This window comes from Staurois parvus, unplaced genomic scaffold (genome assembly GCF_062004578.1).
Source record: "Staurois parvus isolate SC_StPar_1 unplaced genomic scaffold, SC_StPar_1.0 ptg000061l, whole genome shotgun sequence".
Taxonomy (NCBI): domain Eukaryota; kingdom Metazoa; phylum Chordata; class Amphibia; order Anura; family Ranidae; genus Staurois; species Staurois parvus.
Window position 1 is genome coordinate 6,915,919 of NW_028317857.1, and position 144,179 is coordinate 7,060,097.

At 40.8% G+C, this 144,179-nt stretch overlaps 1 long non-coding RNA gene across 1 annotated transcript; it reads left to right on the forward strand.

The window, feature by feature from the left end:
- Positions 1–25,970: 25,970 nt before the first annotated feature.
- On the forward strand, positions 25,971–90,691 carry LOC149469747 (uncharacterized). The gene is made up of 3 exons (XR_016311523.1): positions 25,971–26,206; positions 81,228–81,393; positions 90,270–90,691. It is a non-coding gene; the product is annotated as an uncharacterized LOC149469747 (long non-coding RNA).
- Positions 90,692–144,179: the final 53,488 nt, after the last annotated feature.

Below are 144,179 nucleotides of genomic sequence, written 5' to 3' on the forward strand. Positions count from 1 at the left end.
TGTTCAAAAGGTGCATATGGGGGTGGGGAGCCAGGTAGTCACAGTACGTAGATTCCAAACACATATATTGTGTATATAGCAGGCCATGAATACCTGAGTCTATATACCCACTGAAGGGGTTTCCAAAAATTACTCAATCTAAGAAAATTGAAGCGGTTTGAATAGGATATGGCTTTGTCACAGAATACAATGCCTAAACAGCAAAGGTATGCCATTCCTTCAGAGAGCATGTGCCGGCTTAAAAAAAGAGAGTATTTCTTCTAAATGGTGCACATTTAGGAGATATTCATTTTATTTACAGTTAAGCTTTATTATAGGCTTACCTGTACCTGAGTTTACTACCACTTTAGGCTGTCTTGGATACACAGGGTGGCAGGTGAATAAATATAAACTAGGTATATTTTTCTTACAAAGTGTACACCCCCTTTTGTAAAATAATCCTGTTATGCTGCCCTCAATGGGCAAAGGTTCCCTTAAAGTGAACAGGGTTTTGTGGCCATTGAAAGAGAAGTGTGGACTTTAAAAAAAACCCAAAAAACATTTATACTCACCTAATTGGATGCACCATCGATCTGATGCTGCATCTGTCCCCCACCGGCTCTGCAGTGAGAACTGAGTGATCAAACACCGCTGATCGCTAAGTTCTCCCCTCTGCTCTGAGCAGTGAGCTGTGACTATCAGTCACTGGCTCTCTGCTCTGCCCCTACAGCACTAAAGCACTGGGCTGAGCTGGAGGGGCTGGCTCGGACTCCTGGAGAGTCACTGAGAGGCTGAGCCAGGTGACAGTCTAGGCTTCTGTGTGAACCCCAACCAGGGATGGACTGACAACTCATGGGGCCCCCGGGCAATATGGGATCATGGGGCCCCTGTGTCCTTGCCAAAACTCAAAAAAGCCTATGAAAAAGGTACCAGGGGCATCTCATGGGGCCCCCTACTGACCCCGGGCCATTGGGCAGTGCCCGAGTTTCCAAATGGTCAGTCCGCCCCTGACCCCAACCATATGCTGAGTGCTGTCAGCCGACAGCAGACTTTAGCCTGCTGTTGTCTGAAAAACAGGTTACAGGAGTGCAGCACAAAGTGCACTCCTGTGACCAGCAGGAGAAGTATAGCCAAAATAGCTTTAGCTATACTTCTCCTTTAACTGTATGAATGGCTTTTTGTTATAAATATGCATTTTAGATACAAATTTTATTGTTTGTGTCACCACCACATAGACTCCCTCTCTCTATCTGTCTGGTTAGGGATAAGTTGCCAATTTTTGGACCAAATTTCAGCTGTTCAGAGGTTTGAAGACCAGCTGAACTAAATGGGTCTTCGGCTCCAACGGGCAAACCTCCAGCTGCAGCAGATAATGAAACTCTTAGCTGCCGCTTCATGTGACAGCTTCCTGCTTAGTGTAGATATTTGCTAGCATATCACTGATCTTCAAATTTAGTCCAAACAGTTTTTTTATTGAAGCATGATCACATCACAAGCAAGAGATGCAATGTTTCAGAGTGACACAGGACCCCTTTGTCAGGCATGTGAGCAGCGTCCTGCTTAGGGCTCCTGGTTGTTAGGAACCTTTAGGGTCTGGTATGGATTTAAAAAAAATAAAAAATAAAAAAAGCATGGTGGCCCCTACAAGAATTCATAGCAGACTCTTATATGATCATGCAGCCCGGCAAGCTAGGAAAGTGCGGAAAAAGTGTTTCTCACTGCCTCCTGAACCATACTGGGCCACATGCCCTCAACATGGGAAGGATACCATGCAAGAAGGGTCCATATTTGATATTTGATTGATTTGATTTTTACAAAACTGAGTTTTTTAGAATATTTTTTGCTCATTACATGAACGTCAGGTAGTAATATAATTTAGATTACAAAACCTTCAGTTTATCTGTTTAACCTGTCCAGCTCTCCTAGAGTAACTGCTTGTCTCCTGAAATCTCCTCCATGCTCTTGAGACTGTGCTGGAAGACACAGCAAACCTTCTGGCAATGGCACGTATTGATGTGCCATCCAGGAGGAGTTGGACTGCCTGTGCAACCTCTGTGGGGTCCAGGTATCGCCTCATGCTACACTGACACTGATCCTATCCAAATACAAAACTAGTGAAAAACAGTCAGAAAAGATGAGTAGAGAAAAAAATGTCAGTGGCCTCCAGCTGTAAAACCATTCCTGTTTTGGGGGTTGTCTCATTGTTGCCCATTTAGTGCACCTGTTGTTAATTTCATTAACGCCAAAGCAGCTGAAACTGATTAACAACCCCCTCTGCTACTTAACTGACCATATCAATATCCCAGGAGTTTAATTGACTCGATGCTATACTATGATTAAAAAGTGTTCCTTTAATTTTTTTGAGCAGTGTATATTTATAAACTGTATTTATTACAGTAGGCTAGAGTGAATACATATATGTATATTGTTGTTTAATCAAAGTGAATGCCATCATATGTGCAGCGCAGTCCAAAGTATACTTTTCCGTCATCACTGACCAGTTACACGAATGTGCTTGTGTTGTTTGTAAATATTTGTTTGTTTCGGGGTTGCGTGTGCCAGCACCCAACATAAACAAACTCTTCTATTTTAAGATTGGCTTCAGCAGAGTTGGAGTTTCAATTATAGCCAATGCTGGTGAAAATTACATGGCAGAAAAAGCAGTGGACTTATTTGTATCAGCCGTTTTCAAAGTAATTATAGTCTTCATTCTATAAGCATTATGTTTGTTACTACTGTGTTTCAGCAACACCCACTCAGTGGGAAATCTACCCAGCAGATCTGTTGACTTAAGCAGATAGACAGCATGGGACCACCCACTATACTCAGGCTTGGCGTGTGTTCGGAACTCCCCAGAAGATTGTTTGCACATATAATAGCAGCGGTACTTAGACTATGGCACTCAGGCTTTAGGCAGGCACATCTAATGTTCTCAGTCTGTTTAGTCATTAGATAAATATGTTCTTATCAGGATTGGAATATAATATAGAGTGAATATCTATACACTGTGCATACTTTTTTACATTTTCCAAAACTTCACAATGTGAGCACCTACCTAAAAAAAAAACGTTAAAAACTTTTCAGTCAGTTAGACTCTTTTACATAGTTGTTGGTAGATCCAAAGAAAATTGTACAATCAAATTGTAATTGTATGTATGGTCAGCTTTAGGATGTCTTTGGAATAGACCAGCCTTGCTCAACCCTTTTAGCCCTAAGAAACCTTTGACATTATTTTCAGTTCTTAAGGAACCCCTGCTAAAACAATTTAATAGGAGAAATGTTACTGACATTGATGGTCAGTGGGAAGAATGCCCCAGTAGATTGGTGAACAGAATGCCACCCTTAAAGCGGAGCTCCACCCAAAAGTGGAAAAGATGAAGTTCTGCTTTAAGTCTTTGTCCCCTGCTCCCCAGTAAGGATTGGCACCTTTGGGGAGCGGGTACTCGAATTTGACAGGTACCCGCTCCCACTTCTGCTGCGATCATCTAAGGTGATCGGAAGCCAAAGTTGTCCTCTTCCCCTCCCTCCCCGTAGTCTTCTGGGACATGTGATAGGTCCCTGAAGACTACGGGCCATTCACAAAGTGCAGCGCTTCTCACGCATGCGCAATGGGCACCCAGCTGTGAAGCCGCAAGCTGCCACAGCTGGGGGCACACACTGAAGATGCTGGAACCAGGGAGAGAAGACAGCCGGTAAAACCAGCTTTGATGAGGACACCGCTGGACCGAGGGACAGGTAAGTGGCTGTATTTTAAAAGTCAGCACCTACAATTTTTGTAGCTGCTGAATTTTATTTTTTTTCTTTTCAGCTGGAACTCCGCTTTAAAGACGGCTGCAAAGAAAATTGGAGTAATGTAGCTGGCTCTGCCAGGTGTGTTGGCCTTGGAACTACGTATGCAGGCACCATCAAATGGAAGGTCCATTAGCCACAGGTCAAGGAACCACTAGCAACTTCTCGAGGAACCTTGGTTGAGAATGGCTGGAATAGATCATGGCTTCTTGGACTATGACATGTGTTTTAATGTCAATAAAAAGAGGAGAAGAGGGGCGCTGCCTAAATGGAGCCACAACACGCAGCAAGGGATGCAGGCATTCAACACTCCTAAATGTGTCCGCCCTGCTTGAAGGCAATCGAGTTTGGACTTACCCTACACCAAAGAGGCAAGTATTCAATGAAGTAGATTTACTAAAGACAAATATACTGTGCACTTTGCAAGTGCAGCTGTGCTAATTTTCCCCAGAGCTTAGTGATTGAAGTGAAACTTCACTTTGTAAAGAATACCCAATGCCCAATCAAGTGCAAGGTAAATAAAACAAATACAGCATTCTTGCTTGCACACGGTTCAATGATGGAAATTAGCAGAGCTTTACCACATTCACTAAGCTCTGGGGAAAATGAGTGCAACTGCACTTGCAAAGTGCACAGTATTTTTGGCTTAAGTAAATCAACCCCAATGTCTTCTATTGCAGGTAGCAATGCTTTAAATTTTTTCAGTTAAGTGACATTGTTGGGTGACCAGAGGCCAGTGGAGGAATTGGCAGTTAGGGGTGATGGACAACGAGCAGTTGGTTAGGTGAATAACTCTGAGAGAAACCTTCACGATAGACTGAAGAAAGGATAGCCTGTGTAAAGGTAGGACAACGAGGAGGGAGTGCTACTAGATGAAGTGAGAGATAACTAGGGAGTGAATTACAGTAGTAGCTTTGTGGTGTAATTTGTTAGGGTGAATTTTGAAAAGGTTACGGAGGTTAAGGGGGCATATTTTGGACAGTGATTGGCTGTGGGGATAAAAGGGGTTCAGTTCCACTATAAGATGAATTCCTGCTTTTCAGTGTGGTAGGCAGGGGTGTATTTACCACAAGGCAAACAAGGCATTTGCCTAGGGCGGCATTTTTCAGGGGGGGCAGCACTGCATCTTGGAAGAAGGGACAGAAGAAGGGACACACGCAGCATGGGGACCTGGTGGGTTCCAAGAGATGCTGTGGGTTTCATAACGGTGTATGCAAAGTCCGACTCTCGTTCCTGGGGATGTCCGGAGCTGTGAAGATGAGTGTCTTTCTCTCTCTCTCGCCATGGGGGATGGTGGCTGGTGTATGGGGGGCAGTGGTAGTAGAAGGCTAGGGTGGAGGGCAGGAGTGTTCTTGGTCAATGTTAGGCTGTTTTTGCAGCAGGGTGCCAAATACAGCACTGGTGGTAGGAGCTTCTCTTTAACAAAGCAAGCATGCTCCTGCATTGCCAATAGGTTTCTTGCAACCTTTAAACACAGAAGACTTTCAGAATCTCAGTATAATTCCATCCTCAACCAACAAGAAATCCTGAACCCTCAGGGCAAATGTTTCAGAGCTGAGAATAATAACAGACATGTCTCCATTCAAAGCTGCAGTCACAGAGTCTTGTCCATAACCAACGGAAGTTTTCTTTATATGTTAAACTGCTAATTGTCAGGAAAAGCGAAGGATTTCCTCACAAAGTCCAAAATATGCAAGGGAAAATCTAATACCGCAATGTTCCTGTCTGCAGAAGTCTCGGCATGCTCCAGAGTAAACAAAATGACTTGCTGTCACTGTGTAAGAAAACTTTCATTTATTTCGGCAGCACAAGGCAATCTCCACACCAAGGAATGTTTAACTCTTGTCTGATTGACAGGCCTTCCTGGTTTCTGCAAATATTTGGATGAAGATGAAAAAATAAAGTGAAAATATAAGTCCAAGTTTTCATAATAATACTGGTTTGATTGAGCAGATTTGTAAGTCATGATTAAAGTGAACCTGTCAGCAGCAAAAGATGGCTCAGATATGTAGTAGTCTGCTGATTTATACAAAGCAACTTGTTTTTTGGTAAATTTGTTAAGAGTCTGGATAGTGTTACCATATAATACAAAATTCATTCTTGGTGCAGCCATCTTGAACAATTAAAGTGGTTGTAAACCTCAGATATGAAATTTTAACAAAGTATATCCCTCTACAGTGTGTACTGGTCGCAATCTAGAGCTTTTCTATCTGCTGCCCTGTTCCTATGTTATCAGTGTGAGTCACTTCTGATAAGTTGTTCTGACACCAAGAGAAAAATGGTGACAGGGGAGGGCACAGTCTTTGATTGACAGCCTTATTTCTGTTCCTGTTGGCTGTGTGAAGGGGGTGTGTCCTTTCCCTCCAATCAGCTCTCAGAGCTTTCCTCATTGATGTAACTTCAGCTCTTTGCCCCCTGCTTTTCAAAGCTGAGAATTTCTGTGTAAATTCTGCACTTTGAATAAATCTGTTTCACCTCTGTGTATCATCTGAGGCCAGTCACTTTTTTTTTTTCATTCAGTCCTCTGACTCAGTGAAAAAACCCCAAAACAAATGGATTTCTCCATCCACAGCAGAGAGGTGGGTGAAAGAATCTCCCCTGCAGGGTCGGACTGACAATTTGGGAACTCGGGCACTGACCGAGGGCCTGGGGTCAGTAGGGGGCCCCATGAGATGCCCCTGGTACCTTTTTCATACCTTTTTTGAGTTTGGGCAAGGACACAGGGGCCCCATGATCCCTTATTGCCCAGGGGCCCCATGAGTTGTCAGTCCGCCCCTACTCCCCTGCTGAGATATTGGATTCTGACAGCAGGCCTGTCATTGGATTCTGACAGCGGGACTCTTGACAAACGTTTTCCAGCATTCCTGTTTAACAAAAGTTGATCTAAGGATGGGCCTTAACGTTAGCCAAGAAGGACCCATATTGGAGTAGCTTGCTGTGCTGGTGACATTTCTCCCTTGTGATGCCTCTCGGTTCCAGCCAATGGTCACTACACAGCACCCACCTACATGTATAGCCATTCTTTGATGCAGGAACGTGTGCATTGGAGTTTTGGAATTGTCCTTAACGTTAGCTGTACGCGTATATATGCATCAACCAGCTTCGCTGTTCTGTGCTAGTAGCAAACTCACTGTATGATCTCAGGACGGGCTGAGCTGTTACAGGCAGCTCCTGGTCACCACTTACGATTAGAATCTGGTTGATGGGGCTCCCAATCATGTGACCCCTGTGACTGCTAATAACAACAATCACATGATCAGGATCTGCTGCCTCCCATTTTTCAGAACCCCTTAAAGGGGCATCAAGAGCCAACACCAAGGGGTTTATTATAACAGGCATGTGTATTCTTACTTCAATCTTGGTGTGCTTTGTGTATTTCTTCCAGATCCTTGCAGTAATCTAGTGTGAAACTTTGACTCGGTGTGGGAACTTCCTGAAATAAAGACCATTCACTGCTGCTTTCTTTCCTTGTGCACAGTGACTGGTCTTGTCTCCGCCCCTCTTCTAGTTAATTGCAGCCTGTAGTAGGTGGAGCTATTGAGTCTCTTACATAGTACTGCTCTCTGCACAGATTATGTACAGCTCAGTGGTGATGCTAATGTCTGGATTTGCAGTGTTTGGTGCACACAAAATGGATTTATATTATTTTTGGCTGTTGAGGAATACAGTATATATAAACCAATATTTTTGTGCCTACATTTCAGCTTTAATCATGCAGACCACCACTTACAGCTTTAATCATGCAGACCACCACTGAGAATGCATCGTGTATACCTTTAACAGCCCAGGAACACCATAGGACTCTGAACTTTAAAGAACTCCAGGTATAGATATCTCCAGCTTGGACCAATGTATCTGTGGGGTAGATTTACTAAAACTGGTGCACTCAGAATCTGGTGCAGTTGTGCATGGTAGCCAATCAGTTTTTACATTCAGCTTGTTCAGTTAAACTTTGGCAATAAGGCCTGGAAGCTGATTGGTTTCTATGCAGAGCTGCACCTGGCTGATGCCACTGGAAGTTTGAAATCACTGAAGTAGACACCTCTACTCTAGTGATCACCACCTGTCTCCTAGTTCCATGCTGGAGTGGCTGCTATGCTGCTTTCTGATGTTCGGCATAGGTACCATTTTCTGAATGGATGAAAAGCATTCTTTTATTAGAGGATGGGGAATGGCGGAACAGTGATGTCATTTTCTCCAACTTGGCTAATCAGAATACATTTAGTATTCATTCAGAAAATGTAACGGATTCTCTGAATGACACCTGTGCCAATTGGCTGACCTTCTGTTTTGTAGTCATAATGAGGGAGATTTACTAAAACTGGAGAGTACATAATCTGGTGCAGTTGTGCATGGTAGCCAATCAGTGTCTAACTTTAGCTAATTCCATTAAAGTGGTAGTAAACTGCCACAAAAAAATAAATAAAATCAGGCCCTTGCAGGTTGAAGTCATAATGTAGTACTATGCACCACCTACTAGCACATTATGACAGACTTACCTGGACACGGAGCCGTCCAGCGCAGTGCTGTCACGGCTTCTGGATGCATCCAGTTTCACCTGGTCTTTCCTCTGGGCTCCTGGTCTCCGATTGTATAAATGGTCAGGGCCACGATGACATCACTCCCGCACAGGTGCCCCGGCACGAAGCTTTGAAGGTATGGCATGGGTATGCTGTTCCTTCAGAGCGCTTGCACCGTTAACATTGCATGCTGTGTGGATGTCCCCTAAACAGTGCAAGTTTAGGAGCTATTCACTGTACCAACAAGTTACTTCAACTTTAAGCTTTGGCAATAAAACCCAGAAGCTGATTGGTTCCTATGCAGAACTGCACCAGTTTTTGCACTTCCAGCTTTAGTAAATAACCTCCAATGCATCAGGCCAGCCATTCAGTACGGGACCCAGAAGCAAGTATAGATGACTGGAGCAACGGTGTCTACTCAGTGATTTCCAGCTTCCAGTGGCATCTGGCAGGTATGGTATATACATATTTTCATTGGTTCAAGCTGAACCAATGTAACTAAGTACAAAATATCCATAACCCAGAATTCAGCTTTAAATATAAAACTGTTGGACTGGTTTCTGTATATTTCTTAAAGATCTTTCCATTTGGCTCTCAATGTGAAAAATGTTATCAGTTTAGAATATATTTTGTAATATAAGCAGAAGCAGATAGGAATTCTCAATATAGTTTTCAAAAATATTTGCAATATATGCAGTTTGCCTTTTTTTTTTTTTTTTAGAAACAGTGTTAATATATTAAAGGACTTTTGTACATTTAGCTAACAAAAATACTTTGAGACATATATATAAAACAGTGAATGTTATGTAAACATTCACTGCAGGTAACTCAATCATTGTAATTTATAACACATGCAGCAGATTCATCTGCAGTGAATGCTTGGTAAATGTCACCTTAGCTGCTTTATAATAATTGTGCCTCTTTATATACTGATTAACATGAGAAAGCAATATTCTGCTGTTAATTACATTGTAATAAGTTAGGGATAATTACGTGCTTGATTGAATGTTTTTTTTAAAGGTACATACTGTATCTTGTTTTGTTCTCTGGATGTAAATGCAACAGTGAAGAGTTTGGATAAACACATCCTGTAGAAGTAGAAGATAACGTGTTTTGCTTTGTTTCATCTTTTATGTTTAGACTGTGTCAAATGGGCTTAGACATACAGTATTCAACACCCACACAATGTAATCTTCTACACTACAATGTGCTAAGTCGTATTGTAGCTACCTGTGTGTTATTGTACTGTGCGGTAGTGAGGAGTCTAAAATAAATTGAATAGAACATATTATGATATGGAAAGCTTAAAGAGTAACTTCACTTTGGTTGAGAAAAAAATAACAATCCCCTCTGGGTGATTAATATATAATAATAATAATATATATTATTTATTAACCACTTGCCCTCCAGAGGATTTACCCCCCCCCCCTTCTTGATCAGGCCATACAGCGCTGCGTTACTTTAACTAAGAATTGTGTGGTCATGCAACGCTGCACCCAAATTAAATTTACGTCCTTTTTTCCCCACAAATAGAGCGTTCTTTTGGTGGTATTTGATCACCTATTTGACAAAAAAAAAGAGACAATTTTGAACCCCCCCCCCACACACTATTTCTGGGTTTTTGCTATAAAACATATTAATTTAAAAAATGTCAAAAATCAAATTTCGGCATAAATTTAGATCAAAATGTATTCTGCTACATGCCTTTGCTAAAAAAAGATCCCAATGTGTCTAATTTAATTGGTTTACATGAAAGTTATAGCGTTTACAAATGGCGGTATATATACTGGAATTTTTATTTTACATTTTTTTTTTTACTAGTATAGGCGGCGATCAGCCACTTATAGTGAAACTGCAGCACTGCGGTGGGCATTCTGACACTGGGGGGAAACTAACTTGGTGTCACTGAGATCCCCAGTGACACCAATACTGTGATCAGTGCTAATAAAAAGCACTGACACTGTCATAATGGCACTGGGCAGGAAGGGGTTAACATGTGGGGTGATCAAAGGGTTAACTGTGTGCTGTTTTACTATGAGGCTGTGTGCTGTGTTTCACTCTAAGCACACTGTTTTGTATGGCTCTGCTATACAAAGCAGTGTACAGGAGCTGACAGGGGAGAGATCTTTGTTATTTATACATTATATGTTCAGCAATCACTGGGTGCTGGTGAGAAATCACTGTCCGGGACCTGGTGATAAACAGCCGAGGTCGCGAACTGCCCCTACCCGGAACTGCAAAATCATGTATATATACCACCCGTGCCGCCCTGTAGCAGCATTTCTGCTATAGGGTGGCGCAGAAGAAGTTAATATTGGGAACCTAACAAACTTTGTAGCGGAGTCCTACCTGTTTCTGTTCTTAAGAAAAAGCTGTATGCTAAACCATGTCCTTGGGAGTGTCCATGAGTGTCTGTGAGTGTCTGTGTTCAATATATTCAGCTGGTGCACTTTCAGTGTTCTAATGAGGAAGGTTGCAGTGTCAGCATCCCTTTAGAATTAATTAACCCTTCGGGAGTATCTCACTATAAATATAATTCCTTTTGCAGAGGATGTCTACAATGTTACTTGTATCTTAGTGCAATCTTCTGGAAAAATCTGTGAGTTAATCGCACAAGCAGCAAATTACATTTCTGGGTAAGTTCTGTATACCAAATGTGTACAGAAAACCTAGGTTGCTGTATTGCATTGCATTTTACAGATGATTACAGCATCTGTAGACTGAAAAGGAAAGATAATTTTTAATAACATTAAATTGCAATATGACTTGTGTAGCAATTGTACATGCTATTCTTTTTATTTGCTATATTTTTTTCATGAAACATTACAACACTTGCTTCATTACAAACACATATTGCAACCATTTACAGAATATATAATCTATACAATTCAGTCCTTGTCCTTGGAGTGGTTTTCAGTTTTAAAGCAATTAATCATGGGGTGTTAATGATCGATGATCTCTATAGCAAAAATAATGTGTGGGTACCCAGACTAAGAGGGGAATCTTTCTTACTTTGTGGAGTCTTGGAGCAGTGACGTTGCAACCTCTACCTTGCCCAACCAGATTATGCCTTGCATTCACTGTGAAGAAAGCAAATCATTCTGTAAATGGCACCCATGCTGAGCAGGTGACCCCCTGTGTTCAATATGCAGCTGAGCACAGTGATGACTGTACTAGTAGAGACTCCTACAGTGATTTTCAGTTCCCATGGGGATCGCTCCGGTATTCCATAGGCATATTTACATTAGTTAAAGCTGAATCATTTCTATAAAATCTATACCTGCAATTTGGCTTTAACAAGTTAAAGCACTTTTTTATTTGCAATATTTTTAAATCTGCAGCTTTTGTTAAACTAATACCTGTCATGAAAACCCTTATGCAGACATTGCCTGCCTCTACTGTTGTAGGGTGTCATAGCTCAGTCCATGTCAAACAATTGTTCTCATGAGTCCCTGTTGTGCACTACAAGCTTTGGTGCAGATGCAGGCATATCGTCACAGTCAGGAACCCCAACAAAAAATGATTCACAGCAGTTTCTGGAGTGTAGAAAGAAATCAGCAAGTTTAACACAAGTATTCTATTAAAAAGGCAGTTTTTTATGATACACAGAGCCTTAGCAAAGTATTTACCATTCAATTAGGGTTTACATGTATTTAAAGTGTATAAATCTCTTGAGTTTTTAATCTAATTCTAATATTATCTAATCTTTAGTCTACAAATAAACATCTGACTGGATGCTTGGACTGGGCCATCTAAAAGGCATTAGTCACTATGATGACTTTACTTGCGTGTGTAAATTTCACCTTAAGCTGTTGAGGTCTGTGAGGATACATACAGTAGGGAAAATAATTACTTGATCCCCTGCAGATTTTGTACGTTTGCCCACTTACAAAGAAACGAAGGGTCTATAATTTTTATCATAGGTGTATTTTAAATGTTAGAGAGAGAATATCAATCAAACATCCAGAAAAAACACTTAATACAAATGTTAATCATTGAATTACAGTTCAGTGAGTAAAATAAATATTTAATCCCCTACCAATCAACAATAATTCTGGTTCCCACAGACTGGCTATGTGCTCATGTGGTACACAGATTAGTCCTGTAAATTTAAGAAGATGCTCCTAACAACAACTCCAGGGGCGGACTGACCATTTGGAAACTTGGGCGTTGCCCGAGGGCCCGGGGTTAGTAGGGGGCCCCATGAGATGCCCTTGGTACCTTTTTCATAGGCTTTTTTGAGTTTGGGCAAGGACACAGGGCCCCCATGATCCCCTATTGCCCGGGGGCTCCTGTGTCCTTCAGTCTGCCCCTGGACAACTCGTTATGTGTGTAAAAGACACCAGTTCACAGAATCTCTTTCCTGAGCATCACCATGGGCAAGACCAAAGAGCTGACAAAGGACATCAGGGACAAGATTGTAGACCTGCACAAGGCTGGAATTGGCTACAAGACCATCAGCAAGAAGCTTGGTGAGAAGGAGACAACTGTTGGAGCGAATATTCGCAAATGAAAGAAATACAAAATAACCATCAATCACCCTCGGTCTGGAGCTCCATGGAAGATTACACCTCATGGGGTAAGGACGATCATGAGAAAAGTGAGGGGTCAGCCCAAAACTACACAGGAGGAGCTTATAAATGATCTCGAGGCAGTTGGGACCACAGTCACCAAACAAACCATTGGTAACACAATGCACTGCCATGGATTGAAATCCTCTAGTGCCTGCCAGGTCCCCCTCCTCAAGAAGGTACATGTACTGGCCCGTCTGAAGTTTGCCAATGATCAACTAAATGATTCAGAGAAGGATATGGAGAAAGTGCTGTGGTCAGATTAGACCAAAATTGGGCTCTTTGGCATTAACTTGACTTGCTATGTTTGGAGGAAAAAAATGCTGACTATCCCTACAGCCAAGCATGGAGGTGGAAACATTATGCTTTGGGGCTGTTTCTCTGCTAAAGGTACAGGCTGACTTTGAGGGGTCAATGGACAGGGCCATGTATTGTAAAACCTTGGATGAGAACCTTCTTCCCTCAGCCAGAGGTTATGGATGGCTCTTCCAGCATGTGAATGACCCAAAACATACCACCAAGGCAACCAAGGAGTGGCTGAAGAAGAAGCACATTAAGGTCATGGAGTGGCCTAGCCAGTCTCCAGACCTTAATCCTATAGAAAATTTATGGAGGAGCTGAAAATTTGAGTTGCTAAGCAACAGCCAGGAAACCTTAAGGATTTAGAGAAGATCTGTAAAGAAGAGTGGACCAAAATCCCTCCTGAGATTTGTGCAAACCTGGTAACCAACTACAAGAAATGTCTTACCTCTGTGCTTGCCAGCAAGGATTTCTCCACCAAGTACTAGTCATGTTTTGCATGGAGATCAAATACTTATTTTACTCACTGAACTGCAACGCAATTTATAACATTTGTATCGTGTTTTTTTCTGTTTTTTTGGTTGATATTCTGTCTATCATTTAAAATACACCTATGATAAAAATTGTAGACTCTTCATTCCTTAACCTCCCTAGCGGTATTCCCGAGTGTAGCTCAGGGTAAAATGTCAGTGCCAAAAGCGGTAACCCCGAGCTACACTCGGGCTTACCATGCGGCGCTGCATAGGGAGTCCCTGCAGAGCTTACCTTGTCCTTCGCTCCCGCGATGTGTCCCCTGCAGTGTCCCCGGCCATCTCCTACAGCCAATGCCGGCATCCAGCTTCTGTGTTCTGGTCCCTGTGAGATCGGGATGTACGGGCGTTGGCGGCGGGAAATTTGAAAATTTAAAAAAATTTAATTTTTTTCCAAACAAGTTTTACATAGCAAAACATTGCTGTTTCAACCCATTTCACATACATTTTGTCCCTAGTGCTTTTTCCTGTGCCCTGCCTGCATTTTGTCTGTTCTTTCTGCCTGGAAACTGAGAAAAGTCCATGGCGTCCAAAAAGTGTCCCTTTAGGTCAAAAGCGGGTTTAGATCAGCTAGAGAACAGCGATAGTAAATCAGAACCACTTGCAGAATTGAGTGATAATGATTTCGTCATCAGACACTGAAAACGATTTTGCGACTTTGCTCAGCAATGTGTGAACTTGGCGCTCTATTTCAAATTTCAGTGTTTTTGGTTTGATTATATTATTGAATTAAATTTATTATTTTTATATTATTATTTTTTATGATTATTTATTAAATTATAATTTATGATTTCGTGTTTCAAATTTTATCATACCCGGGATGTTTAATAGACTCTTGTTCGGACACATTTCAGTGAGTTATTCCTAAAAATTACAGCCTACAATAAAAAAACTACATATTTCCATGCAAAATAATGGTACCGCTTTCAGCACCAAAAATCTGAAATAATCAGACCGCTAGGGAGGTTAAGTGGGCAAACTTACAAAATCTGCAGGGGATCAAATAATTATTTTCCCCACTGTATGAAAAAATATGTGAAAAGGAGTCTAAAAAAACCTACTAATTAGCAGTATATCAGTATATATTTCAACACTTTGAGCCCCAGTGATAATATTGTCACCAGTACAGAATAAGGGCACATTTCTTTGTCAAGGAAACAATAACAAAAAACATTTTGGTATAGAGGGGGAAAGCTTTGTATAGGTATCTGTGATTCTCTTATAGGTCAGGAGTACAATTATTGCCACATAATTATTTTAAATTTGTGACCCAGAAAATACTGAATGCAGAGGATCAGTATGACAGCCAGGCAACTAGCATTGCTGAAGAAAGGTGATCAATGATGACAGCTCCCTGTATTTATCTTATTACAGGTTCCCTTTATTGTAGGGTTAGCAGTATAAAAAAGGTATTATTAATGCCATCATCAATGACATTTGATGTATATTTTCCTCTTCCTTCTGCTGAGAATCTGATCGTTGCACGTGTTAATTATACAAATTGTTACGTGCCAGGTCCCGGTGTCTGCTTGTTGTAACAAATGACTTGCCCAGTGTGTACTGTGCTCCAGGGGGTAAGATTCTGGCACACATCCAACCTGTTAGCTGGTGTCAAAGCTCGTAACCTTACCTACCTCTGAGCCATCTCCTGCGGCATTTAAATACCGAAGATTCACAATTCTTTGTCAGAAACTCACAGCTACTAAAATCTGATTGGAGACACTTCAGCACTTTCTAAAAATATACAACAGGACTAGCACATAATTATGAAAAGGGCCCATTCTCCAGGATACGCAGCGCCTGTGGTTGATTTTGAACAGATTAAGCAATGTATAGCAGATATATTAATGATCATTTCTATGACAGGCTTTGGAGGTAAACCAATTTTGGAACAGAGATCTATTGAGCGCTTAGCTGTCCCATTATGTCAAACGGCAAATATGAAAAGCAGTACCCCATGTGAACTCTGAAGGAACCCTGGACTAAATCCCATGTATTTTGCTGAAATGATGCAGGAGGTAGCAATATGCAGAAGCCATTATAAAATGACCGTTCCCAGTGCTCTCTCCTGTTTTCTTTACTGCGGAATGTTACTAATGTTTTTAACAAGCCTAACGCCAGTTGTTTTTCCTAAAGAAAGCATATATTATTACTGGCTATAAATAATAATACATCTGTATATCCGAATTAAAAAAATGTAGAGAAGGATTTTTCAAGTTTATTATTTGTTAGAGAATTTGTTTAAATTAAACCTGAACTCTAGGCAGAATTTAAAAAAAAACTATTGGCGCAGGTCTGTATTCATTAATTCACCAGTATTATTTGAAATGCAAAACATGTAAGTACCCTTTGCAATCCTGCTGTTCTCTGTCTCCCCCTTCTGTCCATGTCCCCAATGCAGTTGGAGATTTTCCGGAGGAGTGTTGGCAGCTACTGCACATGCTCAGTTTTCAATGAAATTCTATGCTGAGCATTTCCTCCCTATCACATCTGAGCAGCCCATGCGACTATAGAGTCACACATGTGGGCGTATACACATTGGTAAATGGCAGCCCACTCCCTCTCTCCCCCCCAATGCCAACTAACCTGCTAAACACTATAGGGGTGGGATATTACAACTTAAATGATGGAGGCTTCACCTCTCTGTAATTCAAAGACACAGGCTGGAGGGGCGTGGCACACCTTGCAACTGCCAGAAATCTGCACAAACCATGTTATTGCCAAAAATCTAAAGATTTGATTTCAGATATATATTTTATAACAATTTAAAGCAGTTTATTGATATTAATTTTATTATTTTTACTCTGTATCCCAACGGCTGTTTTTTTCTATTTTGAACATGTGACCAGCAGCAGAGGGCTGGAAGCTCCTCTTGCCACTGTTTCCCTGAAGGCAGCTGTATATCAAATAGAAAAATGGTACTTAGATGTTTAGTTTTTTTTTTTTAAATTAAAATAATTACAGTGTCATCATCCACATACAGAAAGTGAAGGGATAATGTCAGGTAAACAGTATGTGTTTGGTATCACTTTAAAGAATATACCTGGGCAGAAAAAACAACCATATGCCATACATCTCTACAATACCTGCACATTTCCCCATGTGTTTTTCCTTCACAGGCTGAACAAGAGAAATCACTTGATTAATACTCGAGCAGTATGGATGGAGGAATCCCTCCTGCTGGCTATTGTATTCTGATAGCGGCTGCCCCTGTGGCTATCACATCTGATTGACTTCACTCGCTATTTGGCAAAATATTCTACAGTAGATGGCTTCTTCGATATTCCAAATAAAATTTATTGAGCCAGGTGATGCCGACAGGGCCATCAATGGCTCAAATTCTGGCCAAAATTTGGAATGTGTATGGCAAGCATAACTTGCTCATAATATAGTGTCTATGCTGCACTAAAATCCCAAGCAATCCCAAAAGTTGGATTACCTGTGCTAACTAAGAATGAGCTTGGGTTCAGTCCAAACCCATGTTTAGCCAAACCTGGAAAAATGCTATCAGTTATGGCCCAATCAGTTGTATCCGAGGTATTCTCTGCTCTGCAGCTGCACATTCACAGAGGAATGGAGATACATGTGATATAATTTACCTAATATGGCCATATGGTATTAGGTCCATGATATCTCAGGCATCCCCCCCTTTTGTGAACATGCAGCTGTGGGGTGGAGAAAGCCCCAGACACAACTGATTGGGACAGCACCGACAGCTTCTTTCCAGGTTTGGACCAAACTCAAACTCATCCCTACCTTTAACCTCCTGGTAAGTCTTTGTTTCGCTTTAGCCTTGTTCACACAGACTTTGGCTTTGTATAAGAGCAGTGCATGCTGCGAGCTTTTACAAAGTGTCTGTAAACCATTCAGCAAGTTTTGAGCAGCTTTGTGGAAAGGAAATGTTCAATTTGAGTACGGGAATTTTAATCATAGACCTTAATGGGAGTGCTGACTGGCACTTTAAACAAGCTTCTAGCAGGCTTCAGTGGGCTTTCAATGATCTTCACATGATGAAGCATGCTGAAGCCCACTAAAGCCTACTAGCAGATAACACTACCATTAGGATCTGATGCCATACACACCGCTCTTATGCAAACTGATGCCCTTGTGAACAAGGATTTTATGATATAAAAGTCTCCAAAAATGAATCTTCAGTTGTTGAGAATGTGTGTAACTTGTGTTCAAACTCTGGGAAAAGCTGTGAATCAGACAAGCAGGGTATACGATCCTCCAGTTGACAATGTTGCAAAAGACACTGCATTTTATGTTTTTGACAGTTTTAGAAATCCTAGTTGAAAATTAAATTGAAAAGGTAGATTTTATTAAACTAAACCAGTGCTTTTAATAAAAAAAGTGAACCTGTTATAAGCCCATGCAGGGCAAAGTAAAAAGTTACCTTAAAGACCTGCATCCTATGATACATTACTAAATCCTTCTTTGCCTCTCTGTTTGCCCATTGAAGTGGAGAGAATTGCCTGGTACTTCCAGGTTCAGGAGAACATGTGACTCATTATCATTCTCCCATGATGCAATACCAAAAGCCTGAGTGGCCAAACACCAGACCCCAACTCTATTACACAAGGATGGAAAGGGAGCCTTGAGCAAACTGTTACTAAATTGACTTGAAGCTTACACAGGTATTTCGATCCAAATAGCTGATCAGAGAGATGGTGGTGGAGGGGGCTAAAGCTTAGTACACACGATGAGAAAATTGAACCCAAAATATTGCTTTCGGAGCAATCATTTGATAATCTGATCGATAGTACACAACTTTCAAGAGCCAATCACGACAGTTCATGCAAAATTATCTGAAGGAACAAACACAAAATCTTTCTTGTACGATACCTGAAGGAGCGATTTTTGCTTAATCAGTACAGTATTAGTCCAAAAAAATAGAGTGACCGAGACCACACAGGCTCGGAAATGAAAGAATACATTACAATGAAATAAAATACATTACATCACTTCCAAAGTTGTATTCTGTCTGTAGCACCCTCCTGGGTAGCTAGGGGGAGCTAGAGGTATAATTTGTAGACAGGAGCTGAGTAGCAGCCCAGGTGTAACAGTCAGCGGGGTCAAATTGTGCTCAGAGCTGAGAGGCTCTGCAGACCAGCTCTCTGAGAACTCCCCCTGCAACTTTGGAGAAACTTCTAGAAGTAGTGGGCAGAGGTGAGGAGTGGCTGGTTTGCACTGTTAAGGGATCCTGACCAGTCCCCAGCAGGAGGCTTGGCTTGGGGTCCGGACAGCCCTTTAAAAGTGACAGAGCCTGCTCAACAGCAGAAGAGTTCAGGTGGAAGATGGAGAAGTGAGGCTGGGGAACAGGAGCCTGGGAGGGGGCCCGGATGGAGAGAGGCTCACTTTCAGCTAGAGGACCTTGGAAGGGAGAAAGCTTGGACTTCACTGGCCCCCAGAGTGAGGACCACCTATGCAGCAGGGAAGAAGCGGCCCAGCTAGAAGGCCTGGTAGCAGCCACCGACCCACCAGCAGCATGGGAGAAAGCCTGAGTGAGAAGACCTGCACCCCCAGGGCCAGTAAGGGGAAGGAGCACTTCAGTGGTAAACTGAATTACCTGCTTGTCTTACAGTTAAAGTGACAGGCACTGGATCCCCTGCCCAGAGATTCACCCAGAACAGCTGGATCAGGAGAATCTGGGGTCTGAGGTGGCACTATAGGAGATGCTGGCTAGCTCCCCAGAAGAGGATTTTTGCTGTACAGACTTGTATATAGTTACAGGGAGTTTGTCCTCTGTTGCCATTCCCCTGGGCATTCCGTACACCCCTTACCCCGTCCAAGTTCAATCCCCTAAAAAAGCTTCAAAGCAAGGACTGGTTACTGTTTTGTGGATGCATGTCTGTGTGGAAAAATGTATTTTGCCTGGCTATGTAGGGGGACGCAACCTTCAGCAACTCCTAAGGGGCTAGGGCTACATGTCCTATGAGAATTTTCATAGCTTTAGTAACCTCTTCATTTTCTATATGAGTCTAGCATGCAAAAAAAAAAAGGCAGATCATTCGTCTGATATATTGTATGTATGAGACTTAAGGAATGTTTAGGCGTGTGGGGAGGAGGCATCAAAGTGAAGCTGTTCCCAGAAACCCCTTTATCAGAGACTCCCACTGGCTTTGGTCCTGTAGCCTGGTGCACCAGATTATGCAGCATATAGATTTTTTAGCCTTGGTTACCATTCATGCGCAGAACTGTTAGGATAACTAGGGGTTGCTGTTTGAATACAGGTCCACTTTAAAGACCAACTCCAACAAAAACTCTTTTGTCTTGGATGGAATGGGGAAAGACTAGAACCTCTGTCAAGTCATATGTAAGTATTAGGACAGGAAGTGAGGGGAAATGGGGACATAGACTGCAATATAATGCTGACAGAAGTTGTAAGCCTTCCCCGCTGTATTCAAAATTAGTGAAAAATTTGGCTGCAGTGTTAATGATTGAGCTTTTCCAGCTGCATTTATAATGTATTTGTCTTTTTTATTGTATAGGTTTGCTTTAATTGGGGCATTTTAGAAGCAACGAGAGCTACAGCAAATATACTGTCCAGACAAAATCCAAAGGAGTTGGTCTCTTAGGAGTACAGGACTGAAGGTCCTCAGTAATGATGACCTTCCGCTATTAGAAGAAGAGTGCAGACATTCTGAGGTCTTAATAAATAAATTCTATTCTGAAATCTGTCTCGCTTTTCACATTAAAAAAAAGATTGTGACTGTCCTCTTACGGAAAAATAGACTTCAGATTTAGCAGAATGAAAAACTGTTTTGCTAATCATGTGTTTGCAAATTTTCCGAGCAGGGAACATCTGTTTCACCAATCCTGACCCTGGACTTCTGACTGATAGAAGAAATGTGCATCTGGTTTTCGTGTTTAAGTCTAATGGAAACAAGTGGCTTGGTAAAAAATGTCCCCAAAGTATGAACAATGTTGTCATCATATTTCAAATGAATATATCGTGGGACAGGACAATAAAGATATTTTATACAAGTGAAAAAAAAATGCTTCATCTTAAAATACTAAGGAAAGACACAGCAAATAACAGATTTCTTTTTCTAGAGCATGGTTAGGTTTACCATGTTATAAACTATTTTAATGTCTTGTACATTTAGCATCAGATGTCAATACAGGAGATATGTTTCTGCATCAAGTATCTTTCAGCATCTGACAGTAACCAGATAAAGGCAACTTATGTAGGCTGCCATTTCAGAACAATCTGTCTGAGGATGCTAGTTCCCTGGCTCTTGTAGTAATGTTTTGGCTTCCACAGTTTCCTAATAGAGAGAAAAATCCATTAAATTCACCCTTCTATGCTAAGAGGAATGTCAGCTGCTGGCTGCTCTATACCTGAACAGTGCTTGCATCTAATTGGCCAAAAATCCAAAAATGTTTTAACCACCTCCTTCAATAAAATCATTTGCTACACTGCAAACTTAAAGTGTTACTAAACCCAGGGCCCTGCATTCACTATATCTGGTCTCCCACAATACACAAAACATGGAAGTGCAATTATTTTAGTAACTATAAACTGCTAAATACCTTTTCTCATCAACAGTTAGAACAGTCTTGTGACTTCTATCAGTGTCCAGCAGAGTACATGTTAAAGCTTGTAGGAGGAGTTCTCATTCTGCACTAGGAGGATGCAGGACCCATGACCTCTGGCTGGACAGTGCCGATTGTTCCTGTACTGATCACATGCACTCTCCCAAGAAAAAAATAATAAAAAAAATACCTCTCTGGCAATACACACCAAACTGAGCATGTGCAGAGTGACAATATGTCTTATCAGGAGATAAGAGGGGGACACTGGAAGAAGGGGAGGATTAGAGAAGTCAGGATCAAACAGCGTTTTTACACAATGCAGAGGATTAACCCCTTAGGTTCCACAGCGAGTATAACAAGCATGCTTTACTGCATATACAGACCAATTTTACTGTTGTGGGTTTAGGAACAGTTTAACCACTTTCCTGCCGCCCCAGTTCTACTGCTACAGGGTGGCAGGGTGGCAGGGCTGCGAAAAATCACGCATATGTACGTGATTTGCATTTCCATGTAGGGAGCGCTTGCGCACACGCCGCCCTGCCATTGGCGGGTAGGCATGTCAATCACCAGGTCCTGGTTGGAGATTCCCCGCCAGCATCGGTGATCATTGTGCAAAGCTGACAGGGGAAAGACCTGTGTGTAAACAACACAGGTCTGTCTCCTGCCAGCAAGGACATGCTGCTCTGTATTTTCCTGCACAGCAGAGAAATACAAAACAGCATGTCTTCAAGGTAAAAGAGCACACAGCACACAAGGTAAAACACACACAGCACACACCTAACCCTTTGATCGTCCAAAAGTTAACCCCTTCCTGCCCAGTGTCATTAGTACAGTGTCAGTGCTTTTTATTAGTGCTGATCATTGTATTGGTGTCACTGGGGATGTCAGTGGCAGTTAGTCAGTTCCCATCCAGTGTCAGAATGCCCGCTGTAAGTCGCTGATCGCCTCCATTACTAGTATATTAAAAAAATTGCAGTATATATACCGCCAATTGTAGACGCTATAACTTTCACGTAAACCAATTAATTTACACGTATTTTCTTAGCAAAGACATGTAGCAGAATATAATTTGGCAGAAATTTATGACGAAATTTTTTTTATTGGCTATGTTTTATAGCAAAAAGTAAAAAATATATATATATTTTTTAAATTGTCAGTATTTTTTTCTTTATAGCACAAAAAATAAAAACCGCAGAGGTGATCAAATACCACCAAAAGAAAGCTCTATTTGTGGGAAAAAAGGACATAGATTTCATTTGGGTGCAGCGTTGCATGACCGCGCAATTGTCAGTTAAATTAACGCAGTGCCGTAACACAAAAAATGGCCTGGTCAGGAAGGGGGGTAAATCCTCTGGAGGGCAAGTGGTTAACACAGGCAGAGTATCTGTAAAAGAAGTACTTACAGAAACCCTGACTGCTGATATGATTTCAGTTAATTAAATTGGAAGATAACTCTAACTATAACCGTTCCTAAAAATATTACCCCCCCCCCCCATCCTGCTAACCTGTATGAAAAAGATGTGCACACTTAACAAATTTTAATCCACTCCAATCTGGTGCAGCAGCTCTGGCTTTCCTGTGTTAGTGAGCAGCTGCTGCAGGAAAGGAGGGCGCACTGATAATGGGAGTCTATGGGTGACCTCATAGCTCCTGGAATTCACAGCCATTGCTAAGCTCTCCCTTCCACAGTGCTGCAGGATCACATGACCAGACCCGAGCAGATAAAAAATAGGTAAGTACACAGATCTTTTTTATACAGTTTAGGCAGGATAGGTAGAAAGGGGGGGGGGGGCATTTTAAGAATATTATAGTTAGGGTTTTCTTCCACTTCAAACATAATTTGCAGGCAATCATACTGTAAAAAAAACACTTCAGGGAGTGTTGGATAGAGAGTCTGGGCCCCCTGCAGCAACACCCCCCTCCCTTGACCTCTAAGTTATTAAAGTGTTTAAGCAGCATATTCTCTTTGCACAAAAAAATACATTATTCAGCATACAGGCTATTGCTTTAAACAATGTAGATGAGATCCTAGCGCACAGTGTCAGAACCTACCACTCCATTTGAAACTGACCGTTGCCTAACCTCCCTGGTGGTCTAACTAATCAATATTTTTGAATGTCAAAGCGGTACATTGTTTTGCATGGAAATTTGTTCTTTTATATTGTAGGCCTGTAATTCTTAGGAATAACTCACTTAAATCTGTCCAAACAAGAGTCTAGTAAACATCCCGAGTATGATAAAGTTTGAAAACACAAAATCATAAATTATAATATAATAAATAATTATAAAAAATAATATAATATAAATGTAATTCATTAATGTAATCAAACCAAAACACTGAAATATGAAATATAGCGCCAAGTTTGCACATTACTGAGCTCAGTCGCAGAATCGTTTTCAGTGTCTGATGACGAATTTCCCCACAAATCATTATCACTCAATTCTGAAAGTGATTCTAATTCACTATCACCGTTTTCTAGCCGGTCTAAAACCACTTTTGACCTAAAGGGACATTTTTTGGATGCCATGAACATTCTCAAGTTTCCAGGCAGAAAGAACGGTAAGAGTATAGGCAGGGCACTATGGACAAAATGTAGGCAAAATGTTTTGATACAGTAATGTAATACTAAGAGATTACAATGTATTGTGTGTATGTCATATTTTAACTTTTTTGAATCTCCCGCCAGTTCCGCCCCCCTACGCCCTGACACTCGCAGGGAATAAAACCCGAGAGACGGATGCCAGCATTGGCCAGAGGACATGGCCGGGGACACAGCGGGAGGACATCGCGGGATCACAGGACAAGGTAAGGATTGGGGATCACAGGAGAAGCACTATAGAGTACCATATTTTTCGCTCCATAAGACACACTTTTTTCCCCCCAAAAAAGGGGGGAAATTGTCAGTGTGTCTTATGGAGCGAATATAGAGCGGCCGGTCCAGTATTTCCGCCGCCGACACCGTGTCAGAATACCGGGCCGGCCGCTCAGCTCTTCTCTGCAGCAGGACCTTACCATAGTCTTCCCACGCCAGCATCTTTAGTGTGTGACAGCCGGGTGCTCACTGCGCATGCGCAAGAAGACCTGTCATGTTTCCCAGAAGTTGCCGGGCCATTCACAAAGCGCAGCGCTTCTCACGCATGCGCTTTGGGCACCCGGCTGTCACATCCGGGTTCCCACACTAAAGGAAAGACACCTCCGCGGCAGTGGCAGTCAAATTCAGGTACCTGCTCCCCCTTCCTCCCCAAAGGTCCACAGTCTCCTTGTCATCCCTTGTACTGTCTGCAGTCTCTGGTCATCTCCTGTACTGTCAGCAGTCTCTTGGTCATCCCCTGTACTGTCTGCAGTCCCTGGTCATCTCCTGTACCGTCTGCAGTCTCTGGTCATCCCCTGTACTGTCGGCAGTCTCTTGGTCATCCCCTGTACTGTCTGCAGCCTCTGGCCATCCCCTGTACTGTCTGCAGTCTCTTGGTCATCCCCTGTACTGTCTGCAGCCTCTGGTCATCCCCTGTACTGTCTGCAGTCTCTGGTCCTCCCTTGTACTGTCTGCAGTCTCTGGTCATCTCTGTACTGTCGGCAGTCACTTGGTCATCCCCTGTACTGTCGGCAGTCACTTGGTCATCCCCTGTACTGTCTGCAGTCTCTGGTCATCCCCTGTACTGTCTGCAGTCTCTGGTCATCCCCTGTACTGTCTGCAGTCTCTGGTCATCCCCTGTACTGAGTCTGCAGTCTCTGGTTATCTCCTGTACTATGTCCGCAGTCTCTGGTCATCTCCTGTACTGTGTCTGCAGTCTCTGGTCATCTCCTCTACTGTGTCCACAGTCTCTGGTCATCTCCTGTACTATGTTTGCAGTCCATTGGTTCAGAATATTGTTTTTCTTGTTTTTCTCCTCTAAAACCTAGGTGCGTCTTATGGTCAGGTGCATCTTATGGAGCGAAAAATACGGAAATCCCGAGTGTGGCTCGAGGTTACCACTTTTGGTACTGTAAATTAACCCCGAGCCACACTCGGGATTACTGCTAGGAAGGTTAAAGTAGGGTACCACCATATACCATGATAGCTTGATCCCACATCCTTACATGAAAGATCCTCAGATGGTATAGTGTTTTATGTCCAGTGACCTGAACATGTGTAAATCATTGTTCAAAATATAGATGATACTCAAATCTCTCATATGCTACAATGCCAAGTGCTGGGATCAGTGCTGATTCTTTAGAGGATAGGCATCTTTGATCTTTCCTGATCAATTGATCTATTCTGCTTGTTCAACAAACTGGAGTGTTGCCCCACCTTCATACCAGGAGGAAGCCTGGAGATAGTATTCACTTCAGAGAGAGCTGCGAGGGACACAAATCACAGTAAATAAGTGTCATATACAGAGCTAAACGTTTAATGCTCACCCATTGTGAAGAAAATAGATTGCTGATTAGTGATAATGGGTTTCATTTACTGATTGAAACAGCTTCCCTTTTTAATTGGTCTTGATTTCTTAATATTTTATGTCATGCTGTTTTCTTCTGTAACACCCTGCTATAAATGTCTAATGCAAGATGTTAAAGCCAACACAGGATGACAGTGTTCTGCAGAATAGCAGCAGCCACACGTTGAAGAACAGCCATATGGGATTGTATGCTGTATTGCAGGACTTTACTAAAGAACAGTACATCTGGGAACTACATTTCCCAGAGGAGCTTGCATGTGAGTGGGAGCATGTAAATCCCAAAGCCCAGGAGAATGAGCAGGAAGTGAGAGGGGAGAGATCAAGAGAGGAGGAAGTGTGCTGTTGGCCGGAGTATTGGACCAGAGTCAGAGAGGGAGGAGTGGAAAGAGTCTGCTGATTGTCAATCTTGCCATGCTGCCCAGCAAGTCAATCTGTAAGCAGGAGACCAGACGGGATTCCGAATCGGGACTAGAGAGTCTGTGGGAGCACCCGTTTGCAGAGAAAGACAGACTGCTAAGACCTGCTGGACATCGATCGGGTGAGAGGGCCCCATACACTCACTAATTAAGTGAACACTGATAATTTCATCACATCTGCTATCTACGTGCACATAGTTACCCCAGTTTGCATCCTAGTTCTTTCAACAGCCATTGTTGAAACACATTTGCAGTACACTTTCATCCTCCAAGCTGACTGCAGGACACACAGCTAAAGGCCAGAATACAGCAGTGCCAACTGAAACAACAATTTAGCCTGCCCAGCTGAATGGGATTTCTACTACTGTTGCCTTTGGCCCTTGTCACCCAGAGAGAGAGTTGTTCTTGCTTACAGACACTTATGCCAACTGTTATACTTTATTCATTCAATTCTGTCCTTGTTTAGTGCCTTAAAGGGGACCTTACATCAATTCACCACCATTAAGAGGAGAAGTACTTATTAGCTATCATCTACACCCTACATCATCTTCACATCAAATGGGCCCCAACTAGTGCGCAGAAGACTCCATATTGTTCTTAAAGGGACATCGGTTGTTTATAGATGAGAGCTCTCTCGCTTTTCAAATCTAATCTTAATTTTCAAATCTAATCCTTGCCAACAGGTTCTGAGGACCTGCAGTGAGTTTACCTGTTTTATTGATAGTTGTTCTCGCTCGCTGGGGATCCGACCTTCACCTCAGATTGGAGGCAGTGGCTTACTTCTGAAAGCAGGCCTGCTAAAGCTTATTAGTACTTTACTGTGGATGCTGTTACTTTTACTTAAAGTCGACAAGAGTGATTATCTTTGTTCCATATGCCATGTTATTTTGTGCTTTTTGGTCAAACTATGTGTGTGAGTCCATTTTACAGTGGTGACTTATTTGGGTCACAAGAGTGTGGGGGTGTCACCAGAGGTTGGGTTTTCAGAAGGAGGTCCAGATTGACAGGGAACCTAAAAATTACTAAGCAACCCTTAAGGGGGTAGTGCTATACTTCCTTTCTTCCTTATAACATGTCTGAAACTCAATGATTTCCTCTGCTTGTGAGATCAGCTATTTAAGGATGTGATGTGTAATGGAAGCAAAGCATGGGGTGGGGAGCAGAGCACAGCATACAAAAGCCTCCAATGTCTCTAAGTTGTCCCTTCTTATTCCCGAGAAACATACTTAGGCTTCTAGATGGATTTCGACCATATGGTCGGGATATTTTCAGAGCCTGGACCAGTTCTGTGGTGTAAGCCAACAGCGGGTTTTAGTGAGGTGTTGGCTGAAAATAGGTCACAGGAGTTCAGAAAGAACTGCACTCATGTGATCCATAGATGTAAAGCCAAAAAGCATTGGCCATACTTCTCCTTTAAAGTATACATATAGCCAAAACTTTTTCTGATTTTTGGATAGAGTGGTGAAAGGTTAAACCCTCTGTCAAGGTTTTATTGCTGTCTGTGTTCCCACAAGGGAGATTCAACTCTCTATGCGTACTGTTGACAATACTAGAGGTAAAGTGAGGGGAAACCCAACCTTTTAGAGAAGTACCCATAACAGAAGGTTAGAGGAAATCATCCAATGAGGACACCTGTTCTGGAGACAATTGTCTAATGCAGGGGTGTGGAAATTTTTAAAAAAACTACTTGTCCAAGGGACTAAATCGGTGTCCAAATCTACTTGTCCCTCATGACAATCTACTTGTCCAGATAAAAAATTTTTTTTTTAACCAAAACCATATTTAAATTGGAGGTGATATTAAGAATGTTTTAAAAGCAAAAGGGGTTTTATGGTGACTTAAACGTTTAATATATTTAACGTTACGCTGTTTATCTCATCCTTCCCTCCCTGCCTGTCTCCAGCACTGCACTCGGGGGACTAGCAGGTAGCAGGGAGACGCCATGCAGTGTAATGAGCACTGATTGGGTGCTTGTCAGGAATGGGGAGTGTCGGGCTTATCCTTTATCCCTTTCGCTGCCAGAGCCGTTTTTGCGTTTTTTGCACAAGATTAAAGAAAATCATTTTAGGCCAGAAGATTACACAAAACCCCCAAACATTATATATATTCTGACATCAGAAACCCTGGAGAATAAAATAGTTCCAATTTTTTATGTCGCATGATATTACTGCAAAATTTCAGTAAAAAATACAAGTTAGTTAATTTTAGGGCACAAAAAAAGCAATAAATGACCCTATTTTTTTGTAAAATACAAAAGATGAGGTTGCAGCGAGTAAACAGATATCTAACTTGTCAAACCTTAATTTGCATGCGCTCGAGAAATGGCAACGAACTTCAGTACCCTATATTTTCTATAGGTGAAGTTTTTAAAGCCCCTTCTAGGTCATCAGTATAATGTTATGGAGGAGGTCTGGTGCTACAATTATTGCTCTCATTCTGGTGTGTGCGGCAATATGTGACATGTGTATCGCAATTGACGTTTTCATGTGTAGGCGCCCCAGTGTGTGCTTTTACATTTGTATTGTGTATATGTGTGGGGGGAGGCTCAATTTTTTTTTGGGGGGGGGGGATGTTATGTGCTTGGGTGTAACCTTCATTTTTTACAGTTAAAAAAAACTTTTTTTTTTTTCTAATTGAAAATTTTTTTTTCATCACATTGTTCCCTATGTGATGATTTTTTAGTGACAGGTTCCTTTATTGATGCATCCAGGGTCTAAAAGACCCTTCATGTCTCCCCTGTGCTCCACTGAATGTAATGCAGTGCACATACACTGCATTACATTCTGTCCCTGCCTCAATTGCTGGGAATCTCTCAACGGGGATATTAGAACGTCACTTCTGAGTTAGGACAAGAAGGGGAGGGGAGCGAACGTGTCCTCTCTCCTCCTACCCCTCCAGCCACTGGCAGTGAGCCGTCCCGGGCCCGCAGATGGACAAGCGGAGCTCAGGAGACAATGGGTGGGGGGAGCTTCACACGGGGGGGGGGGCGGAGAGGCTGGCACTGTTACCCGAATGCTTACACCTGACAGGTGAGCCCTGCTGCTTGCCCGCAGCAGGGCTGAAGGTAAAAAAAACTACCTACCCAACACCTGGAGCTACATGTCCCGGGCGATAGGAATTCAACATCCCTGGAAGGGGGGAATTTCCCTCACTTGGGAGATATCCTCTAACTTTCTGTTGCACCTCTAAGACAGGAAGCGAATGGAAGTGTTTCCAATAATAAATAAACTGGCAGGTATTCTAACCCCTACTTTCTCTAACCAAAACTAAAAATGAAATGTAACTACCGTATGGATACATGTTAATAAACAAAAGCAACTTTACAGTAATAATGATGGTAATGCCCAGTGATTGGAACAGATTTTTGTGGTAGAACACTAATTTCACACCTATGCATTTGCTGCGGCTCGTGTTTGCCCGGACACAGCAGCCTATTCATTTGAATGGGCTGCTGTACCGGCAGGAAATGCAGGAAAAAGGTTCCTGGATCTTTTTTTAAAAATGCTGACATAGGGAAATTGCATAGTGCTTTTGGCAATGTGATTTCCCACACCTATAAAAGCTCTGCATTTTCAGATGGGCAGGGTGCCATTAAGAATGAATGACAGCCCCACACATCTGCAAAAGAGCAGTGTGTTTTAGCTGCAGGTTGTTGCGGGTGCAAGAATAGGTGTAACCAGACTGACAACTCATGGGGCCCCCGGGCAATAGGGGATCATGGGGCCCCTGTGTCCCTGCCCAAACTCAAAAAAGCCTATGAAAAAGGTACCAGGGGCATCTCATGGGGCAGTGCCCGAGTTTCTAAATGGTCAGTCCGCCCCTGGGTGTAATCTACATGCTGTCCTGCACCAGCAACCACTTGCAACAGTGTGAACTTAGACAAGGAGATATTTTCTTAGTATGACAAAATTTCTGCTCGGTATGTTTACAACATTCACTCCTTTGGCTGGTTCACATCACAAATTCTGTGTTCCGGTGCGCTTTTATGTGCTCCGGTGCATTTGTACAGGAATTTGCCATGTTCCAGATGCATTCCACACAGAAAAAAATGTAGCATTTTCTACTTTTATTGACTGCATTGGAACACACTTTACTGATGTGAACTAGGGCCATTGAAATAAAGGGTACACTGATTGATTCATCACTGACAGCTGCGCTCTGTGGGTTTTCTGTGTGTCTATACCACGGCTTGTCAGTGTACCTCAATAGGCTACTACTAAGCGCTGTCAGAATGCGAAACGCGTCAATCTTGCCTTGTCCTGTTGTGCCCCACTATATGATGATTTCAATGTGAAGTGTACAATTAAGTCTGAGAAGAGTGCAGCTAATCCGTGTACTCCTGATCTTTGAAGTATGGCCAGAAAGCTGAGCTAACACCTGGGAAGATTTACACAACTAAGCAGCTTTGAAATGATCACCTGGAGCAGTGTACATTTATGGTACGTAAGGCCACTGGAATATGTGAAAAACACTGTGCATGCGTTTTTGATGCAGATCAAAAATGCAGTGGACTGCATCTGGTGTGAACCAGTCCGCTACGTTCGGATGGCCAAATAACAGTTTGCTGCGGTCAGAAGCTAAACACCTCCTCTGGACGTAGAAACACTCTGTGCTATGGCTGCATACAAACCAGCTGTCTAACTGTGGGCAGTTTCTGTGTGGCCAGAACTCTATAGAAACATTTTCTGTGGATGTGCACTGTCTATGTTTAAAGTCAGTTTGAGGTGCTATTTGCATGTAACTATTCTGATGAGCAGTGCCAGCCATTGATTTGTACAGAGTGCAAATCTGACAGCCACCGATGACAGCTGCTGGTAACACACAGTGAGTGCAAACAACTTTTACAACTGCTGCAGTGGTGGAACTACAAAGGTTGCAAAGGTCACACTTGCAACTGGGCCCTGTTGTTCCACCACTGTGGGGGCCCCAAGCAGTGTTACCAGTTAAAAAAGGGAACATTTCTGCTGTCCCTTAAAAACCACACTTGTCCCTGAGCTTCCTCCTGCACCCCCTAGTTGAGCAGCTGTCGAGCAGATTGCAACCCCTTCCCTCTTCATCCGAGGCAAGCTCAGTTGATTGCTAACCGACCGGCTCCAGAACTGTACATGTGCACAGTTAGGCTCAGGCTCAGTCTTGGCTTGAGTGGGACTACATTTCTACTCTACACAGCAAGGACTCTGCTGCTTTTTCAATAGAGTCCATAGAGTTCATTTTTACATCAGGGTCCGCAGAGTTCCCCTTTACATCAGGGTCTGCAGAGTTCCCCTTTACATCAGGGTCCACAGAGTTCCCCTTTACATCAGGGTCCACAGAGTTCCCCTTTACATCAGGGTCCACAGAGTTCCCCTTTACATCAGGGTCCACAGAGTTCCCCCTTGCACTGTAAGGCAAACCCTGACGACTTTAAAGGGGAATTTTACTGATGTAAAGGGGGCTCTGATGTAAGGAGGGATTTTAACGTAAGGGTAAGAAGGGGGCCCTGTGCAGAACATGTGAAAGGGTCCTACTGTGAGACCATAATAAAGGACCCCATTACAGGAGTAAAGTACCCTGCGCTTGGGTCAGGGGGGCTGTTCATGGTTTTTTGCAGTGGGGCCCTAGAGGTTCTAGTTAAGCCTCTGGCAACAACCTACTGATCCTTGCTGGCACTCACCCCTGGCTACTTCTTTGTGGTCATCTGAATAAGCCTTAGAGTCTGAGGATATGAAGTGAAGCTCTTCAACTATGGCCTATGATGCCCTCACTGTGTTCCTTACACAGTTCATTTAAAATGATGATAATTTTAATACACTCTCATACAAAACTGCATGGAGACTGAACAAAGGTCTATAATGAAAATCTCCCCCCTCCCCACATACACACACACGCACAGACCTTATCCTTGCAATCTATCTTTGCTTTTATTTTTTTCACAAAACAAAATGATCTTTTCTTAGGTAATCCAAATTATCCTTCTCCAGATCTATCTCCCACATCCTCCTAATTCAACTCGTCAAGCCTGATTTACCTTTACAGTTTCAGCCTCGCCCCCCCTCCACTCTTTTTCTATTCCCATAGCCCTAGTGATGATACAGTGGTCATGACTCATGCCTCCAGCTGCTGTACCACGTGGCCTATTTACTCTGATTGACAGGGCCCCTAGGAGTGGAAATTAATTACAGCAAGCATTAAATTACAGCCAAGTTAAATACAATATGGAGTCCTGGCCTTGGACGTGAATAAGGTTCAGTATATTCTCCTAGACGTGTGCCTGATTAGAACCTAGCAGCATTCCATCACCTCTTATAATGTGTCATCTAGCCTGGGGCTGAGTGACTGAATTATGGTCATTAAGGCATCTCAGAAGTAACAAGATTTTATTGACATTTGGCATGATCAGATTATTACGTGGTGAATAAGGCATAAAACATTTTTGTTGGATACAACTAACTAATTAAAGGAAATCTGTCACAAAGTGAAATACCGCACTCAATCACCTCTAATGTTAGCAGCAGTCACAGTTTTTTTTTTCTTTTTTTGGCAAACTGAAGTCCAGGCTCTCAGTGTCCAGAAAAAAAATGTAAAAAAAATCAGCTCCCCTAAAATTAAAAAAGAATGCCCTACTTTAAAGTACCATGCCAACACTAACTCCTCTGGACTAGTAATGAGGTCTTGCATCTTGTCAGCCCTTTATAAATCTTAACACTGGAAGTTGGTAGGGCGGGGGGGGGGGGGGGGGCTCCGATCATGTGATCACTGTGATTGGCTATCACTGTGATCACATTATTGGAACCTTGTCCTACTGGCTCCTATCATAAACAGTGACCGAGAGCTGTCGATGACAGGAGGCACTGAGTGAGGTGGATTCCAACAAAATGGCTCTGATAGCTGGGAACATGGCATTAGATAATGAGGAACACAAGAACCCTAACCCTAATGCTGACCCTAACAACAATAGTGCTGATATGGTGATAATATGCTGTTAACCAATGGGCTAGAATTAATACTAGAACTTACACTGCACTTTTTAAAATTAAACAATTTGTTCCAATCAGAAAAACACAAAACACCACTGTGAAATGTAACCCTCTTTGTAGAGTAAAAAAAAAATCAATCTACTTCACCAAATGTGAGATTGCCTGCACCTATTATTGAAAATACAGCTTTCCAGATATTAAAACTTCATATATATATATATATATATATATATATATATATATATATATATATATATATATATATATATATACTCACCGCCCACTTTGTTAGGTACACCTGTTCAATTGCTTGGTAACACAAACTGATAATCAGTCAATCATGTGGCAACAACTCAAAGCATTTAGGCATGTAGATGTGGTGAAGATGACATGCTGAAATTCAAACCGAGCAACAGAGTGACTGACCTGCTCTACACTGTCCTCATCTGTTCCAGCACATCCGCTGGGCATGGCACTGACACCATGAAGCTGTGTCCTGTGGATCCCAGCACCTGTTGTTCCTCTGTCTCAACTGCTCCCCAGTCACCAGCTGCCACTGTGTCCCTTCTTTTGGGAAGCAGCGCCCCCCCCCCCCTGAAAAATGTCACCCAAGGCCTAGGCAAACACCTTGTTTGCCTCACAGCAAATATGCCCCTGCTTTCAGGTTGTTCACATCAAAAGGGTGTGTGGAAGACAACAAAAGAACTCCAATAGTGCCAAAGAACACCCAAAAGTACAGATCAAACACAATATCGTAGTAGCATCTACATCGCCAATGCTTGCTCTTTTCTATGCATGTCAACCTATAGGCCTTTATCAGAGACGTGACATTCTAAACATTATTTAACCATAAACCATTAGCATATACTCCACTCACAAACAAACTTTACCTAAATCGTATTAATCATGTCAAAAACAAATTCAAACACATTAGCAGTAAAATATCATACACTAAAACACAATATAAAGCAATACAATTTGGAAATACTGCATTCAAATTAAATATGAGCAATAAAGCAGTTGATATTTCCATCCATTCTTTATTGCGCATAACAGCAAAACAATCAGCTCTCCATTGATGTAGTACAAGGGAAGTAGACTGTACAGGTTTAAACAAACAGAGCCATACATAGCTATTCTAAGACAGGTACATACAGTCGCCCTTCAGGCATAGCAGTCCACCCTGTCTAAGGGATATGCAAGTAAGCAATTCAGAGTACACAATGCAAATATGGCATGGTCAGTAAGAAAGAGATTAAATCACAGCCTAAACAATGGTCTGCTGTCATACTCATTTGATATACTGTATAACTTGAAGAAAAAAAGAAGAAAACAACAGAGACCAAGCCCAGCGATAAAACTGAATTGTAGCTTTCTGTGGGTCAGGAGCAGCAAGTATCCCCAAGACAGCTGGGTGTCTAGACTAATTCGTTGGGTGAGAAGAATCAGTAATAGAGGAGGAAGGCAAGTGCAAAGAGGGGCAAAAGATAAGAGGAATGGGGGGGTTGAAAAAAAAAAGGGAAAAGGGGAAGAAGGAACTGGGGAGGGTGTGGGGGGAGGAAGGGAAAAATACAGCTGAAATCCCCTGGATTTGAACATATAACCAGGTTGGGTGAATGTGGTTAGGCAGGTGTGTCAGACAAATAAGAGTTTTAGTCCCCAGAATAGCAGAAATCATAGAAATAGAACCAGGTTTTGTTAAACTGTTCTTCCTTACGCTTTAATGCTGCTGTTAGTTGCTCCATTTCATTAACGTCGTTGACCTAGTTTTCCACTGGCCCACCATCGGGGGTCCTGGCTTTAGCATTTCAGTGGAATACAAATTTTAGCTGCATTAAGCAGGTGGATCAGTAGGGACCTCTTATATCTGCTCCTGGAAAGCAGAGATGTCAGTTTGAAGATTAGGTTCCATATCGAGCTCCAAAAGGGGCAGATGCTAGGACACATCCAACATATATGTAGGAAGGTACCGTCGCCCTGCTGGCAATGCCAACAGAGTGGCAAGACTGTGAGATAAATCTTATGTAAAAGGTTGGGTACCCAATACTAATGAGTAATGACCTCATATCCCGACTCTTGAATTCTACTAGCTATAGATGCACGGTGTGTGAAACAAACAATGTGGTCCCTCTGTCTTGCAAATGTTGGATCTGCAGTGCCTGCCAGTAGTCTAAGGGGGATGATGACATGCCTCTGATGTCCTCAATGGAGTACCAACAATTCCTCTGGGTGAAGTGCCGGTAACCTAAATTGGTTGGTTTGGAGAAAGGCTGTGAATCTGTTGTCTATCAGATTGGGGTCAACTCCAAACCCCTATAACAGGCATCATGGAGGTGTATGAGGAAGTGGAAGAGTGCGAAAAGCAGTCTGCCTTGTGAATAACTGAAACCATGGTTCGTATCAAGGGGTGTGACTTGATCTCAGTGGGAAAAGTGGAGAGTTGCCATGGAAGGGTCTGCAATGGCCCCATCTTATTCTAACCTCACCAGTTCCATCCTGGTCCATCAGTGTCTACACACCTTAGATCAATAAGATCTTTTTTATGCAATTTGGAAAAATGTACCGTAATTAGAGGTTAAGAGTTTTTAAACCTTTCTTAATAGATAATGGATAATAATACAGTATATGTTTATTAATCCAAACCTGCAGCATCTGTGTGGTTCTACTAGTGTGGTGTATGCCACATGGACAGAACGTACAACCCATGTATGGCATGACACAACACAAATGAACTCTTTGTCCTTTATATGCATTCCATTTCAATATTTTTAATCTTTTACATGGATAATATCCTTTCCTGGGAAAAAAAAGTAACTTTTTGGGGTTTGTCCACAACATACAGTGTTAAAATATTGTGCAGAAAGGGGAACGTTTTGTACATATAATCATGGGGAAATCTGGTAATATTCCCCCCAAAGCTTAATTTTTCATAAAATTGGCCAGTATTTTTAAAAATCTTATAGATTAGCTATATTGAAATTAAAAAAAAAATTGGTCACAAAAGCAGTAGCTAACCATATTAATTTTTTTTTTTTTATTTAAATATTTATTAATTTTTCATAAAGATAACATTACACTTTCATCTTTTTCATAATAAATACACAATTCCTTCTTATCCTTTATTTTTCCCTTCTTAAAACATTACCCCCTTCCTCCTCCCCCCCAAACAACCCCCCCACTCTGCGTTCTTCCCTACTTTCTGTCTAAAACAAGCGTATCCTACCCCTCTTCTCTTCTCATTTCTACTGCTTCATATATATTCGTTTGAAGTACAAAATCTTCCCATTTCTCCCATCTCCTTTTATATATCTCCATCTTACCCTCTTGGATATAGTATAGTTTCTCCATCTTACTAATCTGATTTACTCTCTCAAACCAGTCCTTTTCTCTCGGAACCTCTAAACTATGCCAGAATCTAGGTATCAACCCCTTTGCTGCATTTACATAGTACCATATACCGGAATCCTTGTATTTATTCACTGGTATATCTGTCTTATGTAACAGACACACTTCTGGATCTAATCCTATCTTTATCCCTGAGATTTTCTCTATTAAGTTGACCATTTTCTCCCAAAAACTTTGAATCCTTGGGCATTCCCACCAAATATGAAACCACGTACCAATCCCTCCACACCCACGCCAACACTCTTGTGTTCTCTCTATACCCATTTTATGTTCTACCTTTGGTGTGATGTGCCATCTTACCAAACTTTTATAATTTACCTCCACTTCTCTCATACTGATATTTTCATGTGTGAGTCTATATATTTTCCTCTGTTTATCCTCATCTATCTCTGTCCCCAAGTCCTTTTCCCATTTTTCTATATACATTGGTTTTACCTCTGTGACTAATTCAGTGAGAATTTTATATATTTTTGCCGTGCCCCGTTTCCCCTCTCCCCGTGATTCCAACAGCTTCTCAAATAAATTCCAATCCTTTCTCCCTCTCATAGGTTTCGGAAGGCTCTCAACAAAGTGTTTTAATTGGTGGTATTTCCACTCATCGATCTTAATAAAAAGTTCCCCTCCACCTTTCTTTAAATCTTTTATTGTTTTTAATTTTTGTCCATCCATAATATCCCTTAATTGAATGTCTTCCTTTTTAATCCATTTTCCCATAATCCCCTCTATACCTGGTGGAAAATATTCCATATTTCTTAGTGACATTAATTGTGAATTAAAATCCCACTTCATACGTTTATGTAAATTATCCCAAACCTTTAGAACATTCAGTGTATATACACTCGTGGCTAACCATATTAATGTATTTCTTTCTTTCTAAATGGGACATAATTACATGGTGATCACAAGGTTTGTTTTATTTCAAAATAAAGCCATGCAATTTTTTTCAAGCAATTATACCTAATCATGGTGAAACTTTGGCAAAAGTGAAGTCTATCATTTTCAATCAAAGTCAATTTTGGTAAAATCACTACTCCCATCCCTAACCCTTCCACTACCTGACCATATAACACTTTAACCACCTGAACACTTTCCCTAAGTCTAACTTTTTACCTTAAAGAATATATAAATCCAACATTTCATATTCCTGATATGTGCCTGCTGTACCATGTACTTGTATGAAAACGTATCCTGTTCTCTTTGTATTGTTTCCTTTGTGTGAAATCCCTGGTGTTCCTGCCAGTCCCTCTGCTTTCCTATGAAAAACTAACCACACTAGGCATGAGAGCAGAGGATGGTCAATTCTCTAGCTGTGCTGAGAACTCTGCCAGTTCTCCTCCTATGATCAGACTTGTCCTGATATCCACACCTGCACAGCCATTCACTGTGAAGATCAGTGTTCTGCTGTTTCTCCTCTCCCACCTCTCTGAACTCCTGTTGCAGCTGAGCACAGAGGGAATGTGATCATTTATAAAAAGGGTATTTATAATTTTTTTTGTATCTATACACAAATGTTTTGCCTTTTTTATCTGTTTGGAACTGAATGGGTTGTTTTACAAGGTACGGGTTGACATATACGTTAACCTCTACAAGGAGCCCTTAATTAATGCTTAAGCCTATTTTAACTATCCTGTAAAGGAATGATGTGTATACTTACCTATTCTGAGGGCGCTCTGGTCCAGTCGCATAATTTCTCAAGTGGCATTAGTGAAGAGGAGGGATCGCCGACAATGGCTGCACAGCCTGGGCGCTAAGGTCACCCATAGGCTGACTATGGGGCATCTGTTGTCGGGTGTTCTTCCTCTACACTGAAGCTGGCTTTGTGAGAAAATCATGTGACTGGACAGGAGCGCCCTCATTATAGACGTTTTTCCTTTACAGGGTAGTTAAAATAGGTTTAGTATGGGGATGGGAGCAGGTTTAGGTATAGTTAGGATTTGACTTAAATTCTACCTTAACCCTAAATAACTGCATGCTCATCTTGTCCTGCATTGGCAGACCCTCTGCCAAGAACAAGAAGGTGACGTGTCAAAATAATATGGTACCAGGGACTCAGTGTTAGGAGAAACCAGAGCACTGGTTGCTTATCATTTCTGCAGCAGTAAAGCTGCATCTATTTGTATTTTATTAATTACAGGTACTTATATAGCGCCATCAATTTACACAGCGCTTTACATATATATTGTACATTCACATCAGTCCCTAACCCTCAAGGGGTGTACAGTCTAAAGTCGCTCAGTCTAAACTCACATTCATACATACACATATTAGGGCCAATTTAGACAGGATCCAATTAACCTACCAGCATGTCTTTGGAGTGTGGGAGGAAGCCGGAGTACCCAGAGGAAGCCCATGCAAGCACAGGGAGAACATGCCAGCTCCATGCAGATCATGTGGATTCGAACCAATGACCCTAGTGCTGTCAGACGGAAGTGCCACTGTGCTGCCCATTCCGCTTCACTGGTAGGGAAGTCACTACCTGTAAAGTCAGAGATTTTTCAGCTTCCATCTGATGTTTCTGAGACAGGTCTTCATGGACACAGTCCCTGAACCTTAGCAGACAATGCGCATTAAAGGCTAATGGTCTAATAAACCATTTAACCCTTACACTACTTCAGCTCTTTAATTCACTTACAGATTTTTTGGTTTCTATATTATGGCTTGCCTATTTCTGTGTTTTCATTTGATTTATATGAATATACTGGAGATAGGCTCTGGACCAATTTCAGTGTTTCAATGTAAAAAGCAAAATTTCTCTAATAATATATTACAATTCTAAACTTCTAAAATGCTGATGTGGAACAATTTATTATACATAATAAAGTTCTGTTTTTGTAGGTATGTGTTTAATTCATTATCAGATTCATATTCTCGATTAATTATATATGTGGATGGAGGAAATTAAAATGTAGTGAAAGGTCAATATTTTAGTTCCAAAGAGAGAAATATAATAAAATTCTATTTTAAAAAGAGTGTGAATTCACAGCAGGACCTGTAACAAACTGTATTTCATCATGAGAAAATAAAGAGATGGGAACAGATAATATGTACATAAAGTAAACATTAAAAGATTACAAAAGTAGTATTTTTTTTAATTTTAAAGAATTCCATATATGGGCATTTATACATAGTTACAGTTATCCAGCTCAGATCAATGCAACTATACATATACCATACCTGGCTGTTCCAGCTGGAAGCTGGAAATCACTGTAATAGGCACGGCTACCACATTGATCTCCACTAGCTACCAGGTTCTGTCCTGAGTGGCTGCCTGTTGCACTGTGAACACAGGAGTTTGCCTGCTTGGCACAGGCATAATTTAGAGGCTGCCTTATGTTTTCTCAATTAATGCAAAGTTTTCTCTGATTGGAGGAGATTGGGAGGGCAGCTGCTTGGCACAGGACCTGAAAGCTAGTGGGCGTCATTGTTTTGGAGACCTCTCTCACTTGTTGTGTCTCTGATTCAGAAAGTGAAAGAAAAACTACTCAATGCTACACAAGGGGCCTTAAACTGTTCCTACTTTAGTGCTCACCACCTTAAAAGCCCGCTTAGTGGTCCCATGTTTTTTTTCCCCCAAACTAGTGTATTTGCAGCCAGGCACACAGTCTCAGTCACACTTCTGGCTAAGTAAAATTTTTTTTATACTTTATAATAACTTGAACTTACTTGGGGTGCAGGGTAATTGTGATATTACTCCAGTTACTCCAGTAACTTAAAGTACTAACTTAAGGACATTTGTCTCTTTCGCAAATCAAAGCTTCCTAGCGTCCTTGCAGCAGCAAATAATGGACTGAACTACACAGGGACACCATAAGAAATGTCCACCTTTAAGCACAGGCTAACACTGATGCAAGAATGATAAGAGCATCTCACAGTCACTAGGATCTCACACACTGGTCGGTACTCACAAATGTTCTTGGATATTTGAATGCCTCCTTCCAATATCAGCCAGACATGTCTCCCATGAGGTCCCCAGACCAGATCCTCAAGTAACTCCCTGAGTCTATTCAGTAGAAGCAACTGAAGAAGAGCACAACTGTACTTTTCAGAAAGGTAGCAGCCCTTCAAGCTGGGAACTTTTCATCCTGGACAAGAACCTCTCTTTACTAGGTTTCAAATTATTTATGCACTCTCCCAGCACATATCGGGCACCTTCCCCCAAGGATTGGGGGAGGGTGCCCAGGCTGTAGATTTAACTTTCCCAGCCCATTACTTTCCAGAACCCTCCAGAAGGCAGGGGGAAGCAGTCAAATCCACAACCAGTGAAGCAAAAAGCAGTCCAAAGCAATCATAGCCTTCTCTACTGATTACAGAAGAGCTGAAGAACTAAATTTGCGTAACCTAGCTGTAACAGCATATACCCAGAGATGGACGCGGTTCAACCATTTTGGTTTCAACCTCCATCTTGGCAAAGGGGTTAACTGTCCTGAGAGGCCCAGTGACATATGGCAGTATATGTGTGTGTTAGAAGTGTCACAGGCCAGTCACAGGCCAGATCCCAGCAGGGAGCCACGAGGTGCCTCACTGTCCCAGGAAGATGCACCATTTCCCACCTCGGAAGATATAAGGCAAGCTTTCTCCAGAGTTGAGATTCCAACCTCATAAAACTTAACTCAGCGTAGGTGACAGAATCAGATAACCTCGGTTAAAACCATTTTTCCCCTATGTCTCATATCTTGGAATATGAGAGACTTACATAAAAACCGAACATATCGTCAGATGGATGATGAGCAGGCGAACAGTTTGATGGGTCACTCGTCTCGGACACACAGGGAAGCAGAAAAATAGATCTCGTGAACCGTTTAGTGTGCACTTCCATAATTCATATCTAATCAATCCTCAGACTTGTCTGCATAATAATCTACCCGTGGGTCGAATGTCACTTGCGCAGTTGAAAAGTTATAGGCCAAATATGAGTTATGGGAGATTTTTGCTCTAGTTGAGGCATCCACCCCTCTCTCCACGCCCTAAGCAGAGATTGGTCCTTTACTGCAGAGCCACCCCCTTCTGGGGACTACAAACCAGGCTGTCAGGCCTAAGATTAAAAAGTTGAAGAATTCTCCCATTGACCATCGTAACATAGGGAGATCAAAGCACTCTTCTGCTCTGAAACTTGGATCTGCTAACCCGGGACTTTGGCAAGTACCTTAACCCTTTCACCTTTCTCTGATATATCTTTGCTGTGCTATGGTTCTTTGTATATTTATATATATATATATATCTTCGCTACATCTTGTTTCTGTAAACATTTTTATTGCACCAGTTTGAACTTTTAGTAATAAATCTTTCTTTCTGAAAGTGTTGAACTGTTTCTATAGCTCTGTATTGCATTGTAGGAATCCCTGCCTCTAAAGAGAACGCTACTGTTTGTTTAACCCTCTGCATATTCGGCCTGTGTTATGACCGTTTTATACAGACGATTATCTCGATCATTATAGTGTTATAGCTGATAACGCCGAGTTTCCTCTTTCTCTGTACAAAAAGGAGGTGGTGGCAGTGTAAAGGGTTAATTGTGTAATTAACCTGACCCAATAACAATCACCCAGGCTGCCGGTGCATCGATTGTGGTCCGTTAGCTGGAAAATCGTTGTGCAGGGTGCAGCTGGGTGTGGCATTGTTATGCACGTCACATCATGGTTTTAGATTGGCTAGTCCTTCGGTCACGAGTTTGATGAGAAGGTCTGGGGTCTGACACCGCGATCGTGACACTAGCTAGCACCTATCAAGGAGGGTGCTATGCTACTCTATGCAAAACTACAAAAAAACTTTCAGATTCACATACATTTTATGTATTTTCACTAAGAGAGAGGAGCCTGTACAAGCAAGGGCAGCTTTAAAAGAGTTTAAGGTTTTAGGACGCTTTTTAGGACACCTCACTTTACCCTTGTGATACTGATTTGCATATAAATAATCATCACATAACACAGATTTGTCACCAGAGGTAAGACCTCTCAGGGATGTGCCTTGGTTGTAGAAAAAGTGATTTTAGTTTTTGTCATAGACTGAAGATAGCTAGTATTGCACATTAATGCTGTAAATGAACCAGATGTTGGTCTTTGAAGTCCCGGAGAAAAAAAGGGGGATTCAAAGGCAAAGAAAAAAAAAAGATCGAGTTTGCAGTATATTGTTTAGTCTAAGATCAAGATGTAACAGTAATTTTGGCTTTGTTCTTATGATAGCATAAGCTGTTTCTTTATCTTAAATAGGGGATCAGAGAATACAATACAGCAACCATTATCTTTGCAGCTAGATTACAATTTAAAGATACGGAAAAGGCTCACTAGAATAGTGAGAAGAGGAAAAGAGATCATAAGGATACATTATTTCTGAGAAACTGCAGGTACATCTTTGCAGAAGTAGAAGGCTATACAGGTAAATCCTCAGACAAGGAGATCCAATATATAGGGGGATTATGAAAGCCAGTTTGGTCTTTATAGACATTATTATCGTTATTATTATTATTATTATTATTATGATTATATTTATAATTTGATATAGAATATTAAATTACATTTCTAGACTTTTATATAACTGCCTAACATGGGGATAAACCAACTTCTGTTGGTTCTCTATTGAGTAGACTAAAGTGGTCATACACAGTAAGAGATTTTCATGCACTGCCATCAGTCATGAGACAACAGCATTGCATATAGTGCCACATATGATCACATTGGAAGACCAACCAGTCGTGTCACAGATGATCATGGTTAACAATATTTCCAGTGTAGTTGCACTGCAAGACACAAAGTTTTGAGCAAAAGTGGCATAGTAACACCATTTGAATAATTTTCTTTGAATCTTTTGCAACACTATACTTACTGACTGGTCCAATTCACTGACCATTCATAGTGCAACCAAAACATTCCTTTAAAATAAATCGAAACCCAAGAACAAAAAATCATATCTCCTGTCCTAAGGTGGCAACGCTTACTCTGTGTACTATATCCATTGGTGAGTAGGGTTTTTTCCCTCAAACATGCAGCAATTACCTGTGGATGATTGGCCCTGGATGCACACAGTCAGAAAGTTGTCACTGTAGGACAGGAAGTGTGTTAGGTCTGCAGAATACCTCCTGCTCTCATCAGGTCCAAAACATATAGGGACTAAGGTGTCCCTATGTCCTTGCGGACCAAAGAATCCTGAGGAGCTGACCAGGGGTCTCCAGGAAAGTGTCCACCGAAAAAGAAAAGAGGCTGGAGAGCCCTTATAGTATAGCAAATTCATTCATATAAAATGCTTCCACAATAAAAGGAATAAAAATAGAAAAAAAGATTAAAATGAACTTACAATTTACAACTGTTGTGGTTACGGTCACCCCACCCAGTGGGGGGGGGGGGGATACGTTGCCTTCCTAGTGAGCTGGTAGAGAAAATCTGTCTCCCCGCAGGGTCAGCATGGTCACTCTCTATGCCACAGGCATTCACATCCTGGGTGCTCTGTGGACTTCTCAGGTGGGTGAACAAATTGATAAGAGGAGTCAGCGCAAAAAAAAGCCTGTTGATAATTTGATTCACAGAGGTGTTTGGAGTGGTTATTGCAAAGAACAGAGGATATGGTTATGTGCATAGGATGATGTAGCTCTATCCCCAAATTCTCAACATACCAGAAGCAGACAATACACTTGAGTCTTTTGAAAGGTATGCCATACAAAAATCCAATGGTTAAAATCATTACAGATTTCATTCAAAAATAAAAAAGATCTTAAAAAACATTCAATGTAATACATAGAATATACTGTATGTTCATAAAACATTATAGGAGTAATTCCATCAGAAATGCATCAACAGTAACTGTGTTTACAGACAACAAAATGTAAAAAAGAAATGGATCATGCCATAGTTGTCTCAATGCGTTTCGTAAATCTTAGTTAATTTTATCAAGAGATAATAAAGCTGGTCAAATGTCTATAAAGAAAGCATGTTCTTAAGTAAAAATCAAAAATAGATCACATTGAAGCCAAATCGGTCCATTTTTCATGTCTTACATCTATCAGTCTGCATTTATTACATACTTCCGCACCATATAATGTAAAAGGAGCAAGAACTATCTGCCAGTCACTGGATGCATGGGGGCCCTGATAAGGGGTCTAGCCCAGGAACTGAGGGGTAAACGGGGGACCACACGACAGGGCCACAAAGGATCTAGTTTATTAAAAAAAATAGGCACAAGTCGTTGCACTGCTGCCAATCAAACTACCGACGGGCTTTTTTTGTGCTGACTCTTCATAACATATAGGAAGGTGTTTTGTAGCTCACAGATGGGAACTGGGTAGGGCTAATAACACTGCTTGAGATTTTAGAGCAGTAGAGACACTGGATTTCTTGCAGGAACAACAGGTGTTTTTTACACCTAAACTGTTATTGGTATATTTAACAAACCAAAAGGGAACAAATAAGAAAAGTTCACTGTTATGTTTTACATACACTTTAATGTGGCCCTTTGTTGTGTGCTGAAGTGGAAGAAAACTCTGCCTATAACTATTCTTAAAATTGATCCCTCCCTGCTACTCCTACTTATTCTGCCCAAACGTTATAAAAAAAGATGTGCGTACTTAACTTTTTTAATGCACACTGGTCATGTGATCCTGCAGCTCCAGCACCCCTGTCTCAGTGAGCAGTTGCTGCAGGGGAGAGGAGGGAGCTCAGACAACAGCTGGTTCATGGGAGCCTATGGGTGACGTCTCCGCTCCGAGAATTCACAGCCGATATTGAGCACTCCTTTATACAGACCTGTAGGATCATATGACCAGAGCAGATTCAAAATAGCTAAGAACAATTATTGTACACATTATGCAGGATATGTGGGGGGGAGAGAAAAACATTTTTGAGAATAGTTATAGTTAGGGCTTTTTTCTGCTTTAGGAATATACTTTTTATTTGCAGGCTGTCTGGAGCCCTTCTTCCACCTTCAAAATCCTTAAATCCAACATCAAATGAAATTTACAAAAAAGAAAACAAATGCTGCAAATGAAACAAAAGTCATCTTGGTAAATATTATCTTATCCATTAGTGCCAAAAGAATCTTTTCTGTGTGTGCAGCCTGGGAAATCAGATAAATTCCATTTACCGAGCGCTGCCAGTCAATAATCATGTTTTGTTTCACACCATTCAGACGTCCCAGACCATGAGCATAAAGAGATGTTTCACTTTACGTCACTCTTCAGATCTGAAAGAAAAAGCAAGCAAACTTTCATGATGAACTCGGAAGGTAGTAACTGAAACATGACAGACAGAAAAAAAAAAAGATTTCAGCATGAAACAGACAAAAGCCAAGTAATTTGCCTGGAATGAGTACACAATACCACACCCAAGATTTGTAACTTTTTTTTTCCTTTCAGGAATAAGCAGATCAATATGAAAAGAATTTTGTCCATGTGGCATACAATTTTTTTTCTATAAGGAATAAATGGAAGAAAGATCAAAGAATGATATATTAGATAGGAATAGGAAAAATAATGATAATAACAATATGTATTACAATGATGATCACAATGTATTATATAGATCAGCCTTTCTCAACCAGGGTGCCCAGGCACCCTTGGGTGCCTTGAGGTTTCTTCAGGGGTGCCTTGGCAAAATATCTAAAAATTGCCCCAAACTTGTATACAAGCCAAAAGGTGGAACAAGCCTGTCTTTTAGTTACACAAAGCCACAGGTTTTCATTGTGCACCATTACGACCTTCTAGCCGCCAGCATCCTGACAACCAATGACATCATCAGTTGATAAGGAGGATGTCAGCTGCCTGCACAGCATCCTAGTTTGGCCCTCCCCTGCCTCTCTCCATCAGTGCTAGGGTCATATAAGCTTTATGATGAAGAAAAACTGAGGGAGAAGAGAAACATTGGAATACTACTCAGTACCAGGGTGCAAAAGTATATTTGCTTTGGAAAAATAAATCACCTATAATGTTGGGAGTCCTCCATGTGTGGATGTTGCTGCTTTATGTAAAACTATTAGAATAGTTTCTTCATATTTTAGAATGAAGTGCCATTTTAAATTACGGATAGTCTTGAGGCACCCCATTTTAGAATGGGGTGCCTCAAGGCTGTCCATAATTTTAAAGGGTGCCTCGGGACTGTCCATAATTCTAAAGGGTGCCTTGACTGAAAAAAGGTCGAGAAACACTGATATAAGTTGATGGCATAGCCAGATTTTGCAGATACAGTTATATTAGGTAACAGCTTTACTTAGTGGTGTATTGCCCTAGGCAACACAAAAATCGTCTACCCCATGGACACCAACCAACATAACCCCCCCTTCCCCTTCCTGCAGAGAGAGCCTTCCATTAGCAAACAGTACCCCTAGGCCAGGCTCTGCATACACCATCAAGCAGCCCGCAGCCTCTCTCGGATCCCACCTGGTTCCCATGATGGTGCGCTTGTCTCTTCTTTCATCCCTTCTGATGGGGGGAGGTGCTGCCCCCCTGAAAAATGCCACCCTAGGCAAATGTCTGCTTTGCCTTGTGGTAAATACGTCCCTAGCTTTATTGCAAACCTACAAATAGGCCTCAATGGTGCAAAAGTGAGCATAACCTATTTATTGATAACCCAACACAACACTGAGCTACAGAAAAATTAAAGCGTTAAATGTGCACAACTACACCTAAATATGTGAATATATATAAAACATTCACTACGGCTACCTTACTATCAAATCAAAATATCACCAACACATGAACTAAAAACTAAAGATGATCCACTACAAATATATCTCTACCTCATTGGTAGCACTGTGAAAACACCAAATATTATAACTTAGCATAAATAAAATTAAATGTGCACAGAATCCTCTTCTTTTAACGTGCAAACCAATTGTGCAAAAAAATATGTAAACAAAGTTCATAAGTGTCCATATACAACTCTGGATAAGCGCTAATTTTCTTTCTGGAACAACCACCACACACCAATTATGCTCATGCAGTCCCTCACCGCTTTGTATTGCTGCATCTCACCAGATGAATAGGGTTTTGGTTGCTGTACCATGTAACCAACCCCTATGACGAATTTGGAAGTGATGAAACACGCCAGGGTGTGGCGACCGGATTGTGGCAAATGATTGCACCAACTGTTGTCACCTTCTCACCAAGCTGCTTGGTGATAGTTTGGTAGCCCAGTCCAGCCTTGTGTAGGTCTACAATCTTGTCCCTGACATCCTTGGACAGCTCTTTGGTCTTTGCCATGGAGGAGAGTTTGGAATCTGATTGTTTGATTGCTCCTTGGACAGGTGTCTTTTATACAGGTAACAAAATGAGATTAGCAGCACTCCCTTTAAGAGACTGCTTCTAATCTCAGCTTGTTACCTGTATGAAAGACACCTGGTAGCCAGAAATCCTGCTGAATGATAGGGGATCAAATACTTATTTCCCTCATGAACATGCAAATCAGTGCATAATTTGTTAGACATGCATTTCTTTAGAATTTTGTGTTGCTATTCTGTCTCTCAGTGTTACAATACACCTACTATTCGATTTGTAGACTGATCATTTCTTTGTGAGTGGGCAAACATTCAAAATCAGCAGGGGATCAAATACTTATTTCCTTCACTGTAAATACCTTTTCCCATCAGCAGTTAGAGAAGTCTTGTGACTTCTATAAGTGTTCAGGTGAGCACTGGTTAAAGCTTGTAGGAGGAGTTTTTCTTTTGCTCTAGGAGGATGCAGAACCCCTGACCTCTGTCTGGACAGTGCTGATTGGCCCTGTGCTGATCACATGCACTCTCCCGAGCAAAAAAAAAAAAAACTCTAGCAATACACACCAAACAGAGCATATGCAGAGTGACTCCACATGATATCTTTTTCAGGAGATAGGAGCGGGACACTGAAAGAAGGGGGGGATCAGAGAAGACAGGATCAAACAGCCTTTTTAAACAATGCAGAAGATTAACCCCTTAGGCTCCACAGTGAGTATAACAAGCATGATTTACTGCATATACAGACTGATTTTACTGTTGTGGGTTTAGTAACACTTTAGGCTAGGTACACACGTGCCGAAATCAGCCAAAGATCAGCTGAAAATGCTCTGTTCGGCAGGAACCGGACAACTTTTGGAATTGTGTACTGCTCCTTCTCCGACAGAAGCCTGTCTCACTAACCATCTTTTGTCAAACGGGCATGCTGGAAAACTAGCATCCAATTGGCATCCGATCAGCACACCGATCAGTGTGTCCTGGGGGGGGGGGGAATTGGCGGCCCACCTGTCGGGACACAATAGCTCAGCGTGGAGATCATCACACTAACATTGGATGTATTAGTATGTTGATCTGTAAGTTTTGTTTTGTTCAGCCTGCTGTACCCAGTATTTCCCTGCACAGGTGTTTTCCAGCTTGCAGGCAGGGGCGGACTGACCATTTGGAAACTCGGGCACCGCCCGAGGGCCCGGGGGCAGTAGGGGGCCGCATGAGATGCCCATGGTACCTTTTTCATAGGCTTTTTTGAGTTTGGGCAAGGACACGGGCCCCATGATCCCATATTCCCCGGGGGCCCCATGAGTTGTCAGTCCACCCCTGCAGACTGAAAGTAATCAGCACTGGGGCAGGTTAGGTGAGCAGTTATTCCTTTTATTCCTTTACACTCACATGTGGATGAAAGCCGCAACTATGTGTTTTAAAGGAGACATGCACTGTTCACAGCATCTGCTTTTGAAATTCTGATCTTTAAAATGTCTCTATCACTCAGTACCAAGCCCACACTATGGTAGTTTTTTCAAAGAGGCAGATTTCTTTCATTTCAGTTAGATCATTCAGAGATTCGTCTTAAAGTGTAAGTAAACTCCTTTTTTCATATTTTACTGAAAAGCTTACCTGTAGGTACTGTTAATATCTCCCAAATGTGCACCATCTAGAAGTGGCAGTGATGTCACCGGCGCATGTGCACTGTGCTGTTAAGGGATGGCGTGCCATCCATTGAGATAGCCGTGCCATGGCTGAAACTCCCTTCGCGAGAGAGACACTGTCATGGCCCGGCCAATCAGATGGCCACAACTTGCGGGCCCGGAAGGAAGACCAGGTGAAGATGAAAGCCTTGGGGTGCCGTGACACTCCGCTGGAGGGCTTCGTTTTCAGGTAAGTCATTCAGCACATTATGCAGGGAGAAGGTTTTTTTTTTATTTTTTTGCGTGGTTTACTACTGCTTTAATGATTTTAATATATAATTTTAACATTAAAAAAAGTATTTACAGAAATTACTGTATATTACAAAACAGACTTAAGAAACAGTAAAATAAAAATATTTTAAAAGTAAAAAAATACTTAAGTGAAGGCTGCCTAGTCTTTGGTTCAGTGCAGAGTTTAGATCACTTGCAGACTAAGAGCTAGTTCACACTAGATGCAGTTCAGTGCACTTTTTTCTGCAGCAAAAACGCATGCACAGTCTTTTCCATGTATTCCAATGGCCCTAGTTCACACTAGTTCAGTCAGTTCTAGTCAGTTTCTGGTGCAGAAAAAAAAGTAGAACATGCTGCATTTTTTCTGCACAGAACCATACTGGAACATAGAAAACTGCATCAGAACTGCACAGGAACTGCATGTGGTGTGAACTGTAAGCAAAAACGTATCTAGAAAGCATCCACAGTGCATTCAAAAACGTATCTAGAAAGCATCCAAGTCCAGCCTGATACAGCAGAGTCAAATGCCCTCAGAAATGTAACTGTCAGTGTTGGTAGTTCCAATAGTGAACAACAAATCCAGCTGCCAATTATAGCAGCTTTTTGTTGTGCCTGGATAGCATACTGCAGATCCATTTCCACCCAATCAAAGGATCTGGGGCTTGATGGAAAGTGTGCTGGAGAACATTTTATTATGCTCAGCTTATATACTCTTGCTGTCATCCTGGGTAAAGCAACATTTCCATACAACAAGGTTTTACAATTTGGCAAGCAACATATTATTTAGTAGAATTAAATTACAATTTGTTAGATACCAAATAAGTTATACACTATTTTGCCAAAAGTATTGGGACCCCCCCTTCCAAATTACTGGATTCAGGTGTTCCAATCACCTCCATGGCCACAGGTGTATAAAATCAAGCACCTAGGCATGCAGACTGCTTCTACAAACATTTGTGAAAGAATGGGTCGCTCTCAGGAGCTCAGTGAATGTAAGCGTGGTCCCGTGATAGGTTGCCACCTGTGCAATAAGTCCATCCATGAAATTTCCTTGCTACTAAATATTCTACGCTCAACTGTTAGTGGTATTGTAACAAAGTGGAAGCAACTGGGAACAACAGCTACTCAGCCACTAAGTGTTAGGCCACGTAAAATGAAAAAGCAGGGTCAGCACATGCTGAACAGCACATAGTGCGCAGAAGTCGCCAACTGTCTGCAGAGTCAATAGCTAAAGATCTCCAAACTTCATGTGGCCTTCAGATTAGCTCAACAACAATACGAAGAGAGCTTCATGGAATGGGTTTCTATGGCTGAGCAGCTGTATCCAAGCCTTACATCACCAAGTGCAATGCAAAGCTTCGGATGCAGTGATGTAAAGCACGCCGGCACTGGACTCTAGAGCAGTGGAGACATGTTCTTTAAAGTGACAAATCACACTTCCCTGTCTGGCAATCCGCTGGACATGTCTGGGTTTGGCGGTTGCCAGGAGAACGGTACTTGTCTGACTGCATTGTGCCAAGTGAAAAGTTTGGTGGAAGGGGGATTATGGTGTGGGGTTGTTTTTCAGGGGTTGGGTTTGACCCCTTAGTAACAGTGAATGGAACTTTTAAAAGATAAGTTTACCTTTTAGACAAAAATAATAAATGCACATTTTTTTGCAGGTAAAAAAAAATGCATTTATTATTTTTGTCTGCAAGGGCCTGGAAAGCATTGCACCAACTATCAGTAGATTCCTGATGCCATGCAAGTCCACTGCAGACCTGTCAGAATATCTGCTTTCCGAACGGGATGTACAAGCAAGTAGATATTCTGGCAGGAAGCTTCAATGAACTACCATGTCACTCCACAGTGCCGTGGTAGTTAATTGAAAACTACAAACCGACAACCACTAAGGCTGTCAGGACTTGCAGCTCATTCATTCATGGAGGTCCGTGAATGAATGATGTGGCCATGTGGGTGGAGCCCCACACGGACACGCTGTTTTCAAATTTGACAGATAGTATGAGGAGACTTCTCCTCGTACTATCTAACAGAGGGAGGGGGGGGGGGGCTGCGGCTATGGGAACATGTTACATGTTCCACCCTAAAAAAGGGTGGAACATGTTCCCAAAAGGTGAACTTATTCTTTAAGGCATCAGCATACCAAGACATTTTGGACAATTTCATACTCCCAACTTTGTGGGAACAGTTTGGGGATGGCCCCTTCCTGTTCCAACATGACTGCGCACCAGTGCACAAAGCAAGGTCCATAAAGACATGGATGAGCAAGTCTGGGGTGGAGGAACTTGACTGGCCTGCACATTGTCCTGATCTCAACCCAATAGAACATCTCTGGGATAATTTAGAGTTGAGACTGTGAGCCAGGCCTTCTTATCTGATATCAGTGCCTGACCTCACAAATGCACTTCTGGAAGAATGGTCAAACATTCCCATAGACACTCCTAAACCTTGTGGACAGCCTTCCCAGAAGAGGTGAAGCTGTTATAGCTGCAAAGGGTGGGTCAACTCAATATTGACCCCTATGGGATGCCATTAAAGTTCATGTGGGTGTAAAGGCAATATAGGCATGTTTGGTGTCTAATTGGATGGTATCGTCTTATACTTTTGTGTAACCAGAGTTTGTAGATCAATAACTCTATTATAGTAAGAAATATGTAGATTGTATGAAACTTAACTCAGAGCAATTCAGGTGTTGGCCAGTAAAGAAAAAACCCAGCATCACAGGCATGTATTCCTGTGCTGCACCTAGACTGCATCTAGACTATTTACAACTTGGCCATTTACAACAGGGCCTTATTAGGAGTCTTTTAAAAACCCTGGGCTACTGTTTATGATGTCTCTACATACCATCACACTTCTCTTTGCTTTCTTGTCAAATATGTCTTAAGCTGGCTTAAGCATGGCTGCTTAAACACAGGCATGAGATTTAAATCTGACCATTATTGTTACCAACGTGTGACTTTTGCTGTTCATTTCGACTCCTGTTCTCCACACAGTTTGGGGTTTATCAGACCTCACTATTGTCACACCCACCATGTAATGGAGATGAATAAAGGCAGACATGTTTGAAGTCTATTCCATGTGACAACCATGATTGTCTCCATAGATGCATAAAAGAAATTAGTATAGACACAAAGGGAGGTATGTTATTTACAGGATCATCATGCAAAAATAAAGGAAAGAAAGCCTTAAAAAAAAACTAATGTAGCCACCACATCTAAGGACTAGTCGAGTCCAATATATTAAATTTTTGGGAGGGCAGGGTTATACACCCATATCTCAGTGTAATTATTCCAACCTTCCTTTTATATTTTTATGCCGTCTATTAAAACCAATTGAAGGCTTGTAAACAAGTAAGTGAATAAAGCTTGACTTATTTCTTATTTTTCTACTTAATAAACCAATCTCAAAGTCTTTATGGCTGAGGAATGTACTAAATGTAGCCAGAACACTGATAAATAATTAAGCACTCCTGTAAAAGAATGACCCCTCCACCGTTTTGGCCACATCAGCATTTGGCTAGTAGTTCTGGTCAGCAGGAGAACAGCCATGGAAGTGAAAAACTTCACACAGATGGAACAATTTCCAGGCCAAATAAAACTGGTTTGCAATTAGCATAGGGTAATAACAAAAAAACTGAAAGATTCAGACATATTTAATGTAAAATATAGACAAGCTATAATCTATTTTCATGAATTTACTGCAAAACACATGGCCTTGTGCACAGAACCACATACTTGGATTTAAATTTAGCATAATAATATGGAAATGATATGTCTTTAAAATTGTTAGTGGTTTTTGATCTAGACTAAATATATATATTATGTATTATCAAGACTGTTTTTCAATATTCTTTTTTTTGGCAAATGTATTCAAATATATTCAAATACACATTGCTAACTGCAGCATACAATATAGGGCTTCATTAATTTTAAAGAATATATATGGTCAAAATTAACCCCTTCGCGCCTAAGGGTAAAACAAATGTTAATGCCTAAGCATAATTTTGCAACTTTGACATGTGTTAGTAAATCCATACATATTATCACAACTACTTTGCATATCCAGGTGAATTAATATATGATTAACCCCTTGGCACAGAGCGTATGCAAATATGCGGCCCCACTGGACTGGGCTTTTTTCTGTGGGGCCTCATATTTGCGTACTTATCTTTGTGCTAAGAGAATGCCGCATGACACGCTCCCAGCACAGAGACCAGGATCTCAGGACACATTGGGCTTTCATTTGGTGGTAAATGGTAATGGATATCTCATGAATTTTTTTAAATTTTTTAAATTATCAAAGGAAAACTGTCCCAAAATAATAAAAAAAAAAACATTTTTTTAAATCGAGTTTTATATTTCTTGCCACTGCCATAACCTACCACCAAAGAGGAACCCCCCAAAAATGCTCCTGACGATCGCACTAATACCACTTATGTTAGTTGTTGTTTGTACCCGTAGTACAGGCCAAAAACAATAGTGCACATTTTTATTTTTATTTTTTATCCTAGCTAAAACACACTGACACCACACTGCCACTGATTAAAAAAAAAATTAAAGTCGTGCTCAAAAAATAAAACTATAATTATGGTACCAACTAACAATGAGCTAACCCTAATACCCTTTCACATAAAAGATCAAACTTTCACCCTTGAAAGTGCAAATCAACACAAAAATCCAATATGTAAATAAATAGCCCTAAACATATATATAGATACACATATAATGAACCCAAATAATCTAAGGTGTATATAAAAAAAAATTCCAAAATATATACAATCCAAAATAAAAAAATGTAAGTCACTTGTATCCAACAAACGTGTAAATAAAGTCACTCCAAAAAATTTAGTGTACAAAATAATACAACTTATTGGATCCTTTGGTGCCGAGCTCCTCCAATGGCTCTCAAAAGGACAGAAAATACCTCAAAAAAAGAAAACTCAGATAGTGCATTACCTTAATAAATAAATATCATACCCTTTCCCATATAAGTTTGTGCAACTTCAAAATTTGTGCAAAATTCATATAGTTAAAAATCTGAACACTGCAAAATACGTGATAGTGCATCACTCAATACAATAATCCAAGTGACCACAACAGTGTAAGTTTTTTGGAGTGACTTTATTTACACAATTTTTGGATACAAGCAACTTACATTTTTTTATTTTGGATTGTATATATTTTGGAATTTTTTTTTATATACACCTTAGATTATGCGTGCTCAAAAAATGCTGACCCTGACTTTGACCAATGACCCTAACCTTGACCCAAACAGTAATCCTGGCACTGACCTAGATCAAAACTTGATCTAGGTATTTCATTTTGTATTTTTTTTTAAATATTATTATTTATTTTTGTACACACTGTTATCTTTTTTTTCTCTCTGCAAGGAGAGAGAAAGAGATACAAAGTATCTCTCTCCTCCACTCAGATAGAGAAAACACGGGGCGAAGGCTTCACAGTGACTGGTCTGTTGACCCAGTATTGGGTCCTGATTGTTAGCTCTCAGTGAGATCCCGGTCTCTGTGCTGGGAGCGTGCCATGCGGCATGCTCTAACGCAAATATGAGGCCCCACAGAAAAAAGTTCAGTCCAGTGGGGCTGCATATTTGCATACGCTCTGCACCAAGGGGTTAATAATTTATTAATTTCTAGATTGTATTTCAGTTATTTCTATCCTACTCCTATTAATCTTAATGATCTTAAAGTTTGTAAATGCTCTGAAGATCCCCTCACATGTACTACAATGAATTCTGTGACACGTAGTCACTATGCGCTGTGCGTAGGCACTGCTGTGTCACACATGTCACAGAGCCTGCCTCCTGTACTGCAGGTGCTGAGAGGGGGTTTCAGGAAGTGGGGTCAGTACAGGAATCACTGCTTGTAGATAACAAGGTACCATGGGATATGTAGTTCTTCAAAATTGAAGATAAACAGCAGAGGAGAAGCTATGGAGTATACAGGGAATCTAGGAGGCTATGGAAAGAGATGGTCGCAGACAGGCAAAACTCACATTACATTTTTCAGGTAAGAATGTATTGGGTTTTCCAATATAACTATTGTTTTCATTGCTATTACAATGCTGATGTTATAAAATAGAAGTGTATGCTATGACCACAGAACTCATTTAACACATTTCTATAAAGTAATGAAATGATTATTAAGAGCAGATAAAATTTTTTAGCCAAAACTTTCCTTTTGGTCTCCAAAAGTTGTCTGGAGTGACTTCCAGTGGCCCAGACTCACAACAACTTTTATCTAAGGATAGCAAAGGTACAGATTAGACCATTCAACACCTCTGGTGGTTGGTTGGATATTCTATGCATTTGGCTGGCCATGATGATAGTCAAATACACTTGCAAAGGCAATGGAGAACATGACAATAGAAAAAATGGACTGATAAACATACATAATATGGTTCACATACCACCTTCTACATGTAACATTTTACATCCAAGCAGAAATCTAAAAAGTTGAAGGGTCTACGTTATACAGTATATGCTGGCAAATTATTTGCAAAGAAAGCCTAGAAAATCTTCTCTGTCAATAACTTTTTTAGGGCTTTGGAAGGTATGCTGCAAAATGGCATTACTCTCAATTATGGTGTACTTGTCAATCGACTGTCATGATTAACTGTTAGCATTATAAAAACAATACCATTTTTTTAAATATTTTTTTTGCAATGTTAAAGCTTACCACCATCAAAAATGTATTTTGTTTTGTATAATCTACAGGTTTTTATTTGTCTTTAATTCCACTGGAGTATCTGTTACACACATACTGTACATGGGAGGTGTGGGGACCACCAATACAGGAAGACATAGACAGTAGATGAATGCCTCAGAGGAGGGACACAGACATCCCTCTATCTTAGAATAGATAGATATGCTAGTTGTACACAGGCTGCCAATAGTTCAGGGCATTCTTATCAGCAAAGCGTGTTCTACAATTTTATGCCGTTGATACCACACTATTAATTGTTCATTATACAAATAAATACTTAAAGTGGTTATAAAGGTTCATTTAAAAAAAAAAACTAAAACAAAAACACATTATACTTACCTGCTCTGTGCAATGGTCTTTCTCTTCTAGGAACACCCGCTGAGGCTTCTGGCCCCTCTCCTTCACCGAGTGCCCCAAGAGAACTCTTGCTTGCTCACTCCTGAGCCTCCTTTGTGTGTCTATGGGACACACAGAGCATGGCACAGCCCTGTCTCCTGCTCCCTCCTCTCTGGCTGTGATTGACAGCAGTGGGAGCCAATGGCCAGTGCTGCTGTGTCTCAGCCAATGAGGAGAGAGAGAGACCCAGGAGAGGCTCGGCTCTTGTGCACATCACTGGATTGGGCTCAGGTAAGTATTAGAGAGACACTGAAGGTTTTTTTTACCTTCATGCCTAGAATGCGTTGTACGGACCTGACAGCTCGGGGGGGGGGGGAGGGAGAGGATGTTTGCACACAATCTGGATTGTATGTAAATTTGACAAGCAGACTGCTGCCCAATTGCTTCCACACATCCCTTAGTCTTTTATTCTCTAGGGTGTCTGCTGTCAGAAAATATGTTTTGGGGGTTGTATGTAGTCTTCAGGCCTAAAATGATTTTTTAAAAACGTGTGCAAAAAAAATGCAAAAACTCTGGCAGTGAAAGGTTTAATGCATTTTTATAAAACTTGCATACAAAACCAGTTTTCAAACTTGTTAAATGTAACAAATTTACAATGTATGATAACATTTTATCATAAATAATTGCTACCATGCTACCAAAAAAGTATTAAATTCTAAATGGCCTTAGTAATCTGGATTTTAATATAGACACTACATAACAGCACAGCAAAATGTATCTGCATATTCAAACTTAAAGTTGCTGTAAAAGCAGAAGGATTTTAACTTTACTGTAATCTATGCAGTAAGGTAAAAAAACCTACATGCAGCTTCCCCTGCAGCCCCCCCCAAATACAGGCCTGAGCCTGATCCCGATGCAGCAATGTGCATGAGAGCCGAGGCTGTGTTGACGCTCTCACTCCTCAATGGTTCAGATGCAGCAGCAGGATCCATTGGCTTCGGCTGCTGTCAATCAGAGCCAGTGTGGAGGATCAGGAGGTGGAGCTGAGTCCCATTCTGTGTATCTTATGGATGCACAGAGCAGGGCTCGGGAGCAAGCATGCATGTCTGCCCCCATGCAGATCTCGGGGCACTTGGTGGGGGAGTGCAGCTTAGAGCTCTGGTAGGGGACCCCAGGAGAGGAGGATCGGGGCTGCTCTGTGCAAAACCTTTGCACAGAGCAGGTAAGTTTGACATGCATATCACAAAAAACATATCACTTTAGCTACTGTAAGTCATGGTGACACTGAATTATTAAAACTGGAGGAAACCTGGAGCAAAAATTAAGGATGTTTCTCATAGCAACCCTTCAGGTTTCATTCTTCAACTTCTAGGAAAGAGAAGCAATAATATTACTATTAAATCATAAATGTATGACACCGTCAGGAAACTGACAGACTGTCAGTGGTATCAAATGAATATTTATTCTCAACACTTGGAAGATAACACCCATTATAGTTGGGGTTCGTCTTTGAATCCAGTCTTCCAGCGGACAATGTCTTCTATTTAGCCCACCTTGTATTTTTCTATCTACGTCTCCAATTTCCAGTGGTCCTGTTCCTCTTTCTGGTTACCATCTGCTAACCTTCAACCTCAACATATGCTTCCCAACCTTCCCAGAACAAAAAGACACACATACATGAAAAAATTATCACTCAATACTCTCCTCTACAACCTCAACTCTCAACTTTCTTTTCTCCTGCAATGGTTCTGCCTAGGATTCAGGAACATTGTATTATTGTACTGAAAACACTAAAAGACAAAAAATAATATAAAGTGAACAACTGTGAACACCTAATTGCAAAACGTGAAACAGCTTAAGTGTGATACATAAATGTCCATCCAGTATTCAAGTGAAGCATACAGAGTGTCCGTGGCACTACAAGGCACAGCAATACCAGTGTTGAATGCTCAAAACAGTGCTCTTAATCCAGCGAAGGAATCCACCACCTCTAATGGATGTGCACTCACCAGAAAGCTACTGGCAAGTAGCATTAATGTTGATCACATTGATGGAGATCTCAATGACTCTTTAAGGTGTCCGTTTATAACACAGAGAATAGCTGCGATTCAACGGATCTCAGCTATTCTCTGGTCATTCACAGTTTATAACACTCAGGAGATCATGTCAGCCCTTCACTGGAGATCTGTGTTCTCCCTCCAGATTCTCCAGCCCAGAGCTGGAGAATCAGAGGGACCTCAAACTAAGCAGAGATAATTTACCTCTGTTTAGTAAACTGATCTTTTACTGTAATCTCGCGAGATTATAGTAAAATCAGCCGTTTTCCAGAGTTTGTAGACCGTTCTCCAGCGTTTGGAGACCGTTCTCCCTTCGTTCGGAGAACTGCTTCATAAACTGCATTCACAGGAGAACTGTGTTCTCCGAGAATGCCGGAGAACTGAGCAGCGATCTATTACCGCTGGTTCATAAACGGACACCATTGTGCAGACCAGACTTCTCCACCAAACACTAATAGAACTGCAAACCGAAAGAGGGATTCCTCCCTGAGGACGTGCATATGCACGAAATACGTTGGGTGGAGCTTTATGTGCTGACATCACACTGCCACGGCTGGAGCTTGGAGCGGCGCCATCTTGGTATATGTTTTATATATGTTTATACATTTATCCACATGGATTGTTTTTTATATTCGTTTTATTAAATACTATACTATATACCAAATTTTGGGCTCCTGTGGTTTGCAATTCTCCTTAGGAGGAATCCCTCTTTCGGTTTGCAGTTCTGTTAGTGTTTGGTGGAGAAGTCCAGTCTGCACAATATTCATTGTAGTCATTGAGCTCTCCATCGATATGATCTACATTAATGCTACTTACCAGTAGCTTTCTGGTAAGTGCACATCCATTAGAGGTGGTGGACTCCATTCGCTGGATTAAGAGCACTGTATTGAGCATTCAACACTGGTATTGCTGTGCCTTGTAGTGCCACGGACACTCTGTATGCTCCACTTGAATACTGGATGGACATTTATGTATCACACGTATGCTGTTTCACATGTTTTGCAACTAGGTGGTCGCAATTGTTGACTTTATACTTAATGATGACATTTAATGTTTAGCGCTGCACTTTATTGTATATGTTTTGTGGGTTTTGTTGCCTTTGCCTTTTGTGCTAGCGGCTTTTAACTATCAGTGCTCACCATATACTTTGTATTTGTTACAAAAAAAATATACTGTACATAATCACTTATGTATGCATGCATATAATGGCAGAGATAGACAGATGTGTGGCTGGGTGTGTGACAGCCAAACAAAAGTTACCCTAACAGTCACCCATTGCTTCTAAATCATTGTTAAGAGTCATCTTCCACCATTTATGTATAAAACAAAAAAAAAAACAGATCAGATTGATTATAATAGTTTTCTGACTGTAGGTACTGTTATGTTTTTAGAGCTTGGTCTATCCCAGAAAATGATTTTCAGAATAATACATGCCTTAATTTTTATTTTTTTTTTATAGGCCACTTTCTGCTTCTCAATATTTATTTAATTATTTTATTTATTTCAGGTACTTATATAGTGCCATCAATGTAAGCAGAGCATTACATATATATTGTATGTTCACATCAGTCCCTAGCCCTCAAGGGGTGTACAATAGGCCCTTAGTAGCCATGTATTCTTGCAGCTAGCTTTATTTTAGTATACTACTCAACTTTTTCTCATCTGGTAATCCAGTGTTATAATGGAGGCTTTAAGCAGCCTCTCCACCGGTTTCTATTGAATCTGTAAACACAAGTTGTAGCCTGTAATAGTAGCAATACACAATACAACATATGGCACCATATTTGTTGAATGGTAGCTAGGGCACTTGCACTGAGAATGAATTGATCTGTTTTTCCATTCCTCTGTCCTTTCTTTCCTTTGAGTGGAAATAAACAAACGTTGAACCATTTGAATGAATACATTATTTTGTCAGGTGTGTCATATTTCCTAATGGTCCATTCGCAGAATATATCTTTGTGAAGTGGTCCATGAAGCTTTGTAAATGTCCATAAATGTATAAATGTCCATAAATGTATAAATCTACATAAATGCATATATAGAGTGTACTCAAGCCAATGGGCTCAGACTCATCTCCTACCATCAACTACATGAAGTTGGTACCCCATTTCTTTAGGAACAACCCAAGGGCACACGGATGTGAGGAAATGGTCGCTTGCTTTAAAAATGTGTAAGCAAACAAAAACACAATGGAAAGTGCTGCCCAGGAGGATCTCTAATATTCATGGTGTACTTTTAAACCTTTAAAAGAGAACTTCAGCGGGCACCAAAGTTTTTGAAAAAGAGCAGCACTATTAGTGAGAAAACACTTAGGGATTATTTTTATTTTATTTAAGGCAAATAGAATGTTCATTTTGTAAAGGTATTACAATAAAATAAATTAGATATGTGTTGCGCTACTCAAAATAAACCAATTAAACCATCCTAATTCACCATAAAAAGTATACAAGTGAAAACAAAATCATAATCCATGTGAAAAATATATCTAAAAGTCTCTCCAAAATTGTGCTAATTGTGATCCATACAGTCTCTTCTTTTCCAAAGTACACCGTCACAGGCAATCCTATTGGTAAGTGGTCCCACTCTCCCAGTGCTGTAAATCTTTATACCAAATTGTGCTGCACCACTAACGTGAATCCAAGGTGGACCCTCACCTTCATGAATTGACCTAAACCTTATAATAGGTCAAATAAAACGTGTTCCCCTTCCGTTGAGGTCACCATAATCCTCTCACTGGTCCTGACTTTCCTCTTTTGTCCACCGATTTGGGGTGTCTGTATCTTTAATGCCTTCACTATGCTAACCATAGTGGATTCTATAGATTGAACGTACAACCACATAAAGTCCAGCATAGTGCAGTATTATTAAAATCACAAATAGGTTTATTAACACCCCAGTCACATTGGGTGCGACTTGGCATGCAGTGGTGTATTTAGGTTTTTTGCTGCCCCACAAATCAGAGCCTGACACTGACCGACACCAGACCCCCTACCACCCCCCCCGGAGAGAACCTGACAGTGACCAACAACACCCCTGCCCCCCCCCCACCCGAGAGAGCCTTCCACTAACCCTCCCCCCCACCAACAGAGAGAAAGACACTCACCTTCACAGCTCCAGAGACATCCCTGGGAAAGAGAGTCGGGATCTGCATACACCATCAAGCAGCCTGCAGCCTCTTTCGGATCCCACCTGGTCCCCATGCCGCATATGTTCCTTCTACCTGGGGGGGTGCTGCCCCCTGAAAAATGTCGCCCTAGGCAAATGCCTTGTTTGCCTTGTGGTAAATATGCCCCTGTTGGCATGTGATGTGCATGCCATGCGATTTGCAAATCGTATGTCAAGTCGCACCCTATTGTATACAATTACAGCAGTCAAATCGGTGGGGTTCTGACTTGGTTGGAGCCACACTGAGTTCTAAAGTAGTAAATGCACTACTTTTGGTGCGATTTGCTTAGACATCTGTGTCAGATGTCCTAAAAATCGTACCTGAATTCGGCATGTCCCCCGACTTTGAAATTGTGCGAATTCACTGTAGGTTGCACAATTTTAAAGTCGGGCTTGATGTGACCGGGGGGTAAAAGTATTGCACTCAGTCATAAAAATAAATTGCATGGTAAATGTTTAAAAACAGTTTGGACCGCAAGCACTAAGTGTCTCGCCGCACTTCTGGGTCTCCGGCTCTCACATCACCTGGCTCATTCCCATGTGTATCGTCATAGGTCACGTGAATTCCTCAAGGCACTTAACACAAGCTTACTATTGAGACTAGAGGCAGCGCACAATTAGTATTTATTATTTTACTATTTTGTAAGGGTAGTTGCACTTTGCAAAGAAATTTCCCCAGAGCTTAGTGAATGAAGTGAAGCTCTGCTGACTTCCTTCATTCAATCATGTGCAAGCAAAAATGCTTTTTTTGTGTTTTCCTTGCATGTGATCCGCTATTCTTTGCAAAGTGAAATTCCTTTTGCTAGGTACAATTGTACTTTGCAAGTGAACGGCCTAAATGCCTTTCTGTTTTTGGAGTCCACATGGCTCCAACAGAGTATATGTGTCTTCTTTTTGTTAGTGCAGTCATAAATGAAATCTAGCATCCCTTTGTTCCCTACAAATGTGACTCTTCTCTCCTTTGCAATTAGAGAATGCTGTGCATTTGCAATGCAGGTGATCTATCATTTTAAAAGAGAAAAACATATTTAAAAAATTCTGGGATCTGGGCAATCTCTTTCTTTTATTTCTCCTCATAATAGATAAGACTTATATGCTGACAACTAATTATTTCACATGTTGAGTTTTTTTGGGCAATCACTTTGCATACGGTTGATTTACTAAAGGCAAATAGGCTGTTAAATTTTTTCGAGTTGCACTTTGCAAGTGAATTTTTGAAATATAAAAACAGCATTTTGCTTGCATGTGATTGTATGATGACATTCAGCAGAGATTCAGAAAATTCCCTTGTAAAGTACAACTTCCCCTGCAAAGTTTACAGTCATTTTGCCTTTCAATCTCTCTAAAATAATATTCTCCCGCTCTCAACCATGACTTTTCCATCAAGATCAATAATACAGCTATCAGTCTCTACTCATGCCAGGGTACAAGGTTTTACAAGGGTTTAGCGCATGCTCCAAAACGCGTAGCTTTGCATGCTGGTCCACATACATCATCATGCTGATGCCGACGTCACGCTCCAAGGTGCGTTCCAGACGCCATCCTTAGAGGCTTCACGTGCCGGTCGGCAATCCTGTTACATCCACAGTCTTCTCAGTGCGGACGCGGCCAGTACAGCAAGGACACAGCTATCCACCTTACCCATTTGAGCCTTCTTTATTTTATACAATGTCAGTGGTTTTACATTGCTTGCCAAATAAATATTGTCAATACTGCACTTAGAGGCACTTCTCTCCTTCATACTTCCACACAGAGTCTGCAACAGCTATGTGAAGCTAGCCCTAGTGCTATATGGACTTTATCCTGACATTGGACTTTATGTTTTTATTGTGTGCCCCTTATGTATAGGAGTTGGGTATCTGCTTTTTGCGCTGATTTTTCTCCGTTCACAGTGGTTTATGTCTTTTTACAAGGTGAACCTAGACTAATTCTTTCAGGTGCAAATCCAATAACTATCCAAATCTTGTAGACTTCACCTCCATATCATCTCCAAACAATCAAGCAACACTTATACCTTTATGCCTTGACTAGTGCAACTCTCTCCTTACGGGTTTATTTCTACACTACACAACCCTGAGGACGTCACGTGGTCTAGTGACACAACGCGTAGGTACGCAGTGACGCAGCTTCTGGTACGCGGTGACGCACACCCTGCATGGACGCCATCTTAGGACACCCAATTATCCCTAACCCATGCAGTACACCCAGGCATGAGGTTTGAATGCGATTTTATCAATTTATAAAAGTGAGTGGGCATTTTTTATTAAATAAAGTTGTTACTTTTAAATACTACACTACGGAGGATCTCTTTTTCTCTCACCATGGTCTGTGGTGAGGAGTATATTGCTTAGCAGATGTACTTATCACGAGAGGCCTGGAGTATCATATTTACTACCTGAGAGCGGGACTACAGGTGGAGTACTACTGATACCAGCCACTGCCTGAGAAGGATCCAGGAGTGATCCTGAAAGTGAAGTGGCCCATTGGGTCATTGAAAGGAGGTGAGCCACTGAGGATATGTGTGCTGACATTATCACAGTTATCACAAAGTTTTTCACTTTGCATGGAAAATTTTTTTTTGAAGCACTATTGATTTGAAAACTTATGGACTATCAGAGACTTTATGTGTTATAATTGTATTTTATAATCAGTTTTTTATTGCATTTTTGTTTGGTCACTTTAGCACTAATCACTTAGTGTGTTATTTCCCCAAGCACAGGGGACCTATGATTTATTTTATGTGATTAGGGGATATTTATTAACAACAAAGGGGGTTATTTCACTTTATTTTATTCATTAGTGTGATTGATTGCACTCAGTAGAGGCTGGGCTTATGATCTCAGTATACACCCTTTGAGCACTTTATGCACAGTATATAGATGTTGGATTTTTTCACTCATTATCTGTGGTAAGTTATAACTGCATGGTTTTTGGATTATATTATTGATTTAATAACTTTTAGCGCTGAACTATTTTATTAGTTCATTTACAACTCTGCCTCCGCTACATCACCAAACTCGTCTTAGTATATCACCTAAACCATCCTCTTCACTCCTCCCACGGCTTCCTGCTCTCAGTGTCCCAAGTCTCCCCTTCCATGCTCATGTCTAGATCTTCTCTAGAGTCTCCCCCTTCCTCTGGAACTTTTTACCCCAATCTGTCCAACTATTTATTACTCTGTCCACTTTTAGGCAGACCCTGCAAACTAATTTCTTCAGGGAAGCCTATCCTGCCTCTAACTAACAACTGAACCTTTAACTCTCCCATCCTCATGCTTCAGAGTTATTACCTTTTGTACCACTTGCCCCAACCCCTTTAAATTGTAAGCTCTCATGAGCAGGGCCCTCCTGTCCCTCTTGCATTGGACTGCATTGTAACTGTGCTTTCTCCTTTTAAAATGTAAAAGGCTGTGCATACTGTTGGCACTCTAAAAATACTATATAATAATAGTAAATGAAACACATAAAGAGGGCATATGCACATTTCAGTAAGTTCAATAAACCTTGCTACAATATATTATCACATATTGATGGCATGATCAGGTCAGCATACATTTCTGAATCTTGAATTGCTCTTTAAGAGGAACAGACTTGGCCAGTGGTAGTAACAAATATTGATAACTAATGATAAAGAGGTTGATTTACCGACGGCAAATAGGCTGTTCACTCTGCAAGCAGATTTTCCCTTAGCATAGTGAATGTGGGAAAAATTAACTTTTCAAAGGTTACCCAATCCTGTGCCAGTGATCTTCCCAGTGAATGTCTATGTGTGTGTGTTTGGGGGGGGGGGCATGTTAGGACAAGTGTGGTCATTGGAGGAGAGCAGGCTGAGTCCCCAGCACAGCTAGAAAACTGACCATGCTGTGCTCTCATGCCTAGTGTGATCATTTTTATAGGAAAGCAGATGTACTGGCAGGATCATCAGATATTTCACAGAACTGAAATGATACAAAGAGAACAGGATAGTTTTTCATACAAGTACACGGTACAGCAAACACATGTCAGTATATGAAATGTTGGGGTAACATATTAAAGTGGTTGGAAACCCTCACATATACCCAGTGAAGTGACTGGCCTCAGGTGATACACAGAAATTAAACAAACCCTCCTACATAAGTTGTACCTGTTTATCTGAAGCTGTCTATCCCTACATCCATTCAAAGAGCAGAATTTAGGATCTCTCAGCTCTGAAAAGCAGGGGGCAGGGAGCTGAAGTTACATCAGTGAGGAGAGCTCTGAGAGCTGATTGGTGGGAAGGGACACACCTCCCTCCACACAGGGACAGAGCTGAGGCTGTCAATCTCAGACTGTGCGCTCAATTGTCACCGTTTTTCTCTTGGTGTCAGGAAAACTTACCAAGAATGACTTATGGAGATAGAAGAGGAATGAAGCAGCAGACAAAAATGACGCTTAGGGGATTATTTACTAAAACTGCATGGTTCAAAATCTTTGCTTTGCATAGAAACCAATCGGCTTCCAGGTTTTATTGTCAAAGCTTCTTTGACCAAGCTGAAATAAGAAGCTGATTGGCTACCATGCACAGCTGCACCAGATTCTGAGTGATCCAGTTTTAGGAAATCTCTCCCATAGTTACATTGGTCCAAGCTGGGCCAATGTGACTATGTATAAGATATCCATACCTGGAGTTCTTACATTTGAGAGTCCTCTGGATTACTATTACTAAAGCGTGGAAATCTACTACATCTCTTTCCATTTGACTAATATATAGTGATTAATAGAGTACACTTTCATTATCTATATGAGAGGTCCTATGCATTTTCAAATCACTTTATAAGGGTATTCGATGTTAGATGGCTACGCTGGAATATTTTATTAAAGCTTTCTGACCTATGAAAGTAAGGTACTATATAGCATGGATGCTGGAATTTTGCTGAATTCTGTTGGATTTGTTACATTTCTTATTTCTGTGGCGTTAAAGCTCTGTTGTTATTTTATTATTTCATTTTTTCTTTTTTTAGTCAAGTCTCTGATCGACTGTTCTTGTAATGGATAAAATTCCTTTCCTTGTGTATCATATGTGTCATTTTGGGAAACAAAATGTGCATTGCCATGTTCTGAGTGTTAAGTCTGCAGTATTCCTGCTAACTCTTTACGAATGGATATGTTCTTGATACAAATCTCAGATAGTCATATGTAATTGTTGATTGTTGAATTTATTCTACACAATTTTGACAAACGTGATACTTTTTCGACTACTGCTACAGTTGTCCACTGTTCTATTATTGTCTTGGAAAAACTTTAATAAAAAAGAATTGAAAGAGAGTGCTCTGGATTGAGACAAGTACACACTATAGATGGATATACTTTGTTCATATTTCATGTCTGAGGTTTACAACCACTTTAAGTACAAAATAGTCTCCTTGGACTCGAATATACCATTAAAGATCCCAGTCTTTGCCAGGATTGAGGATACATTCCCCTGACCCCGCTACCCCACAAATGTTCAGCCATTCTTGTAGCCTATAACTGTCAGAATTGTTGCTGCCTTTATGAGTTTGTCATTATTAGTCATCACTACGGCTTTATTAGTCCATGGTATTCTATATCATATCCCCATATGGTACCATAAACCTTTTGGCCTTTCTCTTGTACCAGGAAACAGAAATTAGTTCTAGTTATGTTTCTCAATGGTGGATTTGTGGTCAGAGCTAATCACTCGTAGGAAGTCCCGTTTCAGGAAACGTGTGAATACTAATCCCAAAAAACTAAACAAACCTTGCCTTACATTATCCATTATAGGGATTTGCCTCTTGATTCCACTTCCCTCGAAGAAGTAGGTCCATTTTACAAGCTGTTTGTTCGGGAGTCAGGGCGTCTTTGTGTACAGAGCTGAGCTACTTTTGCTGTTGCCCCCCTACCCCTCCCTATATCACAGGAACCCTGAACACTGGGAAGGTAAGCTTTCACTGAGGAATTCATCTTTCAGCAAACTTGTGCCATTTAACATAATTGCAGTCACTGTTCTACTCAATCAGATAGTGCTTCTACTGTTTTCACTGACAATAGGACACATATTCTTTCTGTGACTAGTAGTCAGAAGACTCTGATATTTGCTTGTCCACAGAATAGTCAGGATAATCCCTCTTATTTGGAGCATTCTAAAGATTACTGGAACTATTTCATGCGGTATTCAGTCATTGTTCTGCAGCTTGTTACTAAAGGGGAACAGCCAAACCTCTAGGACAGATTGGAAGAGATGAACGAGCAATGCAAACTAAAAAAAGGAACGATTTCAACAGTGATACCAGTATTTATGCATGCACGGAGGGACTTAAAGTGGAATAAACTCAAAAAACAAAAATGTCATATATTGCAGAATACCAATCATTAGATGTGGTGGCTGCAGGGTGGATAAAAAATCAAAGATTTAAAAAAAAAAAAAAAAAAAAATCAGATTTTTTTATTTACATCGTATTTTGTTGATTTTTACCAAATTTATTTTAATAAAATGCTTATGGAGTATAAATCTATCTAAAGATAGTTTTCTATTTAAGATACATTAATAATTTAGTTTATTCAGCATGACATTGAGCTTAGTTATGTAGCATGAGGCTGTATATTCTGCAATATTTACATTTTTGGTAAATTCAGTCAATGAATCCAAGCTCTGCAAGCTGAGATAACATGCACTGCATTGATGCATTCACACGATTTCACAGTAACCATGAGAAATAAAACCTGAAATTAAAGAATCTGAGTAGTTCTCCAACTATGTTTGATTAACCCATTAACCTAAAATCGGTTCTGATATTTCTGTTTTACTAACCTGACAACTTATTATTCTAAAAAGGAAACCTTCATTTGGTCTGCAAATATTAAAGATTCTAACTACCAGCAAGAATTCCTTACATTTAAAGAGCACCTGTCCTTTTAGGTCCATCATGGCAGCACCTGTTAGCGGGCATCCACTCACCTGTTGCCGCCACGTCCCTCACCTTGTTGTGTCACTGCCGCATCACCAGCCGTCCCATTAAAGTGAATGGGACTGTTGGTGAGTCAACAGCGGGTCAGAAGAGGAGCTGCTGAGGGACAGAGATGACAGGTACTCCTTAAAAATTATGATTTAAATTGAGCCTTTTCACTAGTGATTTAACTCAACTTGATTTAAATCAAATCCACCCTGGGTGGCTGCATTAGTTTTCTCTTTTTTTAGGCTTTCGTCTCTCTGTTTTTACCTGGTGATGTGGCCAGTAACACACCTCCTGTCTTAGCTCTGGTTCACACTATGCAGTGCGGGACACCGCATGTAATTCGCATAGGAATTGCACCGCATTCCTGTGCCAATTACACGCAAATGTCTGTGCGGTGCGATTTGAGCCATACACTTTGTATGGCTCAAATCGTATCTGCACCAAAAAGGTGCAGGACCCTTTTTTAAATCCACACCTGAATCACATCGCATGGGTGTTCTCACCTATGCAATGCAATTTCTGGCAATCACATCGTGTTTTGCGACCAGCTTCGAGGAGTCATTATTTATCATTGACACCCACACCAGATCGCATGAACGCGATGCGATTGCAATGCGGTGTGGGAAACACACAGGATTTGCAGCGTTTCTCCGCACTGCATTGGTGTGAGCTGGATCTTACGGTCTTCACTATAGATATATGAGCAACGCAGACATATTTGAACAGCAGCATTTTCAACCTAAGAAGAATGTATTAAAGCCAAACTCCAGCTAACACTTGCAATTACAGCAACTGTTTTTTATCTTTTGGAAAAAAAGGTTTTACATAAATGAATAAAAGCTGACCATTGTAAGCACCCCTGTCAGTGGTAAATGGTTTGCCTCAGCCCTCCAACTGCTACATCCAGGGCTGCTGTTAGAATCCATGGGGCCCCATACAGCCCCTTAACTGCTACATTGCAGGACAACTTGTTATGTTGAAAAACAACAGATTTGCTGGTGAGATCCTTTCGGGATAAAGGTTTTACATAAATTAATAAACGTTGGTCATTGTAAGCACCCCTGTCAGTGGTAAATGGTTTGTCTCAGCCCTCCAAATGCTACATCTAGGGCTGCTGTTAGAAACCAAGGGGTTCCATACAGCCCTCTAACTGCTACATTTGTAGGTTAGCTTGTTATGTTGGAAAACAAGAGTTGCTGGCGAGATCTTTTTGGGATAAAGGTTTTACATAAATTAATAAAAGCTGATCATTGTAAGTACCCCTGTCAGTGGTAAATAGTTTGTCTCAACCCTCCAACTGCTACATCCTGGGCTGCTGTTAGAAACCACCAGGCCCCATACAGCCCTCTAACTGCTACATTTGCACAACAGCTTGTTATGTTGAAAAACAACAGATTTGCTGGCAAGATCCTTTCGGGATAAAGGTTTTACATAAATGAATAAAAGCTGACTTTAGAAGCTGATTGGCTACCATATACAACTGCACGAAATTCTGAATACACTAGATTTAGTAAGTCTACCCATAAATGTCATTTCTGTCTGCTGCCCTGTTCCTCTGATATATGCATGAGTCACTTTTGACAAGTTTTTCTGATACCAAGAGAAAAATGGTGACAGCGGAGGGACCTACAGCACACAGCCTGTGATTGACAGCCTCAGCTCTGTTCCTGTGTGCTGTGTGAAGGGGTTTGTGCCCCTTTCCTCCAATCAGCTCTCAGAACTCTTCTCATTTTGCTCTGCAGTGTTTAATTTCAGCTTTCTCCGACCTCTGTTTTCCGACAGCTCAGACAAGCTTTATAAATTCTGGACTTTGAACAGATGTAGAGAAAAGAAGACTGCAAATACAACATATGTAGGAGGATTTGTTTAATCTCTGTGTATCACCTGAGCCTAGTAACTTCACTAGGTATATTTAAGGGTGTACAACCACTTTAATACTATGTAAAGTGTATCTAAACCAAAGAAAAACTGCAATTTACCTCTCCACCCCTCACCTCACCCCCTCACTCTCCGCCCGCATCGCCCACCTCCTAAACGACATATCAGACTGGATGTCGCTCCATTTCCTCAAGTTAAATCTTTCCAAAACTGAGCTCCTAGTTTTCCCCCCAGCCCGCGCCCCCCCATCCTCTCCATCACGACTAACAACGCCACCATCAATCTCACCCCACACGCCAAAATCCTAGGTGTCACCCTGGACTCAAACCTTTCCTTCCAACCTCATGTCCAATCACTATCAAAATCATGCAGGCTCCACCTCCGCAACATCAACATCAAGATATGTATGTTCCTCACCCCAGACACCACTAAACAACTCATTCACTCCCTTATTATCTCACGCCTGGACTACTGCAACTCCCTTCTCACCGGCCTACCCCAACACACGCTATCCCTGCTCCAGTCTATCCTGAACTCAGCGGCTAGACTCATCCACTTCTGCCATCCCCCTCTGCCAATCCCTTCACTGGCTCCCGATTGCCCAACGCATTAAATTCAAATTACTAACTATGACATACAAAGCCATTCATAACGCTGCCCCAAACTACCTCACTGACCTGATACCCAAATACCACCTTACCCGTGCCCTTCGCTCCTCACAAGACCTCCTACTCTCTAGCTCCTACTCTCTAGCTCCCTGGTCTCCTCCTCCCACGCCTGACTGCAGGACTTCTCCAGGACTTCCCCCATCTTCTGGAACTCCCTACCCCAATCCATCAGACTGTCACCTACCCTCCTCACCTTCAGGCGCACCCTGAAAACCCATCTCTTCAGGGAAGCCTAACCCACCCTCAACTTACAGCCGTTCTCCTCCACTCCTCCTACCAGGGGCGGACTGACCATTTGGAAACTCAGGCACTGCCCGAGGGCCCGGGGTCAGTAGGGGGCCCCATGAGATGCCCCTGGTACCTTTTTTCATAGGCTTTTTTGAGTTTGAGCAAGGACACAGGGGCCCCATGAACTCCTATTGCCCGGGGGCCCCATGAGTTGTCAGTCCGCCCCTGCCTTCTACCACTCCATCCCCCACAGCCGCTCCCTCATGTACCTCTACCCCCTCCCTCCTAGATTGTAAGCTCCAAGGAGCAGGGCCCTCAAATCCCTCGTGTATTGTATTGTTACTGTATTGTCTCATGTTCTGTCCCCCACTATAATGTACAGCGCTGAGCAAACCTTTTGGCGCTATATAAACACTGTATAATAATAATAATGTTGCAGTTTACCAGTCCCTGAATGTGCTGGCTGAATTTTTTCTTTTAGTCTTTTTCACCTTTTATTTTTACCTCGTGATCTTTTCAATAGCAAATTTCCTATCCTAGAGTGGCAATGCTTACTTACTGTACAGTATCTGTTTAGGAGAAATATAATCTATCTATTTGTAGCACTACTCCCTTAGGAGTCGCTAGAGATTTGGGTCCCCCTATAGTCCTGCACAGCCAGGCAACACTCAATTCCTTCACACAGACTTACATCCAGGAGACAGTGACCAGTCCTTGAGCTTTGTTTTGACGTTTTATTAGGGGATTGAACTTGGATGGGGTAAGGGGTGTATGGGATGCCCAAAGGTATAGTAACTGAGGACAACTTCCTAGAACTCTGTACAAGTCTATAGTAAAAAATCCTCTTCTTGGAGAGCTAGCCAGCCTCTCTGGATGTACTCCTTTATCTGGCTGCCTGGAGGAATCCCTGGACAGGGGATCCAGTGCCCGTCACTTTAAGTGTAAGACAGTCCTAGGTAGGCAGCTAATCCTGTTCCCCACTAAAGTGCTCCTTTCTCTTACTGGCCTAAGGGGTGTAGGTCTACTCACTCAGTCCTCCGTCTGTTCGCAGATGGGTTTGTGGCTGCTACCAGGCCTTCTAGATGGGCCAGTCCTTCCCTGCTCCACAGGTGCTCCTCTCTCTGGGGGACAATGAGATGCTGAATTTTTCTCCTTTCCAGCATCCCTGCCTGGAGGTGAGTCCCTTCCCATCTGGGCCCCATCCCAGGCTCCTGCTCTCCAGCCTCACTTCTCCATCTTCCACCCGAACTCTCCTGCTGCTGGGCAGGCTCTTTCACTCTTAAGGGCTGTTCTGGCCCTTTGCCAAGCCTCTTTTTTGGGATTGGCCAGGATCCCTTGAGAGTGCTGACTAGCCACTGCTTACCTCTGCCCACTGCTTCTAGAGCTTTCTCCAAAGTTCTAGTGCAGGAGGAAGTCTCAGAGAGCCAGTCTGCAGAGCCTTTCAGCTCTGACCTAAATTTGACTCTGCTAGGTATCACAATCAGGCTGCTACTCAGCACACCTCACTAACAATTAGGCTATAGCTCCCCCTAGCTATCAAGGAGGGAGCTACATATGTTATATTAAAAGACCAAAAATGAAGTAAGTAACAGAAATGATTTATTAGGGTTTGCACTCACGTTGAAGTGTATCTAAAGCCAACATTTTTTTGGCTTTAACTAGAGCATGGAAGGCTTAGATCCCCTGTATGGTTTGTATTTATAACAGGGAAAACTTTTTTACTGGCTGTGTGCCAAGAAAAGAGAGGGAGGGATATATTTTGGAGGATATTACAATCCAAGAAGTAGTCAAAATTTACTATATCAACTAGGAAAGAACATACTGAAAAATTGGACATCTGTGTCATTCCCCCCACATGGGTGCTGTGGCCTCCATAGAGTTCCAGGCAGGGGTGGCCCCAACATCTTTCTTAATTGGTGAAGTCACAATTCCCAGTCGACATTAGTTTTCTGGGTTGGTGACTTTGAAACTAATAGAGGCATTGGATAAGCATGGCAGAGAACTGGCATTTTCATAACGACAGGTCAACAGAGGCATCCCCCATATTTCATAACTACAAGCTTGCTTTTAAAAAGTATCCTTTAAGAAGAAATAAAATGGGTCCACAATTACATGCTGTCCAAATTGCACACAAATCTGTAAAAATACTGCAAAGGGTATTGTAAAATGAGCATTGAAACCATAAACATCTGGAATTGAAATAATGATTATTGCCATATGTTATTATTTGACACAGAAAACTAAACACGCCCTTAGTCCTAACTATAACCTAAGGTTAAGTTAGCCCATCCACTAAACTCCCATCATCTAAACCTAGATCCCTTCTAAATGAGCTCTTAACCAACCTCCCAAGACTTAACCCTTAACTAACCCTAAAACGTAACCTTCAACCTTATAATAACCCTAAAGCAGGGGTGGGCAACTGTGGCCCTCCAGCTGTTGGTGAACTACAAGTCCCATCATGCCTCTGCCTTTGGGAGTTATGCTTGTAACTGTCAGTTTTGCAATGCCTCATGGGACTTGTTGTTCTACAACAGCTGGAGGGCCACAGTTGCCCAACCCTGTCCTAAAGCACTCCTTGTATAGTCCATCTATTCACTGAGGGCCCTCTCCCCAATCTGGTATTAAACCCAAAACCAAGAATATAATATATTGCAGTTTACCAATCCTTAGATGTGGTGGCTGCATTAATTTTCTTTTTTTAGTTGTTTTCCCTCTGTTTCAGTGATCTGGCCAGTAACATACCTCCTGTATTAGCATACCCCAACTCTGGATGAAGGAGCACAAGGGGCCCCTTTGGACAGCAGCATTATCAGTCTGGGAGAAGGGGAGTGTTAAATGGACTAACAGATTTTTATATACTAACAAATTGTAGCTGAACACCAGCTAATACTTTATAAGCAGTTACAGCAACAGTTTCTTTTTTCCGTTTGGTATAAAGATTTTACATAAAAGCTAATCATGGTAAGCACCTCTGCCAGTGTTGAATGGTTTGTCTCATCCCTATAACTGATACACCTGAAGGAGAGCTTGTTCTTTTGAAAAATAACAAACTTAATAGCTAGATTACCGAGTGAAAATAGAAGAAAGAAAGCCTAAAAAATGAATGCAGTCATCACATCTAAGAAATAGTGAGCTGCAATATAATGCATGTTTGCTTTTAAATTTGATACCACTTTAATCTGCTGCACAGAAGAAAGTTAGTTGATATACTTACCTATTTCTTTAATTCAATACTTCAGGGGGTGAAAAGATCCCAAGGAATGTTAAGTACCACAAATCTCACCAGACGGCACTACAGCACAGTGCAGTGATTGTCTTTTTGTGAGATTTGAGTTTCTTGGTAGCCCCCAGGATCTCGTCAGAAGGATGGTGGGGCCACCCCTGCCTAGATGCCTTGGGTGGAGGCATGAACATCTTTCTTAACTTTTTCTCCCACATTATTTTTTTACATTTTTTTGCACTGAATTAGGGTGAAGAGGGGCCCTCACTGAATGAGTAACTTTAACCCAAGCTTGAAAATAAACAATTAACCTTAAAACATAACTTAACATTTAACCCTCAACACCTCTTTGTAACCATAAGCATGTTTAAAATGGAAAATATAGCATGTGTCCTCTAGATGGCACTAAGTATCACAGCAAATTCCTAAGATACTTAACACCCTCTAGTGACCAATGGCAGTATTTTCCATTTTAAATCAATGGAAAGCATTTGTTCAGCATAGTTTATAGCCTAATAACATTCATTTTCTTGCTGTGTTCATGCAGAAAGAATGTACATGCATTTTCACCGGGCCAATTGCTATGCAAATCTTAATACATGCACCCCAAAGTTAATTCCATCAAATTGCTACTTATCATCTTTCTGTGTCAGAATTGGAGATGAAAACACTATTCTGGCTCTGCACCAAAAAGTTCCAAAGTACAGTCTTATCTCTGGAGAAGTGGAGATTAGAGAAATGCTTCCTCGTGCATACAGTAGAGCCTAGGCATAGTCACTTGACTGGAAGCAGGGTCGGTGCTAGACTATTTTGCGCCCTAGGCAAGACCAGCTACTTGTACCCCCAAAAAATAAATCAATAAATAAAACATTTTAAAAACAGCAGAAAATATTAAATCAACAAAATATGAAACTGCTAAATTTCTTTTAATTTGCAAAATTAAGTGCCACCAACACCAATATTAAAGACAATATCAGTGTCACAGATGGACTGTATCTGTGGCTGGCAGTGGCAGGGTGACAGTTGCAGTGAGTGGAGGATGATGGATTCACACTCCGACAGATCCCAGGCTGGAATTCCCCAGGCAATGGGGGGAGATAAAACACTGAGACAGCAGGCAGCTGAATTGAGGGATCCCACATAGTGACAGATCCGACACAACACTTCACCATCAACATTGATATAGATCAGCAAGCCCAGAAGGCACTATAAGGGCAGGCTGATGGATCGTGATGATGTCATCACTCACCGACACTTTGCATTACATGTCCGGCCGGCAGGGTCACACTCACACAGACCCAAGACATCAGAGTCAGACATTACTTTTCTCCACAGGCGCAGCTCCACCTTTGCTTATGAATGGGAAGAGAATGGCTGGAACTCCAAAGTGATCAGCAGACACCAGCTGGCTTGCAGTAAGGGACTGAGTCTGAGAGGAACACTGGAAGGACCAGCAGCTCAACTGCTACACTGGCCCCACATACCCAGCATCTTCCTCTATCCTTTCTTTTTCCCCTCTGCCACCCCTCCTCTCAGCTGAAGGATTATTTATTACATGGCAGCATCCCACACAGAGAAAGTTGCCGGCCTGCGCTGCTCCCAAGCGCCCGTAGGTGGCAGAGCACCCTAGGCGGCCACCTAGTTTGGCTATTGGAAGCACCGGCCCTGACTGGAAGTCAAACTATGTATTTTAATGATAATAGTTGGAACTTTTTTTTTATAAAAATGATGCTGTTAGTGTTTATTGTGACATGACAGGAATTCTTTCCCATAGTTACTGAAGAACCACTTTTTGTGAGAAGATACTGTACTGTATATCTGCTGCTAGGTCCACTTTAACTATTCAGTAATTTGGAATAGAAAGCTCAGCATTTGCCAAGTAAGTTACAATCTACTGCTCCCTGCATACTTATTTTTGTGACGCTTGTCAGACTGCACAGGAAGCTAGAGGAATTACATAGTATAGAGATTAGGTGGTCCAGACAGAACCCAATGTTTCATTCTCTACAGACACTGTATATTTTTCATGTCACATCCAGTATGATCATTTCGTCCAGTAAAAAAAAAAAAAAAGAGAACATGCTCAAGAATCTATACCCACATATAAATAACAGAAAAATACAATTTCTAATGTTAGCCTGAAAAATATGTTGTTCCTAATTACGGGTTTGGTTTCTGGGAATGTACAGTGAGACCAATGAAAACATAGCTAAGGACCAGTTAGAGAAAAACAGACATTCCCCGAGCTAAATTTGGGAACTGCCTTAAGCCAATTCACTATCATTGCATAATTGCACAATCATTGAATCCATTTAAACAGCCATTGCCTACTTTGCAAAAATGAAATGCAACATGTACAGTGAAAAAGGAAGGTTAATGATGTTATTATTTCTGTGATTTGCCTATTTTACAACAATCTGCATGTGTCACATCCTGTTGATATCATTAAATCTAAAGATTATAGTAGGACTGAATTTAATCAAATGGTTGTGGTGAACTCAAGGAACTCAGTACACCATAACAGCCATAGCTGTTGGTGTTTGGTGATATGTTCCAGTCACTGAGTACACAGTGTCCTGCTCTAACCACAGCTATTTAAAGTAAATCCATTTTTTTGTTTTGCAATGAACAGGGAATGGTTAAAAACCTGGCCAGGTTTTAATGCCATTTGTGTCCCATTGGGGAATTTTCCCTATACCTCGACAGACACACCACATGACTGGAAATCCCCTTCCACTGGAACAGACTTCCACATTGATAGATTTCCCCTCCATTCCTGTTCATTCCTAGCAGGAACACAGACATAAATAAAATCCTCATGGGTTTAAACCCCTTCCTTCGCCATTGAAAAAAAAAGTTTGGGCTTTAGATACACTTTATTCATACCATTGCCCACTAGGAGTATGGTTTAAGAGGAGATTAAGGGGGGATATGATCAACATGTATAAATACATCAGTGGTTCATATAGTGAACTCGGTGTAGAGTTATTCACCCTGAGGTCATCACAGAGGACAAGGGGGCACTCTTTACATCTGGAGGAAAAGAAATGTAATCTCCAAACACAGAAAGGTTTCTTCACAGTGAGAGCTGTGAAAATGTGGAATAGACTCCCTCAAGAGTTGGTTCTGGCCAGATCAGTGGATTGCTTTAAAAAATGCCTGGATTCTATCTTAGATACACAGAATATAACTGGATACTAACATTTATAGGTAAAGTTGATCCAGGGAATGTCCAATTGCCTCTCGGGGGATCAGGAAGGAATTTATTTTCCCTGAAGGAGCAAATTGGATCATGCTTTGCTGGGTTTTTTTTCCTTCCTCTGGATCAACTGTGGGTATAGGGTTCTAACTTTTTTTTTCTTAATGATTGAACTGGATGGACGTTTGTCTTTTTTCAGCCAGACTAACTATGTAATGCAGGGGTCCCAAAACCTTCCAAACAAAGGGCCAGTCCACTGCCTTTTACACTTTAGGGGGGCCAGAATGGCCAGTGGAGTAGAAAATGCCCCAGTGTTAGTGGAAGTAAACAATGTCTCAGGCTTGATGCTCAGTGGGAGTAAAAAAAATGACATAGTTCCTTCTTACCAACACGTATGCCAAATCCCTTAAAATATGGAGCCCATGGCTTGCAACCGAAACCCATTGATTTCTTTGGTGAGGCTGGAAGTTGCATAAGATTCCTACTAGTGAACCGGACACCCCTTGCGTCACACCCCCTTCTGTCCTCCCCTCTTTTTTCCCCCTTCTTTTATCCTGTTATTTCCTTCTCTCTCTTTGCCCAGAAGCCAATTCTTCAATGATGGATTGATGCTGTGTTAGACTTCGAGGTCAATCTGCCATATCGGCCCTGTGGCCACCCCTTCTCTCATTAATTTGCTCTATTGACCATATGTTAATAATAATACCTTGCTGTTTGTATTATTTTTGATATGATCAATATTTTGTTTGCAAAGCTGGTTGTTAGGTTTTTGAGCATCTACCTGTATACTGTATTTGTACCTCTTTCTATGACAAAAATAGAACATTTTGAAAAAAAAAATTACATAGTACCTTTAATCAGTAGAAGGAGGAATAAAGCCCCATTATTATATAATTGGGAGGAATAGTGTCACAATAATGGTATTAGTGGGAAGAATAGTGTCCCTAATTGGTATTTGTGGGAGGAATAGTGCCCCATCATTAGTATTAGTGGGGGGAATAGTGCTTCATCATTGGTATCAGTGGGGGGAATAGTGTCCCTTCATTTGTATCAGTAGGGGGAAAAGCGCCTATTTGTTTATATCAATGGAAGGAATTATGCCCCATTGCTGGTGTCAGTGGGAGGAATAGTATCCCATCATTTGTGACAGTGAAAGGAAAATGCCCCATTGTTGAGGAAGGAATAGTGCTCCAAGGGCTGGATGAAGGCAAGCAAAGGGCCGCAGTTTGAAGACCACTGGCTTAGAGCATAGAACTGGCTACTTCAAGCTTGGGGCCCATTCCTCTGCAGCTCCAGTTTACATGCTTAGAATAGATGCCAATTCTGGAGAAGGGAATTAAAATAGTTGGCAATCATGGGAAAGGGGATTAAAATAGATGGTGAATATGGGAAATATGCTAAAGGTACAGGGAGCAGTAGATTGCATCTCGCTTTCAAATGCTGAGTTGTCTATTCCAAGTTACTGAATACTTAACCAAGGACCAAGCGTCAGATATACTATCTTCCCTCATTAAAATGGACCATTCAATAACATTTTAAGCCTGTGTAAATAAATTCCTGGCATAACACAATAATCAGAGTGGGCGGAGGAATCTACCCCTGTGGTGTCTGAATATCGAAACAGTGATTGCATCTGATGGGATGCGGTTAGTGTTTGGAAGAGAATTTTATGACAGAGCCCACCAAAACTTGAATTTCAACTGATTCAGGAGGAATCAGCTGAAATATGAACTATGTATGGCAAGCTTTAGCAGGTTAAGCAAATGCCTAGCAACTAGGGATTATCAAAAATTGTACAAAGGCTGTAACCATTAGCGTTCAGCATTTATTGTAGGACAGTTAACTGAAAAACTTCAGTGCCATCAGCCAGCAAAATATTTACATGGATCAGAGATATTAGTTAGGATGGCATATAGAAGCCCTATAAAAATATAATGTCATACTGTGCTGAAGAAAGCATACTGTTTTTGTTGGTGTTGGTCCTCAGTTGCTGAATCAACAGTGGCCCAGGGGACAATTGCTGGACCTTCCTTGATATTTACCTTTTGCACCAAATGCTCTAACCTGTTTGGAGCTGTCCAAAGACATTGAATGATGGATAGACCAAGCATTCATAATGCAGATCTTGAACAATTTACCAAATTAGCACACAGATATATACAGCACAACTCAGAAGGGCAGGTGTGCCATAACCAGGGGCGGACTGACAACTCATGGGGCCCCCAGGCAATAGGGGATCATGGGGCCCCTGTGTCCTTGCCCAAACTCAAAAAAGCCTATGAAAAAGGTACCAGGGGCATCTCATGGGGCCCCCTACTGACCCTGGGTCCTCGGGCACTGCTCGAGTTTCCAAATGGTCTTTCCACCCCTGGCCATAACTGTTGCTGTAACAATACCCCCCCCAAGAAACTGCTGGAATTTTCTGGCCCCTACTTCCTTCCTAATAGTGACTTGCCCTGTCGTTGCACCAAAACAACTCACACCTATGGCAATTCACAGACAGACTTCAAATGCTTCAATGTTCTTTTATTACCTTTTTTTGGCTCAGTTGTCTAGGGAGAGAAGGTATGGTATACAGGATGTCCCAAAACAGCATAAAAAAACTCTCAGCACAGTAAAGATCTCAGTGATCCTTTCAGGCCCAAATGGACTACTATCTTCCACAATCTTTCGAGCTCTGTTATAGGCAAGCTATATAATTCTTAATGCCTTTACCACAGGCTAAAGTAGATTCCAAAGACCTGGACAGGTGGCTACCTTTCTGGGGGTTTTTTACGTTTTTTTTGCCATAGGTCAGGTTAGGACCTTCCAGGCCACTCCCACCAGTCAGTTCAGGACACTCTAAGTCCAGATGGGCAAGTAGTAGGACTTAGTTTTTTTAAATTGGCTTTTTTATACATTTTTAATAAGGCAACAATGGTCTACATAAATGATAGATAAGTCCTAGATATGAAGTTGATCATTAAATGGGCACTATAATAAAGGATGGCTCAGATATAGATTGGATTGATTCGGGTGTAGTAGGTGGGGATTTTCTGTGTATAAAGGCGGAGGCGAAGCCAGTGACCTTGCTCCTGATAATGAAATGCATGGGGCAGGGCTTCCAGTGATGTCACTTCCGCTGTTTGAAATGCAGGTGGAATGCAAACCGGTATTCCTGGTTTTCATTTTCTATTGGCATGTATTTTTAATGTGAATGTAAGTGCAATACCACTTTCAAATGATCTTAAAATAAAAATACTACACTATATGTAACTTTCCCTACTTTCTCAATAGTTGCATTGAGGATATGTAAAGGCATTGAGGCATCGCTGAGATATTAAAGGAGAAAGATCCAGAGGTCATCACTTAAAGAGACCAAGGACCACCACTTGATTCACGCATGATATACTGTTGGAAAAGCGCTATTTGACTTCTTATAATTAGAAGTCAGCAACATTTGGTGAGTGTGGTGTGTGCATGTTCTTAAAGGCATGGAATAACGCACATAGATTTGGGCACAACGCATTAATATTTTATGGATTGATGACACAATATAATTTAATGATTTATGCCCAAGAGCACTGTCCTGAAGAACCTTTATCTATAACAAGTAGTGGAACAAAGTAGTGGTTCTGGCTTCCAATCCCAGGCAAAGAGTCATCCTCCCTGGACAGTAGCCTGGGAGGTGAGGACTGGACCCTGCTACACTTTCATCCCCACCAGGCAGAGCCTGGGAAGCAAAGACATTCCACCACTACACCCATATGGAAGAAAAATATATTTGAAATATATTTTAAAATATTATTCCCAAATATATTTATATATATTATTATTATACAGTATTTATATAGCGCCAAAGGGTGTGCTCAGCGCTGTACAGTAGCAAGGGGGACAGAACATGAGACAAGACGGTAACAGTAAAATACACGAGGGGTTCGAGGGCCCTGCTCTTTCGAGCTTACAATCTAGGAGGGAGGGGAAAGTGGTACAGGAGGAAGTGGCTGTGGGGAATGGAGTGGTGGGAGAAGTGGAGGAGATCAGAATGTTAGGTGAGGGTGGGGTAGGCTTCCCTGAAGAGATGGGTTTTCAGGGTGCGCCTGAAGGTGAGAAGGGTAGGTGACAGTCTGATGGATTGGGGTAGGGAGTTCCAGAGGATGGGGGAAGTCCTGGAGAAGTCCTGCAATCGGGCGTGGGAGGAGGAGACCAGGGAGCTAGAGAGTAGGAGGTCCTGTGAGGAGCGAAGGGCACGGGTAGGGTGGTATTTGACATATATGACATATATTTGAAATACTACAATTTTGGCCATATTCAATATATTTATATATATATATATATATATATATATATAATATATATATATATACATACTGTATGTTGAAATGCGTTTTTATTACAAAATGTATAAAAAATATTTTTAAAAATACATTTCAAATATACTGTATGTCTCTAAAAATACAAATCTACATTTTTGGAATGCATTCACAAATATATGTAATAATATGTGTTAAAATGACTTTTTTATATGTTAAAAAAATCTGAAGAATATATTTAAAAAAATATATTTTTAAAAAGAATTGTCATATATTTTGTAATTTAAAAAATGCACTTCAACATGCAGTATGTGTATATTTGAGTGTTTGTGGTCTGCTTGATTGATGAAGGTGTCACCAAAGGCAATTTCTTTTTTGTTTTGGATAGAGTGGAGTTGGATTACAACACTTGTCAGTTTTTATTGCTGTCTGTGCCCTCTCTATTTGTCCCATTTACTGTTATTATAATCAAAAGCAACAAGTAAAAGAACATTTTGGGTTGACATGGCAAAAAAACCCCTGAAAAACCCTCCTTTACTCTATCCAAACTGGAAACAAAATTGCCTTTAGTCACATGTTAATTGCAAAATCCTCACCTGTCAATTGGCAAGTGCTTTAATGATATACAGACACATTACCCACTTCTCTATATAAATACTACCCATTTATCTAAACATTTCACAATAATCAGCTTGTATATATTAAACGCTTGCTTATGTTTCATCTTTTGTTTATGTTTTTTTCTTGTTATTAATTTATTCCTTTTTAATAGGTACTAATTGTTTAAGAACATATTGGAATTGGGATTTAAAAACAAGATGATCACTAACACATCATATTTGTTGTACTTTTCCCCTTTTATTATTGCATGACTATCAACGTATAGCATTCATTAGTGAAAGTAGAGATATTTGGATTTTTTTATTATATGATAGAGCACGGGTGGGCAACTGTGGCCCTCCAGCTGTTGGTGAACTACAAGTCCTATCATGCCTCTGTCTTTGGGAGTCATACTTGTAACTGTCAGTTTTGCAATGCCTCATGGGACTTGTAGTTCTACAACAGCTGGAGGGCCACAGTTGCCCACCCCTGTGATAGAGCAATATAAGTAGGTACATAATGTATTTGGATATATTCTATGCAACATTGGTAGAAGTGTGTGATGGATGTGATGGTTTACGTTGTACAATTACCCATGATGTGGATTACAATGTTCTCGATCATGAAATTCAATGGTCATCTGCATGTGACCTCCTTTCTGAGCACCAAAATTTGCCATTGACCAATAACATATAGTTCAGCAAACATCACATATTGCCCTTATTTCAAATGTTATTATTATCAGGGGCGGGCTGACAACTCATGGGGCCCCCGGGCAATAGGGGATCATGGGGCCCCTGTGTCCTTGCCCACACTCAAAGCACAACCAAAAAAAGCCTATAAAAGGTACCAGGGGAATTTAATGGGGCCCCCTACTGACCCCAGGCCCTCGGGTGGTGGCCGAGTGCACGAATGGTCAGTCCGCCCCTGATTATTATTAATATACAGGATTTATATAAATCTAACATTTTACGCAGTGCTTTACAACATAAGGGCAGGCAGCACAATTACGACAATTTAATACAGCAGGAATTGGAGGGCCCTGCTCATTGGAGCTTACAATCTAAAAGGGAGGGTCAAGAGATACAAAAGGCAATAATTGTGGGGGATGAGCTGATAGAGGAAATAAAAGTACAGTTGTTAGGTAGGGTGAGGGAAGGGTTTTCAGGGAGCATCTAAAAGTGGACAAGGTAGGAGATAGACAGATTGGGGTAGGGCATTCCAGAGGATGGGTGAGGCTCAGGAAAAGTCAAAGAGGTGAGCATGGGAGGAGGTGACAAGGGAGGTAGAGAGCAGGAGGTCTTGGGAGGAATGAAAATAATGATTTGGTTGATATTTTGAGATAAGGTTAGTGATGTAGCTGGGGGCAGAGTTGTGGATAGCTTTGCAAGTTGTTGTTAGTATTTTGAATTTAATTTTCTGGGTGATTGGCAACCAATGGAGAAATTGGCAGAGAAGGGTAGCAGACACGGATTGGTTGGTAAGGCGCATGAGTCAGGCAACAGCATTCATGATAGACTGAATGGGGGATAGCCTATGTAAAGGTGAGCCAATGAGGGAGTTGCAAATTTGCTTTAATTCTCGCCTTTTGCTCAGACTGTCCCAGTTTTGTGACCATGAAGCAAAGATACAGTTTACTATTTTTATTTATTTTTATTGTGGCAGCCATTATGTAAGTAAAAAGTATTACTTCTTGCCATGAAAAGCATGTGATGATAATTTCTTTGTAAAGCTGGTGACTAATTACGATCAACCTATTTAAATTTTGAACAAAATTCTTGTAGCTGGGAAAAGTGAAACAAACAGGTGAACGATTAGATCAAAGTGAAAGCAGCGTAAGGTTGAATCATTAGCTGGAGCTGATGAGGAGCTCATTATACAGGGAACGTTCCAATTAATGGGAGTTTCCGAGGAGCCTGTGATTCTGAAAACTAATCCCGATGGCAGGTCTTCTTACAAGATGTTATTAAATGGGAGCCCAGGGGAAGGAGTATCAGTAGATCACATCCAGTGTAAACGTTATGGGATACCAGATGGCATTATGTGTGTAAATTGACCTACTAGAGGAATGACAGGCAGCCTGATCCTTATCATGGGTACATTATCTTGGAGCTGACTCTCCCATATCTTAGGAGGAAATAAGGAAGAGTCTGTCCCACAGTGCATGCAGTTCATGGTTTTATTTAAATGTACATTTAATAGTTATCTCACATCGACACATCCTGTGTTTACACCAGCAGAGTTGATTCTATTTTCATCATGTGTTGTTTATTCTATAACCAATAACAATTTTCTGTATGAAAGGTACAACAGCATAGCAGCGGAGAAGGAGTTTAGAATTAATTTCAAGTGATGAAATAGAAAACAAAAAGAGAATGTTAAAAATGATAATAAAAATTTGGATGCTATAAAAAAAGGATTTTAATAAAATAATAAAAAATGCATTTTCATTTCTCCTCCTCCACATTATTATTATTCCTGTTTATTAATACTATTTAGACATTTGTAAAAAGAAAAAAAAAAGAAAAAAGAGAAAAAGTATTTGCCAATGAAGTTCAAAAGAAAACAGTAACAGCAAAAACATTAAAAATCAGCATATAAATGCCCTCATATTCCTTTTGTACTGAAATGTATTGTAATTGTACTGTCTCCCTTATAAAGCACTTGTAAAGCACTGCGCAAACTGTTCGTGCTGTATAAATCTTGTATAATAATAATAATACAAATAACAAGAATAATAATAATATACCGTGAATAATTCCAAAAACAATAGTAACAAACACAAAAGCAACATTATTATTAGTAATTTTTATTATTATTATTAACAATAATAATAATAGTAGTAATACTACTACTACTACTAATGATAATAATAATAATAATATGAAGAAAATGAAGAAAAAGAAGAATTATGCATAAACCACAAAACCAAAATGATATAAAAAAAATCAATTACACAATTAAATTAACTGTTTAGTACTAGAAAAGACTTTTCTAGTACATTGATCAGTAATTTGCCATCAGAATCAATTAAAATAGAGTATTTAAAAAGCACAGCATGCCTAACACACATGTCAGTGCATGGCACGTTCATACATGCATCGTGGTACCAACAAGCCCTTAAAGCAAATGTTGCGGTGGGAAGAGGGATTCAAAAATGTTCATGTCCTTTATTTTACAGGAGGAGGATTTCCTTGTCAGGATTCGGAGTAACTTTCCACTTGATGTAACCAGAAGTCAGGTTGAGGCTGAGTCTGTGGATCAGATAACAACTACTGACTGCAGCCCTGTCTGCCAGTCTAATTACAATGTGTCAGTGTCTGTACTCGGAGCTGACATAAGACAGTACAGCACCATCAATATGACAAAATGCAGGATGAGGACTTTCTTAAAAGTACACCATGATTTAAAGGAATTATTCACTTTACGGAAAAAAGTGGGAACTCTCTGTTATCTTAAAAAAACCTGTTCTGAGAGAATTGTGTAGGCTGCTAATGCAAATCTTCTTAAAATGCTAGTTTCCTGGCTGCTCCTGACTTTTGGAGTCACTGATCCCAAGCAAATGAATTCAGAGTTAAGTCAGAACTGCTGTGTAGCAAAAGTGGCAGTTAGGGGTTATAAACTTTAATGATGCTGAGGGGTGCTTACAAAAGTCCACTTTAATTCCAATAAATATGTTTTTTTTTCTGGCAGTACTGACAGTATGTCTGTTTGTCCTCACCCTTACGGTACTTTCATAATTTCTCCCTGTACTTTCAGAACTCCTACTCTCAAATTCCCTACCAAGACTTCCAAAGTTCCCTGAAACAATACCGATTGTGTCCTCTGGTAAAACGTATATTTGAAGTGGCTAAATCCGTGTCCTATCCCCAGATATTACTGTTCAAAGAGCTAATATACTTACCTTTAAAATTGCAAGACTGCTGCCAACCCTAACTGACCTGACCACTCTCATGATTGCTGCCTGCCTTCGACAGCTACCTGGAACTCATTACTGTCTTGTCTTCCGCCTGCTAAGACCCTTGCCTATACCTAAATACTCTCTTATTTCCTGCTTTGACCCATGCCTGGACCTCACTATTCTCCTGCCTTTCGCCTAGTGTTTAGTCTCCACACCATGGCCATTCTGTACCTGCTATCACCTTTGTGAGGTGATCTTGAGTGCCAGGACCTGGTGACAGTGTTAAATGAAAAAAAACAGGGGCCACTAGGGTCTCAGCCCCTTCTCCACCTTCAGGACTATGATGAAGACCAACTGTCGCTTAGCCCCATACCTCAAGTGAGCCTGGGTAACCTGCCAAGGGACACATACCACTCCCTATTTTGTGGGAAAATGTGGTCTGCATGTAAATGTGGATAACAAATTGAAAGTAAAAAGGAAAGTTATCAAATGGATAAACCAGGTGGCTGTGAATAAAATCGTTCAGAACAGATCATAAAGCATGCAGAATGGTGTCCTATATATATTTCTGTGGCTAGGGAAGCTAGGGAAGTCCATTGAAATGCATGGGCTGCCCTATACATGGCACTCAGGATGCAGAATGCAGCATGCAGCACGGATAGATGTGAATTACGGGCTCATTCACACCTGAGGTTGGGGAATTGTAAGCCACGTTTTACCACTCCCTACTGCTTCCTTTTTAGCTGTAGTGGCAATAGCCAGGGACGTACACATGCTGTAGCCTTGGCTGGAAATATACCCTCAAGCAGGGGCGAACTAACAACTCATTTGGCCCCCGGGCAATAGGGAATCATGGGGTCCCTGTGTCCTTGCCCACACTCAAAGCACACCAACAAAAGCCTATAAAAGGCCCTCTACTGACCCTGGGCCCTCGGGCAGTGCCTGAGTGCCCGAATGGTCAGTCCGCCCCTGCCCTCAGGTAAATGGGGATGCCCTACAACTCCCCTGCAATATGTTGCCTCTGCACTACCTGCTTTAACCCAATAAATGCAGTATCAATAAGCCATAACCGCATGCGATGAACACGGTTGTGGCACAGTGATACTGCATTTAGGAGGTTAAAACAGGTAGTGCAGTGGCAACATATCGCCTGTTCACTGCCTGTCAAATGCCTTTGGGAAGCAACCCAAGCATGGATTGCTTTTCAGAGGGACAGCAGTCTTTGCTGCTATTATGAACGAGCCCTAAAAAGGCACACACACACACACACACACATACATAAAAAATGCACACATACACACACACACAGAAATACACACACACACACATAAAAAATGCGCACATACACACACACACATACATAAAAAATGCACACATACACACACACACACAGAAATACACACACACACACACAGAAATACACACACACACACATACATAAAAAATGCACACATACACACACACACACACACACACACATACACACACACACACACACATACATAAAAAATGCACACATACACACACACACACAGAAATACACACACACACACATACATAAAAAATGCACACATACACACACAGAAATACACACACACACACACACATAAAAAATGCACACATACACACACAGAAATACACACACACACATACATAAAAAATGCACACATACACACACACACAAGCATGCATACATACAAACATACACACACACAGAAATACACACACACACATACATAAAAAATGCACGCATACACACACAAGCATACATACATACAAACATACACACACGCATGCACATTTACAGCCTTTTTAAAAACTGCAGTACTATACCTGCACTTGTACTGGGTACTGCACTGCAGGGAGCTGCTCTGTAGGGGGAGATGGAGAGCTCAGGACCCAGGAAGCTGCCACCCCCTTCCACTGCTCTTCAATTCACTGTCCTGTTGGCTGTGCCAGAACCCCTGATGACCTCAGGCACAACCCCCCGCCCTTCCCAGTGTGCTGTAGCGCTTTGGTGGAGAAAGGCTGGTATAGAGCCTCTTTCAGGATTTTCTGCTCTCTGTGTACCCATTTGAGAGATTTTTCCTGTGCAAGTTCCAACATGGTCACAGGACAGGCAGCCAGATAAAGTCTACCAAACGGGACCATAGACAACAGTGTACATTCAAAAAAAAGGTTTCAGTCCTCCCCTGCTCTGTCCAAAAAAAACTGGGCTTGAGTTAAAATTCCACTTAACACTGTATTTTCAGTCATGCCTGGAAAACTCATCTTTATGCCATATTTCTCAAAAATAATACTGTGTGTTTGTTGTCTCTATTACAATATGAGTAGGTATTATGGAACATCAATTCAGAATATAGTTAGTTATATCCAGGACAAATGATCTGTTGCTGGATATCTTTAATCCACTGAGAAAGTGAGTTTTTTCCTCCATTATAATATCTACAAAGTTTTGGAACTGCAGTTGGGGAGGTAAGCCAAGGACAAAAATTAGGATCTTAAAGTAGACTTCTCATTTTCTGTGGATGCAGGATTAATGCATGTTGAGACTTACTTTGCCTATAAAGTACAATATGTTAGCCTTACTCAAGTTCACCTTTCATCCACTCCCCAAACCTCCCCCACCATCTATTTGTTCTTCAAACTCCCGTTTGCTACAAAGAGCAATCAATTTAATCAAGAAATGTCAAATTACTGGCATGGCAGTATAGATTTGGCACGGCTCTGTCCAAATCTATTTGTTTTTCTATCATTTGCAAATATTTTCAATATGTATCTGCAACTGCTTTGCATAATTAATTTTTTTCAGCGAGAATAGGGCTCTCTTTCATGGGGAGTTTTTGAAAAGCCGTCACTGGCAGAAAAAGTTAATGAGAAGGAACAGGTGTAAATGATTAAACATGGCCAAGAACACCAATTTTGGCAGGAAACGTTCAATCACTGTAGCCCATTTACTGGGATATAACACTTACAACTTTCTTATTTACATAGAATTTAAACAAGAATTCCAGGCAAATATATAGGTTTAGGGGCCAGTCACTGTTTTTTTCAAGGAAAAAAAAAAAAATATATATATATATATATATACACATATGTATATGGGGCTTTCAAGCCAAACTGGGACTTTTGAGTTTATATAATAAAAGAACAAATTTTAATGAGTGGAAACTGCCTTTATTTTTTTACATACTCCCTTACTACATTTATACATTTATCCCAGCGTTTAGCTAATGCCTGAAAAGCTTCAGCACAGAAAGGTTTGTCAGTACATCTGAACCATCCTAGGACAGTCTGCTTCACTTTGTCATCAGTGCTGAAATGCTGACTTCCGAGGAACTATTTTAGGGGTCCAAACAGCTGAAAATCACTCGGAGCGAGGTCCAATCTGTAAGGGGGATCGGGCAATACCTCCCAGCCAAGTTGCTATAATGTGCATGTAGTGCAGTGAGAAGTTTGAACTTGTGCAATGTAATGGAGAAACAGGATTCTCTTAGTGATCTAACAAGGCCGTTTTTTCCGCAGACACGTGTGCTCATCACTCAGAATGTGACAGTAATTTTCACTGTTGACAGCGGCACCACTGGGTTGAAAATCCTGGGAACCACCATGGCTGGGATTGCCACTGATGGATGTACGGTCATCTTTGAAATGTTTACACCATCCAAATGTCCTAATGTGGCTGAGCGCCTCATCACCATACTGTGCTTGAAGTCTTCTGCAGATATCCACGGGTTTTATGCCTTCGTTCACAAGAAACGTCATCACATGCATGCACTAACACTGTTGTCTGTAATGCAATCTTAATTAACGGCCAATGGACTGGCCCACGACATGAGCCGCCTATCAGTAATAGGATACACTTGCCACATACTATTGTGTGTAGTACCACTACGATAGCATCCCTTTTTATACCTGTAAAATTAAAAGTCCTGGTTTGACTTGAACGCCCCCGTGTGTGTATACTGTATATATATATATTGTATATGTCTTCTGTAACTGATTTGACATCAGTATTGCATTCAGACTAGGAGAGGAAGGGCGTTGTTTTTTACATTGTATAGTACTATGAATCTTGCAATTGGAGCTTGCTGGTTAGGGGAGAGCAAAAAAAATGGTCTCGTCGGTGAGATACTGTTCTTTAGGCTGGCCATACATTATACAATTTTCTTTAGAAAATTGCTTTAGATTTACCAAAAACCATATGAGTCCAACCTAAACAACACTTTCAATTGTATCCAATTAAGCAGGTCCTTGCACTACACAGTTGAAAGTAAATCTAAAGGAAATTGGGCAGAAATTGAACAGAAAATTGTATAGTGTATGGCCAGCCTTAGTATCCAACCTTTACCAAGCTGTATTGCGTTAACTGCAGGGAGCAAAAGTAACTTGTCAAGACCTGGCTTTGATATGTGTCAGGGAGGTTGATTCTAAAAATTACTAAACAGAATTTACATTTTAGATAATTTACAGAAATTTATTTCAACTGTTTTTTAAATTTCTTTCCCTACACACCGTTTAAATAAAATTTTCTAAATGTGTTTCTTAGGGCCATTAAGACTTGGCGTCCCGGGGATGCTATAGTAACACATGTGCGCTAAACATCATTTTTCATGCATTGCATCAAGGCAGCCTATTCAAATAAATAGGCTGGCAGTGCACCAGAATGTTAAAAAAAATGGACATGCACCGTTTTTGGGAAAGCAGCGCAACACAACGCACAGTAGTATGTTACCATGCACTGTGGTGCATTAGAGGTGTGCAATTGCAATGCACCTGTACATGTAACGTGTATTGCACTAAATGCGATGCACTACACTGGAAAGTTATGAGCCCTTTTAACTAACCCTTTAATACTTACCTTCAATCTACCTAAAAACCAACCTATTCCCTAAAATGAGCCTTTCACTCTTATATGTCCCCAATTCTTAACCCCTAATTTGTTCCTTTAAGCAGATCTCCACTCTGCCCCCCCTATTTTTTCACTCCCCCCCGTACCTTGTTGGCAGTCCTGCACAGTTAAGGTACCCAGTGCCCAGTGGATTCAGCATTGTCCTGCTGAGATTTGCTTCTATTCTGTCCCCAATCAGTCCCGTGTTGCCGTCTTCTTTTGTGAAGTCATTGGGAAGCTTCTGGCTCTTCCTTGTTCAGCCGGTGGCTCTCTGATGGCGTGCCACTAGCTCCCCCCCTCTTTTGTCAATGAAAGTTCAATTCTCCTGTAATATGTGAAGTACACATTCCAAGAGGCAGAGCTGGTGAAGTGCAAGTCAAATGCCTAGGCACTGGGGGAAGAGGGGAAGGCCATACCTTTATAAAAAAAACCTTAAACAAAGGAAAACAAAAGCCAGATTTGTGCAGCGGATAGGAGGAGGGGTAGATGCAAGACAACATGTAATTCAGGGTGAAGATCTACTTTAACATTTACACTCCTACCAACCCCAACTATAATACTTAAAGTGTTACTAAACCCACAACAGTAAAATCAGTCCGTATATGCAGTAAAGCATGCTTGTTATACTCACTGTGGAACCTAAGGGATTAATCCTCCGCATTGTGTAAAAAAGCTGTTTGGTCCTGTCTTCTCTGCTCCTCCTCTTGTTCAAATATCCACGCTGATAAGACAGACTGAACTCGTAGCCCTTCTGCACATGCTCAGTTTAGTGTGTATTGCTAGAGAATTTTTTTTCCTTTGGAGAGTGCATGTGATCAGCACAGGGCCAATCAATACTGTCCAGACAGAGGTCAGGGATTTCTGCATCCTCCTAGAGCAGAAAGAAAACTCCTTCTACAAGTGCTCAGCTGAAGTCACAAGACTGCTCTGTCTGCTGATGAGAAAAGGTATTTAGCCGTTTATATTTACTAAAATAAGTGCACTTCCATGTTCTGTGTACTGTGGGAGACCAGATATAGTGAATGCAGGGTCCTGGGATTAGTAACACTTTAATCTAACCCTTGAGTGGGCTCCTAACACTTAACCTCTCCCTAACACTTAACCCTTGCAAGGAGTTTGACAGATACCTATCTATCTGGGATTTATTTGTCTGTCTGTCCATTTATCTTTCTATGTCGCACTCTCTCCCTGTCTCTGCCACACATTCATTAGCATAATCACTGAAGTCATTGAACCATTGAATCATTATTTTGAATGTGTGTGCAAATACCTGTAAACCTCCTTTTTATTCATTTCCATAATCTCCTACAAATTGATTGAATTTATGAGTTACACACACAATGGGAGTACCTACCCTATCTGCAGGGATAAAAAGGGACATAGAATGGTTGAATTACACAAAATCCTGTCTCTCTGTGCCAGATTTCCTACACTAGGGATGACTGGGAATCGCTTTGGCAGAAAAAGGTCAATGTATACCTAAAGGCAGGGTTGGCTCTACTAAATCATTTCAATTCAGAAAGGGAGTCTTATATTTTAGGGCCTTTCCAAATCTGAATTTTGTTGCTGAATGCATGTTAACGTGCAGTATTTCGCATGGTAATGTGTTGCATTAGGACGCCCATTAATTTAAAATGAACTGCCAATACACAGCAATGCAACAATAACCAGACTTGGTGTACTGCAGTGTAGGTCTGTCCGCACCTACTGCATTGAGCATTGGGGTGCCACAGTGTAAAAGAGGCCTTAAGATAAAAAAGCCATACAGTTTAGATGACAAAATGAAATCAATGACAAACCAAACTATTAAAGAAAAGTTAGGGGTCTCGCTTGAAATAGTTTCCCCCCTTTATTTTTCCATACTTCTTTATTGTGGTTGTTGTTTTATCCATGGTTTAGGCATGAATTACCTCTGAAACAATATCTGTCTGTTTCATGTTGAAGTTTGTCATTTTCTTCCAAACTTCTGTCCATGGAAAACTGGATTATTATTAGTTTTGTCATTTAAGAATGAATGTCAATTGGCAACATGTTTAACCTGCTCCGACTGCCAGACCAGAGTGAACTCACAGAAGAGTATTGCAATTTTTCAATCAAATATCTTCCTAGATTCAATCTCTTCTATCGTTGAATGCGTTAATTTATACTGAAGTATGTTTCACTGTCATAGCTACTGGAAAACAGAAGCCTCATTAAACACAACAATTACATCATTATAAATGTGTTTTTAATGTTAACAGCTAACAGGGTTTTCCTTTATATCCTTAGTATAACAACCCTTTCCACTTAAGGCTTGTTCACACCAATGGCCATGTATCATGGTGATGAGTGTGTTGCCATGTGCTCTACCACAATGCATGTTAAATTTCATGTTTATGGTACTCCTATGCACCTTCAACTGACATTCACTGACATGTTGCAGTAAGCTCCCCAAAAAATTACTCCATGCACATCAAAAGTTGCATTGCAGTGCCATTTGGAATAAATTACACCTCATCAACACATTTAAACAGTTTTTTTTGGTAAAGTTTATAGTAATGAGAGCATTAGCACAACACCATAGTGTGAACAGGTCAATATAGCTCACTTTAACTCCTTCCCGCCTGCGGTATGCATTTATGCGGCCTCTTGGCAGGTGGGCCTTAACACCGAGAGGCCGCATATACTTTATGCATACCCAAAGATAGAGCAAGAGTGTGCATCATGTGCACTCCCAGCACAGCTACTGGCAGCTAAGGGAAAGCTCCTGATCTCTACTTGCGACCAGGAGCTTTCTGATCATGTGACCACTGTAACCGCCAATCACGGTGGTCACATGATCAGAAACTCCGCCCTACCTCACAGCATCTGAAACCCCTTAAAGGACTGGGAGGCACTGGCACCAGGGGGTTAAACTTTACAAACTTTAATTTTTTGCACTGCAAGTAAAGTAAAGCTTTACTATGATAAATACAACAGTTGCTGATGCAAATTTCTCCTTCTAAAAATGTTTTACTAAAAATCTGTCTTACTATCATGTTGATCTATAGGCTTATAAAAAGGAAGCAGTTGACTAGAGCAAACTGCAAAAAAGTCGGTGTATATAAATCCAAAGCAGAGTACAAAATACATCAATATGGATGCAAATAAGTATCTTTATTGTGATCTCTATGATCCTGTGAAGGATATCCTTTAAACAGGGTGAACACACGGTCAATCACAGATAAAAACAGTGTACGAAAAACAATGGTCCACAGCATACACTGAGCTGAAAAGTATAAAGCAGTAATAGGCTTGGAAACTGATAAATATAAACCCTCTAGGGGAAGTCTACGATGATTGGCGGACGAAATACGTAGTGACATCATCACGTCCACGCATCGCCCATGCTGAAGTCTCCACGTGAGGGATGACGCATGCCACATTCCTCCATGCTGGTTCACTACATGGAGAGACGGAAACATTTTAACAAGATACAAAGATCTTGGAGCATTCTAACTTACTCATGGTGATTATCTTACTGCTAAGAAAGTCTTCATTGGCCAGTACCCTCTGTCATGCATAAATATCATGCTATATATGGCTATATTGAGTCCTAAAGACGCATTAACAGAGATGACATTTTTTATTTTGGAACTATTCCTTCACTTGGCCTCAATCCATATATACACCGATTCTGTCAGCCTCGCTCTGCAATCTGGTTGGGACTTTATCGCATATATTACCTACATTAATCCATGCCTAAGGACTTTCTACATTCACTCGGTGCATTTAAAGGAGATTACCCTATTCATTGGAAGTCTGCTGCATGATTTTCTTATTTATTTGATTGATCCATTTATGTTTATTCGTCTCAGATCGAACTAGACTATCGCTAATTTCAGCTGCTTCAGCATTTAAGAGAAATTGGCCAATACTGAATGCCATCACCGTAAACTCCAAGGAGCAGGGCCCTCTAATCCCTCTTGTATTGAACTGTATTGTTACTGTACTGTCTCCTTCCATAATGTAAAGCACTGAGCAAACTGTCGGTGCTATATAAGTCCTGTATAATAATATTAATAATAATATTCTTGACACACTTTCAATGATCAATCGACAACATATATGATGAGATACTTTGAAGGTAATATGAGTCCTCAATGGCCATGGAGTCTTACACACATAGTAATATAGCCATAAGCTTGTAGTTGGAATCTGAACTCGTATATGTATGACCCATTATTGCTGATATGTATAGTAATGCATTGACTTTTATTTCACCAAATTATTCATCAAATATGTTGATCTTTCAGGACTAATCCTATGTGACATTACACTAGTCAAGATTGATGTATATATTCAAGCGGTGAAAGAACTTCTTTCTCTTTATTTATGTCATCACTGGAAATCAGTAAGGTACTCAAGCAATGAAGACACTACACCCTGATCACAATCAGAGAGAACTCTAGATCATTCTATGCAGCCTTGTTGTCACTCTTACAGCTAGGAATTTTTTCCCTAGAGGGTTTATATTTATCGGTTTCCAAGCCTATTACTGCTTTATACATTTCAGCTCAGTGTATGCTGTGGACCATTGTTTTTCATACACTGTTTTTATCTGTGATTGACCGTGTGTTAACCCTGTTCAAAGGATATCCTTCACAGGATCATAGAGATCATAATAAAGATACTTATTTGCATCCATATTGATGTATTTTGTACTCTGCTTTGGATTTATATACACCGACTTTTTTGCAGTTTGCTCTAGTCAACTGCTTCCTATTTTATATGCTATTTGTTCAGTTAATAATCCACACCTATATTTATGGTGAATCAGAGAAGTTACGATAGGTATTTATACCTTTTGATGTGGCATTTATTATTTTTTGACTATGTGATCTATGGGCTTCAATACTTTCTGACCCACTGACCTGAAACAAGTATGCAGATCACTAATTCTAACTGTGACTATAGGAGCTGTGCTAACGATTTAGCAATAAAAACAAAAACGTTTTGTCAAAGTCAGCCTCTAATCATCCCCATCACATGTGAGGAGACTTTATTTATAAATAAGTGTCATACGCTGTCGTTTTTGCACTTGGATTGGCCTATAAACAAAACTGTGTCACATTGCTCTACAGTGTGACATGGTTTTGTTTAGAAGCAAATCCATGTTACTAATATGGCTTTGTTTATCATCCAAGCAATGTGCAGACATGGTAATCAAAGTTTTTTTTTCAGCTGCCACATCAAGTGCAGCAAGAAAGAAATTATTTTTCTAAAAAATACAGCTACAGGGTCATTTAAGTCAGCTTTCCTAACCATCAGAAGACATCCAAAGCCCACTGCTCCCTTAAAAAAACAGCAAAGGCCAACTCTTTGCCCTTGATGTGATATGATAAATCTGACCCAGGGAAGATCTTGTACAAAATGGCTTCATCATTTATGTGTGCCTTGGGTAGTATAATGTTTAACCACCTCTTGCCTGTGCCATCGCCGAAAGATGGCTACAGTGTGCTTGTCTAGTTCTGGAAGGGCTTCTATAGACATCCCCCCAGAATCCCGTCACCCTGTCTGCTTCTGGCACCCATCAGGTGTGCTCTGTGATCGCTGTGTCCTGTGTCCAATCACAGTGGCCTTTTACCATGTGATCAGCTGTGTCCAATCACAGCTGATGACATGTAAACAAACGCCGCTTTGGCATTTCCTTTCCTCATGCACTGTCACTATGTGACAGCACACATTTACACTGACAATCAGGGCACGGATCATCAGTACCCTGATTATCACTGCAGCCCCATCAGTGCTGCTTTTTAGTGTCTGATAGTGCAGCATATTAGTGCCTATTAGTGCAGCATATCAGTGCTGCCAATCAGTGCCCATAGGTGCAGTTTATCAGTGTCCATCAGTGCTGCCTCATCAGTGGCCATTAGTACCACCTCTTCAATGCACCCTCATCAGTGCAGCTTATCAGTGCTCATCAGTGCCACCTCATCAATGCAGCCTTATCAGTGCCCATCAGTGCAGCCTCATCTGTACACATGAATGCAGCCTATCAGTGCCCATCAGTGTGGCCTCATCAGCGCAATTACTTATTTGCAAAATTTTATAACACAAACTCAGAAAATTTATTTTTTTCAAAATTTTTTGTCTTTTTTCATTTGTTTAGCAACAATTTAAAAACCACCAAAAGAAGGTTCTATCTGATGATAAATTATAAAAATTTCGTATTGGTATAGTGTTGCATGACCGCACAATTATTATTCAAAGTGCAACACCGCTAAAAGATAAATATTGGCCTGGGCATTACTTATCCACAACACCCTAAACGACTTCAGAAAACAAAACTACAGTGCACACATTTGCAAAACTTACAGTATATTTCTTTTCGACACACTAAAGGTACACTTGAAATGGTGTAGAAAGTTTCATATACATTTGTCCAGAGAAATTCATTGCAATCATTACCACTCATGAATCCTGCCCACATGAAATCCTTTCAATGTATATCAAGAATCCTATGTGCTTTTAGTTACACATTACTCAGTTTAGTATGCAGGGCATTGCCAGGAACTACTAAGATTTATTGCTCAACAATCCCTCTGGACCATCAAGGTGCTTCTTGCATTAGAGATCAAAGGTGTGTGTAAGTTTTTACATAATTGATTGTATCTGTCAGCAAAAAGACAGAAGAGCAAAAGTCATCTCAGAATAAATGTTTTATGTCCTTGACAATATAGGTAAGTAAAGTGTACAGATAATGCGAATGCTGCAGATTAGTGCTTAGGGATCAATGTTCAATGCAATATAAATGGCCTGGAAATTAATGGGTCCTGCAGCTAAGCTGCCAGGGTCTCTATCTAGGAGCTCTGCCTGCAGAATATTCCTTTTTGTAAACTTTATTTTTTCAGATACTATATCTTAGTTTTCCAATGAATGGCTTATTTATCAAGACAATGTAAGTGTATGTCTGGGCAAAAGAGAAACATCTCCCCCATGCTAAAACATAACGTGGAGGTGTTCCATAATCCATACAATAAAGGGTCAGGGATTGGCATAGTTCTATAGTTCAGCAGACAGGTTGACAGCACTGGTTGGGCTTTCAGAACAGCAAGGGTAGTGTGTTGTCAGCTAAGACACTCATACTGCTGTACTTGATATGTTTTAAAAGAATAAACCTGTTGCGATGTGCATATATTGCAGAGATGTACTAAATGCGCTTCTTTATTGCACTAACTTGATGGTGACAGCAGTGCTCCACAACAGAGAAAACCATTACTTTTACTTCCAAGGAGATCTTCCAACAAAGTTTAAAGGATAAGTTCACCTTTTGAAAAAAAAAATAAAAATACATGCACACCTTTTTTGCAGGTAAAAAAAAATAGCTTTTTAATTTTTTTTTACAGTACAGCTTTTAAAGCATTGTACTCATGATCAGCAGATGCAATGCCAGGATCCTGCAGACTCTCAGTAAGCTGTCTGCCCAAACCTTCGATACGGGCAGGAGGTTACTGAATGACAGGAATAATCAATGAAGTAGGACAGCACTCACCAGCACTCCCGCAGTTCATTGAGAACTAAAAGATATCAACCACAATGGCAGACAGTACTTGTAGTTTAATTCATTCACAGATGGTTGTGAATGAATGATATGGCCGTAGAGCCCAAAATGCCGCACTGTTTTCAAATTGTCATAGCAGGTTGCAGAGAAAAGCCTGCTGTCACAAAGTGGGGAGCTCTTTTATAGTAAGATGCATATGAGCCGTGCAGCTCACAAAAACAATACCATACAAAAACATAATTACAGGCAATCTAAATTGTCTTAACAATTTGTGTTAAAAACAAATATAAAGGCTTATTCATTGCTATACTATATGTTCCAAGATAGAAACTTTGTTAAACTACAATAGGGATGAGCTTGCAGAGAACTGAAGGGAACAGCAATTCTATTCTGCTGAATGACACTGCCCCTCGACTAACGGCCACTGTTATCCCAAGAGCCAGTCTGCAGAGCTTGGTAGTCTTGACTTGGCTTGTTGTTCACATCAGCATTGTGGTCATCAGTCTCTGTTTGCAGTGTTTCAGTCTGGTAAATCTAACATTTAAGTACCACATGCAGGAGGAGACACACGAATCTATACCACAAAGCTTCATGGGAGCAGCACCTCAGTGGTATTGGTTGGCAGCCAAAGGCTCAAGCTCCTTCTCATTCCTCACTTTCCACATCTTCCCCCTTGGAGTCATGTCTCATAACCCCCATCCCATTGTTTTCAGCAGTGTCCTTAACCAAGCAAGTGTTCTTCCACTGCTGCTGAAGTGGACAAACAAATGTATCCCCTATTCATCCCCATGCTCAATGTTTCAATGCCACTTGGAAAAACATCTGACTTAACAGCTGCTCCCATTCCAGCTGGCAGAACCTGTGCTTCACCACTGTACTCAGCTGCCAATTATTTTGCCCAGAAGGCCATCTTTGCTATCTACCATTATGTAGTGGTAATGTGTCTGTGTTGCTGGATCACACTATCACTGGCAGGGTCCACATAACTACAGACACTTGGTCCAGCAAGCATGGGCAGGGACATTACTTCTCAATGCTGACCATGCAGCATCATCAAATGTCTGTGCAGGCATGGGAAGAGGATAGGCTCTTGGGAGCTAAGGTTCTTTTCACCTTATGTCCCCTTTCACATGGATATTCCGATCGGGTCCGCCTGCCCTTTTTTCAGGCGGACCCCATCAGACTCTCTATTCTCCTCTATGGAGCAGCAGATGTAAATGGACATGTGTCCGTCTACACCCACCGACATCCGATCCGATCCAATCTGCCAAAAAGAGATGGATGGGGATCCATTCCCCTTCCGTCCATAGAATCGGAAGAGATGGCAGTTGGATGGAAACAGATAGATCCGTTTGTATCTGACCACCCATAGAGGACAGTGGAGAGATCCCCTGCTGAGTAATCGGATCTGATGACGAGTACGCCCCGTGTGAAAGGGGCCCATCAGTGACTCCTGATTGGGGTTGCATGTGCATCTTGTTAATGTTTGAAGAGGTGACCAAATTGATGAGCAGACTACACTCTGTTGTGGCTCCTACATTCACTGATCAATTCAGGTCTTATTACAGCTAGATAAAAATCAGGTGCTGTATCCAAACCTATCTTAAAAAGCCTTATTTTAAGTTGTAATGAATCAGATTGGGGTGTGGCTGTATTTAAACCAATCAATATTGTAACACTAAAAAACAATTACACATTTAAAATAGGTTGTTGCTGACACTGTGAGAATTGTGCTGTAACACAACATACAGCTTAAACACATCTCCCACGCATGTAATTTAAAGAATCAGTAGTTAGCCCTTACAGTTGCATTAAAAAGTAAACCTTCCCATGATGTGCTTTTTATTTTGCATTGATACGTGCCTTCCATGGCAATGCCCAGCTCCCTAAACCTTTTTTGACAGTCGCCTGCATAAAAACCTTGAAAATGGACAAAATTAATTTTCAAGATCAGCACACCAGAACAGGTAACTATATTTCACTGCTGCTTCCCTGCGCCACTCTGCTTATGAGGGTGGGGTGGAGAATATAGGAGGTGGGAGTGAAAGAAGAAGTTTCTCCTCAAACCAGGGGGTGTAAATACTGGCATACTGTAAATGTTTGCATGCAGAGGATATTGCCAGCTGCATGCAGGGTCATCTCTGCATTCAAGCAACTGATATCTGAAATCTGCAATACAAACTACAGTGGGGCAAAAAAGTATTTAGTCAGCCACCAATTGTGCAAGTCCTCCTACTTACAAAGATGGGAGAGGCCTGTAATTGGCATCATAGGTAGATCTCAACTATGAGAGACAAAATGAGAAAAAAAATCCAGACAATCACATTGGCTGATTTGGAAAGAATTTATTTGCAAATTATGGTGGAAAATAAGTATTTGGTCAATATCAAAAGTTCATCTCAATACTTTGTTATATATCCTTTGTTGGCAATGACAGAGATCAAACGTTTCCTGTAAGTCTTCACAAGGTTGGCACACACTGTTGCTGGTATGTTGGCCCATTCCTCCATGCAGATCTCTTCTAGAGCAGTGATGTTTTGGGGCTGTCGCTGGGAACACGGACTTTCAACTCACTCCAAAGGTTTTCTATGGGGTTGAGATCTGGAGACTGGCTAGGCCACTCCAGAACCTTGAAATGCTTCCTACGAAGCCACTCCTTCGTTGCCCGGGCAGTATGTTTGGGATCATTGTCATGTTGGAAGACCCAACCACGTTTCATCTTCAATGCCCTTGCTGATGGAAGGAGGTTTGCACTCAAAATCTCACGATACATGGCCCCATTCATTTTGTCCTGTATATGGATCAGTCGTCCTGGTTCCTTTGCGGAGAAACAACCCCAAAGCATGATGTTGCCACCCCCATTCTTCACAATAGGTATGGTGTTCTTTGGATGCAACTCAGCATTCTTTCTCCTCCAAACACGACGAGTTGTGTTTCTACCAAACAGTTCTATTTTGGTTTCATCTGACTATATGACATTCTCCCAATCCTCTTCTGGATCATCCAAATGCTCTCTAGCAAACTTCAGACGGGCCCGGACATGTACTGGCTTAAGCAGGGGGACACGTCTGGCACTGCAGGATCTGAGTCCCTGGCGGCGTAGTGTGTTACTGATGGTAGCCTTTGTTACGTTGGTCCCAGCTCTCTGCAGGTCATTCACTAGGTCCCCCCGTGTGGTCCTGGGATTTTTGCGATTTTTGTGATCATTTTGACCCCACGGGGTGAGATCTTGCGTGGAGCCCCATATCGAGGGAGATTATCAGTGGTCTTGTATGTCTTCCATTTTCTAATTATTGCTCCCACAGTTGATTTGTTCACACCAAGCTGCTTGCCTATTGTAGATTCAGTCTTCCCAGCCTGGTGCAGGTCTACAATGTTGTTTCTGGTGTCCTTCGACAGCTCTTTGGTCTTCACCATAGTGGAGTTTGGAGTGTGACTGTTTGAGGTTGTGGACTGGTGTCTTTTATACTGATAACAAGTTCAAACAGGTGCCATTGATACAGGTAATGAGTGCAGGACAGAGGAGCCTCTTAAAGAAGAAGGTACAGGTCTGTGAGAGCCAGAAATCTTGCTTGTTTGTAGGTGACCAAATACTTATTTTCCACCATAATTTGCAAATAAATTCTTTCCAAATCAGCCAATGTGATTGTCTGGATTTTTTTTCTCATTTTGTCTCTCATAGTTGAGGTCTACCTATGATGCCAATTACAGGCCTCTCTCATCTTTGTAAGTGGGAGAACTTGCACAATTGGTGGCTGACTAAATACTTTTTTGCCCCACTGTACTAACCTCTGAACACTGCATCACAAACTACTGAACCCTGCAATTTGTGTTGCCTATTCCTGCACTCTTCCTGCACACCCCTGCACTCTTCATTACATACTGCTGTCCTCTGAACCCTGAGTTACTAATTCCTAACCCTTGCACTGTCCTAACCAAAATATATACTACTCTTATACGCTAAAACAAGACCAGCCAGTCAGCCAGGCTAGAATTCAGTTCAGCCAGGCGAGAATTCAGGCCAGAACTCAACCCAGCCAGCCAGCCAGTTGGCCAGTCCAAAACTTAAACCATCCAGCCAGCCTGCTAAGCAATAACTCCCAGCCAGGACAGAGCACAGCCCGGAAAACCTGGAGAGAACTCAAACCAGTCAGCCAGGCTGGAGATGTAACTGTCCATTCTGCATCAAGCTAGGGGTGACAATCTGCTCTACAGACATGAAAACAATTGTGAATGAAAATGAACGCCAAGCTCTTTACTGAAGCTAACTTTTAGGGTAGGCTAAGTTTATAATTTTATATAAACATTTGTATTATTATGTATTTCTACGTATTCTTCATGTCATGCTTACTTTTAATTGGGTCCTTGCTAGAAAAAAAAAACTCACCTTGGAGATCTTTGAAATTTTCCATGTTGTTCAGGTAGACCTCCACATCGCAAAGGTTACCCACTCCTGATGCAACTTAATTCAAATCTTTGCTTGAAATTAAAACCTTTCCTTTTTCTTAAAATGTGACAGAACTCCAAAGAGTCTCAGTTCCCAAATAAAACTGACCTTTTCTAGGTTTACACTATGTATACTTCACTCTGAATCAGCATAAATGTGACCACAAAATAGGAGATAGTATCAGCTGCTTTCCTTTCACAACTGGATAACCTTGTTGCATTGTTTTTATCCTGTTTGATGCTGCAATAAAGAAACTTGATGTTATTTATGTGTGTGAGTATAACCTGCGTAGAGGACTAATCAATTAGACTGACTGCTGCTAGCAAAATCACAAATGTGTACCGGTGAACAAATGTGTGAGTGCTAACATAAAAATTGCTGCGCTGCCTTTCCCAAAAATTACTTTAAATAATTAATAAATAAATGAATGAACTCCCTACTACACAAAGGGTCCCCACAAATGTGCATGTGCTATAATGCCCTGTGGGCTGGCAATTATATCCCTCCCCCCAGTGACTAAATCCTAAATAAACCAATAAGTAAATACAAGGTGCTTAAACAACAATAGTGCTACAAATAGCACATATACAATGTCATAAAACTGTGTCTACAGTGAAATTGTATAATATATATATATATACAGTGGGGATCGAAAGTTTGGACACCCCAGCTAAAAATTTCTATTAATGTGCATAAAGAAGCCAAGGAAAGATGGAAAAATCTCCAAAAGGCATCAAATTACAGATTAGACATTCTTATAATATGTCAGCAAAAGTTAGATTTTATTTCCATCATTTACACTTTCAAAATAACAGAAAACAAAAAAATGGCGTCTGCAAAAGTTTGGGCACCCTGCAGAGTTAATATCTTGTACTGCCCCCTTTGGCAAGTATCACAGCTTGTAAACGCTTTTTGTAGCCAGCCAAGAGTCTTTCAATTCTTGTTTGAGGTATCTTTGCCCATTCTTCCTTACAAAAGTCTTCCAGCTCTTTGAGATTTCTGGGCTGTCTGTCACGCACTGCTCTTTTAAGGTCTATCCATAGATTTTCAATTATGTTGAGGTCAGGAGATTGTGAAGGCCATGGCAAAACCTTCAGTTTACGCCTCTTGATGTAATCCCCCGTGGATTTCGAGGTGTGTTTAGGATCATTATCCATTTGTAGAAGCCATCCTCTCTTTAACTTCAGCTTTTTCACAGATGGCATCAAGTTACCATCCAAAATTTGCTGAAATTTTATTGAATCCATTTTTCCTTCTACTCGTGAGATGTTCCCTGTGCCACTGGCTGCAACACAACCCCAAAGCATGATTGATCCAACCCCATGCTTAACAGTTGGACAGAGGTTCTTTTCATTAAATTCTGTGCCCCTTCTTCTCCAAACGTACCTTTGCTCATTCCGGCCAAAAAGTTCCATTTTAACCTCATCGGTCCACAGAACTTGTTTCCAAAATGCATCAGGCTTGTCTATATGTTCATTTGCAAAGTTCAAACGATGATTTTTGTGGTGAGGACGTAGAAGAGGTTTTCTTCTGATGACTCTTCCATGAAGACCATATTTGTACAAGTATCTCTTTATAGTGGAATAGTGTACCACAACTCCAGTGTCTGCCAGATCTTTCTGGAGGGATCGTGCAATCAAACGTGGGTTTTGAATTGTTTTTCTCACAATCCTGCGAGCTGTTCTGTCTGATATTTTTCTTGGTCTTTCAGATCTTGCTTTAACTTCCACTGTTCCTGATGACGGCCATTTCTTAATTACATTCCAAACAGAGGATATTGACATCTGAAAACGCTTTGCTATCTTCTTATAGCCTTCTCCAGCTTTGTGAGCGCCAACTATTTTCAGTTTCAGTTTTCTAGACAACTGCTTAGAAGAACCCATGGTGCTGATTGTTGGGGCAAGGTCAGATGAGCCTGGGCATTTAAAACCTTTGAGATTGACATCACCTGGTCTTCCCAGACGATGATTGAGAACAATCCATGACACTGGCAGGTCTCAGCTTGGCAAAGGGGGCAGTGCATGCTATAAATTCTGCAGGGTGCCCAAACTTTTGCAGATGCCATTTTTTTGTTTTCTGTTATTTTGAAAGTGTAAGTGATGGAAATAAAATCTAACTTTTGTTGACATATTATAAGAATATCTAATCTGTAATTTGATGCCTTTTGGAGATTTTTTCCATCTTTCCTTGGCTTCTTTATGCACATTAATAGAAATTTTTAGCTGGGGTGCCCAAACTTTCGATCCCCACTGTATATATATATATATATATATATATATATATATATAACTCCCAATAATGTGTGCAAACAATTGAAAGTTCAAAAAAAATCCCAAAGAAACCCCCATCAGCATCTGGTGTGAATACTAAGTGATACAGACGTACATCTTCTTATCCATAGCAATTCTCTGTGCATAGTGCTCCAGTTAGTGCTCCCCCTCTAGAGCTCCACTCACCACAGATAATTAACCACCTGGAATGGTAGGTCAAATATCACAAAAGATGTTGCAGCGCTCTCCTGCAGGAAATTTGGCTGTCTGTGTGGTCTTGACACCTCTATACATTGATGACAGACTCCATAGTGGAAACACCTCTAGATCAATCATTTGCGACAAAACTGCAACTATTTTAGTAAATATAAACTGCTAAATACCTTTTCTCATCAGCAGTATATAGCAGTCTTGTGACTTCTATCAGTGTCTGGCCGAGCACTGGTTAAAGCTTGTAGGAGGAGTTTTCATTCGTCTCTGACTATCCTATGCAGCTACAAAATCCATGACCCTCTGTCTGGACAGGTACTGATTGTCTCTGTGCTGATCACATGCACTTTCCCAGAGAAAAAAAAACTTTCCAGCAATACGTACCAAACTGAGAATGTGCATCTTGCCCCAGAGGCTCTGTTCTATCAACAGATGGATTGGGAACAGTAGAAGAAGGGAAAGATCAGAGAAGACAAGATCAAACATCCTTGATGTCCTTCTATGAGGATAGTTTTTATTGAGATGAGGACTGTTCATCTAGAGGCATGTTTACTCTTTTGGGGGCACATGTGAGTACATTTCTGGTACATTATACAAACCATTTGCTAAGTAGTGTTTTGTTTGGTGACTTATGTGGTGTCTGTGTAGAATGTAGATGTATTTGTGTAGGTGTGTTTATGTGTATGTATATGTGTGTTTATATATATATATTGCATGCACTTCATTGGCCTTTCTGTGCATATATATGTATATATTTTTTTTGTTTTTGTTCTTGTGTGTGGCAGGTCAGCCCTTTCTGTGATTGGGCCGTTGATTGGGTGGGAGGACCTTTTTTCCCTTCTCTGTGACATTCTTTGGTATATAAGCTTGGGACCAGCAGGCATACATTTTAGCTCTGAGGAAGGGGGTTCGTCTCCCAAAACGCGTCAGCTTATCCCTATCAAGGGCATAGCATTATTGACTGTCTTTGCGGACTACATCATTTGCTTTTAATTTCCTTTGGTTTGTGAGTATATACTGTATCTATTTGTCTACACAATAAATACGTGGTGTACCACGGTAATGCACGATGAGAGTGTGCCCTTGTCTGCTTTTGTACACCAGTGTCTAGATTCCCCGATCATTGAAGGGCAGCACCTCTTCGTTTGGCATTCAGAATTGACTTTGGTCTGCATGAGGATTTGAGCGCTGGTTTCTTTTTTTTGTCTTTGGATTGCATAAGCACATATTAACAGCTCTTTGTTTAAGAAATATAAATTCTGTCTTGTGAAATAATATGTTTATCATTCTTTTTATATAACAATAAATAAATAAATGAAATATATATATATATATATATCGATATCTATACTGATATTGACTGGGTAAACTGTTAGGCACATAAGGATGCCCCATTGTTTGATGGACATGAAAATTATCAACCTACAGAGGACTGAATTCAAAGACACCCCTTAAGTCAAAGTGAAAAATAATGCAGCAGGCTAGTCTATTTTGCTTAAATTCCATTGCAGCAACTCAACATGGTACTCAGTAGTTTGCATGGCCCCCACGTGCTTGTTTGCATGCCTGACAACGTCGGGGCATGCTCCTAATGAGAAGACGGATGGTGTCCTGGGGAATTTCCTGCCAGATCTGCACCAGAGCATCACTGAACTCCTGGACAGTTTAAGGTACAACCTGGTGGCATCGGATGGAACGAAACATGATATCTCAGAGGTTTTCTATTGGGTTTAGATCAGGCGAGCGTGGGGGCCATTCAATGGTATCAATTCTTTCATCCTCCAGGAACTGCCTGCATACTCCTACCACATGAGCCCGGGCATTGTTGTGCACCAGGAGGAACCCAGGACCCACTGCACCAGCGTAGGGTTTGACAATGGGTCCAAGGCTTTCATCCCGATACCTAATGGTGATCAGGGTACCATTTTCTAGCCTTGGGTCTGTGCGTCCCTCCATGGATATGCCTCCTCAGACCATCACTGACCTACCACCAAAATGTTCATGCTGAACAAAGTTACAGGCAGCATAATGTTCTCCATGGCTGCTCCAGACCCTTTCACATCTGTCACATGTGCTCAGGGTAAACCTGCTCTCATCTGTGAAAAGCACAGGACGCCAGTGGCGGACCTGCCAATTCTGGTGCTCAATGGCAAATGCCAATCGAGCTCTATGGTGCTTGGCAGTGAGAACAGGGCCCACTAGAGGACATCGGGTCCTCAGGCCACCCCCATGATGTCTGTTTCTGATTGTTTGGTCAGAGACATTTGCACCAGTAGTCTGCTGGTGGTCATTTTGTAGGGCTCTGGCAGTGCTCATCCTGTTCTTCCTTGCACAAAGGAGCAGATACAGGTACTGCTGATGGGTTAAGGACCTTCTACGGTCATATCCAGCTCTCCTAGAGTAACTGCCTATCTCCTGGAATCTCCTCCATGCTCTTGAGACTGTGCTGGGAGATACAGCCAACCTCCTGGCAATGGCATGTGCCATCCTGGAGGAGTTGGACTGCCTGTGCAACCACTGTAGGGTCCAGAAATTGCCTCAGTAGTGACACTGACTCTAGTCAAATGCAAACTAGGGAAAAACAGTCAGAAAAGATGAGTAGGTAAATAAATGACAGTGGCCTCCACCTGTAAAACCATTACTGTTTTGGGGATCGTCTCATTGTTGCCCATTTAGTGCACCTGTTCTTAATTTCATTAACAACACAGCAACTGAAACTGATTAAAAACCCCCTCTGCTACTTAACTGACCAGATTAATATCCCAGGAGTTTAATTGACTTGATGCTATACTCTGATTAAAAAGAGTTCCTTTAATTTTTTTGAGCAGTGTATGTATATATTCTGATGTTCCCATTTACAATTTTTCATATGAAAGACTGGTCTGGCCCTGCACTGGGGACGTGGGAAAAAACGTATCATAATATTATTTATGGCTGCAGCTGGTTAGATGTTATGTAAGTGAATTAGATACCAATGTATTAGATACACCAAGAAAGTTCTATTTATTATTAGTTGTTGTCATGTTTACAGTAGGATGCCATGAGAATCTCTCCTGGGCTTAGCTGAGACTATTCATTATTTATGTTTTTCTCATAAGATCTGCAATTTAAGGAAAGCCTGTAAGACAAAAATGTGGAGGGGAAAGTTATTTAACTAGATGGATTCAGAGGCTTCAAGTTGCATACTTCTGGTGGAACTGAATGTAAAACTTGAAGGTGGTTGTCTTTTGAGGTCATGTAAGGCTTTTAAGGGTCAGGCTACCCAAAAGTGTTATTTTAATTATAGGTGGAGTCTTGGGGTCTAAGTCATCCCCTGGATTCTTATGTGGATAATCAAATAGAAACATCTGCCTGACATCATTTCTGGCTCTTTTTCTGTCCACCTTGATATTCTGAGAGCTCTCAGTTGCATTTAATATTTCTTGTTGCATTCTCTACAACATAAAATAATTTCAAAGTCAAGTGCCAATATTAGAGTACCTGAGAGACATTAAACTTCACAAACCAACAAGTACTAAATATCTGTTTTAACCCCTTCATGCTGTGCCTCCTGGCCCTTTAAGGGGTTTGTGATGCCAGGAGGTGGGTTTATGATCATGTGACTGCTGTGATTGACACCCATAACTGTGCTGGGAGCGTGCAGGGCATGTGCTCTCAACACGTTTGTTTACATCTTGTATGCAAATATACAGCCTATTGGCGTCAAGGTCGCATATTTGCGTACCGCTGGCACCAAGAGGTTAATATTTCTGTTAACAATTAAGAAGTGCTTTATTGAAGTCAAGTGCACATAACAGCATAAATACACAAGGTAACATGGTGCAATGCCTTAGGTGACCATCGAATGAACATCAACAGTTATAGCAGTCCAACTATGAAATGCAATGTTGAGTCATACAGATGGCAAAAAAGAGTGATCGTTAGCATGCTACATTTATGGACAAAATGAGCAATACAATAGGCAGCTATTGACTTTTTGTGTCCATGCCGTATAGGCAGGAGTGAGATGCTGGAGAGGAGAGCAGGAGGGTAGGAGGCACCTCGAGAGACATTGGGAGGGGCTGGGAAAAGAAGGAGGAAGAAGGAAAGAGAAAGGGGGCAAGCAATAAATAAAAGAAAAAAGGGAGGGGGAAAAGGGGTGCAGGAGTGGTCAACTCAACCTAATTCCCTGTCCAGTACTCTTCATCCCACCAATCCAATAAAAAACACAAGATGAGGTAAGGAGGGGGGCAATCACTGGTTGGATGTCCAAGGCCTTATCATATTTCCAAGGGCAACCCCAATTTATATAGGTGAGTCTATACATAGGCAGGGCCGCATTCACCAGGGCCTCCCATGCGGACAACTCAGGGGGGCTGATGAAGACCATTTCAACAGTACTTTCTTTTTTGCATAAAACAAAGGTAAGAGATCAATAGTTTAGCAAGGTGTGAGTGTTGTTCGTCCTCATGGATGCCCAGCAGGCCTGCTCCAGGGAAGACAGCAGAAACAGTTGCAAGCAGAGATTAATCTTTGTAAAAACATCAGACCAGCAGGTTACAATTACAGGGCATGATCAAAACATGTGGAAATAGGTCCCTGGATGTACTCGGCACCGGGGACAAATAGGGTCATGTTCAGGATATATCCTATGGAGTCTCAAAGGAGTATAATACACCCTAAGGAGAAACTTAACCTGGATCAATTTGTTGTGAGAAGAGATAACAAGCTTAGGGCCACATTCCAGACTATCCTCCCAGTCCTCCCTGCCCAAAGACAGAATTTCATTTTTCCACTTCTCCCACATACTCTCAATTTTGGTGGAATTAATGATCAAAAGAGCCTCGTACAGGGTCAAGAGGGATTTGTCTAAGTCTCCCGGGCCAACAGTTCCTCAATAAGATCACCGGGGCCCTGAAGGTTCTAGTTACGCTTCTGAGATGGCAAATGCATATGCAAATTTCATTTCATAAAGATTTATTGAAGAAAAATGTAGAAAAGCATTTATAATACAGTACGCTTGGGTATATGGTGGCCAAAAGCATATGCAAGGTTAGAGTAACATAGGTACCATAGGGCTTAATGAAAACCTCAGTAGATTACAGTCAAGGATAAATATACATTTTCAAAAAAGAGACTATAATATTATGCTCAATATAAAGATATGCGCAAAAAGAAAAGGGAAAAAAATGAGAGTTATATCTTGAAAGTAAAAAGCAATCTAGCATTCTCTTACCACGTGAGGGTTACATATCTTCCTAAATACAATAAATTGTTATGAGCAGTTGGAAGATATATTGGGGGGAGGTCACAGAATTGTTTATTGTTAGGTGTATGGACTTGACCTTATAATGAAAGCAATATATTGATAGTCTATGACCACTGTAGTAATGTTTGAATTTAGAGGAGAAAAAAGAAAGGGAGGAGGGAAAAAAAGAAGAACCAGAAAAGGAGAAGAAAGGAGAGGAAAGAAAGAGAAAGAAGAAAAAGGGGGGGAGTAGGGAGGAGGGGGGAGGAGGGGGGTGTATAGAGGGGGAAGGAAAGAAGGGGTGGGGGAGGGGTAAGTGGTGGAGGGATTGGAATGGGGGAGAGCAGATTTAAAATGAATGTAAGTTGCTTGTCTGCAGCATATACATAAATGAGAGCTCCAATTAGTATTATTTATATTATTAACAGATAAGGAGGAACCTAAGAGGTCATGATGTTGTGATATTCCAAAGTAGATTGGAAGTGAGTCCAACAAGGTTTTTTGGTAACCTTCCAGCATATCCAAGGAGATAGCGATCAACTCCAACATCTCTGCCACCTTGTTGAGTCTGTTGAACTAGTCTTTAAGAGAAGGTATTTGGGTTTGTTTCCAGAACACCGGGATACACATGCACGTGGCATTTATCATATGCATGGCTAGTGATTTAGGATAAGAGAAGCCCATCTGGGTAGAATGGTGTAAGAAAAATTGATATGGAGAAAAAACTAAGTATAGGTAGATAGGTAGCAACCTGCTTCACTATCCTGTGTACATGTGTCCAGAAGGGTGATAATTTGGGGCACTGCCACCAAATATGGAGCATGGTTCCTACTGCAATTCCACAGTGCCAACATTTATCAGTTACCTGTGGAAATATTTTATGGAGGTGTGAGGGTGTCCTGTACCATCAGGGCTGTGGATAAGGGACTGCCACCAGTCCTCCTGTAGGGGGCCCAGGCAGCTGGGTGAATCAGATGTGGGCAGGGAGGGTTATCAGCATGGCAGGGGGACAGTTACTGGAACCGATCCCCTGTATGGCTCTCTGCAGCAGCTGAAAGCTTGTTTCTTCTTCTCTCACTCCCCCTGGCTTTCAGGTGGTGCAGAGAGAGCCATACAGGGAAACGTAGAAAGTCTGGGTCTGAGTCAGTAAGGATTGTGTATATTGCTGAAATCAGTTACCTTTGAGGGGGTTTTAAGGAGCATAACCTCTCTAAAGAGCTAAGGGGGCGGCAGTATGATTCTCAGCTTTTAGGGTCTGTGAGAAAATGCATCAATTGTAGGTAGGACCACATAGGTAATGTAGAGTTCAGGAAATTTACATCCTCTTTGGTAAAAAATTGGTATGCCCTAGGAGGAGAGCTGGTTTTGAATAGCAAATTTAAGGTGATAAACTGGGTACTCCAAGAATCAGAACTTAGCATGATATACCCCAATTTTGAATTGTATCATGACTTACTGTATCAGGTAAAGAAGGATCAGGAACAAGAAGGTGTTTCCCCAGACTCATGCAATGATGGTGTTGAACATTGCTTATTCTTATGTGGTGGGTGGTCATTAGGGGTAGAAAAAAAAACAAAATAGCAGATTGGACAGCAGTTTCTCAGACCTGGTATTTACAAAACAATTGAGGAGTATTGTAAATCTTGCCTTAGTTTCATATGTGTGTATTTTCAAAGTCCACTGACTATCATACCTATAATTGATTTACTTTTTGGGGGTCACTATGGATCTAGTCAGGCCACTGTGGAAGTCTGCCAAGAGGCTCCAGCACATATTGGTAGTCCTTGGCTATGCCTGGTATCCAAAGCAACACTTCTCAGGAACACGTCCTCTAAGGCAAAAAGCTGTTCCATGTGTTTTCCTGTAACAGTATTCTTAAAGAAATTTTCAAAGATCAAGGAAACCCTTTCTCATTAAAGGTAACAAAAGAACTCCATCAGCTGTTAAAAATGACTCACCTATGCACCTCACTGTACCACCCCCAAAATTATGTAAATGTCCATAGTCTGCCCACAGGTTCACTTTTAGACAGGTTTTCTCAGAATATACGCTTCTCATGCTACAGTAAATTGCTATACAATAGGGATGTAATGTAAACTTTAGCAGTCCATCTTTATATAGACCAGATATGTATTCAGCTAATACCGTGATTTACCACAGTAACTTCATCCAAAAACTGAGAACAAGGATGATGCCTTGTAACCAACAAACTGCAGGTCTCTTAATGATTGACACAAGCAAATGTGGAGTCTTAGGGCCCAGGGAACTAACTCAGCAGACACTATGCTACTAGTTGTGCAAAAAGCCAAACATAATGCGAGAGAATACTGAAATCTGCACGCAGCTGTCAGTGGGAAAACACACCAAGAGGCAGAAACTTGCACATCTGTCACGATTAGGCCAATGTACTCACTTACATCTCTCAAACTTCAAACACGCATTACTTTCAGGGTTGTTAGTTGTAGCCTTATAGCACATTACCAGATATGCATACATGATTCTGTTCTTCACACTCGATTGTACAAAAGTACAAATAGCTAAAAGATTTAAAAATTGCTTTTCTTATTCACAATTCTTCCATACGAGTATTGTCAGAATGTACTATGATATCTAGGAACAAAGTTATTCTTTAGGGCTCATTCACACGGGGCAATTTGTTCTGCGCCCCATGCAGGACTGTGTTTACCCGATGCATAGGTGTTCCATGCATCCCTGTGCGGGCAGTTCCATTCATGTCTGTTAAGAAACAGTGGCTGCATGGACACAGCCACTGCTCCCAATATGTCATCTGTGTGGAGGTGGGTGCATGTCTCCGAACTCGTCCTTTGTGCATGCAATGGGACTGTCAGGAAGGGGGGAATGCATGCAATACATATGCATCCCTGTGCCAGTAAAACGCAGCACTGCACAGGGCACAGATCAAATCACACTGTGTGAATGAGGCCTAAGTCAGTTGCAAAAACATTTGTAAAATTTCTTTATCTATGGATAGAAAAATTGAGAGTGTAGAAAATGGGAAAGCTAAATGACGGATATTTCGTCAACATCAAGGAAAATCTGTTTTTATTGGCAATTGTATCTAAGGCCATTTTTTCATTTTGGACATTGTACCTAAGGGTTAACACCCTGGTTAGTTTTTTTACTTCTTTTTTGTCATCTGTGCATTACTGCGGAGATTTAATTTTGCTTCCTGTCCTATAGACTCAACAAGAGCCTTATTTTTGGCTAAGCTATTATCTGAGATGGAGCAGATGCTTACTCAATAAATGTGACCATCTTACATGGGATGGCAAATGATCTACTTTACTGCAAAGAAGACTTAATTTCATCATTTGTGAAATAAAAACCTCTGTTTGAACCTTTATCTATGAAATACACCTATAACTGATACTAGATTTTATATTATGTTACAGTTTAGTCTATGTTTAGTTAGTGTCGACTTTTTGAAATCTATGTATCACTTGACCCTCCCCATTAGATTGTAAGCTTTAACAAGCAAGGCCCCCCTGATTCCTCTTGTATTAGATTGTACTGTAACTGTACTGTCTGCCCTCATGTTGTAAAGCACTGCGCAAACTGTTGGTGCTATATAAATTCTGTATAATAATAATGTATATTGAATTAGCATCAGAAAAAGGGCACTATAAAGCTAATACACCTTTAAAACAATTTAAGTGCCATTATTTTACGGGTTCAAAATATAAATTAAAAAAAAAATAAAAATATATATATATATATAAATTGTATTTCCATTCCTCAACCATTTCTCTTGCAGTGTCTGGACCAAGCTGCCAAAGCAGGAAAGACGATAGGATCCATAGCGAATTGCATTGGCAGTCTCGAATTTGCCTCCGGCTTTGTCACATTGTCAGGATGTGCACTGCTGCCTGGCGAGCTTGCTTTCCTGCATACAATTTTCTTCTTTGTGCTACATAATCTGCACAGATTTCACCCATTCATTAGTAATATATATTTTCATAACCACCATATTATGGTGTCAGCAAACCTGCTACATAGACAACAGCCAGATATCATTTCATCATAAAGTTGTATGAAGTGAACTGTCAGCATTATGAGTTATAAATGATGTACTGCAAGAAAGTCAGTCCCATAGTCAGAGGTGTCGCTGAAAGCTACAAGGCCCCATACAAAATTTAAACTTCATATAGCTCATACGTAAACCTTCAGCTGTTCCACTTATTTCATCAAGACCTACGTGTAAGCAAGTTGGCTGAAATTTCACCTATTCAGTCATTAGAAGCATTCTGGGAATACAAACACAGCAGAAGGGAAATGTAATGTGATCAGTGGTAATATATACATTATATAATGCCTTGTGAGCATTCTTCTGGTAAATACAGTTGTGGTAGAGATAATGCTTGGACACTGAATTGAGAGTTTGATCATTCTATTTAACTGCCACATGTACCAGTTCAACTGATTTTCAGTCCATCAAATCAGGGGGCCAAACCTTTACTGCTACTTTCATTTACTGACCAGCTGTGTGGTCACACTATGGTTTACAGAGAATACAGGGGCATTTCACTTTTGACATAATTTTTTCTGTTCAGTTTTTTTTTGTTTTTGTTTTTAGAGTTTGACATAAAGCTGAACTATAGGAAACCCCAAAATTCTCCCTAGTGGTAGGGATGCACCTGCACTGCAAGGGTTAACTTTTATGTGTATGAGATTCGGAAAAGCAGATTTACTTCCTTGATCCTCTGCTCCTAAAGGCTCCTTGGCACTGCTGGACCAGTGCCTGAAGCCTCTTCTCCATGCTCCAGCAGTCTAAGGTTTTTTGATATCTTCCAAACCAATGCAAGGTCCATAACCTTGCACTAGACACAAGGACATTGAGGAACATTTCACTGCCAGGAGGGAGCACTGTCTGTAAGGAGAAGGGGATCGCATAAGTAAAAATGCTTCTACTATACCCTAGACTAACCAAGTAGTTTTTAATTTTTTCAGGTTTTTTTAGGTTCTTTCAATTTTTTAGTGGGGGGGGGGGGGGGCTGGGGTTGTATTTTTGTCTATCTAGAGATACAGTCCTGCCACACAGCATAGACCATTATCTATACCAAACCCTTATCCTATCTGAGGATCTACTGAACATGGGTTTGGTCTGATCTCGAAGTTCATCCCTACTGGCAAAATACAGAGCTCCAAGTCTCACTATCTCATATACGCAAGCATCAAGAAAGGATGTATGGTGTTTTCTTTACACTTGATGAATGCAGCCTAAAAGTCTGGATTGGCACAAGTGACCATATCTTTGTTGGATTTTGTCTGTTGGTGCTACATCAAAATAAAATCAGACTGCCATGTCTGGTCCAATTTGATGCTAATGCCTGGTAAGACCATCCTCCTGGAAAGTGCTGAAATTTAGCAGAAACACAGGGCTGGGGCCTTAGGCCAATGGTGCCCAACCTACAGCCCTTTGGTGTTTGAATTGTGGCCCTTGAAGTCAGTACAGAGAGCACTGATTTGCAAAAGGTTCCTTAACTGCAGCAAAGTCCAGTGGTCTCATGAAACATTTCCCTAGACTATGATGGTCTCCTATAGCAAGAATTCAGTCTCCAACCTCTCTAGTAGAACAATCTCTGACCATTTCCTCTAGTTAATCTTAGATTTGTGGCAGTTTTCTGTAGCATTTCATGTTATAAATATTATAAACAGTCCTTTGGAGACATTAAGGGCCGCATTTAAGGCCCCCTTTCACATACAAGTTGACAACCAATGCTTTAGTTGCTGAAATTGTGCCTCATCATCAAGTGACTTTATGTACAAAGCTCATACAGTCAGTAGCCCATTCTGTAGGTATGCCTGCTTGTTAATGGAGCAATTTCAGACACGTGAAATAATTTATTATTTCTTTAAATAACATATTATTATTGCTATAAATAACAAAGCAACTGTACAAAATCAGCAAGTTCACTCAAACTTTTTAAGAGTAAGCACACAAACCTACACAGAGAAAGAGTAGGAGGGTAACATTGCTTCCTATATCAGCAATCACATTCAGATTTCCAGGGTAGATTTTAATCTGATAAACTTCATAGTGCTGGCATTACATGTAACTTCAGGTTTTCTCTTTCTGACAGACTACAAGAAGGGTGCTCTAACATCACCAGCAGAGGTGTTCCAGGAATAATTAATGACAAAAAGTGTTTGGGTGGACTGGTGTCAAACAGGAATTCCTAGATGAAGATCCAATCTATTCAGCAGATAGATTGTGCTGCAGATACGCTTCTCAAGGTGTAATTTGGAGTGCCTTTACAAAAATAACCAAACGGTGAACTCTATGGCAACAATTCAATATATAAAGCATGTGGAGGTAGTCAGGAATCAGTTGTCGTTTGAATGAACATTATGTTGAGAAGTCCTGTGGGCAAAACACCTTGTTGATGAGAAGGTGAGAGGAGAATAGTCAGACTTGCTCATGTTGACAGTCTGTAAGTCCATCATTTTAAAAAATAATCACTATTTGCAACAGAGATGTGTAAAGGGTATCTTTGCACATTATTTGCCAAAGAGAATGAGCACCAGAAGACCATTCTCAGCTCCAATCCTGTGAGCTAAAAACAGGAAAAGTAGGGTACAGTTGGAAAGGGATCATGAAAAAATGTTATGGGGTATTGGAAAGCTTCTGGTGATCTAGCAATGTCTGTTGCTATGAAAAGGTCAGAATTCATTATCCATGAATATTCAACTGGTTTTAAAGCCCAACTTCAGCCAAAACATTTCTTTTAACTTTTGATACTGTGAGGATGAGCAGCTTCCCTGTCTCGTTCTATGCAAAGCTTACACTGCTGTCACTCTGTAACCAGAGGAAGCCAAGCCATCTTCATGTAATGGCCTGAGTGGCCAATTGACAAGTAGAAGTGCATGTGGCATGAAGGAGGGTGAGTTGCATATTCCTTCTACACAAACATTTTTCTGTTCACTCCTGGAAGCCAAATGTAGAAACAAAAGAGTATAGGGCAGGTATCTGCGCTTGTGGAAGGCAGCAATTATGTGATCCTGTGGTCTTAACCTTCATGGGCAAAGTACAATTTCAATTTCAGTTCTAAGCACAACCAAATGGAGGGGGTGCAGCAATCAACCATCTGTCCATCCTCCATTCACAGATCCTTTTTCATTTATGCAAGCTGTAGTAATGACTTATACCAATGCAGCAGCTGGGCAGAAAGGGGAGGTTGAGGCCTCTTAGTTCTGTTAACTGCCACTGCACCGGCAAATTAGGATGGCAGGGGTGGGGGGCATAGACAAAAGAAGATTTTATCTAACAGAATAGGCATCAGCACTTAGGGCACATCCTACTGGCTGTAAATTATGTCCCTTGTGCTGATTTTTCAGGTTTTTATTTTGGCTGCAATTTGGCTTTAGAAAATGTCTTGACATGATTCACATTTACCCTCAAAACCTCATAGCTCATTTCCAATCATTCACTTTTCATTTATTTCATTTCTGTGGTGAGGAACATACTTTAGTACTCTCTGTGATTTCATCGCTAAGTTTTACAGTTTTTTTTTGCAGGGGCAGATGCTGGAAGGTCAGTTCTTTTTGATGTAGACACCCCCCCCCCCAGAACTACATCTTCTGGGAGCCCTTTACGTACACAGAGTGTGGGTAGGTTCTGAGAGTCAAGGCAAGAGCATTGTTTTGCTGGGAAAGAAATAAACATATGTACATGGAGAGGGACAGAGAGGGGTGAAGGATAGAGAGAGTTAAACAGAGGCCATGTGTTGTCAACTGAAACAGAAAGTTAGGTGCACACTAGATTTCTAGCAGATGAACAGGTACTTTTCTGTCCTTGAAGCATGATTGGGATAAAACATGAAAACATGTGCTTGCAGAGATGTATTGACATACACTTTAGGGTTAGACAGTTACAGATAGTGGGCACTGAACTATAAGTTGAAGAAAGAGTAAATCCATCTACCCTTCCAGCGCCAAATACTTATCTACTGAACTATAAGTTCACTAAGCTACCAATGGTCAATTCGGTTTACTCAATATGTTTTTCCACTTTGAAATGTGTTTCCATGCAGAGCAGGGGCGGAGTGACCATTTAGAAACTCTGGCACTGCCCGAGGGCCCGGGGTCAGTAGGGGGCCCCATAAGATGCCCCTGGTACCTTTTTCATAGGCTTTTTTGAGTTTGGGCAAGAACACAGGGGCCCCATGATCCCCTATTGCCCGGGGGCCCCATGAGTTGTCAGTCCGCCCCTGATGCAGAGTCATATTTACTTGCTGCACTCCCTGCTTTATACTACAGACAGATATCACAAGAACTTCTGCTACTTACATCCTAAAAAGAGGCCTGTTTAACGCACATGATCCGATGTTATGCAAATTCCCTGGCAACGTGGTGTACTCACTTCGTTACAGGATGATGGTACATTTTAAGTCCTATTTCTGAACAACTCAGAATGATCCAAAATGTAATTTTTTACAGTTTATCACATCCCAACACTGCTATAATCTTGTGTGTATGTGAAAACAGATAAACTGTCTCTTCTTTTCAGAAAAACTCGCTGTATAATCAACACCTTCAGTAGCTTTGTGAAAGCATAAACAGTTACAGCCCTGGATTACACTGTCCACAAACACACTTTATCCTCTATGATCAAGTATCCCCCCCCCCCTGTATATCAAGATACCATATATAGGAAAAAAATGTATCTCTGTGTTTGCTGTAGTTTCATTGTTTAAATGTTATTACTCATTAATCATCATATGGCCACCCAGACAATTTGCTGAGTGTTGACTATTACCTGTAAGAAATTAGTGTCCATTGATGGGAGACAAAAATGAATACATGTCCACTATTTAATGTACCTGTAATCTATTTCTCAAAAGAAGGTACTTTTTTAAATTAGGAATACATACTTGAATAGATTTTTTTTAATACCAGAATTTATTGTCACTTTAAAGAACATGGAAAATATAATATTATACACTGAAATATGTAGTACAAACTAAACTGATGTTTCTATTTTAGATTGAAACTTACACCAATAGAAATGTTTGCAACTGAGTTCTTGGCTCAACTACCAGCCATGGATATCACAAGATGGTCAAGCTCTAGAGGGATATATTTGAAAGCAAATGCATAAAAAGGAGTGAGACTGGGAAAAGGGACAGGAATTTTAGCATCAATATTTTTTCTGCAGGGGCCTTGAAGCCAAGAAATAGAAACCACTGGTAATTCAAAATGGCAGCTTAAGGTAGGTATAGCTGTAGGGAGGCAGTAGTTGGTTTGTATTTTCTCCAGGCATAATGCCTCTGGAGAGTTCAACAATTAGAGTTGAGACTACGACATGCAGCTAACTTCACCTGCACCTGACCAAATGTTTTTAGGAAGGCAAATTGTAAAATAAGGGGCTGTTTGTAGGTATCAGATAGTCCAGTGTCTTGGTGGAGATTTGGTGAGCAGCTGCACTTTTGCTTTGATGTTTATAACCTGCAGCAAGTATGCCTTTTCTCTTACTCTCTAAAGGGCATCATGCAAAGACAAAGTTCCCATTGGACATTTAGAGAAATCCAAGCCACCTGCTAATAGGGGAAACTTGCTACTAAGACATCTGCTTTGCTACCCTATTGGATAACAAACAGTTGATGAGCAGCTAGGTAAATTTAAAATATAGGCTTATGGGTATTGTTTCCATAAGGATCCCATGAGAGATTAAAGCTGGCCATTAATTATACATTTTTCTTTTTCAAATTCCTTTAGATGTACCTTTAACTATGTAGTGCAGGGGCCTTCCTGGTTGCATGCAAATTGAAAGTGTTTAGGTTTGACCTCATATTATATTGTATTGGAAGATCTGAAGGAAAATTGTACAAGAAAATTGTATATCATATGGCCAGCCTAGGAGTTCATCTTGCATTGGTGAGAGGCCATTTGAGAGAAGGGACTTGTGGGGGCCCATGACCATTTGCAGCCAGGAACTCTAAGACCACTAACAACACATGCTGTAAGTAATCTCTTATTGTCTGTCATCTGTAGAGAAGTAGTTCCACTAGGAAACTTGGTTGCCCTGTCATAAACAAAGAAAAAACAAGGCGCTCCCCTGAACGAGGGAGAATTTGAAAAGTGAGTGGTGATGGAAAAGTTCTGGCATTTTAGTTATTAAAAAAACTGAGATTGGGAGTCCTGTCCCCTGTAATAGGGGGCCTAAGCTATAGGGAACAGTGGGGCAATCTTAGTCACACTGCACTCATGTACAACATCCCTACTTACTGTGTAAGTATAGAAATGCAAGATTCACAGTAAAATGTACCTGTCTGAGTCACTAATAAAAAGGACACATGGCAACATGATTGGTAATTGTCAAGAATGGTTCTGATAGTCCATAAAGAAAGTCAGGAAAATTTAGTTATCTGTTGTTACAATGATTTGATCATACCTAAACGAGATAATAAATTGTTAATGTTTTTGTAGTATCCTAAAATGTATAGAGGGTTACAGAGTGTATCAAACTAGTCAGGAAGTTTCACATGATTGTGCAATGTAATTTTACTAAAGAGTTATATAAATATAGACATGTTATTATCGTGGCATGTAGTTCTATATTGTTTTTTGCTGGAATACAGTGTTCATGTATTGTGTGCGACAACTACATCAGTATTCAGTAGAGATATATTCTTCAACCAGTAGATGGCAGTGTGTATAAGTTTGTAGCTGCATCTACTGTATGATATACCCTATGTATTTTCTCTGAATTAAAACGTTTCCTGTGTCCTGTTTGCAGTGAAGCAGCAGAAAATCAAATGTGTACTGTGCATTGTCTGTTCTGTAGGGCTATATACATATTTCTAACATCATGATAGGAATGATGTTTTCTAGTTTTTCTTGCATGTTGTTCAGGACTGTATTTACCATTAGGTGCCATAGGCTTGTGCCTATGATTGGCAGAGGCACAAGGCACATGGCTTTTCCATGTGCAGTTATCAACCACACATTTTTTTCCCCAAAAATCCTTAAAAACAGTAATTTCATATATTATTTACATATTACTCAGTAAAAAAAGAAAATGATCTTCGAGAAAGAAAAGATCCTAGCAGGGGGTGCTGCTTTGCATTCTGAATGTTATGTGCCTACAGGCCCCAGGGATGGAAAACTCGCCCTGTGCATATCTGTCCTCTATGATTGAGCTACTCTATCAATTCATTATCCCCATTTGGATATCAAATGTTCCTTCAAGACACGCAAATTATGAAAAACAGCCTTAAAAATTCATAGAATGTTGTATGTCATCTCACTCTGGAAAGGACCTACCTGATGTAATGCGCCACCTTTGATTCTAGTGTTCATCTAGTGGCCTAATTTCCTCTGATTATTGATATCCTCAAGCTTGGAAAGCCTTCAGGTCTCTGTTATAAACGTTCATGCAATTAACTCTCCCTAAACCTACCACAGTACCACCCTAAATCACTGTGTAAGAGAAATGTTGCAAAAAAAATCCTGTGGCAAGAGGCTGGCGTTCGCCTGTAGACTGTTGCAGCGTTTCATGGATAGAATTTCCTGCCTTTAGCTTTAAAATATAAATAAATCTAAACCTTTAGTTCTTTTAATTTTAGATAGAGTGGAGAACACCTTAAATTTCTGGCAGGATTTTATCTTTGCCATCCCACTTAAAAATAAACTTTCAATGATTTTAAAAGCACACTGAAATCACCAAAATGAAAAGTACTATCTCAACTTCCTAGCTACACTTCTGGCCCATCTTCTCCCACCCTCTGTTACATCCAACTGGCTACCAAATACGGCAGGTAACCTCAACAGAAAGGTTTAGAGGACAGATGGGCCAGACGTGCAACCAGGAAGCTGCGACTGCTATTGGTGCCTTTGGTACTGGGGACCCTGAGGAACGATGGAGATCATCTAAAGTAGCAAGGTAGCACCTGGTGCTTACTCTAAGTATCAAGAGCCAATTTATAGACTCTTACCACAGATTCTCTTCATACATTTGCTTCTGTTTACTATTAGCTATAAATCTTTAATAAATGAGTGTGCTTATCTATGTAAATGATATAGCTATATACAGTATGGTATTGTGCATTTTTTAAAGATGAACACTTGACACGATTTCATGACTGTGCTGTCATCTATTTGAGCCTTTCAAAAATACATTTTTGCTGTTTTTTGGCTGTTAAAAATAAATAAACCTGGAGAACAGGGCAATTTCCACTGTTTGCTTGGCTGGTAAAATGCAGGCAAATTTGCATTACTCTGGAGAGCTGCTATTGGTTAGCTGAAGGGAAAATGGATATCAATTATACATAATCTAAGAAGTGCCTGCATTATAATCAGGCCCAGCTGGGGCTTTGGGGCAGCTCGGTTATTCTGCGGTAAACACAAAAGCCGAGATAGACTTGTCAGTCAGCAACAGTGGTAGCAATTCATTCCTTTTAACACCTTCACTTTCTCTTTGCTTCAATATGCAAACAAGGCTGTTTAGCAGAGAGTCGAGCCTGAGCTAATGAGCTCCCTGCACTAACCCAGAAGAAAAAGGTTGCACTTCGCAGCTGTTCTTAGAAGATCTCCTTTGGACGTGCTCAGGTATAAGGAGCAACTTTTTTTTAACTTCGAAACTGTGCCCTTTTTATACTACTATAATGGCTCTTAATGTTATCTACACTTTAAAGAGACACTAAAACAACAAGGTGATTCCAATTTAACAAATCTATAGCATTCAGAAAATGACTATATGTGTAGTAGTACCCAAAGCTTTAATGAACTTCATATTTTTGCTGAATCAGAAATTTATATACTATCTGTCAGCACTGAAATTTAACATACCATAATTTTTATAATACTTACTTTATAGTTATGTGTTGTAAAATGTGACTTTTTATCAGTCACAACTTTAACTCCAATATCTGCTGTTCAGATAACCTTTTATTTAGGGAAATCTGCACTGTATGTAGAACTTGATGCACAGTTGGTACTTTCGGCGTCATTCCTTTTTGTGCCTAATACACTTGCTTTTGGCAGTTAATTTACTGTTTAGGTTAAGGAATAGGGTAAAGGTTAGGTTCGGGGTAAAAAATTAGGGGCTTAAAGTTAGGGTTTTATGGTAAAAAGAGTGGTTTGATATTAGGTGGTAGCAGGGGTGTATTTACCACAAGGCAAACAAGGCAGTTGCCTAGGGCAGCATTCTTCAGGGGGGCAGCACTGCCCCCTGGAAGAAGGGACATTTGCGGCACGGGGACCAATTGGGAGCTGAGAAAGGCTTGATGGTGTATGCAGAGCCCCATTTTCGTTCCCAGGGATGTCCAGAACTGTAAAGGTGAGTGACTTTCTCTCCGTGTGGGGGGGCCAGGGGTGTTGTTGGTCACAATGTTAGGCGGGGGTATCCAATTTTTGTTTTGCCTAGGGCAGCAAAAAACCTAAATACACCACTGGGTGGTAGGTTTAGCATTGGGCCTTAGGTTAAGAGCTATAGTTAATTTTAGTAGTTAGATTAAGTGTTAGAATTAGTGATATTATTAGAATTATAGATAGAATTAGGTATCAATGTTAGTTTATGGAATTTAGATTAAGTTAGAGGTCAGCTTGCAAGAAATGATACAACAAATGCATTCAATCATGCAATCAATTGCCCCACAAGAGATCAGATGTAACTTTTTATAAGACTCGAATCTCAATGTAGAGAATGATGTCATAGCTATAAAAATTTATAATAATACACCAAAATCCAAAACAGGTATAGAGAAATTCCCGGGTCTTGTAGCAGTGAAAAATCAAAGCAACAACAATTTAAGATCAATTGAGCTTTGTCCAAAAATTGACAATAAAATGAGTTTTTCTTTTATTCCTCTATACCTGTTTAGGATTTGTATAGATGTTTCATTTTGACTGTGCTACCAGGAATTTACCTTGCACATAGAGTGTGGTAGCTACCCTTGGGACTATAATACAGTGAAGTTATAACCACTTGACCTCTGGAAGATTTACCCCCCTTCATGACAAGGCCATTTTTTGCAATTGGCGCTGCATTACTTTAACTGACAATTGTGCGGTCATGCAACACTGTACATAAATTAAATTTATGTCATTTTTCCCCACAAATAGAGCTTTCTTTTAGTGGTAATTGATCACCTCTGCGGTTTTTATTTTTTTTGCTATAAATGAAAAAACACCAACATTTAAAGACCAAAACAATATTTTTTAAGCTCTAGTATAAAACATATCCAATAAAAACATTTAAAAAAATTCGAATTTCTTCATAAATCTAGGCCAAAATGTATTCTGCTACATATTTTTGGTATAAAATCCCAATAAGCAAATATTGATTGGTTTGCGCAAAAGTGATAGCGTCTACAAATGCCAGCGTATATACTGGATTGTTTTTACTAGTAATGACGGTGATCAATGAATTATAGCGGGATTGCGATATTGCAGCTGACAGTCTGACACTAACTGACACTAACTGACACTTTGTGGGAACCATAGTGACACTAATACAGTGATCAGTGCTAAAAATATACACCGACACTGTATTAATGACACTGGCAGGGAAGGATTTAAACATCTAGGGCAGTCAAAGGGTTAATTGTGTGCCTAGCCAGTTTTATTGTGTTTACTATGTACTATTTTTACTAGGAAATCTGCTAGATTTTGTTCCCTTAATAAAAGCTAGCAGATTACTGTAAACATAACATAGCTCTTCCTTGTTTGCATAGGCAGAGCTGTATTATGTCAGTCTCCTCAGTGATCAACAGGTACCAGCGCTCATCCATTGGCCTGCACCTGTTGATAGGCTTCTGCTGTGTTCAATCAGCAGAAGTGGCACTCCGCCCCCCAGTGGCAGAATTGCAAAATCATGTTTATGTGATTTTGCACAGAATGTCTGCCCTGTAGCAGTAAATCTGCTATAGGGTGGATGGCAAGTGGTTAATATATAAGCTAATGCACCTAAAAGTGCTAGATCACACCACAATTATAATTCAAATACAAAAAAAACTATAAATAAATGTACATACTAAATACTCATACATGTTGGAAGTGAAACAGAGGATGATGGAGAACAAGGCAGTAAGTAAAAAAGATTGAAGATCAAAAAATCACAGCTACAATAAGAAGAGGAATTCAAAAATGTTAGAACTGCACACCTCTTTGTAAGTAGCTATCAGTTGGGACTTATCATTTTAGGTTCAATTTAGAGATCAGGGACACTGTTTTATACTGTTTTATTTCTAATTTGTTTTGGTGCTAGAAGTGCCACAGAGAGAAATAAAAGCACTGAGTGATTTTGGTGCTGAAAACCAATATAATATTCGGTTATTTAAGCTTTCCATTTTTTTTGGTTTGTGATGCATCCACTGACCACCACTGAAGGCAAAAACCAATAATATTCAAGCACAGAATTAGTGTGCTGGCTTCTAGAGAAGGGGATGTCGTAGAATGTGGACTGTTGTTATGGTAAATTCACTTGTTCTGGGCCTTGGAAGCAATTGGCATTTTTTTAAAGAATCCACAGACATGTTGAAATAACACATTAGAAGATACGTTATGGTGAATGCAGAAAAGGTCTATAAGGCATAACAGAGCCATGAGCCCAGATGTGGGAGAAAATGTGGATCTCAGTACCTCACATTCTTTGCTCCTCCTGTAGTACTTTCAACTACTTCATCTCTCATTTTCCCCCTTTACCTCATCTCCACTGTTTTACCACCCTTATCAGGTACATGCCTTTTTTCTTCTGTACAGCTGTTATCACTAGCGCAAGAAACATTTTTTGGCCCTTCATCCAACTAAAGGCCAATTACAAAAGCTTATTCACTCTATTATTATTACACAGTAGTTACTGTATATAGCGCCAACAGTTCACTCAGCGCTGTACATTACAATGGGAGACAATACACGAGACAGTACAATAACAATACAATGCGATACACAAGGGGTTCGAGGGCCCTGCTCCTTGGAGCTTATAATCTAGGAGGAAGGGGATAGTGGTACGGGAGGAAAAGCTGTGGGGGATGGAGTGGTCGGAGGAGTGTAGGAGATCAGCAATTAGCTGACGGCGGGGTAGGCTTCCCTGAAGAGGTGGGTTTTCAGGGTGCACCTAAAGGAGAGGAGAGTAGGTGATAGTCTGATGGATTGAGGTAGGGAGTTCCAGAGGATGGGGGAAGCCCTGGAGAAGTCCTGGAGACGGGCATGGGAGGAGGAGACCAGGAAACTAGAGAGAAGGAGGTCTTGTGAGGAGCGAAGAGTACGTTTAGGGTTGTATTTGGATATCAGTTTGGGGCAGTGTTATGGACAGCTTTGTACGTCAGTGTTAGCATTTTGAATTTTATCCGTTGGGCAATCGGAAGCCAGTGGAGGGATTGGCATAGGGGGGTGGCGGATACGGAGCAGTTAGTAAGGTGGATGAGTCTGGCGCAGTATTCAGGATAGACTGAAGCGGGGATAGCCTGTGGTGAGGTAGGCTGATGAGGAGGAAGTTACAGTAGTCAAGTTGTGATATTATAAGGGAGTGAATGAGTTGCTTAGTAGTTTTAAGGTTAGGAACGGACGTATTTTGGAGATGTTGCGGAGGTGGAGTCTACATGAGTTTGTCAACGATTGAAACTGGGGCTGGAAGGACAGATTGGAGTCTAGGATGACACCAAGTACTCTGGCTTGCGGGGTGGGACCGATGGTGGCATTGTTGGTCGTGATGGAGAAGTCGGGGGGGCGCGGGCTGGGGGGAAAACTAGGAGCTCGTTTTTTGAATGGTTCAGTTTGAGGAAGTGGAGTGACATCCAATCCGATATGTCGTTTAGTAGGCTAGTGATTCGGGCAGAGACTGAAGGGGTGAGGCAAGGGGTAGAGAGATAGATTTGCGTGTCGTCGGCATAGAGATGGTAGTTGAAGCTGGGAGAGTGTATCAGTTGGCCAAGGGAGGAGGTGTATATGGAGAAGAGAAGGGGCCTGAGGACAGAGCCTTGAGGAACCCCAACAGAGAGGGGGAGGTGACAGCATTATAGGTAACACTGAAGGAGCGCTGTGATAGATAGGAATAGAGCCAGGAGAGAGCGGAGTCTCTGAGGCCAAGAGAGTGTCGTTTTTTCAGGAGGAGGGGGTGGTTGACTGTGTCAAAAAGCGCGGAGAGGTCGAGGAGTAGGAGCGCTAGATAGATATATGCAGATGAAGAGTGGTGTTTGTGAAACCACAAACTCGCTCATGGTTCATGATATACAGCCTTGGTCACACAGTGAATATACTCTATGTAGCTAGTCCAATTGGTGTCGAGAAGAAATTTAAGTAGTCTTCTGCATGTCTTAGTTTTTTTTAACCATAATATATAGGTTGAGCTGGCTGCTGGCCACCACAATGATATTACAAATCAGGAATATGGTCAGGGTATCAAGAAAAATGGCTTCTGCTTCTCATCTATCCTAAACATAAGAAGTGTCTAAGTCTTTGTGAAAACAGAAGGGAGTCCCAGCACCTGCTCAACCAACACCTAGTGTACATAGGCCCTTAGTGTCCAAAAATAGCTTGGAGGACCCAGGGTTCTGTGGAAAAAAATTACATCTGTGTGTTCATCTATGGCCAGAAGAAGTAGTATTTGCTACAACCTATATGTATACACAGGGTATTACATACTGTTGATCAGCAGATACCCTTTGCAGACCTGTCTTGGGGAAAATAGTTTTGGGTTGAGTGGTACACCCAAAATAAATGAAAGCAGTTTTGGTGTCTGCAGTGTATAGAGAAAGGCATGCTGGTGTGATATAGGCTTAATTCACACAGCAAATACACCAGGATAGGGATAGTTATTTTTTAAAAAAGTGACAGTCCAATGGGAATTGAAATTTACAGACACATGATTAAATTAAGATCCTTACCTTGTGTTAAAACTGTGATATGAGCCATATGTATGAGTCAGTATGGCACCATAGCTGCCTTTTGAAGGTGGTATCATCTAACCTATCAAGGGAACTTGTTATCCTGACTTGACAAATCAGTGTTAATAGATAGAGTAGGCACTCTGTTTCCTAAAAAACATCTAATGCAGTTTAAAGACATACCTTGGATAGTCATGTGACACGTACAGGCCATAATCCTTCCTACATCCCTAGGTGGACAGCTGGAACTTGAGGTTCAAAAGTTTGCTATAGAGTATCCAGTCACCTGAGCTACCATCCAAAAGTGTGACTAGCTTTTGTGTACCACCTGTAGCGATGATGTACTCATCCCATATTTGGCTCATGCTGGTCTAATGTGTATGGACACAAGATTTCATTTAAGAAGATAGAAAACTTCTATCAGTCTAAAATAAACAAACATATACAAAAATAGTAAAAGTTGGCAAAAACTGCATATCATAAAGCTGTTTTGTTTTATTTATTTTTTAAGAAATAGGCTCCTTACAACTGCTGATCAGCAATGTCAACAGAATATTAATGTATTTTTACTGAAAATAATGGGTTGTACCGTCTGATAAGTAACAATGATAAATATTCACCTTATATCAGCAAATGTAATTTATAAACCCCCTATTGGAAAGTTGACGTGAAGAAAAACGTCGTCTTCACTAAAGCATGTAATTAAATCCCACCGTTATTGGAGGCTCATTTGGTTATATTCAACATTGCTTTAAGGAATAAACATAGCTAGAGGGAAAAGCAATTATCTTTAGCACTTCTGACTTGGCGAGCTCTCCAGAGCCACCTCCTGCTGTGTTTTACAATAGGTTCGGCCTAATAGAAATAGCTGATACTGAACTCAGCATTGGGGAAACAGAGATGACTATATGAAGTCTGTTGAGGGTTTGTGCTCAGAATTCCTTAATATACAGAAAATGATTGTTTTTTATTTAAATTGAATCTTACTTTAGTACCCTTTTTATTAAATGATACTCCATTTGTTGCAGAAAAACATATACGGGGACAGCCATACCTGCTCAAGGCTTTTGTTCAACATTATATCATTCCATATTAAAGGGTTAGTTCACCTTTACTGACTTTTGCCAAAAACATCCCTAAGTTTTACAGTGTGCTCAGTATATTAACATGAAGTGCTCCGTTTTGTAAAAGAATGCTTACTTACTTTTTCAGCTGCACATTTCAATGCCCTTCCTTCTTCAACCTGCAGATGGTAGGATGTACCGAATGTTGGATGCACACCTGCTGAAACTCACAAACGAGCACTTGGCTTCATTCTTTATCCACATGTAGGCAAGTGCAGTCTATTTTCCCCACTGTAGGTGACACTCAACCTGACTGGTATCACAGCCTCAAGAAGAAGTCAAAGGGATATATGGTTTCTCTATGGTTTCCTGGGTCAATGGAGCAGTGTTCTGGTTAGCTACACAGCAACCATGCGACCCCTGGTTGCCATCTTGGCTCCACAGGGTCTATATACTGTACATCCTTGCCCCTGGGTTTTGAAGTGCATTTTGTGAGTGACTAGTGTAGGGGGAGAGACCCAGCTTGTACTTGTACTTGTACTGAACATGCAAGATAAAATTGTTCCAGTAATTAAGCTCTTGGGAAACAGCTATTCGAATAGAGGAGGGTAAGTGTCTCCATTTATGACACACTGTTTCACATCTGATTACACTTTAATTGTGTTCTTTGCATAGCCCAGTGAGGTGTTACTGAGTCGTAAAATGGTGGACACTGAGAGCAGAAGGGCAACTGGAGCTGTTGTGATAAGGCCATTCATTAATTATAGATTTAGTTCAGCAAAAAAAAGATCCCTTCCCAGTAAAGCAGTACCTCTCTTTACATTGTAGAATCCAGCTTGCACACCAGCTGACTGAACATTTACAGACACAGACAGGCAACCAAGCACTAGATCTGGCTCAATTGGGATTCACAGGTCACAGGGTCTACCTGTAGCAAAAAAGGGCTTAGGGAAGGCCACTAAGTGAAAGTGTAAAAATTGGGGTAGGTCTCGGCATACATATAAAAAGTAGGCAGGAAAATGAAAAGAAAAAGGAAAACTACTAATAGAAGTAACATGAAAAAAAAGCTGAACCAAGGTAGAAAAATACCCAAAAAATAAAATATACAAATTAAATAAATAAACATGCAAATAGATATAAGCAGAGATTACACTGGGGAACAAACATGACTGTCCTGTCACATATTTGGATGGGAAAAATGTATTTAAAAATCATAATGGTTGATCTGAAACAAAGAAAAAAAATTTTTTTTTAGATCTAAGCATGGCAATGGTGATCTCCACTGCAATGTATTGTAGATCCTATGTAATGTGCCATAGCTCATTCAAGAAACAGGTAAGCATCAAACTGGCATTTAAGCTCCCAAGTTATACTGTATCCAGTGTGCAGATCCAGAATGCCTCTGTGCATAAAGGCTGGTTATGTCCGTCGTCATCTCTAAGGGATTCGGTGCTTGCTCAATAACCTTCACCTCTAAGCTTGTGTACTTGTTGTCTTATGGTTGTAGAGTGTTTGCTCTGGCTGATTGCTTCACCCTTCTGCATCTTAGATATGGGTACTTTTATATCGTTAAGATGTTTCTGAAAACGTGTTTTGAAAACACAAATTGTTTTGCTAGCATAGAGTACATAAGCGTGAATGGGCATCTGAGGATATACTTACAAAACTCAATTAGGGAGAATCAATAAAAACATTAGAGACCTTTAATCACTTGCCCTCCGGATGATTTACCTCCCTTAATGACCAGGACATTTTTTGCTATTCGGCACTGCGCTATATTAACAGGTAATTGAGCAGTCATGCACTGCTATACCCAAACAAAATTTATGTCCTATTTTTCACACAAATAGAGCTTTCTTTTGGTGGTATTGGATCACCAGTGGGTTTTTTATTTTTTGTGATATAAACAAAAAAACACAGAAAATTTTGAAAAACAAAGTATATTTTTTACTTTTGATTACAAAAAATGTATAAACTCAAAGTTAGTCATAAATTTAGGCCAACATGTATTCTGCTACATGTCTTTGCTAAAAAAAATCCCAATGCATGTATATTAATTGGTTTGTGTGAAAGTTATAGCATCTACAAACTATGGTATATACAGTACACTGTATTGCCAAAAGTATTGGGGTGCCTGCCTTTACACACACATGTACTTTAATGGCATCTCAGTCTTAGTCCGTAGGGTTCAATATTGAGTTGGCCCACCCTTTGCAGCTATAACAGCTTCAACTCTTCTGGGAAGGCCGTCCACAAGGTTTAGGAGTGTGTCTATGGGAATGTTTGACCATTCTTCCAGAAGCGCATTTGTTAGGTCAGGCACTGATGTCGGCTTGCAGTCTCCGCTCTAATTCATTCGTTCTATGTTCTATCGGGTTGAGGTCAGGACTCTATGCAGGCCAGTCAAGTTCCTCCACCCCAAACTCACTCATCTATGTCTTTATGAACCTTGCTTTGTGCACTGGTACGCAGTCATGTTGAAACAGGAAGGGGCCAACCTCAAACTGTTCCCACAAAGTTGGGAGCATGAAATTGTCCAAAATGTGTTGTGGACCCACAGGTCAACAGAACTAGTGCCCCGTTGGAACATTTCCCCTCTATGACTTTTCTGGGGACAACCCAAAATGTGGAGTTTTCTTTTACTTTCACTTTCAATGATAATGGTAAACAGGACAGATAGAGAGGGTGAATTTCCCTAAGGGGGCACAGAAAGCAATAAAAACCTCATAGATGTTCTAATCTATCTCCATACTGTCCAAAACTAAACAAAAATGTTTTTCCTTTAGTTACACTTTAAGAATTTGTTGGTATTTTGCTGCCTTGGTTCAGTTTTCTTCATTTCACTTCTATAACTATTTTTCCCTTTTTGTTTACTTTTCCATTTCCTGTGCCCACTTCCCATCCTCTTACCAAGATCTACCCCTCTCTACACTTTGGTTGGCCTTCCCTAACCCCTTTATACCCTTAGAGAGACCCTACCACCTGTGCATCTTAATGCATCAAACCAAGCCTAGTGTCCATTCTAGTTCTGGCATGACAATGTTGCCAGACAGTGGATATATTTAAAAGAAAAACATGTATGTATGGACATATTTTAGAAAGTAAAATGTTGCGAGATGATGTCATATGTCATGGGTGATGATTTTTTATTGGTGTTCTGGTATTTAGATATGGTGAGTCTACATTTGATTTACATGTTACATTGCCTGGATGAAGGGACCTGCCTTGATTTAGAAACAGCCTATCCACTAATAAATGCAAGAATATTTATGAAGAACATGGTGTGCTGGCAACTTATATGTTTTATTTTTGGCCATGGTGGATTCCATTGGTTGATTAAGCACCCACAGGAAGGTCCATTTGTCCATTTCTGTTCTGGGGTGATATAGATATCTGAATGATATGGTTAGCCTGGATTTAATTCGCGAGGGGTTTGACGAATTCCGCTTGATATTTGCATAACCCAAACTTTGCAGCAAATCCCATTGAACACTATGGGGGGTGAATCTTGATACTAAATTCTGGCCATGTTCAGGGCTAATAGGCAAGTTATTGTCAAAAACAGGTATTGCACTCTGTGTGCTGGAGCATTGGAATAGGCAGCAAACTTCAAGACATGAAACAGAATTGACTCTGTAACAAACTATAGAAATATAGCAGCTGAGGAAACATTTTGTGGCACGTTTACAGTGCCGGAACACTGGAAACGGCCGCAAACTTAAGGTGCAATGCAGGATTTACCCTGCAGTAAACATCAGAGTTTTGTTTTGCTGAGAAAATATTGTGTGGAACCTTTACCGTTGTGGAGCACCAGAAGAGGCCAGGAGCGGTGGCAAGAACTGGTAACAGTGGCAAGTAAAATTTTTTTGGGTGGAGGTCAGATAAAAATGAAAATAACATGTAATACACCAAAATGCAATACATAGTAACTTAGCACAATAAAACACACTATAAAAACAAATTCTCCCTACAGACTGTCAGCTCTCCCTAAACTACTCCAGCTCACACTGACAAATGGCTGTTGGGGACCTGCCCTTTTATAGTGAGGGGCTGGCACATAACTAAGCCCTATTATTATCCCAGCTAAGCCCACTAACCTAATTTCAAATGCCAGACAGTGCATTGGGATTACAAGAAATTCGGTTTGGTGAATTTTCACATTAATTTGCAAGGAATTCTAATTTGGATCTGTAGCAAACCCATGATAATGGGTAACCCGGACCACATCCCTTCTTCTCCATACACCTGCTGGCTATCTATATGACTGATAGGACTTCTGTTGTTACAGTTATTGCTGTATGAGGGGACCCAGTAACATCAATGTAGATCTATTTCCGGCAGCACTTGTTGGTGGATTTTTAATGATCAGCCATACGCACTCCAATGAGTATGATAGGTGATGGGCTTCTTGCTAGTTTTTTTTTTTTTTTTTTTTTTAAATCTGTGGGAATTATACATATGTTATAATGAGTATGATAGGTGATGTGCTTCTTGCCAGTTTTTTTTTTTTTTAAATTTTGTGGGATTTATACTTATGTTATAAAATCTCTCCCATTAATGGTCCCACAAATCATTGGATTAAGGTGTTCCAATAACCTCCATGGCCACAGGTGTATGAAATTAAGCACCTAGGCATGCAGACTGCTTCTAAAAACATTTGTGAAAGAATGGGTCGCTCTCAGGAGCTCAGTGAGTTCAAGTGTGGTACCGTGATAGGTTGCCACCTGTGCAATAAGTCCATCAGTGACATTTCCTTGCTACTAAATATTCCACAGTCAACTGTTAGTGGTATTATAACAAAATGGAAGCAACTGGAAACAACAGCAACTCAGCCACAAAGTGATAGGCCACGTAAAATGACAGAGAGGGGCTAGCGCATGCTGAAGTACACAGTGCGCAGAAGTCACCAATTGTCTGCAGAGTCAATAGCTAAAGACCTCCAAACTTTGTGTGGCCTCCAGATTAGCACAATAACAGTGCATAGAGAGCTTCATGGAATGGGTTTCCATGGCCAAGCAGCTGCATCCAAGCCTTACATCACCATGTGCAATGCAAAACATCAGATGCAATGGTGTAAAGCATGCCAACACTGGACTGTAGAGCAGTGGAGACGTGTTCTCTGTAGTGAAAAATCACGCTTCTCTGGCAATCTGATGGACGTGTCTGGGTTTTGGCAATTGTCAGGAGAACAGTACTTGCCTGACTGCATTGTGCCAAGTGTAAAGTTTGGTGGAGGGAGGATTATGGACTAATGCTTAATTCTACATTATATACAGTACAGTATATCCTACAGATGATATGTTTAAAGAAAGATCTGTACTTTTAAGATATTTGTAATAATATATTATATGTGAATTTAAATATTTTAGTTATTTTTGTTGCTATATGAACATACCGATGGGCCAACTTTAAAAACCTTGTTTTTTTCTTGCATTTGGGAGGTAAAGGTACAACTTTCTCAGATTAATAGGATAATCTCTGCACTGGAGATATTGTTAAAAGAGATCATTCACATGCAAAAAGGTGCATCTGACCTCAAGGATAGTGAATTTGAGGTATCAGCATACATAGAGAGACAAAAACAATCTTAAGAGGGACAAATTCAGACAAGTGAACTTGGATCACTAGGAGGGCAGAGTTTGCTTCTGTTTGCTTAGCAAAACATTGATGTAGTGCAGAAATCTTCTCCAGAAAGGCGAACAGTGCACCATGGGTGAATGGACCGATCTCCTCCACTGAGAGTGATTGAATAACAAGAAATCTGTCATTAGACAGCGAATCCTATGCATTTGTAAACATATCTGTCACTCCAACAACAACCCTTACTTTTGCCAATGGTAGATGGCTCAGATGACCTAGGAGTGAAAAGAAAAGGAGGGTCACACAGCAACAGGGGAAGAGGCACCAGGAGACCATGGATGATTATTCTTTCATCCCTGACCATTACGGATTGTAATTACAAATTGGTGTCAAAGGGTCTATCATTCTGTTTAGATTTAAGAGATTTTTGAAACAAACACTTTTCAAATTTTAAAGTAAATTTGTACCACCATGGCAGTTCAGCTTGATTGAGAGCTATACACACACACCATTAGACATGATGCCACAGAGTGAGCTCAAGGGGACCACCACAAATGATCTCCAACAAGTAAGGATGAGTTTTTGGCACTAAAAATACTAAGTGAGGACAGTTCTGCCATCACAAAACCTTCTGATAAATGGTGTGCCATCACTGTAATGAACTATACAGCCTACAGGGATGGGATTTATGCTTGCTGATACCACTAGCTATGAGAGTTCTATGGGACATACAATGTGCAGCATGCTGGCAAATCTTTTATTTTTAGTTAAAATAGGCTGGACAAATGGATGGCTGACAGAGCAGACAACGGAGTATTTACTGAATGATCGTCAGTGTACACCTGTTAAATATGGGTTAATTAAATACTCAAAGGCACCATCACAATGAAATTCCACCTAATTATTTCAAGCTCAAATTGAGCAACACAAATGCTGCCACAGTTGACAGACTATTATCTACAGCCACTGATTCCTATAGGAATGCTCACAAACAGTATATCAGGGAGACAGATACATTTTTTTGTAAACTCAAACAATTCTCTAGGTTTTTGGATGGAGGAAAACTGGTAAAAATGGACATTTGGTCACTGAAGAGCTAATGCTGAAGATTTGAATGCCATTAGATATCTTCTCAGCAAGGAAATGCATCATGATCTATAGATTTAATTCATCATTGAACATCTTGAATTGCTTTTTCAGAATTTTTTTTTATGTTTGAGAACTTTATGTACTGTACACTTAAAGCAAGGGTACTGCAATGGGCAACTTGGCTGCACCTTTCTATGCAGGATTCCTTGAGGAACAACACATCTACCCTGTACTGATATGGGAAGCATGGGAAAGGGATGCTTAGATTACATTCTTTATATGGGATGGCATTACAACCAAATTTAGAAACATAAAACGGATTTTGAGGATTTTATCAGCTTCCTGAACCATAATAATGTTTATTAATTTAATCAGGAAAATCTCAGATGCACAATCACTTTCCCTGAAGTTCATATCACAGTAGAGAAAGACAGCCTATTCACTTCTATTTTCACTAAACGTAATGATAGGAATACTCAGAATAAATGCAGCGCTAATAATACATGATAATATCCATGCAAAGGTAAAGATAAAAAAGTCCACATGGAAAAGAAGTGTGCCCTGAGAAAGAGGAAGAAGATGTGCCATGTTCATTAACTGACATCTACGCATTTGTTTGCAGATGTGTGCTAACTAAACCCCTGTTTTTAAAGCATACTGTTAGACAGGTTAATTTGGTTTGTTTGCAGGCTGGCTGGCATGTTAGAGCTGGGAATTTTTCTTTTTTGTTGTTTCACAAGCACCGCCCTTCCATGTGCTCCTGGCTGTGAAGGCTAGTTATAGACTGGGGCAGTGGCCATTTTTTGTACTGTTGAATTGTTGGTCAAGGGGGAGCACTGGACACCTTAACTGCCATTGTGCTACATGCTGGGTGTCCAATGTGCTCCTGTTCCTTTAAGGAGGGGCGGGTTCCCTCAGGTTCACCTGCCCTTGGCCTAGCCATTAAATACATGTGCCTCTACTATTGGTGCTCTTAAAATTGGAGAGTTAGAAACTACAGAATACTAGGGTGCCGTGATGAGGCTCTGTAGCTTATGCATGTTTTTGCAAATGTGTGCTAACTAAACCCCTGTTTTTAATGCATACTGTTAGACAGGTTAATTTGGTTTGTTTGCAGGTTGTCTGACAAGTTAGAGCTGGGAATTTTTCTTTTTTGTTGTTTGGCAAGCGTTGACCTTCCATGTGCTCCTTGCTGTGAAGGCCAGTTATAGACTGGGGCAGTGGCCATTTTTTGTACTGTTGAATTGTTGGTTGAGGGGGTGCACTGGACACCTTAGCTGCCATTGTGCTACATGCTGGGTGTCCAGTGCGCTCCTGTTCCTTTAAGGAGGGGTGGGTTCCCTCAGGTTCACCTGCCCTTGCTCTATCCATTAAATATATGTGCCTCTACTATGGGTGCTCTTAAATTTGGAGAGTTAGGAACTACAGAATACTGGGGTGTCAGGACGAAGCTCTGTAGCTTACGCATGTGTTTGCAAATGTGTGCTAACTAAACCCCTGTTTTTAATGCATACTGTTAGACAGATTAATTTGGTTTATTTGCAGGCTGTCTGCCAAGGTAGAGCTGGGAATTTTTCTTTTTTTGTTGTTTGCCAGGAATTTTAATAAAATCTTTATTATTTACATCCAGATAGACCGCCATGTGCTTCTTTGAAACACAGGGATAGGATTGAGAGCTATTTGGCAGAGATAAAATATCCAAACTTATCTAATGAACCAACTGCTTCCCTGGAGAAACCAATTACTCAGGAAGAATTGGAAGACACCATTAAGAGCCCCCTAAAGGTAAAAGCCCTGGACCAGACGGATTTAATAATACATACTATGGTAAATTTATGCCACTCTTGCTTCCACATATGTGTGAATATTTCAGCTCACTGACCAAACATAGAAACATTTTGCCAGAGGCCCTTATGGCCTACATAACAGTAATCCCTAAAGAGGGTAAGCACCCTACATCATGGCAGGTTATCGCCCAATATCCCTTTTAAATCTAGGCATTAACCTCCTTGGCGGTATTCCCGAGTGTAGCTCGGGGTAACATTTCAGTACCAAAAGCGGTAACCCCGAGCTACACTCGGGAATACCATGCGGCACTGCTCCGGCATGTGTTCTTCACTTACCTTACCCTGCGCTCCCACGATGTGTCCCCTGCAGCGTCCCCGGCCATCTCCTCCGGCCGATGCCGGCATACGGCTTCTGTGTCCTGTCCCTGTGACGTCGGGACGTACGGGCGCCGCAGCCGCCGCCGGCGGCGGGAAATTTAAAAATTTTAAAAACTGTCATTTTTTTTTTTTTTCATTTTACACAGTAAAACATTGCTGTTTCAACCTATTTCACATACATATTGTCCCTAGTGCTTTGTCCTGCGCCCTGCGTGCATTTTGTCTGTTCTTTCTGCCTGGAAACTGAGAAATGTCCATGGCGTCCAAAAAGTGTCCCTTTAGGTCAAAAGCGGTTTTAGACCAGCTAGAGAACAGCGATAGTAAATCAGAACCACTTACAGAATTGAGTGATAATGATTCGTGGGGGAAATTCGTCATCAGAAACTGAAAACGATTTTGCGACTGAGCTCAGCAATGTGCGAACTTGGCGCTATATTTCACATTTCAGTGTTTTTGGTTTGATTATATTATTGAATTAAATTTATTATTATTTTTATATTATTTTTATGATTATTTATTAAATTATAATTTATGATTTTGTGTTTCAAATTTTATCATACCCGGGATGTTTACTAGACTCTTGTTTGGACAGATTTCAGTGAGTTTTTCCTAAAAATTACAGCCTACAATAAAAAAAATACATATTTCCATGCAAAAAAATGGTACCGCTTTCAGCACCAAAAATCTGAAATAATCATACCGCCAGGGAGGTTAAAATACTAGCAAAGGTATTGGCTCATAGGCTGCAACCTCACCTACTGTCCTAGATTAACTCGGATCAGACCGGGTTTATCAGAGGTAGGGAAGCTAGGGATAATTCAATAAATTCCTTCCATCTGGCTCATTGGGTTTCCGTACAAAAAACACATATGCATAGTCTACTCCTGTACACAGACGCGAAAAAGGCGTTCCACAAGGTAGACTGGATATTTCTAGAGGAGAACCTGATTGCCTTGGGCCAAAAATGTTAGGCTGGATTATGTCCTTGTATGGGAAACCTTAGGCCAGGGTCAAGGACAAAGGTCTCCCCTTTTTTTGGAATAAAGAATGGCACTTGCCAGGGGTGTCTCTTGTCACCCTTGCTGTTTGGCTTGATTATAGAGATGCTGTTGTGCAAAGTTAGAGAGAACTTTAGTATCCACGGGTTTAAAGTGGGCTCCGTGGAGCATACATTTTCTGCATATGCAGATGACATCTTAGTTTATATCTCTGACCCATTAATAACATTGCCCAACTTAATGACGGACTTAAAAGAATTTGAGGCTCTGTTGAACTTTAAAATAAATTACAGTAAATCTGAAAATTTTCCACTATATTTACCTCAAATTATAGAGGATTCTCTTAAACAATCTTTTTCTTTTACATGGAATAAACAATTTATTAAGCATTTGGGAATCAGTTTGAAAGCAGATCCATCTAAGTTATATGAAGAAAAATGTATTCCTCTTCTTCAAAGAATTAAGGGAGATCTAGCAGAGTGGGATAGAGCTACCTTTTCCTGGTTAGGAAGAATTAACATTCTAAAGATGGATGTGCTGCCAAAAACATTATTTGCTATGCGGATGATACCTATCCGACGCCCAGACTCATTTTTTTTAAGTTCGGCGGATTTTCACACACTTTGTTTGGCAAAAGGCTAAACCGAGGTTAGCGTACCATATTCTCATTAGGTTTAATTTGGATGGGGGCTGGGCCTCCCCAACTGGAGGAACTACCATAGGGCAATTACCTTAACTAGAATCCTCAGGTGAAGATACCATTCCATTTAAAAGACCTGGGTAGCACTGAAAGGAGCATTGGTGTGCTGTGATTTAGCCCATGCCCCTTTGGTCCTGTACCTATATAGAGGTTTTTCTAACTCTATTTCTTTTCTCACTATCCAAACTTTAATGCTCTAGAATTTAACTAATAAAGAGTCCTCTCTCCATCAATCTCTTCTATTACTGTTGGGTGGTTTCTGTTGGTTCCGTCTGAGTGAATCACTGACTTCTTTTAAATCTTGGGCGACTGATGGAGACACCAGCTGTCTTAAGTTTATGCGGACTGGGAAACTGCACCCGGGGATCTCAGAGAGGTATATGGCGTGTTCCCAATGGATGCCTGGAGATACCAGCAATTACAATATATTGGAACTGTTCACCTACAGGGTATTAGAATGGTTGAATTCCTTAGCGACTTTGAATCTCTTTGGCATAAACAGCCCACTGACAGAGGTCTGTTTCCTATTTATTATAAAGTGATGAATAAATACAATTTCACCTCAGACTCCTTAGGGAATGGGAAACAGAGTTAGATTGCCACTTTACAGAAATGTAATATGTTAAGACTGGCACATACCTCTTTGATATGTACAAAAATACAGGTGACTACAAACTCGTGTCCAGGTGGTATAGAGTCCCAAAGATGTTGGCTCCCATATGTAGTGAGAGTGTCCCAAAATTAGGCTGTTCTGGTCCAAGCTGGGCCGAGTTTAGGAACTTAATATCTAAAATTACTATGGTCTTGATTCAGGATGACGCTGTACAGTGCCTTTTTCATGGCTCTTTAAGTTCCATCAGGGCATATAACAAGAGTATAGTCCCCCACCTGTTAGATGCACCTAAGGGCCTAATTACGGTCTTTAGGAAAAAGTCACGGACCCCTACTAAAGAACATTGAGTGAAACAAGTTAACAAAATCATAAAAGCTGAGAAATGGGTGCAAATTTTAGCAATGATTGTAAGAATTTCATGTTAAATGGGAATCTTGGATCTATAACATAAATAAATAGCACAAAGAATAAGAGCTAAATAGTCACTTATACCGTGAAAGGGGAGCAATTTTAACGTCTGCTTATTATGTACTTGGTAATCCTAATTCCATTGTGTTAGAGACTTATGGACCACCCCACCTTTTGTGTGTGTGTGGTTTTTTTCTTTTTTTCTTTTTAGGATGTATTAATAGTTATATGTTTTGTGAATTCCCTGAGAAAGTCCCAGCATGTCTCCAAACTCTGTAGAGATCCACACACCACCACAGTGATAGGGTCAATCCACTTACTGGACTGCAATGACCCTCACTGTGGTTAAAGTGCGCTTAAAGTGTTTCTAAACCCACAACAGTAAAATCAGTCTGTATAAGCAGTAAAGAATGCTTGTTATACTCACTGTGGAACCTAAGGGGTTAATCCTCTGCATTGTGTAAAAAAGTTGTTTGATCCTTTCTTCTCTGTTCCTCTCCTTTTTCAAGCGACCACTTCTTATCTCTTGATGAGACAGACTGAACTGTAGGTATTTGCACATACTCAGTTTGGTGTGTATTGCTAGAGTTGTGTTTTTTTTTTGGGAGAGTGCATGTGATCAGCACAGAGCCAATCAGCACTGGTCAGACAGAGGTCAGTAGTTTTGCATCCTCCTAGAGCAGAAAGAAAACTCCTCCTTCAAACTTTAGCTAGTGCTGGGTTGGACACAGATAGAAGTCACAAGACCACTCTAACTGCTGACAAGAAAAGGTATTTAGCAGTTTATATTTACTAAAGTAATTGCACTTCCATGTTCTGTGTACTATGGGAGTCCAACTATAGTGGATGCAGGGTCCTGGGTTTAGTAGCACTTTAAAGATGTAAAGATCCCAGATCCATCAGGGCCACAACAGGTTGATCTTCATAAATCCCACAGATTGAGACACTCAAATGCAAAGACGTCCAGGTGTTCTGTCCAGAGGATCCACCAAAGCATCCAAAATGTTTGCCACATACACACTGATCATTCCCCTCAAAAGCAGTGAAATCAAACCTCATAAAAACATATAACAGCCTCCACAGTGCAATCATTTTGTAACATGCTTTATTTAAAATCTATTAAGCTCAAATGTGTACAGAGAAATGTGCATATAAAACTTTCCAAGATGGCCATGGTGGGCGACATGGGGAAAGCAGTATTAAACAAAGGTCTCTACAGGATCCTATGATAGGTCGCCATCCTAACAAAAAAGATCTTTCTCTCCTGGCTCCTTCTTTCTTCCCCAGCCCACAAATCTGTCCACCACTGGATCTTATATGGTTACAATTGGCAGGCAGAAAAGCTTCCTAGCCTATATAGACAAGCCTTGCATAGAAAGGAAACCTGCACCCCATTCATTACATGTTGTCTCCAAACACTTTTATCAAACATCCAATGATGTGTGTGCAAAAATCCTACTTTTTTTTCTTGTCTATAAACGTATTTTTATCAAAGATAAACTTCATTCACTGAGATAAGTGAAAATTAATTCTGAAAATGCTTCACTGTTTTAGTAAATCAGTAAATGTAAAAATAAATAAATATATATTAAAGGAACAAATTAATAAATGTTGATTATTGTTTTTACTGATCCAGTGCCACACTAGTTCAATCCCATTTTATTTTTCACGTTTACACTGCTCAAAAAAATTCAAGGAACACTTTGAAAATACATTAGATCTCAATAGGGAAAAATATCATGCTGGATGTTTATACTGATATGGACTGGGTAATGTGTTAGGAACGTAAGGATGCCCCATCGTTTGATGGAAATGAAAATTATCAACCTACAGAGGACTGAATTCAAAGACACCCTTTAAGTCAAAGTGAAAAATGATGCAGCAGGCTAGTCTATTTTGCTTAAATTTAATTTCAGCAACTCAACATGGTCCTCAGTAGTTTGTATGGCCCCCACGTGTGCTTATTTGCATGCCTGACAACGTTGGGGCATACTCCTAATTAGAGATGAGCGAATCGAACTTGGCGAAGTGGAATTCGTTTCGAATATTAGGAAAAATTCGATTCGCGCCGAATCCAAAAATTAGCAAACTTCGGATGCACGAATCGAATTTTTCCCGATCGGCCGATTTTCATCCCTTCTACAGCCGGCAAAAAGTGTCCCTGCAGAGAGCTCCGCTATTTCTGACAGTTCTCTGACAGTTCCTTCACATTTACAGCGGTTGAAACATTGTATCTATTTGTTTCCATTTAGGATACAGATGTTTTTATTCGGAAACAAATAGATACAATGTTTCAACCGCTGTAAATGTGAAGGAACTGTCAGAGAACTGTCAGAAATAGCGGAGCTCTCTGCAGATACACTTTTTGCTGTACTGGAATTCTTCTTATTTTCATCCTACTTCTTCTT